Genomic DNA, 110,585 nt, shown 5'->3' with positions numbered 1-110,585 from the left:
AACCCTAAAGAATAAAATGTCTTTTCGGCAAGAGAAAGCCCAACAACGCCCAACTGAGCAACGTGCTAGGAAAAAGAGGATGAGGGAGATCGAGGTGTTGGCACGACACTACTTGTCTTGCCGCCCCTAAAAGAACCTTCTCGATTGAAGTAAAATTTATGGGAGGTGAAGAAACTTGGTCTGGCCCCTCTCCCAAGATAGGAGGAGGGTGAGTTTCCTCACCAAAGACAGTTGTGGGCGAAGGGATGGGCAAGGAGCTTGAGGGTCAAGTGGAAGAGCAAGAGCCTCCTCGCCGAACAAAATAAGCACCAAAACGGTGGCGATCGCCGAGGGTTGAGGCCAAGTGGGTGGCCATGCCACTCCTAAGAGATGGCGAAGTCTATCACTGATGAATGCTCAATGATGCTTAGTTGCTACCCTCAGAAGCCAACGAGGACTGCCCGCGAAAGGAAGCAGTAGCATGGCTAGAATTTGATTCGCTAGAAGATTGGTCCTCGTCATAAACTGAGTTGTCCGTACAAGTCTTCTTCCCCTTCTATTCCAACGGGATGGAAGGTTCACTTCTTTGTCCTTGAGAATCGGGCAAATCCTGCAAAAAGTGGCGCCCAACAACATGAGAATGGGAAGACTCACCAAAATTAGTCAATGTTTTCCTGGGTAAAGACGGTGTTGGTCAAGACCGCCTCTCAGTTCTGGTCCGCCACTGGTAAACTGCCTGAAGACAATCTTTTTCCCTGGATGAAGGGACCACATCAAACTTGCGATCCTTAGAAACCCTACTCCACACTGCCCGGACGGGAACTCCTGGTGACTGACTTCTCCCTTTGGGAACCCCCAACAAGAGGCCGACACAAAAAAGTACTGTTTTTGCAAGTCCTTAACATGGGAGTAGAGGGGTTCAATGTACACCACCTTACCAGTGGGATGCAAGTGAAAGCTGCACAAATTACCGAATGACGAACACCATGGCGGATGAGGAATTCCCTGGGTGTAAGGTTGGGGAATTCTTCGCCCAGAGGCTCTAAGACTCGACACCACATGATGCAACATGCCAACATCGTCCTCCAAGCATTGGGACGAAGCTGGACCGGGGCTAAGCCTAGGTAATCTAGAACATCCCTTATCAGACGGCAGAAGGGAATTCGTAACCCTATTTGGAATAGAAGCTTAGAAAGGGCCACCTCTTGGGCAAACCCCTTGGAACCTACAACCACGCAGTTAGACTTAGGCACCTCCAAAACCACTGAGTTAGGGACTCCATATGAACGCCGCACGAAGTCCAGGTCAACTTGGGTAATCGAGGAGACCCAATGACAACCCTCGAAGTTGTTGGGATGGTAAGCGCCGCCGCTCTAGCCCTTTGGAAAGGAGCTTGTGAATGGGATGAATGTGAACCACGAGAACCATGACGAGAAATGTTACATGGAGCCATGAAGAACGAAGAAAAGACTGGTGGCAGAAGGAAGAAGGAAAGCAAGAAATTAGAGTTTGGACATAAGTGTGAGGGCAAAAACGATGGGGACTTGAGAAAGAAAAAATCCCACCACACCTATGTGACAAAGATCTGCGGGGTAAATTAAGGGGTGAATAGGCTCACAACTAGAAGGACTGAGCCCACACTCCTAGAAAACTCTGAGTTGAAGGGCTTTAGCCCCTAGTCAGGGATTGAGAAGGAGGAAGCATCCCTAGGCCCAAGCAATAATGAGGCCAGAAAAGATTTTCCACGCACAATCTTACCCCCAGCCGCGCATGCATGTTAGAAGTTAGGATAGGTGTAGGAAATTGGGACGGTGTACGAACACACATACCATCGCCCTGATAATTTGCGGGAAGCCACACCGCATTAAATATCCTGTCCCTAGAGACAGGGTGGCATATACGCTATTGACTGGAACGACAATAAGAGATTGGCCATATTAAATGATTCGATACGAGATCATGAGCTAGGTAATCATAATCAGGTGAGGGATCTCGTCCTTGACCGGATCTCGAAAAGAGGCCACACATCACCACCTGTCACAGTCCTCCTACTAGAAATAGATTAAAATATACTTGAGTAATGAGATGAGACGAGAATTCTTACTTGAGAGATGTGTTTGACTTCCACAATCATCACCTCTTTGATGGAAGATACCTTGCACAATAGCAAGCTAACTTTGATGAAAATAAAAAGGAAGACACTGATGGCAAAACTTCAGGTGATGTTACAAGTAGGTGTGCATATGTTACTCTCCATGTTAATTATAGATCATTTATATTTCTTTTATTTTAAAGGGAAAAGAAATAAAAGCAGGTTAGACAATTGCTAATGGATTATCAAGAGGCAAACAAAGGAGAGAGCAGTAATGGTGGAGGCATGGTTGATAGGAGCTGGTGGGAACCTCCTCTTGAGGGGGTGTACAACGTGAACTGGGACACAACAATCAATAAGGCTTTCGGTAGGGTGGGTATTGAGATCATCATTAGAGATCACGAGAGCAAAGTGATGGCTATCAAAATAATTCAAAGAGAGCTTTTTCCAGACACTTATCGTGCTGAATCTTTTGGGGTTCTTCAGGCTGTTATTTTTGCTAGTGAGATTGGATTGATGATGATTATAATTGAAGGGGATGCAATGCAGGTCATAACAAGCATCAATCAGAAAGAAGCTATCTACCACTGCTCAGGAGTTCTCATTTGGGATGCTAAACAAAAACTTTTACAATTTGAGAGCTGGAATGCCTATCATATCAGAAGAGATGCTAATATAGCTGGCTCATGTCCTAGTTAAAAATGCTCTTGAGTGTATAATAGAGGATATTGTTGAACTTGAGGAATGTCCTCCTTGTATTCTTTCCTTCATTTGATGAAGTATATCGATAAAGAGCATTCTTTCTTTCAAAAAAATAAAAATAAAATAAAGACACCTCACTCATTTTGTTGTCCTTGGGGACACACCTGTTGAGAAAAATATTGGACAAAATATGCTAATTAAATATGTCATTTTCCATAGGAAATTATAACCATATCATATAAATCTCACATATTCTACTAGAATACACAAATGTCATAAACCCACAAACTGTATCTATGTTTTCCTAAATTTTGGAGTGTCTCAACCGAAAAGTTCTGAGAATTACTTTAATTATAAGTAGATTATATAAAAGTAATTTTACAGAATGATATAATTTGATTTGATTCGATTCATCAAAATTTAAATTTATTTTTATTAAATTTAACATCATATCAAATCTCGTTAATTTATAAATTTATTTTTATACAATTTCCATCTATATGCCTTCACGTTGCGAGAAGCATTGATCCAGATTCTCACTTACTTACCGTGTATTTACTTTTATTTTATTTATCAAATCAAACGGCTGACCGTACTGGACTTTCCAAAGCAGCGGAGGGTGCATTGAGTTGGTTAAAAGTCTATCCGACTGAAACGGTCACAAATTAGTGTGACCCCTCTTCTTCTGACAAGAGAGGTTTATTATATTATATAGCAGAGGGAGAGGGAGAGAGAGACCAAACCAGCACCAAGAAGAAGAAGAACAACCACCACAGAGGTATGATCTTTGACCATTCCCTATATCTCTGTGATCAATGTTTCAACTTTAGTTTCGGAAACATGGTGCCCCAAGGGAGGGATTCTTGGAAAATCTCCTTGAATTTTGATCGAGTCGGATTAGATTGGGGTCAAATTCTGATGACCCATTGAGGGAAACTAATTTTTATTAATGGGTTTTCTTTCTGCGTTAAAGTAATGGGCATTTTGGCTCTTTTCCTAGTTTGCATTTACCTTGACGTTTTTGGAAATTGGAGATTATTATTTCGGGTTAAGAAAAAAGAACTTTTGGTGATTGAAGTTTCTATTTCTATATGAATAGAAATATACGTATTGAGACTAATGAAGCTATAATATTGTTAGCTATATGCTATGATATTGTTAGCTATATGCTTGAAGTTTTAATGAAGCTTTTCTCACATAACATGTCATGTCATAGGTGCATAAAAACAATATCATAGCATATAGCTTAAAAACAACACCTTTCAAATATAGAACATTTTGCAATAATCATTAAAGGCATGATCATACTAGTTACCTCGTTTCCTTTAGTCTCGTAGTTCTACACCTCTTTAACAACCTAACTGTTCCATTACTTCGAGAATTCTCTAACTTTTGAGTCTTTCTTTGCATGTTTGTTATCAGAAGAATGGATCTGATTTCCTTGCTAAAGTTTGCTGCTTTCTCAAAGAAAATGATTCTTTTCTATGGTTGGTCATTCTATTAAATCATGTTTTTTTTAAGGAAGAGGGACGGTGCCCCCAATTTTATTAATAGCCTCATTTCGGCGGAGGAATACCATGTGCAAAACAAGAACTTGGGGGTTACAAAATTCCCAAACCAAGTCCTAAACAAACTAAAACTATATTAACTATCAATACAATATAAAATGTAAACTACAATAACCAATGTTTGAAAACAGTACAAGAAAATATATATTAAGAGCTACAAAACAGGACACTAAAATGTAAAGTACTTAAGTAACCACCATCTACAAGTAAAGCACATGGAAATCATGTTTGATAGTGCTACTAGGATACTATGTGCAAAGGCACTTTTTGGGTTTACTAAACTTATATCAACTAGACCTTGCTCCTATGGCTCTTGAGTTCTTCAAGGGATCTTTAAGTTTCTGTTTTACACCTGGAAGCTTGCTGGAAACATCAACTGTATTCATCCCCTTTGTAGAGTATTTTTAGATATTAACTGTAGGATTTGCAGCAGGTACCCACTTCCATTTGGGTGAATTAAGAGTCTCATTGGCAAGGTCTTGGAGTGGCTTTTTCTAAGGTCTTTAAAGTTCCCTAAAGTCCCCAGGTCATACCTGGTCTTGGCCTAGAAATAACCTTTTTGGGCCTTGATATGTCAAATGTTTGTGTGTGTAGACTGTGTAACCAGTTTAGCGTTGGTGGAGTTTCACTTGTTGTAACTCCAAGGTAATGACTCATGGGGTTAAAATCACACACAGTTCCTCAGGAGTCAGGATAGTCAAAACAACAACCTTTAGGAGCTGTCACAGTGCTGCAGTGGTGCAGATTTCTTGTTCCTTACTTCTAGTTTGTACATGCCAAGTCTATCCTTCTCACCATGGCAGACTGTATGCATAATGATGTAATCTTGTAATGTAGGCCGTGTTTCTATAAGAGTTGAGTTCCTTATGCAGTCTTGGTACAAGTGAAGGCCAATTTGAAGTTTACATGTACAGGAGCTATAAGTCGTGTAGCCAAATTCTTCTAAGTTGTTTAAAGAAGGAAGCTGGTTTATTAGAAGTCGTTTATTTCTTTTTGTATTATTAGAATAAGAGTCATTTATAGTTTATAAGTCCTTTAGGTCATTACGGGTTCATGTGTTGGATTAGAGCTTATTACTTGAGTTTTCCTAAGAATAGTTTTTTGAGTTTTATTTTAGTGTTTGAGTTAAGTTAAGGGCCTTTTGGTGAAGCAGATTTGTGTTTTGTCTATTCCGCTGCATTCATAACGTCAAATCTGTTCTATAGGAGCTGCATTCGGAAGGTAATTCTCATATAAGATTTAATGGCATTGAGGTGCTGCATTCAGAAGGTTAAGTTCTTTTGGACAGATCTGAAATTAAGGAACATATTGTAGAGCTTTTTGATAAACTTCTTACGAAGCAATACCCTTGGAGACCAAAGGTTGATGGGTTGGCTTTCAACTCGATTGATCAGTTGAGTGCTGATTGGTTGGAGAGGACGTTTGGAGAGGATGAGGTGCTTAATGTGTTAAGAGGGATGGATAGAGATAAAGCGCTGAGACCTGATGGATTTTCAATGGCTCTTTTTAAGTTTTGTTGGGATATTGTTAGGAAGGATGTTATGTGGTTTTTGTTGAATTTCACTTGTTTATGAAATTTGAGAAAAGTCTTAATGCAACTTTCATAGCTCTTTTCCGAAGAAGGCGTAGTTAGTGGAGGTGAAAGATTTTCGTCCCATTAGTCTTGTGAGTGGAGTGTACAAGATCATTTCCAAGGTTCTTGCCAATTGTATGAGCGTGGTTATGGAGAAGATTATTTCGAATCCACAAAATGCTTTTGTTCAGGGGAGACAAATTCTCGATTTGGTTCTCATTGCAAATAAATGTTTGGATAGTAGAATCAAATCCAGTGTTCCTGGTATTCTTTGTAAATTGGATATAGAGAAGGCTTTTGATTATGTAAATTGGGACCTTTTGGTGTATATTCTTGGTAGGTATGGTTTTGGGGAGAGGTGGTGCAACTAGATAAAGCATTGTATCACTACTGCTAGATTTTTGGTGTTGGTTAATGGCACCTCTGTGGATTTCCTTAAACAGTTCTCGTGGTTTGAGACAAGAGGATCCTTTATCTCATTTTCTCTTTGTTTTAGTTATGGATTTGCATGTTGGAGGCAGTGGTGGATGGGTGTTTTATGCTTGTTTTTTCTTTTTTTCTTTGATTAGCTTCAGGTGTTTGGAAACAAGGTTTCGACTAATCTCAGGAGTGTACAGGCTCTCGGCAAGGAGTTTCTCGCAAGTGCACCTTGGGTAATTCGAGGAAAAAATTCCTGAGTCCGATGACCCATTGAGATTGTTTGCACCCAAGGGGATTTGAACCTTAGACTTGGGGGGAGCATACTGTAACGCCCGTCCTTGTGGTGGGACTTAGTTTTGGGAAACAAGACAAGAATTACTATTTTTTTTTAAACCTTTCATTTCCTTCCCAAGATATAAAAGATTCTACAGTTAAAATTTGAAACTTCTATTTATAAATCTGAAAGAGAGTTTTGTAGCAGAACTCGTTTAATTAAACGACAAAGTCTTTTTACAACAATGATTTCATATACTAAGGCCCCGTTTGGTTGTTAAACTCATCTGAGTTCAATGCAGTTCAGTCTAATTTTAAGCCAAGTCTAATATCCAAATACACAACTCTCAAATTACTAAACTCATTTTAACTCAAAACCTCTTTACACGTGAGACCCACAACTTTTTTCAATTCAACACTTCTTTACACGTGGGATGCACAACCTTTTTCAACTTTCCATAAATACATCTAAACTCATCTTAACATCTAAACACATTTAAACTCATTTTAAGTGGACCTTACACAACTCATTCTACCATCTCAACTCACTACTATTCACAAAGAACTCAACTCATTTCAACTCAGCTCAACATCCAAACGCAGCCTAAATAAAATGCCTAGGCTTCTGTCACATTTTCCTTGGGCCATGTTCGTCCTGATGCTTTGTCCTCATTTCGTTTCTGGGTGGGACACACTTAAAAACAAAATGAGTCGAATACTCAATAAGCATTACTTCATACTGTCAAAATATACTAACATAGTTTTTAGTTCATGAATCTATCATTCATCTACATACTTTACATAAAACATTTATATTCTTTGAAAATATTACAAGGTGGGTTTTTTTTTTTCTTTAAAAAGATTTTCATTCCTCAAAACAGTTCTCACCTTGTACATTCCTTCATGAGAAAACTAAAATGTTTCATAAATCCAATTACTCTTATCACTTTTCCTCTGGCCGGTACACATTGTTACACTCCGTATGTTGGGGTTAGCGGTCTTTTGGACCCAGATTCCGCTGTGGCCACAGGTTGGTAATCCCATTCAGTCAGGGGGTAGCACTGGGTGCGCTACCACTGCTACTTACTCGGCATTCCAATTTGCCCATTCCATTGGTACCACAATTCATTCAGTCATGACCGTTACATAGCTTCATACATTAAACCATTCATTTCCTTTTAGTCATTTCCTTTCCTTTCCTTTTTTTTTCATCCATTCCTTTCAGTCATATCCTTTTCATTCTTTTCATTCATCAGCTCATTTCATTTCTTAAAACATCATTTCATAACATTAAGTATAAACATCATCATTTCATTTTATGGAACATAAATACAATAAGTACTACATTTAACATCCATTCACATGTATACAACTATTCTTGGAGTGCATAAAAAGTGGTTGCCAAAGAAAGTAATTACGTACATATACTTAAACATTAATACATTAGTATAGATTCATAAAGCACTTTCAGTCTAGGAAAACATCTCATTTTCTTTCATTTCATAAAAAGAACCATTTTCTCATAAAAGTATTTTATTTCCTTTTTATAAATAAAAACATTCCTTTTCATTTCTTTAGAAAACTCTAGAAGAGTATGAATATAATACTTACCTAGACTCCATGCTATTTACATTTCATGCAGTCCTTTCATGTGTATGTTAGATGGCAACCTACATTCATACATAAGCTTTACGTCATTCCCTTTTTATTTGCATAAGCAACTAAATCTAACAACTTGCATAAAACCACCATTCACTTAGGCTGCGTTTGGATGTTGAGCTGAGTTCAGTTCTTTATGAATAGTAGTGAGTTGAGTAGTGGATGGAGTTATGTGGGGCCCATCTAAACTGAGTTTAAAGTGTATTTGAATGTTAAGATGAGTTTAATACTTTTTATGGAAAGTTGAAAAAGGTTGTGGGTTCCACATATAAAGATGTGTTAAGTTGAAAAAGGTTGTGGGTCCCATGTGTAAAGAGGTTTTGAGTTGAGATGAGTTTAGTAATTTGAGAGTTGAGTGTTTGAATGTTAGACTCAGCTTAAAATTAGATTGAGCTCAACTGAGTCTTGCAACTAAATGCAGCCTTAAGCTTCATTCACTTCGACATATTCTATTATCCTAGTTCATCCTCCACACTTTCCTTTCATTTCACTTGTACAAGTCACCATTTAATCCTTGAAGCATAACCCTTTTCATAAATCCTAAGCCTAGACTACGAATCTAAAAGCCTAACTTCATTTCTAACTAATAAAGTGAGCTCTTATGCTTCACTTTAATCTCCAAAGCATCACTCAACAACCTACAACTTAATCCCACTTCACCATGAAATCCCAACTACAATATGATACCATTCCTCAAACAATATTCTTCCTCCATACATACACAATCCAACATCAAGTCAAGTTCTTATTCACTTCCTCACTTACAAACATATTATACAATCCAAAGCAAGTGTACATGTACAGCCAACCAAAGCACTTATAGACATGACTTTCCAAGTTCCATCTATACACGAGACATACAAGGTATACAAAGCTGTCTAATACATCCAATCAATCAAATTACGCATGTACCCTACCTTTTTTATCACCTAAGATCAACATACAATTCATCCAAAGTACGCATTGGCTTTTTTTTTTTTTTACAAGCTTCACCCACATATAGCACACATAATAAATACAATTCTGTCTAGCCCTCCCTTTAAATCAATTTAAGCTCACTTCACAGTCCATTGGCTTCATCAATAGCACGATGATACACCTAGACAGCACATAATATAAATCTGTCCAAAAGCATACCGTCCACACCTTTGCAATCCAAACCAACACATCCAATATATGAAATCTGCCCATACAATTTATAAACCTACACCACACATTCACAAAGCTTTATAAGCTTCATACACATACCACACATTCAATACAAGCTTCTTTAGTCAACCCAATACATCATTCTTTATAATTAATTTATCATAGTCAACACATTAAATATACAAAATCTGTCCAATTAAAAACCAACATCATTATCATGCTTTTCAACTCCACTACAATATAGTTATGTCAATTAAATCCGTTATCCATTTAAATCTAATAAACAACAAACAACACAATCTCATGGCTCCACCATATCCCAACCTTTGCAAATACTATTCTCAATCAATAAGCCTATTAACAATGAATACAACACACATATTAATCCATCATCCATTTAAGCTCAATATACACAACCAACACAAAATACACATGCTAAATCCATAGTCCATTTAAACTCCACATAAAACAAACAAACACAACCCCATACTTTACTTACAACTCCATTACAATCCCAACCAAACCTCACTTCACACGGTACATCAAACTACTTAGTTCATCCCGATACTACACATGGCATCCGGCCACTTCACCGCTACATAATCACCCCCTTACTTCACACAACACAACCCAATCAAAAACTTCACATTCAATGGATACAAAAATTCCGCACCAAAACAGATTGAATTGGGTGGTTGAGCGTGGAGGCCCATGGTGGCCTGAGGTGCTGTTGTTGTGGCTTGAGGTGTTATTGAGGTGGTGCGTTGCTGCTGTCATGCTTTTGGGGCTTGCACAGTTGGACGTGGTGTGGCGGCCTCCCTTGGCCACGGTGGTGATACAATGACAGAGGAGTTCGGCGACGGCCTAGTGGCACATGGCGGCGTGGGGCTAGAGACTAGGGTAGAGTAGAGGCCGAGAAAATGGTGTGGGGCTTGTTTTTCTGGATGGCGAGGGGTAGTGCTTGACACAAATGGGCTTGGTTGCGGTGTCGTGTGGTTGCGGTGGTGGTGGTGGTGGTCTAGGTGTGCGGGAGGTGGTGGTGGTGGTACAATGACAGAGGAGTTCAGCGACGGCCTAGTGGCACATGGCAGCGTGGGGCTAGAGACGAGGGCAGAGTAGAGGCCGAGAAAATGGTGTGGGGCTTGTTTTTTTGGACGGCGAGGGGTGGTGCTCGACACAAAGGGGCTTGGTTGCGGTGGTGGTGGTGGTCTAGGTGTGCGGGAGGTGCTGCCAGAGGTGGAGCCTCTTTTCTTTCTCCTCCCCCTCCCCTGCCCCCCACATCGTGCTGCCTCCCTCTCCCTTTACTGATTCCCACTCCCCTCATGGCCACCCACCAGCCGCGCCCCTCGTCGGTAAGCTTGTCTCCCTTCAATGACCTCCTCCAACAACTCCCTCTCTTCCCCTTCGTATCTTGCTCCCTCTACTTGTGAAATGGTTGCAGTGGTATCATCAGGACATTGATGCTTTATGGAGGATTGTCATTGATGCCAAATTTGGAAACATTTGGGGAGGTTGGAGCTCAAATGAAGTGAGAGGAGTGTACGGTGTGGGTGTATGGAAATTTATTTGGAATGGATGGGAGGAATTCATTAGCAATTTCAGATTTGTGGTGGGTAGAGGATCTAGGGTCAGATTTTGGCATGATGTTTGGTGTGGAGATGTTAAGATTAGATAAAGTGCCCTTAATTAAAGTGATTCTTCCCCCTTTAGACAAATACATCATTTTCCAACCAGCCAATCTATTCTTTATCTTTTCAATAAAACCATCCCATATTGTCTTGGATTTATGAGGGGGGCCCAATGGAAGACCAAGATACTTCACTGGCAAAAGACGACACCTTACAACCCAAGATTTCAATCAAATCCCTAATATTATGTACCAAACCAACAGGTACCATTTCAGACTTAGACAAATTCACCAAGGTCTGAAACAGCTTCAAAGCAAAGTAAAAGAGCTCTCAATGAACGAATATAATTAGGATCTGGCTCACAAAGAATTAAAGTATCACCAGCGAAGAGAAGATGTGATACATTTACGCTCCCAAGCGAAGAACCACCCACTAAAAAACTAGACATAAACCCCTAGGGGTTGGCTTAAGTGGTAAAACCCTTGGGCTAGGGGGTATGTGTGACCAATTGCTCCTTTTTCCTCTCGGATTGGTCATGAGCCTCGCCTAAAAGTCTTTAATCTTGAATTCTCATTTTTAAATCTAGCTGGTGATTTTTAAATTGAGCCAAGTATTTTAAAATCCTCCAAATATTTTAAAAGTCCAAAATTATTTAAATGAGATATTTTTAGTGTTATTAGACCAAGCCTAAAATTTTAAGTCAGCCTTTTTCATTGTGGAGCCCCTAAAATAAAATCGTTTTAGAAAATCATTTTATTTAAATGATTTTATTTCTTTAAGAATAATATTTAATATTCATTATTTTATTTTATGTTAAAAAACTTTACTTATTTAGATGATTTTATTTCTCCTAAGAAATATTTATTAAAACTCATCATTTTATTTGATGATGAAAAAATTATTTATTTGAATCAAGAATAAAGAGTTTGGTTTTAAACCTTAGTGTATTTCCCCTTGCAATTATTTTTACTCTTTATTTTCTATTAGGTGTAGTGGAATGTGAGGTTCTGTAATGCCTCAATGTAAGGCCCAAACCACATGGCCTATACTCCAAAAGGACTACTCAATGATACAATTGGAGTCCTATTGTAACATTATAAAGAGCAAGAACTTTTCCTTCCCAAGCAATGTGAGATCCCATACACCACCTACCTTATTCTCTTATCATATGAGGTATCACAATCTCCTCTCTTAAATTCCTGACGTTCTCGTTGGGTCCATCCGTCGTAGGTGGCACGGCTCAAGTCCCACATTTCTGGTTGGGATAGACTCTAATACTATTTGCAGCGTCCCAATGGAAGGCTCAAACCACATGACCTATACTCATATAGGACTAGTCATTGATATAATTGAAGTCCTATTGAAACATTATAAAGAGCAAAAACTTCTCATTCCCAAACAATGTGGGATCTCATACACCACCTACCCTTACACATCATATGGGGTATCACAGGTTCATTAGAGCTATTTAGGATTGGGAGGTGGGGGACATATCTGATTTTTACAGCATCTTGTATACATTGAACTTGGAGTGTGGCGGGGAGGATAAATTGCTGTGGATTCATCCCGGGAATAAGAAATTCTCAGTCAGATCCTTGTACAAAATTATGTTGACCCATTCATCTACTGCTTTTCCTTGGAAGTGCATTTGGAAAAGTAAAGTGCCTCTCAAGGTTGCTTTTTTCGGTTGGTTGGCTTTTGATAGGAAAATTTTGACTATTGATAAGTTGAGGAAGCGTGGTATTTTTATTATGTATTGGTGCTTTATGTGTAAAAGGAATGGTGAATCAGTGGATCATCTTCTTCTCCATTGTGATGTGGTGAAGGCTTTATGAGATGGGATCTTTGTTAGGCTGGATATTGCATGGCTGATGCCTAGGAGGGTGGTGGATCTTTTGGCTTGTTGGAGTGGAATTCAGGGCAATTGTCAAATAGTGGCTGCTTGGAAGATGGTGCCATTATGTCTTATGTGGTGCATATGGAATGAGAGGAATGGATGTTGCTTTGAAAATAGAGAACGTTTGTTGGGGGGAATTAGAGATTTATTTTTTCATACATTGTTACTTTGGGCAACGGCTATTGTATTGGAGGGGGTTAGCTTTTATAATTTTTATGCTACTTTTTCTAGCTCTAGATTGTAATTAGGTGTTTCTCTCTTGTATACTACCTATGTACTTGGGCTATGCCTAATTATGTGGATCAATAATTTTTCTTATATAAAAAAAATCTGTTCTATATACTTCATCATCTTGTCATAAATATATTTTTAGAAATGGAGTTGCAAGGAAATCAGATCTTTTTCACTTGGAAGCAGCATGTGTATAAGTCAAATACTAAAAATAATCTTACTTCCATAACCAGTGTATATCTATAATAGACTAAAATTCATAGATTAAGTATGAAGAAACTCTTACCTAGCCTTACCAGCCATGAACTATGAAGAAAGTCAAGTGTCAAAATCTATCCACTTGAGTTTCTAGAAAGTGTTTTGGTTGAGGTTTTGAATTATGTTCCAATAACCATTTCAGTTTAGATACTAGAATGGAATATTTTGTTCTATATGTATATACACATATGCATATGTAAGAATTTTTTTGATGACAAGGAGCCTCGGAGACTGCACATATGCAACATGTCTTTTACTTCGTTTGAGTTTAGATGCTAGAGTGGAATATTTCGTTACCTACATATATACATATGTATATATAAGAGTTTTTCTTTTTGATAACAAGGAACCCCGGATATCGTGCGCAACATGTCTTTTAGCTGGTTAAACTCCAGACCTTTGTAATGCACATGTGTGTGTGTATATATATATATATAAGAATTGACAATTTATAAATGAACATTTGTGTGTGTGTATCTATAAGAATTGACAATCTATAAAATGAAAATATGATGAAACCTATAAAAAGTAAAGGTAGAGACATTGGTGTCAGTAGACGAGATTAGAAAAATACTGACATGAGTAGAGATACACACAAAAAAAAAAAAAAAAAAAAAAAAAAAAAAATTGAAGAGCTAAGAAAGTAAACTAAAAAAGAGAGAATAAGACCTAAAAAAAAGAACAAAAGGAAAAGAGAATGAGGGAAAAAAATCATGAATTTGAGATATTCATAAAATGAGAGAGATACAATTTGGATTCAAAATTATAGTAATACCGTTTCTATTCAATAATTACAAAAATTTTATCACATTCAAAAATTACGAAAATGGTATCAAATTGAAAAGTTAAAAAACTGCCATTGATACATTCCAGACTGGAATGGCCTGAAAAGATCAAAAGTTTCCAGAATTTAGAGCGTACCTGTTAACTGGCCATTATGACCAGAGTCGAACAAAATTTAAAACCAGAATTTTGGATTGGGAAATTGGTGCATTCTCTATCTTTTTAAATCTATTCTATACTATGGGAGTTAAGGGATGGAGGAATTGATAAGATGTTTTGGATCCCTTCAAGAAAAGGGAAATTCTTGGTCCACTTGTTCTTCGAGGCCATAACTAGTTAGCACCACAATCCTTTTCCTTGGAGCAGTATTTGGAGGAGTAAAGCGCCTCTTAAAGCCGCTTTTTTCTTTGTTTGAGTAGTTTCACTAGGAAAGATTCTGATCATTGAACATAAGAAAATGACGTATCATGGTAATTGATCGGTGTTAGATGTGTAGGAGAAGTGGAGAGACAGTATACCATTTGCTTCTTCATAGCAGGGTGGCTCGGGCCCTCTGAGGTGATATATTTGGTAGTGGGGCTAGCATGCATTATGCTTGGGAGGGTGGTCAATCTTCTTGCTAGCTGGAGAGGTCTATGTGGCATTCCACAAAGTGTAGCAGTATGGAAGATGGTCTCCATGCGTCTACTGTCGTCTATTTGGAGGGGAAGGAATGATAGGAACTTTGAAGATAAGGAACGCTCACTAGATAAACTTAGATGCTTCTTTGATACCTTAATTTCACGGTCAATTGCTATAGACTTCAACGGACTTAGCTTTCGTGATTTTCTTGAATCTTTTCCTAGTTCTTGACTAGGTGTTTTCTCTTGTATACATCCTATGCACTTGGACTACGTCTATTCTCAATCTTACTAATAAAATTTCTTTTACCTTTCGAAAAATAAAAAGGTTCCTTGCTTTCCCTAGCCTTAAAAACTCTTCATTTTATCATTGGAAACAATAGGAAATAATTTAGACATCATGGTAGATAGGAAGTTTCTAATTTCCTAACACTCACTTTGAGTTCTACTTAGAGGTTGGACCAAGATACAACCTCTAGGAGTCCTTAAAAGCATGAAAGAAGGTGCTGCTAAGTTGCTAAAGTAGGGGAGAACATGCTAGTGCAATGATTTTTACTGCAGTGAAGGACTCGGAGATTTTTCTCATTCAACCTCTAGGAGTGCTTGCTTTCACTGATTTTTACTGCTGCCAGCTAGCAGTGGCACAGAAATACTTGCAGACCTTTATTTCTTGATCAGAAGTCCCTAACCTGGATTGATGCATCATAGGCAATCTTAGTGGCTTTTCTTTTGAATTTTTCCTTGAAGGGAAGTGTTAAATATAAGATTCTTGTTTACATATGGCTTTGCAGACTCTGGGAAGAATTTCCAGTACTGCTGCCATGGTTTGTTGATGGAAAGTAGAAGGAGAATGGCTGTGAACCTGGGAATGGCTTCCTATATTTTTCATTCAATTTATTGATGAAAGTTTTAGAGTTAAAAGGCCTGAGAGGGGTGGCACACTTAGAAGGGTTTAGAGTTTAAGGAGCGGTTTGGATTCAGAGATGAGTTGACATAGGTTGAGATGGTTTGTGAATAACAGAATAAAAGTCGAATTATTTATTATATTTTGTGTGAGAATTTGAGAAAGTTGTTTTGAGATTTGAAAAAGTTGAATTGTTTATTATATTTTGTGTGGGAATTTGGAAAAGTTGTAATGATGAGATGAGATGAGTTGAGATAAATTGGGGTGTGTTTTGAATGCAAACGAGGCCTAAAAGTTCTGGAAGCTTTACCCTTGATTTAGATAGATTTAACCTAACCCTAATGTCTCTTAGGGAGGGTGGCAGGGTAAGGTTTTTCTTGAAGTTTCCAAGGCAGTTTTTATAATACAAAATTCTGATTGATCCCAATAGGGAAGATTTCTTCTACTTTCTCAATACAGAACAAATCTATAATTTGAAATAAAATCAATAAATACCAAAAATATGGCAGCAACCTCAAATTAGCAATCAAATAAATTATAAATCTTGGTTATGCTAATTTAGGACTTTAATATTCTTGGGTTTGACAGGTAGTCAATATGCTGAAAGTTGATGTGCACTTACTATTTAAACTAATAAAAACTTACTTGGATTATAGCCCGTTACTTGGATTATAAAAAGTTGATCTAGAGCTCCTTACCTTGTGTCTTAGGTAGGTTTTCCCTGCTATTTGTTAGATGTATGAAATAGTGATCTGTGCTACTCAGTTTTTTAATTTTTTTGCAGGATGTGACGCTATGAACTTCAATGCTTGTGGAAGTGTCTGGGTTGAACTTGGAAACCAGAGTTGAACATGATTAGATGCTTCTAGTTCAACAATGAAGCGTTATGTCTACATCAATGATGAAGAATCATCACATGATCTTTACTGTGACAATCGCATATCAAACAGAAAATATACTTTATTGAACTTCCTCCCAAAAAACTTATGGGAACAGTTCAGGTGATTCTTCGACTGACCTGTTGATTTTATGTTGGTTCTCATCACGACTTATCTAGTTGTTTGCTTGAGTGATATTGTGAACATTCTCTAGCAGTTATGAACTGAGTGCCAATCATCACTTGTGGCTGACTATGACTTATTCTTCAAATAATTTCTTTGGAGCATGAGCTGATCACATCATAAATAGATGCATTATGGCCTCTTACTTATTTCATGTTTTTTTTTTTTTATCTTATTTTGCAATCACTTGTGAAGGAGCCCTTGGATTTTTTTGGCTGATTTTAAGCTATGTTGCTTAGCACCACTTTTTGAAGTTTTGTGATTTGTATAGAACATTTTATTTTATTTCATAGTTAGGTATATTTTGGACGAGAACAAGTGCTTGTTACCTTTATGTTTGAAAAATTACTAACCTAGTCTAATTTTCTGGAGTTAATTTTTCCTCTTTTGCTTGCCTCCCTTCTCTAATCAATTTGATTTCTTCTGTTTTCAGCCGGTTAATGAACCAATACTTTTTGTTGATTGCTTGCCTTCAGCTATGGCCACTTATTACTCCAGTGAATCCTGCCAGCACATGGGGCCCCCTTATCTTTATTTTTTTTGTCTCTGCGACAAAAGAGGCATCGGATGATTACAATAGATATATATCAGACAAGAAGGCAAATGAGAAGGAAGTCTGGGTTGTTAGGCAGGGCATAAGAAAACTTGTACGCAAAAGTTTTCCTATATCCTCTTTCTATTTTTGTTGTTTGACTTTGTTTTATTTTATTTTATTTATATGTTTCAAATTAAAGTAAAAGAGCAAAATTAATTTTTAATTTGTTTAAAATTGATCAAATGGTTTGGCTTGCCCAGCACCTACTGCAATACTATATACTTACTTTAAGATGCCCGGCTGGCAGTTAAGCCAGTTAGTTGCCATTAGTAGTTGGCTCAATTATAAGATAGATATTTTATCATTGTAGGTTTGAGTGGATGTGTTTTACTAAGGATGAGAGACAATTAATTTGCATGGCGGTATAGATCTCGAAATGTAATGACTGTTAAATCTGGTTGTGTAATGGCTGTAGTAAATGCAGGATAGTACGGATTTGGAATAGCGGGATGAATGTAGATGATCTGTTTGTGGAAATGCTTGAGATGATGGAATAAGAAAAGAATGATATAGGGTTCTTCGAGGGCCCCTTAACCTCCAAAAGTTTCTATTCAGATTTGTTGATAATTGATCAGATGCCTTTTCTTGTGAATTCCCTGATTCTAATACCCATGCAGGAGTAACTACTCAAAGCAATAACATATGGACACCTGTCCTGACTAACAGAAATAAAGCTAGAAAATTCCCTACAAGGTTCTAGAACATGTAAAGAAAATAACAAACAAAACAGTGCACTTTAACAATGGATAAAACGGTGCACTTTGGAATATTGAAATGTGCTGATGTCTTCATGAAACGGTGCGTTGCTCCTTACTGCTGCTGTGCGTTTTGATGCTTCAACCCAGGTGGAATGCTGCGTTTTGGAATGGCTTCTCAACTCAACTATCTTCCCAACACTTAACTCCCGAAGTCCTCAGTTGTGTCTTTGTGTCTTCCATTTTTGTTACTCCTCTGTGAACCCTAGACCCCTCCGTGCTCCTTCTCTCTTCTTCATGGGGCCATAACAATGGTAACATAATGAGAGCGGTGGGTCTATTTAATTCCAAGAAGGATTATTTTGTGTTTCATTTATAGACTATGGGAAGCCAACCAAGTGAGAAAAGGATGATATGTGAATTTGTATCGTCGTTTACAGTGGTGATACATTTTATTAAATAGAGATGGTGATTGGTTCAAGGAGTGACCAACAGATAATCACAAATGGCAGAATACCATGCTGAGAAAGCAGTCTGTGGACAAATCCCTCAGTGAGTCAGTTGTCATAACTGATATTATCTTCCCCTGTAACATCATTGCCAACTTCATTGGAAAATTTTAAAAGACTGATTACCTCTCTTCTCTACTTTAAAAATGATATATTTAATTGATAAAAGTCTAGGAATAACTTCCTTGGTGGTTAAGAGAAGCCAACTCACGCATCTTGTCCCTGGCAATGGCATCAAGGATAGGAAACCTGTTGTTTTTAGCTCTACCCATGTCCTTGTATTCTCACAATTCCCAATCTGGAATTTTCTAGTCTCTGCAATTGTACATGTCTTGTTGTACATGGAATGTGCATGTTAATGTTTTTAATGAAATGATCATTACTTGTATGAAAAAAATCTTGTCTTAAAACCATTCTGATGTCATTAGTATGCCAATAATGAGAAGATCGCAAGTAGAAATATGACTTTCATGCCATAAGCAATTATTATTATTTTTGATAAGTATGCCATAAGCAATTATTATTATTTTTGATAAGTATGCCATAAGCAATTATGGCTGGAGCAAGATTTCTAATTTTGTTTTCTTGATAAAGCTTCATTAATAAGAATTAGCTGACATTTTTTAATAAGTGGAGTTAGCTGTTACTGATAAAAAAAGTGTGGAGTAAGCTGTCAAAATTAGGGCTGCCTACTTCATTTTGGTGCAAAACAAATAGCAATCAACGAATGGTATAGATATTTGTTGATGTGCTCCCAACCTCAAACTCAAGGAAAATTAACAGGGGAAAAAAGAGACTAGATACTAGTTGAGACCACCACAAAGCACAACATCGGTTTTCTTGTTGCTCATTTGTTTACTACAATACACGAGGAGTAGGGAATATGAATAGAGAATATCTTGCCTCAACCCCTCTAGAGCTACTATGGTCCCACTGTGCTATCAATACACAATATGGAGCAATTGAAAAATAGGTGATTTAGTTTATGTCATGTGTAATATTATTGCATCTTCACTTTGGTAATGCCCAGAAAACAAACATGGACCTTTTTGTGCTTGGAGAGGGTTAAAGTGGCAGCCCACAAATGGCAAAAGTTTGAAGTTCATTTGCCTCATTTGGTATTTTTGGAGGGAAATGAACAAAAACCATTTTGAGGATTGAGAACAAATGTTGGAGGAGCTGAAAACTTTCTTTTCACTACTCTCTTCATTTGGACATCTGCCATAGACTTTAATCAGCTTTACTTTCATGATTGTCTTGTATGTTTTTCTATTTTTAACTCTCTGTTCTTCTGGTAAACATCCTAGGTACCCAAATTGCCACTTTTGCTTTTTTAAATGAAATTTATTACCGATCAAACATTATTATTGTGTCTTAAGTTTGTAGCTTAATAATCTAAAGATGTTTGTCTAGGTTTTTGCCATTATGCTAAATGTTTTTCTGGTAAACATCCTAAGTACCCAAATTACCTCTTTTGCTCTTTTAAATGAAATTGATTACCAATCAAACATTATTATTGTGTCTTAAGTTTGGAGCTTAATAATCTAAAGATGTTTGTCTAGGTTTTTGCCATTATGCTAAATGTTTTAGTGGAGTGTTTTTATTTTGTTGGGGAAAAAAGCTGGAACTAATATTTGTAGATCATCATTGGTTCCTTGGTAAAAGAGTTAAATAGACTTTTTGAATAGAAGCTACTCTATTTGTCGTTAAGGTGAGAAAGTACAATGATTGTCTGATTTGATTCTCTCATGGACTATAGATATGCTGTTGTCTTTTTCTCAAGATTTTATATTCTAACCGTATGTTGTTCATCTCTCATTTTTACATTTACTTGTAGGTCAGAGCACAGAATATTCAAGTAGGTAATATTCTATGGATCCGGGAGAATGATGAAGTACCCTGTGATCTTGTTTTGCTTGGTACTTCAGATCCACAGGGTGTTTGCTATATAGAGGTAAACCCACTGCTCCATATATCATTCTAGGGGAGAGCTTGCTTAGGTCAAAGTCATAAGTACATGATCTTTTCAATTTTTGATTTTGTTAACAACAGTAAAAATGTCCTATGAAAAGTGTTCCTCGACTATAGAAAGTACATCAGGAAATGAAGATAGAATATCACCACATCTTCAAGCAAGCTCGATAGTGAGTTATGTTTGTAGAATTCTGTTCAACCTTTGATTTGGCCTGTTTTAGAGTAATGAAGTAGGTTTAAATTTAAAGATATAACGACCCAAGGAAGACCCAAGTCACATCGGGGCCTATGCAACAAAAGGACTAGTCAATGTTACAATCGGGGACCCTTGGAATCATTATAAGGGAAAGAGCTTCTCCTTCCGAAGTAATCCACCATCCTATACACAATCCTGGATATTAGAATCTTCTTTAATCTCAACATCATCTTTTTCAAGACTATTTCTTTGGACAATAGCTATAGATTTCACTGGCCTTAATGTTCATGTAACACCCCTTTGCGTAGGTCAACAATGTTATATGCATTTGTAAGCTTACAGCCATTTAAGAGATTCAACATCATAATAGTACCACTTTATTGAATCACAAAACTAGCTTGGCATAGCAAAATTTCGTAAAATGAAGACAAGAACATAGTAATGTAAGACAAGAACATAAAACTAGCTTGGAAACGAAAAAATTTCCAGACCCTCCATTCTGGAAATTTTTGGTGTTCTCCTTGCTTCAATGGTTTTCTGCTATTGTACTTAATGGAGGGTCTGCTCATGAGTTTTTGTTTTCGTTTTATGCTTCTAGATTGTAATTAGGTGTTTATTTTGTATACTTCCTGTGTACATGAGTTCGCCTATTTCATTCGATGAATGAAAGTGTCTTTCTTACTTATAAAGAAAAAAACATAGTAATGTAAGCATAAACTGGTCCTATGTGGCAATAAAAGCTCTAAGACTCCGAAAAATAAATATACTCCTAGTCCTCTTGCTCGGTGTCCGCGCCATAATCATCTAGGACATTAAAACATAAAAAAAATGAGTCGAAGACTCAGTAAATAGCACATCATACTGTAAACGTAATTTAACTTAACTTTAGGCTTGGCTTTGAAAACTGTCATGGCACGCACACATACACACATATATATGTAGCAAATGGATCATTCAACAGTAACTTAGGTAGAATTTAAGAAGTAATCTTGGCAATTCCTGTAACATGGATGAGTGAATGATTTGACTTCATGCATCTAATACATTTCATGCATGAGTTGTTAATCTTGTCTTTCACTTGCATAACGGCCATCATAACATTTTTTTTTTATTGGCACTGTGTGTTCGGGAACGGTGTCCTGACTAATCTTGGGGGTGCATAGGCCCTCTGTAAGGAGTTTCCGGCAAGCGTTTTTTTGATTCGCACCGGGTGTTCGGGAACAGTGTTCTGACTAATCTAGGGGGTGTACAGGCCCTCAACAAGGAGTTTCCCGCAAGTGCACATTGGGTAATTCCATGGAAAAATCCCCCAGTCCGATGGCCCCTAAAGATTGTTTGCACCCAAGGGGATTTGAACCTTAGACCTGAGGGGAGCATACCCCCAATCCTAAGGCCTTTACCACTTGAGCCATCATAACATATGTGCATTGGTCCAATTGTTGTTGATTGCATAAATCATAGCATAAAATATGGTGGACTACACTTGGGTTTGTGGCTTGCACATCCGCCCATAACATAAGGCCAATCATTAAAGCTTACTTATTGTTCACATGACTTCTTTCTTATCTTATCATGATGCAGGTGAACATTTTGACTTCATGGTTTTAATGGCATGTCATACTCATATGCATGGCATAGCACTAAACATGGCATATTAACATAAGCTTGTTCATTGTGACATGGCATCCACTTATGGCAATCGATAAGCATAACATAACATAAGAGTGATTTTCATAACATAGCATTCATTCTAAACAAACAACCAAAACAGCATATCATACATAATTGCATCCACAAGCACATTGTCATAATTCATCGAGCGTTCATAAAAAGGGACTAACATTGAATATGGCTGTACATAACATAGGTAAAAAACACTTCTTCACACAAACAGAATAGTTACAGGACACCTGAATGTTATGATCATGCCACTTACCTTATCTCCTTAGCTTTGAGAATCAACTAAACACATAAATCATGCACCTATTAAGTTACATACATATCCCATATTAATTTCAACTCAAACTCTTAATATTGACTAAGATATGAACCTACACCCTATAGCGTTGCTTGCTGTCTACCTAGTGATAGTGAGCAAAACTAGCCTTGGGTCATGCATTCTACTCTTGAGTTTAATTACATGCTTTGTATGTATGTGTGGATATGCCCTTATGATTTTTGGTAAGTTAGAATGCATGTAAATCTCAAAACAGTGGCTGTTTTTCCACTTGGGGTTGCTGACAGAAACATGTTTTTGATGTATTATAAGGGATTCATGAGCATTTTGGTAAAAACATATGCTAACATGTCTTGGGTATGCACATGTTTAAAACAATTTTCTTCCTAGTCACTAGCTGCTGTGTGTTTATCATACAGCAGTGAACTAATCAAACATGATATGCCAATATGCAAGAAATCATGGCTCAATGAATGATTGATCATGTTTATGCTCTATATGGCTGAAATTTCTACCTTCAATAAAAATCTGGTTTTACGCAACTATGTAACATTTTACATGCAGTAATTGGGTGTCATGCATGTGCTTTAAATGTTTTCCTTACCTCTAAACATGTCAAGCATGAAAATCCATGACTTTACTAGATGTGTGATATTGCTGTGCTGCTGTCAGGCTCCCGACATCATGTATTTTGTGTGTGCCATGGCTATGATGTCAAAGTAGTATGTATAGGAATCTCTCATGCATGTTTCTAAGCCTCTATACATGTAGTACTAGGTAGGGGTGGGGTTCTAAGGTCTGTCTGATTCTTATTGCTTCTAAAAGTTGGGTATTTCTCACCTTTTCCAACCCGAGGTGGAGTTGGAGGAAGTCCTTGGCTGCCTCAACAACAGCTGTGTCCCTGCAATGCCACTAAGGTGTGAGTTCTAAGTCCAAACTTCCATAATATAACAGAGGGATTTTTCTAATGCTTAAGACAAGGAAGTTTTGATGTATGGAAGATAAGTCCTTACCTAACTTGCAGCAGAGTTTAGGAGGTTCCCTTTAAGTGTTTTGGTGGAGAGAACTTGAGAAAGAGGGCTGTGGAAAGGCAATATACTATGAGAGACATCATAGAATTCGAATTACCTAGAGAGGGTAAGAAATACTCACTTGAAATTGCTATCACCGTGCCTATTTCATAGGCTTAATGGTATGTTCCTGATTATGGCAGCCTAGGGTGGCAGAGGGTACGGCACAATGGCGGTAGCAGCCTTGAGAATCCTTTAACAATTTGATGATATGAAACTTAGTGGAGTGTATAGAGTTTCCCCTAAGGAAGTGGGGCTGCACAAGTGTGTATGTATGGGGCTGCCTCTGGTTTGCTAATAGGCTTAGGAGGCTGCCAGGGTTAGAGTTTCACTTAGGGAGAGATTTCAAGAGTCAACTTCCTTCGTAATTAGTCCTAAAATCTTGGCAGCCTCTTCCCTAATTTACTCCCGTGCTAATAAGAATGAAGTCTTACCTAATGCATTCAGGAAATTCGAAATCCTGCTGCTCAACAGATTTTGGAAACTCCCCAGGTCCTGTTTCCTGCAATAAAACATGTAAATACCTTCCGTATTTAAGTAAGGAAAGTTTGAGAGCTTAGGATTGCTAGTAGTCCTGAAATCTGAAATTTTAAGTGGGGGAAATGATTCCATAAATGTGTCAAATATTTTAAATTAACTCGGGCACCACAAACTGTCCAGTGGGCTCGACACAAGCCTGTTAACCCTATTCACTCACTTCTATGCATAATTAAAAGCCCAAACATCTATAAAATCAAACAATAGCAATATTAAAAAATTAAATCACAGAAATTTAATCAAATACGATAAATCTGGCCATTGGGCCATAGTTGAAGGTCAGCCCAAGCTTTGAATCTAATGCTTGGGGGTGATGACTTCCTTGTATCTATTTCCTTTTCTTCTTAGTTAGGTGGTTACTCTTGTATACATCATGTGTACTCGGACTTCGCCTAGACTTTCATTCTTGATAAAATTATTACAAAAAAAAAAAATCCGAATGACCTCGTCAGGCTGGTCCATATGGGTGGCATGGCTCTAGTCCCATATTTTCTGGTAGGTTTAGCTCCAGTACCATTTCTAACAACCCATGGAAGACCTGAACCACATCTAGTCTCATGCTTTGAAAGGACTACTCAATGTTACAATCGAAGCTCCTTGGAATTCATTGTGAAGCGCAAGAGCTTCTCCTTTCCAAGCAGTGGAATACCATTCACCACCCACCTTTATATACACAATTTGAGCTATCACCAAAAAAAATTCAAGAATGACTACAGCTTGAAGTCCTTGTTAAGCAAGTTATGAGTTATATCTCTTCATATTAATTGCACACAAAAATTCTTCAAGTATATTCAATCCTAATTCTAGTTCCAAACATGAGACAAATGTCTAAAACAAAAACCCAGCTGCTTAGTGCCTAATTTTGTTTTAAAAGAGGCATGAATGAATCTAGTTAATCTGATTACTGATACTAGCCAGAGTAATCACATATTGCTTTAAATCTTGGTGATGATTAATCTGGTACATCATAATGCCTGGTTGTTTCGGATTATACTTCTATCCAAATACTGATGAAGTCCGCTTATAGATTCTCCTTAATGTTGAGAGCTTCTAGGTCTTGTAAGATTAACTTATTTCTCTTGGGTCATGAGTGTATCATTCTCCACAAATGGCAAGGAAACAGTTTGCTGGTTGTTTATTTGGCCATATTATCAGTATTCTCGTTGTAACATTTCGGTGATGTTACATTTCTAGAGCATTTATTTGCACGATAATTGCTTTTTTGATCTGATTAAGAACCTATATGAATGGCTTATTGGTTTAATTTTGATTGACGAGGTCATAGCTAAATGTATACAAGTATGATTGAATTGGAAATTGGGCGTGTTTTGGGCTGAGCTAAGAATCATCCAAAGTCAACCTGAATTAAATTTGGAGCAAGTCAAAATGAAGCTCGGGGTGGGATTAGGGGTGGAAATTCGTGTTCGAGGGTCATGTCAAATCATGAGTATTAGACCGGCCCGTTTAATTAAATGGCTAGATCCTAAAACCCGACCCGTTTAATTAGTGTGGGGGGGGGGGGGGGGGGGGGGGGGGGGGGGGGGGGGGGGGGGGGGGGGGGGGCACGACATGACCCACTTAACCCGTTTCGTAATTAACTTTTATTGGACTCACGCAGGGGTAGCCCAAGTGGTTAGGGCAAACTTGTGTGCATGAGCTCCATGTCATAGGTTTGATTCCCCCTGGGATCAAATTGCGATTTAAATGGGAGGCCATAGTAGTGGGTTGCTGTGCTAGTCTCCCCAGGAGTTTAGGTTCCATGTGTAAGTTGTAAGGGCTTTGTTGTGAGGTGGTTCCCCTGTTATAAAAAAAGGTAATTAACTTTTATTGGGTTAACTTGGACACAACCGTTTAAACTTGTTTAACCCATTCCTTATAAATGAGTTGAGCTGACTCATATATTTATTTTTTAATCCAATTAATATAATTTCAAATATAATACAAGGATGACTATATAAATAATTTACAATTACATCTGGATTCATGATCAATATCCAATAATAGATAAGAAAATTAATATTTTCATAAAATAAAATTACATATAAACAAAAAAAGTTAAATAGTTTGAGATCTAACATAGTCAAATTCTAATATTAATATCACATATTCCCAGCTACAACAAAAGACATATAAGACTAAACGTTTATAAAATTTAAAAATAGAATTTATTTGTATTATACGGGTTGATTGCGGGTTTCGTGGGTTGACCCACAATTGACCTGTTTATTAATTGTGTCTTATCATATTAACCCGTTTTGACCTATACCCATTTATATCAAACCCAAACCCTTTTATTTCGTGTTGTGTTTGTGTCAGGCTCACAGGTTGTCATATATTGCCACCCCTAGGTGGGATTGTGTTCTTCATTTTGGTTTATGGCCTGGCTTTTAGGGATCCTTTTTTTTGTGTTGTTTATCACGATTGATCTGTAGTTCAAGTACATTCTTCTAAAAAACTCATATTCCTTAAAACTTTTAAGTCTAACTGCGTGAAGTCCTTGTATATTATTTTGTAAAGGATGCTAGCATTGGAGATCCTTGTTGGTTGGGACTTGTTTGAGCATGTCAAGGGTCTGATGGTGTGATATGTTTTACAGACTGCTGCCCTAGATGGTGAAACTGATTTGAAGACAAGGATTCTACCCCCTGCTTGCATGGGAATAGATTATGAACTATTGCACAAGATCAAGGCAGGTTTCTTGTAACTTATTATAGATGGAAGATTTGTTGGTAATTTACTCTCTTATTGCAAAGTTAGTAATTTAAATGTTCTTTTCTCCCACTCTGTTTTACAGGGTGTTATTGAGTGTCCTGGTCCAGATAGAGACATTAGAAGATTTGATGCAAATCTTCGGTTGTTTCCCCCATTTCTTGATAATGATTTGTGCCCTTTAACAATTAAAAACACAATTCTTCAGTCATGTTACTTGCGGAATACAGAGTGGGCTTGTGGAGTAGCTGTCTACACTGGTATGTATAAGAAATTTTAAGGTCATAGCAATCAACATACTAGGATGTTTCACTTTCTCACACACACTCACAGAACCTACTATGTTGTTTCTCATGTGCCTCTTATTTTTTATTTTGTAATTTATTTCCCTTTAAAAATTAGGAAAATGAAAGCATTAAGCAAAGGGTCAAAGTGATTATTTTCATTCGCTTGATATTTTCTACTTTTGACAAAGATGGGGGAGCAAAATAAGCATGTAATACAAAAAGCTCACTGGTTATAAGTTCTTTGCCTGGGACTATCGGAGTCGGATAAATTTGAAGTTGACTTAATCTAGTTTTGTTTTGCATAGGAACTGTAGAATTGGCTGGGGGTTGGTGGTTTAGGCTTGCTTCATCCTTCTATTCTTGGTTGTAAGTGGCCATTTAGATTAATGATGCAATATGGGCAGAATTACTATGCCCAACTGTGTACTAGGATAGAATTGAGTCCAGTAAATTTGTGGTGGATTCTAAAGACTTTGGTAGAAAAGCTTCAGATCAGACCTAAGGGGGAATACTTGCTATGTCCTGACATAATTGCCAAATACCTGTTGTATTCAAAACATTCTTCAGTGGATGGAAATATTACTTGATTTTGGACAAGAATGTGGATGTATATGTTTTGTTAACAGGGTGTCTATGAGGAAAATAATACTGATTACAGGTAACTTAGTGTAAAGGATACCTGGTGCCAATAAAAAAAAAAAACTTAGTGTAAAGGATACTGATTCTTTCTCCTATTATTATGTGAGTCGTTAAAAAGACTGAGCAAAATAGTCCCAAATAAAAGAATAAAAGGACTAAGGTGGCTGGTTGCTGTGTTTTGTTGACCTGTGGGATGCTGCAAAAACACAACGTCTAAAACACTTAAACTTGTATGGAATTTAATATTTCGCCTACCCTGGGCTCTAGTTAGTGCCAACATGGAAAATGCATTTTCTTTTAATATCTGAAGAAGTTTGGATTTATTTAACATTAGATGTATGCGACATCTAGATAATTTAAAATTCACTAGTGGTGTATGGAACAAGATCTGAACCCCATGAGTTGCCATGATGTTGTTCAAGGCAGTTGTACCAATTGCTGGATTTGTAACTTCTACATATTCTATTTCTCAGGCAATGAAACCAAGCTGGGTATGAGTAGGGGGATACCCAAACCAAAGCTCACAGCTGTGGATGCCGTGATTGACAAGTTGACTGGAGCTATTTTTGTTTTCCAGATCGTGGTGGTTATTGTTCTAGGCATAGCTGGCAATGTCTGGAAGGATACAGAAGCAAGGAGGGTACGTCAAAACTAAGCTCGTGTTTCTTATGCGGTTAAAGTTCTTTGATGTGTGAAAAAAAGAGTAAAAGTTCTTTGATGGGCATGTGATGCAATTCTTGGATAAGAGTTTATGTTTTCTAGGATATGTGGAATTTTTCTTTCTTGGCCACCTAGCATTTCTATTGTTCAGAGTAGCAATCTAATCAAACCTTTCTCACCCAATTGAAGACTTTTTGCAGATAGCAAGCTTCATAGCTACTGCTTGTTGGTTAGCCACTTATTGGAGTCTTTCCTAGTCACCTTGCCTTTGATGTTTCAAATAGTGTTGGAAAATAGTGTGTACAGGAATGCATTTTCACCTGAAATTATGCATGCTGATTATCCATGTAAAAGGGATGACTGAATGTAGCATGCTCCATCATTTTCCAGCATTGAAATGAATTCTATTGGCTTATATCGTAGAGCTTCTTTCTATTTTAATATCTTTTGTTTTGGGAGTTGAGTGTTGGGTCCATCTAAATCTGATATAACCTAAGTAAAAATAATTATTTGAAATTTAATTGAGATGGTTAAAAGTTGAACAGATAAAATTCAAACAATGGAATTCTAAGCTATATTTGGCGAGTCATGTCCAAGTATCTGTACCCATTTTTGTATCCTTATCCCCTTGTCTGTTGTGAACATTAGATGAGTCAGACACAAACAGGTACCTACACCCGACACACATACCCAAGGCGATATTACAGAGAATCAAAGTGAACTGGTTTGTCCTCTGCATGTTGACACAATCTCAAAAGATATAATCACCTTGACTTAACATTTATTGTTTTTCTTGTTGATTTTTGTTTGTGAGGAAATCCCGTTTTCCAATTCTTCTTTTATGCATTCTTATTTTTATTGTTTTGTCAATTTAATTTCCTTTATTACATATGATTCATTCATTATTCAGGACCACATTGTCCTTTGTATACTTGAACCTGAGTTTCTTGATGAGTTTTTATACTTACTCTTTTCACGTATAGAACTGTTACATTCAAACATTTGCCCACCTTTTTGGTGTTCTTTTTTTTTTTTTTTTTTTTTTTTTTGGTTGTAGCAATGGTACGTACATTATCCGATGGAAGGTCCATGGTTTGAACTATTGGTTATTCCTCTTCGCTTTGAGCTTCTTTGTTCTATAATGATTCCCATATCAATTAAGGTAAGCTGTTGCACGTGATTTTAACAATCTTAGATTATTTATATTGTCATCATTTGGTCTGTCCTATTTCAATTGTTATTTTAATACATAATTGAATTGAGAATGAGAGCTAATGGGAAGAAGTAATTAAATTTTTGCAAAAAACCTTAATGATGAAGGACCTTATAAAATCTTGATTTGTAGTAGAACTTTAGGAGAGGTCCTCAGATTGCATATTTGCTTAATAGTGCTAGATAAATAAAGAGAGCTTCTGTTCATGACTTTTTGTCATCACTTTCCGCTTCTTAAAATGTATATAGGTGTTTGATTTTGTATACTTCCTGTGTACATTGGCATCCCCTATTTCATTCGATTTAATAAAATTGTCTTTCTTACCTATCAAAAATAAAATAAAATAAAGGAAGACCATGATACTAGCTTGCAAATTGTCATTTATCAAAATTTTTCTCTATGCAGTTATGGTTGATTTAGCGATTATTTTCTTGATGATTATGATTTTGATATAGACGTGAAGTACAGCAATTACTAGCTATATGAAAAACTGAGCTGTTTATTTCTGGCAGGTATCTCTGGATCTTGTGAAGAGCTTATATGCTAAATTTATTGATTGGGATTACAAGATGATTGACCGAGAAACTGGTACTCCATCCCATGCTGCAAAGTAAGTGATTTGGGTAAAAGTTCAGCAATATGAAAAATGATTTGGGACGAAGTCAAGTATATGAAAAATGTGGTTATTTTGCTAATATCTTTAAGAGGTTTTTGTTATATGTGGCAGTACAGCAATAAGTGAGGACCTGGGACAAGTTGAGTACATTTTAACTGATAAAACTGGTACTCTAACTGAAAACAAAATGATCTTTAGAAGGTGTTGTATCAATGGAGTTTTCTACGGGAGTGAGAGCGGGGATGCATTGAAAGGTTTGGGTTCTAACTTTGCAGTAATGAGCTTTTCCTTCTTGTCTGTTACAATGTACTTGCTGCATTTCAAACTTCTCAATATTACTCTTGGATACGCAACCTTTTAGCCATTGGGGATGTCTTATAATTGAATCTCCTGCATGGAGTCATGTCTGAAAGAGTTGAATACTGTTTCAGAATAGAACAAAACACAGGCTGTTTCTCTTCAAATTACAGCCAAATTTTGTTTTTTCTTTTCTTTCGTAATTAGAAAGTCTATTCACAAAGGTGATTTTTTTTTTTAAATATTTTCAACCATGAGCAGTGGTGCTAATTGAAGTCAACCATTTCTGGTCTAATCTAATGCTGCAGTCAGCTGTTATTCTTAAGCTTTCCACATTGCTCTTTAATAATTTGGTTCATCGATTTCCTTGCTTTGACCAAATTTCAGTCATTTGGCATGTTTAGTTAAGTTTTCTTTTTTTCAAAATTTTTCAAAAAAGTTTTCAACTTCAAACCATACATCTTTCAATCTCACAAAAATTTTCTATTTCAACTTTTCATCCAATCATTTGTCTAGATTTCTGTGAAAAGTCCAAAGCACAAATACCAAACCGAAAATACCCTTAAAATCAAACAACTTTTCAACTCTCCCCATCTACTTTCACAAACCCCAATACAAAACATATTTTAAAAAAATAGTCAAATTTCCCTATGTATGTACCTTCACAAAACCAATTAACAAACACAGCTCAAAATTAAAAAAAAAAAAAAAAAAAAAAAAAAAAAAAAAAAATTCTTAAAAATTCTTCAACCAAACATGCCCATTGTTTTCATAGGACTGAGTCACTTGGCTACCACTCACACAAACATGCTTACATCTTTGGAATATGAACCTAATTTGTCACTTTATAATTCCTTGATTGTTTGCCATCTAAAATGGTGGACAGAAACCAAGTTTTTTTTTTTAAAAAAATTTTTATTCAACATGCAAGATTTTTATGCTACTACATGAATTTATTCAAGCTAAAATGTTTATTTGCTGGTGTATTTCTTGTTACTCTTATGCCTGTATCGTTCCGTATGTTTTGGAGCTCTTTTAGGTTGCAACACTTTGTCTTCTGATCAGTTCTATACTTGACACCCAGATGTGGAGCTGGTTGATGCTGTTTCAAGTGGCTCTGCTGATGTTGTGCGTTTTCTTACAGTTATGGCAATATGTAATACAGTTATACCAATGAAGAGGTGAGCGTAGCTTCTTTTATGGGTTAATTTCTTGCTAGGACTCTGAAATATACCCTAGAATCAAAGCCATTTTTTATAAGTGGCATCACTGAATTTTATTAAAAAGGGGTGGAAAGGGCACTGAAAGTATATTGGTGGTATGCATAGGAAAACCACCTGCTAAGGATAGGAATGTGAAGAAGAATTCAGAAAATCTACGAAGGAAACACCAATTGATCGACATACGGCACCACCTCTATAGATTTTCCTTATGATCTTCCTTATATCTGTGGAGCATGTTAATTACCGGATGCAATTTTGATCCTTGAGATCTCCCCTCATAAAAAATGACAAAAGGTTGAGAAATGAACAGACTTAACTCCACTTTTCAATTTTGCACTAGGTTGAGAAATGAACAGACTAACCCAGTACCAGTACATTTCAGCCACTGATGCTTCCCTACTACAAGATATTCTGAACGGTTCTGGGTAGGATTCATTTAGGGCTTGATCTCCGCTCCACATATGGTCCTATAAACAATTCCAGATCCATCTTCCAACTCATATCTAATTAGCCTGAAAAACTTACACTATCCACAAAAATGGATTTTCCACAACCCCCCCCCCCCCCCCCCCCCCCCCGGTCCAAATGTCCCATAGAACACATTAGAGCACCATTCACCCCATATATTCCCATAATCTCAACCACTGATTGTCACATAGTCCCCCTTTACTGTAGATACGTTGCAACCAACCCAATAATTCACGTTTAAACAAAATTGAATTTCTTTCCCCATTAAAGGCACTGGAGGACATGTTGTTTGGCCAATTAACTGCGTGGTGTTGGGTCGCACAATCTAATCCACCCTGCAAGTAAGTCCCTTTCTAGCATCTCATAATCTCAACCACTGATGGCCACAAAGTCCCCTTTACTTTAGATACGTTGCAACCAACCCAATAATTCATGTTTAAATATAATCGAATTTCTATCCCTATTCCCCTAAAGGCACTGGAGCACATGTTGTTTGGCCAATTAACTGCGTGGTGTTGGGTCACTCAATCTACTCCACCCCGCAAGTAAGTCCCTTTGTAGCTTCTCAATTCTCTTTAGAGGGACTGCGAGTGTGATTTCAATCAGCTCACAACAATTCACCTCTTATAGAAACAAGTCAGAAGATGATGAAGAGCTGAAATTACCACCTTGGTCTAACTGCCCTATGCCACCTCCTAATACTGACTTATGAGTGTTGTATTGATTCTCCTTCCCCCAACTTCAAATCCCCGTGTAAAACCCTGTACTTCTCCCTAGTATCACCCTTGGAATTTAGATTCCCCTCTGATGGTACCTGGAGCTTCAGAAATACAAAAGTTCATCCTCAGCATAACCCTTGGAAATTCCATCTTCAGTGGTCTTATCGGCCTTCTCTTGCACAACCCACAGCCTTCCTCCATCATTTCAGCACTGGTCACTTGTTGCACAATTCCCATTTCCACCTGTACTTCACGTCAGCTCGATGCACTCCCCAAAACCAACTCAAAAAATGATCATTCCTCTATTTCATGATCAATAAAATTTTTGTTTATCGATATAAAAAATTGATCATCCCTGTATTTCATGATCAATAAAATTTTGTTTATCGATATAAAAAAAATGATCATCCTCCTCTATATTATCATTATCGGCGACCTCTGATCCTGAAGGAGAGACATCATCATCTTTTCCCAATACTCCCTCCACCAAGCTTCTCGACATTGATGGTTCATTGGATGAACTGGAAACCCATCTTCAGTGGTCTTATCGGCCCTCTCTCGCACAATTCACTGCCTTCAAAGAAAAAAAAAAAAAAAAAAAAACTAACTCATTTTGATCATCCCTCTCTAAATGCTCCTTAACAACACCATCATCTTTGCCCGATAGTACCTTCAACCCATGTTTCCTCAGATTAACTCGAGACATGGCCAAAACTGGCGAGGGGGTTCCTAGAGTCTTCTACCTCACTTGTTGTTCTCAATGGTGTCCAAAGCCAGAGAACCACATCTTTGCAATGCCATGAATCCGTTTGATAAATTTGGTAAAAGCATCTTGAATGAAAATGAGATGGCCCTGCATCAATATTCCTTAATGACACATGCCCAAATTATTACGAGCTTGGCCCTTAACTTAAGGGCATGTTTGGTAAGTGAAAAACTCTCATTTTTAGAATTATTGAAAAATATTTTGAGATTTGTTTTGTATTGGGCTTCGTGAAAGTGGGTAGGTAGAATTAAAAGTTGTTTGAATGAAAATTTTGACATGTTTTTTTCTTAATTTTTTTTTTTTTTTTTTTTTGACATGATTTGGATTTTGTGAAAGTTATTTCATACAATGAAACATGGATAAAAATTTTTTGAAATGTATTAGTATTGGGTTATATGAAATTGTTTTGGTTTGTGTCACAAAAATCGAGGCAAATGATTAGATGAAAAGAATACTTCAGAGATGAAAGTTTCTTTGGAGTTCAAAAGATGTTTAGACTGAAAGAGAACTGTTTCTGAAAATTTGTGAAATTTTTCTTAAACCAAACCACTGGAAGTGGGTGGGGCCTTTTCAGAAAGCCATGGCAAGCTTCTTTCCTGTTTGGCTTATGAGAGTCCACCCTGGATTTAAGTTGCCTGCATGTATCTCATAATTTGAAATCTGTCATACCTGTTTTCTGTTGCCTATAGCAAAACTGGAGATATCTTGTACAAGGCTCAGTCTCAGGATGAGGATGCTCTTGTTCGTGCTGCTGCTCAGTTGCATCTGGTTTTTTTCAATAAGAATGCAAATATTCTCGGTAAACGCCTTTCACTTTTGGCTGTGATAGAAAGCACAGTTCTGATAGTGGTGATGATGATGTTGTCCAAATTAATGTATTGCAGAGATCACATTTAATGCTTCAACAATTCAATATGAAGTCTTGGAGACTCTTGAGTTCACTTCTGATAGGAAGAAAATGTCAGTCATTGTGAAAGATTGCCAGAATGGAAGGATCCACCTTTTCTCAAAAGGAGCAGATGAAGCTATTCTGCCTGATGCATGTTCTGGTAACCCCATCTATTGGCGCTTTTTATTTGCTTTGAGAAGGAATTTAGAAAAGCATTATAAGATGTGTAGTTAGAAAGTTCCTTCCAAAATCATGTTCAATACAGGAAACAGAATTTACTTAATTTAATGGATCACCACATTTGGTTGGCAAAGTTTGTATTCTTATGTGGGATTAAAACCATCAAACCTGTAATGCCTCTCTCTCTGCTCTTGAATTTGACACTCTTTTACATCTGATGCTAATTATATCTAAGTAAATCACCTCTGTGATTGGGTTCCAAAATTTGTGGCGAGCAGCAATTTTGCTGGTGTTTATTCTTCCCAGGAAGGGGAATGTACAACTCATTATAACTCAAAAGTATGGTGCAGTCTCTATGTGTGTTCCAGGTTTTCTACACGTTTGGAACTTTAATGCTGTTGCTTGGGCATTGCAGTTGCAAGCCCCTGCACATGTGCTGCTTTGGACAGTATTGTAGTTTGCTACCATAATCTGATTGCATGTATGTTTCATTTCTTGCTGGAGGTGGACCATTGTGCTTTCTGAAAACACGCCCACGCCAAAAACCATCTATGCCCCGGGACCACTTCATGTCTCCTTCCATTTCAGCCCCAATTTCGTGTGTTCTCCCAGGAACCACCTCTTGCATTCCAGCCGTATTTTTTGGTGTCTCCTCGCTTGGTGCTCTGCCTCCCTTCACACACGTTCCACCTCGCACTTGCCCCCTTCGAACATCACTGATTCCTGCCCCTTTGTTCAGCACTATAAGGGTAAAACTGGAATATTAAACCTGATGTGGCTTAACAATGTAAGTGTCATGTGTATCCTTGTTACAACCAGCTGCATTATGAATCTTTTTAAGTGCAAAATATCAGGAATTATCAATTTACGCAAGTACTATAATCCACTTCATAATTAAGTGCTTAACTCATTTTATCTATTACCTATAAAAAAAAAGTGCTTAACTCATTTTTGGTTAAACAATTTATTCACTTAAGCAACTTAAACAATTTATTCCTGCTTTCTGAAAACATGCCCACACCAAAAACTGTCTATGCCCTGGGACCCCTTCACGTCTCCTTCCATTTCAGCCCCAATTTCGTGTGCTCTTCCAGGGACCACCTCTTGCATTCCAGCCGTATTTTTTTGTGTCTCCTCGCTTGGTGTTCTGCCTCCCTTCACACATGTTCCACCTTGCACCTGCCCCTTTTGGCATCACCGATTCCTGCCCCTTTAGGACCACAACATTCTTTTCTCCATTCTTCCAAAAATGCCCTACAATAAATAATATTAAGTGTTCAGCACTATAAGGTAAAACTGGAATATTAAACCTGATGTGGCTTAACAATGTAAGTGTCATGGGTATCTTTGTTACAACCAGCTGCATTATGAATATTTTTAAGTGCAAAATATTAGGAATTATCAATTTACTCAAGTACTATAATCTACTGCATAATTAAGTGCTTAACTCATTTTTGGTTAAATAATTATTCGCTAAGTAACTTAATCATGCAATTATAACACTTTATCACTAACCAAATGAGTGTCGTTATGAGCAACATTATATCAAAACCTTAGAATGCTTTTGTGAAGGTAAGACAAATCTTAGATTCGGTTCTAAATTGCCAATGAATGTTTGGATAGTAGAATTGAGGCAGGAAAACTTGAGATTCTTTGCCAATTAGATATGGAGAATGCATATGATCAGGTTACCTGGGACTTTTTGTGTTACTTACTTGGGAGGTGTGGTTTTTGGGAAAGATGGATTTCATGGATTAGACATTGTATTTCAACCGTTTGTTTTTCGGTTTTGGTGAATGGTGCACCAGAGGGATTTTTTAATAGTTGTCGGGGATTAAGACAAGGGGATCCTCTTTGCCCTTTTTTGTTTGTCATTGTGATGGATGCACTCAGTCGCATGTTCAGTGCTGCTGTTGATGGAGGTCTAATTTCTGGTTTTTCTGTGGGAGGTGTTAATATTTCTCATCTTCTCTTTGCTGATGATACTTTACTTTTTTGTGAGCGGAACCGTGGTCATATTCAATATTTGAGGGCTCTTTTGCTTTGTTTTGAAGCTGTTGTGGGCCTGAAGGTGAGTCTTTCGAAGCTTGAAATGGTTCCTGTGGGTAAAGTGTTTAATGTTCAAGGCTTGGCAAAGATCCTTGGCTGTAAGGTATTATCGCTGCCCATGAAATATCTTGGTCTTCCATTGGGGTTGCTTTCAAGAAGAATTCTATTTGGGAAGGTGTGTTTGAAAAGGTTGATAGAAGGTTGGCGGGATGGAAAATAATTTATTTGTTAAAGGGTGGTAGATTAAATCTTATCAAAAGCACTTTATCTAACCTCCCTACATTCTTTTTGTCTTTATTTCCGCTACCTACAGGTGTGGCATCTCGTATTGAGAAAGTTTTTCATAGTTTCCTTTGGGGAGGTATTGGGGAGGAAGCCAAGTTTCATCTTGTTGGTTGGGATTAAGTATGTTCCCCAGTAACTTGTGATGGTTTGGGGGTGCGCAACTTGAGGACCTTCAATAAAACACTTTTGAGGGAATGGTTGTGGAGATATGATCGGGAAAGGGAAGGTTTGTGGAGAGTTGTTATATATTCAAAACATGGGAACTTGAGGGGGTTGGTGTTCTAATGAAGTTAGGGGTGCATATGGTGTGGGATTGTGGAAATATAGTTGTTCTAGATGGGAGATGGGAGAAATTCTTAACTTTTTCAGATTTGTGGTTGGAATGGTCATGTTGTTTACTTTTGGCATGGTACACGGGCTCTTAAGCATGTTTTTCCTTCTCTTTACCAGATTTCTAGTGATAAAGAGGCTGTGGTGGCTGACTTGTTGGTGTGTTCTAATGGTTCTTTCCATTGGAATGTCAGTGTTTTTAGAGCGGTTCATGATTGGGAACTGGGAATGTTTGCCAACTTTTTGACTCTTTGTATGTTGTGTCGTTTGGTAATGTGATGGAGGATAGGATGATTGGATTCCTATTGGGAGTAATAGGCTCTCGATGCGCTTCTATTACAAGGCTCTCTTGGGATTCTCTAATGATTATTGTTTTCCTTGGAAGGCTATTTGGAAGGGTAAGGTCCCTCGTAAGTTTGATTACTTTGTATGGACCGCATCTCTTGGGAGATTTCTCACCACTGATAATTTGAGGAAATGTGGTCTCATCATTATGGATTGGTGTTTCTTGTGTAAGAAAAAGGGGGAATCCGTGGATCATTTCTTGTTACATTGTGAGGTGGCTCGGTTCTTGTGGAATGAGATCTTTAACCAGACTGGTGTGGCATGGGTGATGCCTAGAAGAGTTATGGATATTCTTAAGTGCTGGACAGGTATTAGGGGAATGCTCACATGGCTGTTGTGTAGAAAATGATTCCCCTTTGTATTATGTGGTAATTGTGGATGTAGAGAAATAAGAGGTGTTTTGAAGACCAGGAGTGTTCTTTGGATGAGCTGAAGAGATCTTTAATAATACTTAATTTTCTTCGGTCATTATTTGTAACGAGGACAGTTTTCATGATTTGATTGTATCCCTCACTAGTGCTTAGTGGTACTTAGGCATTTTTTGTGTATATCCCTGTATACTTGGACTATGCCTCTTCTTATTAATAAGTCGTACTTGTAAAAAAAAAAAATGTCATGCCATAGACTTTGATGACCCCTAGTTTATTTCAGGGCAGAAAACCAGGGTGTTCATCGAAGCTGTGGAACAGTATACTCAATTGGGGCTGCGCACTCTGTGTTTGGCTTGCCGTGAGTTAAACGAAGATGAATATCGAGAATGGTCTTTTTTGTTTAAAGAAGCTAGTAGCAACTTAGTTGATAGGGAGGTAAATTTTCCATCTCAATACGGTAGTTTATGCGTGTGTAGATTAATATATGTGTATGTATATAAGTGTGGCTGTATATATATTGAAAGATTTTGATTATATCAACACATGTTTCCTTTAATCTGAGCATTTTGCAGTGGAGAATTGCGGAGGTCTGCCAAATGTTAGAACACGATTTGGAAATTCTTGGAGTTACTGCAATAGAAGACCGTCTACAGGTGAATCTTTTCTACTCATTGTCCACTGCAACCATAAAAGAAAGGAAAAAGAGGAAAAATCCACTTTTTTGCAAAATGTTCACTTAATTGTTTTTTAAACACTGACGATTTTTATTTATTTATTTTTCAGGATGGTGTACCAGAAACAATAGAAACATTAAGAAAAGCAGGAATAAACTTTTGGATGCTAACTGGTGACAAGCAGAATACTGCAATACAGATTGCTCTCTCATGCAATTTTATTTCCCCAGGTAGTTTCAGTCATGTTTGCTTGTTTAATGTCTTTGGCATTATCTCTTTCTTCTAACAACGTTGGAGTTGTTTCCTTGTTTGTTTTTCTTGATAAATCAAAACTGTATTGATAATCAAAATGGTGGTCTTCATGCACTACTAATCCTGTCTTTTGTTTTTGCCTGAAAGAGCCAAAAGGTCAGCTTCTGTCAATTGATGGCAAAACTGAAGCTGAAGTTCATAGAAGCTTAGAGAGAGTTTTACTTACGATGAGGATAACAATGTCAGAACCTAAGGTATAGCTTATATGCTCCATCAATCACAAATTTAATTTTATGTCACAAGTTTTTTCCTTCCACATTCTGGGAGCTAATTTATTAAAAACTGAAGTAATTCGAAATAATTAATGTATGTTTCTGTATTCTTCTAATTGATTGCTGTATGATCTTGATCTAGATCTAATAAACATGTGAATCCTAAAATAATGAATGAAATTGAGTCCATGGTATTTGTGTGTAAAGCTCTGATGTCTTCTTAGCAGTGTTGTACTTCATTCTTTTCTCATCTTTGATAAGTTTTTGTTTTTACATTTTATTTTTGGGCGATGAAATTGTTTCGGCCAACATCAGCATATTGAAGATAAATATAGCTGTTGGATGGAAGCAATCTAAATATTGTCTGAGTTGTGATAAGTGTCATTAATTCGTGTGAAAATCTCGGTGGTTCACTTTTGGTTGGCCTTTTGATTAAGGTTTCACTTATTGTTGTTTTCAATCTACATCCTTAACAAAGGGAGTTGAGAGTATTTGGAATCTTACGCATCTAAGCTGGTGTTTCATTTTCCTTTTTCCAAAGAAAGATGCGAGTGTTGGAAAAGTACATACAAAATTACATTTGCGATGCACTCTTGAAATCTTTCTATTCCATGAACAACATCGAATATCAAAATGTAAGAGTTCCAAGGGGAAGGCATTCTGTACTGTTTCGGTACTTATGGTTTTTCCATTCTATGTGTGATTCCATCAAACTCTGCTCCCTCTATTTATACCATTCCTTGATGCAACTATATTGGGTGGGTTATTGTTTTTAGTCATCTTCCTGTGTCAATCTGTTTTTTCGTGCAATAGTGAAGTCTGGGTATTCTTGAGAATACTCTCTTTTTGTGTCCTGGGGTGTTTGATTTTGTTCTTTTCCTTTTAGTGGAGGCCTTTTAGTGTACTTTTCCAATAATTCCTTTGCTCCAGCTTCAGAGGATCATCTTTGCACGAGTTCTTATATTATCTACATGGAGGAGGGCAGATGATAGTTTCTATGTGGTAGAAATCTAATTTAGCCTGGTGGTGATGAATTTTGTCTGCTGCATTTCTATGGGTAATTCTAGAGGAAAAGTTATTCTTGGCATTAACTTTCAGCAAGCAGTGCCTTGTTTAGATAATTCTTTTCTCATAATTTTATCTCTTTGCTAGTCAATCCATTAAAAGTTATACAAATCTGTTGTTTCATCTTTGCCTATATTATTTTTAACAGGATGTGGCATTTGTTATTGACGGCTGGGCTCTTGAAATTGCGCTGAAATATTATCGGAATGCTTTTACAGAGTTGGCAATATTGACAAGGACTGCTATTTGTTGTCGTGTGACGCCATCACAAAAAGCACAGGTTGGCTTGTCAACCTTGCTGTTTGTTATATTTGTACTCATTTTCATCCTATCTACTTTGGCTTGCTAGGTTCGGTTTGTCTCTTTGGGTTCTCATTTATTTGACGATTATCTTTATTTGATTTTGTTCTTTCTTCTTGCTTGGATAATTCTTCTTTTTTTCTTCTCCCTACTAGTGAGGCTTGCCATTGAAATGAATTATGAACTAAGGCGGTTGAAGGGCTTATATTCATTTTAAAATCCAAGGACAGGAATCCTCAGCTCTAATTCTTGACCTAGAAGAACAAACCCCTACAGATACAAATTCTACATATGCTGCAAAATATTCCAATCTAATACAGCATTCAACAGCTAGAATTGATGGTAGACCATGTCTAGTAACAATGAGCATAACCTAAAGCATAGATGAAGAATGAAGTTAATTGTAGACCACTTGATTGTGGTCAAAATCCCTTTTCTGCTGTTTAGGCACTAACGTTGCCTTGTGGTCATCACTAGTGTTATGAATTCTGAAGTGAAGAAAAAGTATGGAAGGTTTTTTATGTTATTTTTGTTTTAAATTGTGGATGTGCGACTTTGAAGATGGTGGAACTTTACATTGTGAGTTTGCTAGCATCTGATGGAACATGATCTTTTGGCCTCTTTTGGGGTATTTTGGGTGATGCCTTCTCAGGTGGTGTAATTCCTAACATCTGCCGTTGCGTGTTAGTTACTAAGTTGACAAATCACTTAGTTACTAAGTTGAATTTTCGAAATACCAGAATTGAGTTGGTATTTTCGGAAATCTGGTATTTCAGATCTAAGTTGGTATTTGTCGCTAGATCAAAGATCACCAGTGTCACTGTCGTTTTCTATGCATCCCAACGGCTCCTCTCGTCGTCGTCGCTTGTAGGAGTTTGCCACCAGAAGGACTGGGTATCGTCGGCAACGTTGAAAGGCTTGGAGTGTTTGGTTGCAGGTGTAAGCTATTCAACCTTGAGTGCAGCTGCCCCCAACCCAGAGTAAGATCATGCTCCGATTCGAAATAAAGTCTGTTAGGTAATGAGGATAAACTAATACCTAGATCCCTTATTCTCGTTTAGGATAAGATAATCCAGGTTTAAGGATAGTTTGAAGCCAGTACTGTATAAACCCGATACAGGCCAAGTCAGCCCCAATTTCGGCCGATTTAGTACCGATACAGGCCGATACATGATGGTTCCGAGCTGATAAGTGACTATTTTTCTATCCATATTTCATCTTCTGTGTGAATTTTCTATCTCCAAGTTGAATTGTGATATTTTTCTGCATCTATGGCAACTAAATTTGAGTCACAGTCTCTTGCACCAAACTTTAATATGCCTATGACTTCAGTGAGATTGGATGGAAAGAAGTACATGTTGTGGTCAAAATCTATTGCAATATTTTTGAATGGCAAAGGACTTTCTAACCACCTGGTTGATCCAAGACCTGACTCAAGTAGTTTTACATTTGCTCAATGGGAACAAGAGGTCAAATATTGTCCTTAATGTTGACCAGTATTGAGCCTAATATTTGCTCCAGTTTGATACATTTTGACATTACTCAAGAGGTGTGGGGGCATCTCAAGCAGATGCATTTGGGTGTTGGGAACATAACCTATATTTATGAGTTATGTAAGCAGTTTTTCGGGTATTATTCTCAAGTGATGAGCATATGTGAAGAACTCAAGATGTATCAACCTATCACTTCTGATGTTTCACGTATGCAACAACAATGTGAAGAGTTTAATGTTGTTCGGTTTCTTGTTAGTTTAAAACCTAAATATGAGTTTGTGTTCTCAAGTTTTGGCTAGTTCATAGCTTCCCTCGTTTCTTGAAGTGTTCTCCCGACTTCAACGTGCCACATTAGTTGGACATAGATCTCAGTTCTCGTTTGATCAGATTAGTGAGATATCCTCTTTGGTTGCCTCATATGTTGCTCCTGGTGGGCGTGGAGGCCGGGGTGGTAGAGGTGCACGTGGGGGACGTGATGTCAAAAGTAATTGCACTCGAGGTTGAGAATCACGTAAGTGCACCCATTGTGGTCGCACTAACTACTCGGTGGACTATTGTTGGGATCTACATGGTAGATCATCTGGGTCTGCTAATCAGGACATTTGCCAAGATGCTACATCACAGTCAACGAGCTCTAACCTGGCTCCAGATATGATTAGCATATTGAAGGATAAGTATGATCAGCTTTTGGGTCGTACACGGGCTTCATCTTCCACAGCTACTCTTGCCAACTTAGGTATAGCATCCGCATGTCTTGTCTCATCCACTCAAGACCCATGGATTATTTATTTAGGAGCTAATGAGCATTTGATCAGTTTGTCTTCTGCCTTATCTAAGTTAGATACTGCAACATCTCAAAGTGTCACTCTTGCTAATCGTTCTCTTGCTTAAGTTACTGGCATTGGATCCACTAAGCTCATTGACTCTATATCATTGTCATCTGTTCTATATGCATAGTTTTCCCTTTAGTTTACTGTCCATTAATAAGATTACTCAAAATCTCCAATGTTCAGTGACTTTTTATCCTTTTCAGGACCCCAAGTCGGGGGGGGGGGGGGAAGATTGGTATGGGGCATGAAGCTAGCAGTCTGTATTATCTTGATGTTCAACAGTCACCCACTCATCGTGAAGCATGGGGACCTTTCATTGTGAAGCATGTCAACTTAGTAAACATCATCATGTCTTTTGTACCTCGAATTGATAAACGGGCATCGAGTCCTTTTGAATCGATACACTCTGATATATGATATATGGGGACCAATCATATTAAATCAAACAAGTTTCAGAATTTTGTTCCATTTGTTGATGACTATTCTTGTATGACATGGTTGTTTCTGATGAAAGCACGATTTGAACTTCTTTCCATATTCAAAGTGTTTTGGAAATAAATTAAAACTCAATTTAACGAAAAGGTTCAAGTTTTGCGTCCTGATAATGCTAGAGAATATCAATCTAATGCCATTTTTACTTAAGTAATAAAAGAATTTTTCATCAAACTTCATGTCCTTATAAACCCCAACAGAATGGGGTGGCGGAACGCAAAAATCCTCATTTGTTAGATATGACCCGAGCACTTTTATTGCACATGCATGTTCCTAAACGATTTTGGAGTGATGGTGTTCTTACTGCTTGTCACCGTATTAATCGTATGCCTTCATCAGTTCTTGATGGTTCCTCTCTCTTCTCCATCTTGTTCCCTTCTTCTTCGCCATTTTCTCTCCCTCCCAACATCTTTGGGTGTGTTTGCTATGTTCATAAACTTGGCCCAGGCTTTGATAAGCTTGATCCATGTTCTACCAAGTGTCTCTTCGTTGGTTATTCCTGGACTCAAAAAGGATATCACTGTTATAGTCCTGTTCTTAGGCGCTACCATTACCTACTCTTACACTTTCTCCTTCACACTCACCCAACCTTACCCAACCCTCCTCAGTGCCTTCTCCAGTTCCTTTATAGGTTTACTCGCGTCGCTTGTAGCCGCCGACTCCCATGCCTCCGCCAACCGTGCCTCTATCTTTAGATCCTAAGTTAACTAGTACTTCGGACTCTCCACCTATTGCTCTTCGCAAAGGTACTCGTTCTTATGTTACTCAACATCCGATTAGCCAATTTGTTTCATATCATGTCTTATCTCCTTCAATCTCATGTTTTACTTTTGAACTTTCTGTTCCTAAGACAGTTCAGGATGTTTTATCTGATCCGGGATGGAGAACAACTATGAAAAATGAAATGGATGCCCTTCACTATAACGGGACATGGGATCTTGTTCCACTACCACCTGGCAAACAACACCTGTTGGCTGTAAATGGGTATATACAATCAAATTTCATTCTGATGGTTCTGTTGAACGTGTGAAAGTCTGCTTAGTTGCTAAGGGTTACTCAAACATATGACATTGATTACTAGGAGACCTTCTCCCCAGTTGCCAAAATCTCTTCTGTTCGGGTGTTGATCTCTCTTGTTGCTAATTTAGATTGGCTCTTATTTCAGCTAGATGTTAAAAATGCATTTCTACATGGCGACTTGCATTAAGAAGTTTATATGGAGCAATTACCTGGGTTTGTTGCTCGGGGAGGGGGGGGGGGGGGGGGGGGAGTATCAATGTACTATATGCAAGGTTAAAAAAATTACTTATAAAAAAAAAAAACATTATATGGTTTGAAACAATCTCCTCGAGTATGATTTGGGAGGTTTTCTGATGCTATTTTGGCATTTGGTCTTCATAGATGCCAATCAGACCAGGTATTTCACCTACATAGTGATGCATGTCACATTTTCTTAGTTGTATATGTGGATGATATTGTAATTACTGGAAGTGACTGCTGGAATTGCCAGTAGGGGTGTAAAAAAAAAAAATCTGGTTCGGTTTTAGACCGGTCCTGTCTAGAACCGGTTTCCGTAATGGGAAAATCGACTGGAACCAGTCCGGTTCCGGTTCTAGGCTTTTTAGGCCTAGACCAGACTGGACCGGTTCCATTTAATGTATTTTAAATTATTTTTTGAAATATTATATATAATATTTTTTATATTATATATAATTTTTATATATAATAATATAAATTATAATTATATATAAGATAATATTATTATAATTTATAAAATAAAAGTTTAATCTTAAAAATGAAAAATTAATTAATCATATGTTTTAAACATAAAATATATATATTAATAACATTTTATCATAAATTAATTTAAAAATAAACTAAAATTGTAAAAAAATAAACTGAAATTGATAAATGTACTATATCAATGTACTATATGCAAGGTTAAAAAAATTACTTATAAAAAAAAAAAACATTATATGGTTTGAAACAATCTCCTCGAGTATGATTTGGGAGGTTTTCTGATGCTATTTTGGCATTTGGTCTTCATAGATGCCAATCAGACCAGGTATTTCACCTACATAGTGATGCATGTCACATTTTCTTAGTTGTATATGTGGATGATATTGTAATTACTGGAAGTGACTGCTGGAATTGCCAGTAGGGGTGTAAAAAAAAAAATCTGGTTCGGTTTTAGACCGGTCCTGTCTAGAACCGGTTTCCGTAATGGGAAAATCGACTGGAACCAGTCCGGTTCCGGTTCTAGGCTTTTTAGGCCTAGACCAGACTGGACCGGTTCCATTTAATGTATTTTAAATTATTTTTTGAAATATTATATATAATATTTTTTATATTATATATAATTTTTATATATAATAATATAAATTATAATTATATATAAGATAATATTATTATAATTTATAAAATAAAAGTTTAATCTTAAAAATGAAAAATTAATTAATCATATGTTTTAAACATAAAATATATATATTAATAACATTTTATCATAAATTAATTTAAAAATAAACTAAAATTGTAAAAAAATAAACTGAAATTGATAAATCACATCAATATTCTTTTTATCACTTAAAATCAGTTTAAAATTGAAAAACAAATCCTAAATATCAAAAGATTTGATATTTATAATATACCAGAGTTGTAAATAAGATCACTAAAATATTATTATTTACCAAAAAAGAAAGAAAATACTCAAATATCATTACCAAATTTTTATGGCCTAATAAATTCTCAATATATTCTTTTTGATAAGTACATAATACATTAGTAAATTACCATCGAAGACAGAGAGATGTGAGAGAGGGGTTGCTTTTCAAATGATATCTCTAATGATCATTTAAGTTATTTGAAATTACTTTGAAATCTGGTATGAATCATATGAACAAGCTTTGGAACAATCTCGGATGTATATATCTCATACCATAATCAGACTTTATATATAGCTAGTGATATGTAATATGTGTATATGTATGTGTTAGTTGTTTTTCATGAACTTGGATGCAACTTTTTTTTTATATTTTTGATAAGAGATAACTATTATATATATGAATGAAATAGGCATAGCCCATGTACACAGGAAGTATACAAAAAAACACCTAATTACATTCTACATGCGATAAATTAAAGACAAGAAATCATGGGCATTGCCCCCCTACAATACAATAACGGAAAGCCAAGACAATAAAGTGTGGACCAAAAAATTCTTCAACTCAGCCAATGTGCGTTCCTTATCTTCAAAGCAGCTCGCATTCCTTTTCATTCAAATACACCACATGATGCACAACGGAATCATCTTCCACACCGTTGCCACTTGATGACAACCTTGCATCTTCCTCCAACAACCCAACAGATCCACCACCCTTATAGGCATAACCCAAGCAACATCAACCCTTTGAAAGATCTCATTCCACAAGACTCTTGTTACCTCACAATGTAGTAAGAGATGGTCCACTGATTTTTCATTCTTTTTACACATTTAGCACCAATCCATGACTACACATCCTCTCTTCTTCAAGTTGTCCGTGGTCAAGATCTTCCCAAGGGCGGCACTCCAAACAAAAAAAGCTACTTTAGAAGGCACACGAGACCTCCAAATAGTCTTCCAAGGAAACGGAGAATGATCTTGTGTTGTCAAGATGTTATAATACGCCTTCACTATGCATAACTTGTGATTATTAGACTTCCACTTCAATCTATCTCGCTGTGCTATAGGGGTCCCTGTAGAATATAGTGAGCTGAAAAATTTTGTAACAATAGATAATTCCCAGTCATGAAAATCCCTACAAAGGAGAATGTTCCACTGATACGAGCCATGAGAAAATAACCACACATCCGCCACTGACACCTCCCTGTTAACTGCAATACGATATAGGGCCGGAAAAGCTCTTTCCAAAGCTTGATCTCCACACCACATCCTGCCAAAAACTTCGATTGCCCTTACCAACCACAAAACGGATTTGATTTGCAAAACATGGCCACCCCTTCCTTATAAACTTCCATAAACCAACACCATACCCTCCTCTCACTTCGTTGGAACACCAACCACCCCTAGCGACACCATATCTAGCGTCAATAACTTCCTTCCACAATGATCCATCCTCCAAATGATATCTCCAAAGTCATTTTCCCAATAGAGCTTTATTAAAAGTTCTCAAGTTACACACTCTCAATCCCCCATTCACAACTGAGGCACAAACTGTTTTCCAGCTAACCAGATGAAATTTCTTCTCCTCCCCCATGCCTCGCCATAAGAACGCCCTAAATAGTTTCTCCATCCTATTCACCATCCTTGCAGACATAGGAAACAGAGATAAAAAGTATGTAGGGAGGTTAGTGAGAGTACTCTTAATAAGAGTGAGACGGCCCCCTTTTGATCAATACACCCGTTTCCAACCAGCCAACATTTTCTCTATCTTCTCTACCACCCCATCCCAAATAGCTCTATTCTTAAAAGTTGCTTCCAATGGAAGGCCCAGATATTTCATTGGGAAAGAAGACACCTTACACTCCAGAAGGCTTGCTAAACTGAGAAATATTAGGAACCGTACCGACAGGAACCATCTCAAACTTGCCAAGCTTTACCTTGAGCCGTGATACTACTTCAAAGCAAAGTAACAAAGCTCGTAGAGTATGGATTTGGCTCTTATCCGCTTCGCAAAAGACTAAGGTGTCATCTGCAAAAAGAAGATGTGAGATGATAGTAGGGCCCCCAGAGCCATTGCCCACCTGAAAACCAACTAAAAACCCTCCCCCAACAGCAGCTTGCACCATCCTACTTAGAGCCTCCATAACTATAACAAATACAAATAGAGATAGAGGATCTCCCTGTCTCAGTCCCCGTGAACTATAAAAAAAACCAACAGGTGTGTCGTTGACTAGAACTGATAACCGAGCCGTTGAAATACAATGATGTATCCATGAAATCCACCTAACCCCAAAGCCACACCTCTCAAGCAGGTATAAGAGGAATTCCCAGTTCACATGATCATACACCTTCTCCATGTCAAGCTTGCAAAGAACCCCTGAGCCTCCCTCCCGAAGCCATTGGTCCAAGCACTCATTTGCAATGAGTACTGAATCAAGAATTTGTCTCCCTCGAATAAATGCGTTCTGAGACTTGGAAATAATGTGCTCCAACACCAGGCTAAGTCGGTTGGCAAGGACCTTCACAATAATCTTATACACGCTACTAACCAGGCTTATTGGACGAAAGTCCTCAATAGTCAAAGCCCCGTGTTTCTTAGGAATGAGAGCAATAAAGGTCGCATTAAGGGATTTTTCAAACTTTTGGAAAGAGTGAAATTCACTAAAAACCTGCATTACATCACCTTTCACAATATTCCAACAAGTTTGAAAGAAATCCATTGAGAAACCATCCGGACCCGATGCTTTATCCTTAGCCATACCAGAGATGACCTTGTAAATCTCTTCTTCAGTAAAAGGTCCCTCTAGAACACTCGCACTCTACGAGTCAATTGCCTCAAAAGGCAAGGTATCGAGCTTCGGCCTCCAAGAAACCGATTCTGTGAGAAGGGTCTCATAATAATGTACTATGTGATTTTCTAACTCAGGAGGAGAAGAAATCACCTGAGAGCCTAATTGGAGCGACTCAATAGCATTGCTATGCCGATGTGAATTAGCCACTTTGTGAAAAAACTTAGTGCACCTATCTCCTTCTTTCAACCAAAGGGCCCTGGATTTTTTACGCCATGAAGTCTCCTCTAACAACAGAACTCTTTCCAAGTTTGCCATAACCGCGCCCTTCCTCAAAATCACCTCCTCCAAGGTATCTCCCAATAATTCTTTGCCCTCTAGCTCTTGCAATTCCTCCAATAGTGTAGGATTCTGATTGTCAATGTGACCAAAAACTTCCAGGTTCCACTTCTTCAGGTCTTGTTTCAACGCCTTTAACTTGCTTGCAAGAATGAAACTTAGAGTACCAATGAACTGATATGATGACCACCAAGCACTCACCATCTCTACAAACCCATCTGCTAATAGCCACATGTTTTCGAACTTGAAATACCAGCGACTCCTGTGAATACCCCCACAGTCTAAAAGAATACGGAAGTGATCTGAGCTGACTCGAGTTAACCGTTTATGGCTTACTTCTGGATAGTGGGCTTTCCACGACAGAGAGACAAGGAATCTATCCAATCTCAACCAAACCCTCCCGTTTGACCAAGTGTACTCTCCCCCTACCAGGGGAAGATCCATGAGATCCAAATCAAAGATAAACTCTAAAAATTCCTCCATAGCCATAGAATTTCGATAATGCCCTGATCGTTCACTAGGAAAGCGAGTAATGTTAAAATCACCCCTCAAACACCACGGCACTTCCCATAGTGAGTATAGGCCCGCCATCTCCTCCCACAACCTTCTCCTATTCCTATCCACCTTAGGACCATAGGAACCTACAAATGCCCATTCCCATCCATCAACCACATTTTTAAACAAAGTTGCCACCTAGAACTCTCCAATACACTCCTCAATCGCCTCTACCACTTTTTTATCCCACATTAGTAATACTCCACCTGAAGCTCCCAAATAAGCCAAATAAGCCCAACCCACATATGAGCACCCCCATAAACTTCGTACAATTCTTCTATCAATGAATTGCAACTTTGTTTCTTGAAAACAAACCACATCACCCTTCCACATCTGCAATAAAGATTTGATACGAAGGCGTTTATTGCGATCATTAAGCTCCCGTACATTCCATGATAAAATCTTAGGCTTCATAAAAACCTAGATTGCCCCTCCCTTTCGATCTATCCCTTCCTCCACTCCTTTCCTTCACATCATAGTTAATGGAGCAAGTTAGCCGTCTAAGTTCCCTATATTGCTTTGAAGCTGTTTTCGAATGGCTAGCTTCAAGTGCTACGAAAAGGGCCTTGAATTGTTCTTCATAACCTCCAAAAGACACCCTAATTACAGCTTGAATCTCCTCTACCCTCTTAAAAACCCAATTAGACGAACAACTCCCATACTTAGAACTGGGAGGGAGTGTACATAGAGGAGTTAGTGTCAAGATTGGTCTGAATACCTCTTCCATTAGGTTTCTTTCATTATTTATAGAAAAGAGTTACAACTTGCTAGATATTTCTTCTACTGATTTCTCTGTCACACGTTAAGTGTCTACACACGTTAAGACTATTTATAGTTAACCTAATTCTCTGCTATACAATCTAAATATAGAAAGACCTAAATATAGAAAGACCTAAATTATATACATAACATCCCCCCTCAAATTAATGCTGGTGGATCAAAAAAGCATCAATTTCTCAACCAAGAACTGATGCCGATGCCGAGAAAGAGTTTTAGTAAATATGTCTGCAGTTTGATGTTCAGTGGAAATGTGAGGGAGAGTAATCACATGTTTGTCAAAGGATTCACGTATGGAATGGCAATCGACTTCAATATGTTTCGTACGCTCATGGAAGACAGGATTAGCGGTGATCTGAATAGCACTGGTATTATCAGCATGAAGAGGAGTGAGATGCAGTTGAGGAAAACCAAGTTCACCTAATAACCCACGAAGCCATGTGATCTCAGAGCATGCGGAAGACATAGCACGATACTCAGACTCAGTAAAGGACTTGGAAACTCTATCTTGCTTCTTACTCTTCCAATAAATGAGTGCATTGCCTAAGAATATGCACCAGCTGGTAACGGAGCGACGAGTATCCGCACATCCGGCCCAATCAGCATCACTATAACCCATCAACTGTAAGGAAGATTCTTTATGAAAGAACAACCCCCGTGTAGAGGTGCCTTTCAGATATCGAAGAATGCGGCGGGCAGCGGCTAAATGAAGATGTCGGGGAGCCTGCATAAATTGACTGACTTGTTGCACAGCAAAAGAGATGTCAGGATGAGTAATCGTCAAGTAGTTCAAACTCCCAACAAGCTGCCGATACAAGGATGGATCTGATAGAAGCTCTCCTTCTTCCTGACGAAGCTTAAGATTTACCTCCAAGGGAGTAAAAACAGAGTTACCCGATTGGAGACCACCCAATGAAATAACGTCTGCGTGTATTTGTGTTGGTGTAACAACATACCAGTTGGAGTAAGCTACACCTCAAGGACAAGAAAGTACTGTAGGGGACCAAGATCTTTCATGTGAAAGGAGGCCTTGAGATGCTGTTGTAATTGCTTAATTAACTCAGTATCTGAGCCAGTAATCACAATGTCATCGACATATACGAGAAGTAATACAATTCCTGTAGAAGTCTTGCGAAGAAAAAGAGAGGAATCAAACTGACTTTGAGTAAAATGAAAAGCAAGCAGGTTAGAGCGAAATTTGTCAAACCATGCACGCGGAGCCTGTTTCAATCCATACAAGGATCAGCGTAGCTGACAAACCTCTGAGGAAGGTGTAGCAAACATGTCGGGAGGTGGGGACATATAGATTTCTTCCTTCAAATCTCCATGTAGAAAAACATTCTTCACATCCATCTACCGGAGAGACCACCCTTGCGACGCAGCAAGTGCCAAGATAGTCCGCACAGTAGTCATTTTGGCAACAGGTGCAAATCTCTCTTCATAATCAATACCATACTCCTATCGGTTCCCAAGAACCACGAGGCGGGCCTTATATCTATCCAGTGAGCCATCAGCTCGAAACTTGACTGAGTACACCCATTTATAACCAATAAGTTTGACATCAGAGGGACAAATTACAAGGTCCCAAGTGTGATTGTCTTAAAGAGCTTGGATTTCCTCTTGCATAGCCTGCTGCCAACACGCTTGGGTGGATGCCTGGGTATAAGAGTGAGGAACAGAAATAGTGTCAAGCGTGGCAGTAAGCGAGATGTGAGGAAAACCATACCTATCCGGTGGATGTGTAACTCGGGTGGAGTGCCGAGGTATAGGAACCGCAGAATCAGATGATGGATCAGCGTCTGGAAGAGGCATTGAAGAAGGGAGAAGACGTCGATGATACACCATACCTGGTTGAAAACGCTTAATAGAAGAAGATACATCATCAAAAGCGGCAAGAAGAGTAATAGGAGGATCAGAAATAACCTGAGACTGAAAGAAATATTGATTTTCAAAAGAAAATCACATTCCGTGAGATTCGGGATTTATTTGCATGAGCATCATAACAAACAAATCCTTTTTTAATAGGACTATATCCCATAAAGGCACATGTGACAGACTGTGCAGCAAGTTTGTGACGCTCAACAGGTGGCAGATGAACAAAACAAGCACACCCAAAGGTATGAAAGGATTGATACTCAGGAGATATGCCAAATAGTCGAAAATAGGGAGAATCATAATCTAGAGTAACAGTAGGTAAATGATTGATCAAATAGACAGCAGTAGATAAAGCTTCTACCCAGAACTTAGAAGGTACTGAAGAGTCAATCAACAAAGTATGGACGACATCTAAGAGATGACGATTCTTAGATGAAGTTAGTGGAATGTAGTGTGTGCATTGTATGCACCACTACAATGGATGCTATATAGCACTACTCTTTCTGAAAACAGAGATCACCGAGAGAAGGAACCCACACAACCACCACAGAGAGATCACCGAGACGTAGCCGAGCTCCACACAGCCACCACACGGAAGGAACCCACCACCACAGAGAGTGTTGTCTGCCATAGAAATGGTCGACTGCCTCACAGCCACCCAGAAACTTTCGGACCGCCCCAAAGACCTCCACAGAAATTGCCGATACTCACCAAAGAAGATACCCGCACGTCTTCAGCCACCAGAAACTACTGATAAGCACCAAACTGCACTGCCCAAAACAGGATCACGGCAAACCACCACACAGAACTTGCCGACAGCCTCAAAGCCACCAAGGTGACGAGCCCACAAGTCGAAACTCACCAAACGTATGAGAAAACACTCACCACAAACTTAGAAACTTACCAACGTGCGAAAACAGAGAAGGAAAATAATTCCTACTGTCGCAACTCAAAAACTCTCAAGGATAAATACCACAGAGAATGATAATCAGAGTAATAGCTCTGATACCATGTCAAGATTGGTCTGAATACCTCTTCCATTAGGTTTCTTTCATTATTTATAGAAAAGAGTTACAACTTGTTAGATATTTCTTCTACCGATTTCTCTATCACACGTTAAGTGTCTATACATGTTAAGACTATTTATAGTCAACCTAATTCTCTGCTATACAATCTAAATATAGAAAGACCTAAATTATATACATAATAGTTAGAAATGCCCCCTCCTCACCAGGACTATCAGGGGCAAATAAGGCCAGTTCCGAGCTACAAACTAAGTCTGGTTCATCATTGGATTTGACCAAATTTAATTGGTTCACCACTGGTACATTACATAATAAAGCCAGTTTCTTGACCTCCTCAAACTTGTTCCCATCGACACACTTCATCTCTAGTGGTAAAACGCCTAACGGAGACCCTTGTAACGACAACCCACACTCCGACATGTCTGATTGCATCGGCAACGCATCTGGGCCTCCCACCACCACGCGCGACTGGGTCTGTGCAGTCGACAGCCCACGTGACGGCGGCGGGAGATTAAAACTCAACAACCCATCCTCTACCGACGCCTCAAACAACTCGCCATCCTCTGTACCAGTGAATAGTGACTGTGCAGACTCGTCGTGATGGTCGATCGTGACCGGCGGGAGTTTCTGTGCCGGAGTGGGGTTTGGCAAGACGCTTATCGGCGCCGTAGGAGGAAGGCACACTGTCTAAACCGAAATATCAGTCTGCGCCCCAGTCATATGCTTCTCCCGAGTCGACGCCTACCAAACCTTCTTTGGGCCTTGCCCTTGGATGCAACTTTTTATAAATGTTTGTGTTAATCCAATGTAGTTTGCATGGTAGCCCTTCAAATTTTCAGATTGCAGGCTGCCTATATTTAGTTATAGAGGTAAGTTATTTTGCTATAACTCTTTTTACAACCCTGTTCCAAATGGAGGGTAGTTATGTAAAATTTGAATTTAAATAAATTTGAATTTTAATGTTTTTAATGAAATGAAAGTATCACATTAAGTTGTAAAATAATTATATGAATATTATTCTTATCTCTTATAATATGTTAGTAGCAATGCACAACATTTTCAGGTTGCTAGGAATTAATTTCTACAAGTTCTAAGGTTCAAGAGGCAAATGTTAAACCATAAACATCTATGTACAGTGCAGATTACAACATAACACTCATTCCATTCCCTCCATCCATTTCCATACACAACATAGGCCCTCAACAGTCTCAACAAGTCTTGGTCTTCAAACCAATTCATAGAGAGGATCTAGCTAACATGTTTTATTGCATAGACTTGGGGGGTGGGGGGTGGGTTTTTTGACTTGGGGGCTCTGACCCTGCATGCACAAGTTAGCTAGGGCCAGGCAAACAGCCATTTCCCAAATTGGATATTCCCCTAACAATTAAAACCTGCAGCTTGCTTATATATATATGTGTGTGTGTATATGTATGTATGTATGTATGTTTAGACAACATGATATATACTTATAAAAAAAATGTTTAAACAACATGATATATAAGATTTGACTTTTTTGTACTGATCATGCATTTATATTGCAATCTTCTGAGTTCTTTTAAACATCAATCTTCTGAGTTTTTTGTACTGATTAGATTTTGGAATAAAAGTATAAATTTTTAAAGCAGTTTTTTTTTTTTTTAAAACAGATTTTTTTTTTTTTTAAAAACAGATTTTTTTTTTTTTTTTTTTTTTTTTTTACAAATTTTCATTTTATTAAAACCGGAAAACCAGACCAAACTGGACCGGGACCGGTAAAATTGGAAGTACCGGTTTAGGGGGGTAACCGGTGCGTAATTAATTTTTGAAAATGCAAAACCGGTACATACCGGTTCGGTCCTAAATTTTGTCCAAAACTGGACCGGATCAGATCCGTTACACCCAAATTGCTAGGCACTAAAGCTTTCCAGAAGCTGGCATATTGGGTGCACGACCTATTGACACTCCTATGGACCCAAATCGTAAACTTTTGAAAGAGGAGAGGGAGCTGTTTGGAGATTCAGGTAGGTATCAAGGACTTGTTGAAAAATTGAATTATTTTACTATCACTAGACCAGACATCTCTTATGCAGTGAGTGTACTGAGTTAATTTTTACAAACACACAGGGTCTCACATTGGGATGTTGTAATTCATATTCTTCGTTATCTTAAGCGAGCTCCTAGCCTTGGATTGTTGTATCGACCAAATGGACATCTTAGGGTTGAAGCCTTTTCAGATGCTAATTTGGCAGGATCTCCTTTAGATAGAAGATCTACTGGATATTATACCTTTGTGGGAGGTAACTTGGTTACATGGAAGAGTAAGAAACAAGCAGTAATAGCTCAGTCTAGTGCAGAAGCTGAATAAAGGGCAATGGTTGACACTACTAGTGAACTAACATGGTTGCAACACTTCCTCCAAGAAATTGGGTTTCCAGCTCCTGTTTCCTCTTTAGCTATTTTGTGATAATCAAGCTGCAGTGCATATTGCCTCTAATCCTATGTTTCATGGGAGGACTAAACACATACTGAGTCATTGTGTTGTAGTTGGTTAAAGCTTATTTGTTTCAAGTTGGGTTTATATGATATATATGCTCCAGCTTGAGGGGGAGTGTTGGAGGACATGGTTGTAATTAGTGTAACTTGTGAGGGTATAATTGTCAATTGTATGTAGTATATATATTATGGTACATCAATGAATAAAGTAAGAGATTCTCTCCATGGGCTTCTGCAGGAACTATCAATCTGCTCCATTGTGGAAGATGATCTCATCTTGCTTATTATTGTGTCTATGGAGAGAGAAATGAGTGCAACTTTGATGATTGGAAAAAATAGGTGTCAGAGCTCAAAGTATTTCATTCTTAATACCCTTTACTTCACTAAAATGATGTCGTCTTTCTATTTTTACTTCCGTAGAATTTCTAGCTCTTTTTCCTTATGCTTGTTAGGTTGATCTCTTATATGCTTTTTGTGTACTGAGATAACACCCTTTTTCATCGATCTTACTCTAAAAAACAATATGGATGAGCTCCAGGAGTTGCCAAGAGTGGCTTTGTTCTTTTTTCAATAATTGGTTGCTGAATTTTAGGTGGACAGTTTCCATGTATTGCTTCACTTCAGTTAGGTCCTGCATAATATCTTTGTTTTCCCATTAATGCCAGATGTTAGGTCCTGTGTATTATATTTGTTTTCCTCTTGTAAAGGGTTTGCCTCCTTCTCGAGCCTCTCTATGCATTAGTCATATATCAAAAAGCAAAAACAAATATTCAAGATTAGACTTGATTTAGCCGCATGTTTTGAATCTCCAGGTCAGCATCCTTGATATCAGATGTATTGCTATGTTCTGTATCTAAGTGGTCTTGAAGGTTTTTGTAATCATGCTGGTCACATCCTATGGCTACTTTATTATGTGAAAAAGCAAATTCCAGAGAGAGTGTTTCTACGTAACAACTGCATGTGAGGGGTAGACATAGATATGTTTGGCAAGTAGGATGAGACACAAATTTCTCATCTCATCTCATCTCATCTCATTATTACAATTTTTTCAAATTCCCACACAAAATATAATAAACAATTCAATTTTTTCAAATCCTAAAACAATAATAATATAAAAAAATAATATTTTTAACTTTCATGTAAAACAAAAAAATTCTCAACTCACTATCCAAACCTATCCTAATGATTATAATTTTTGCAGCTTGTGGAGCTCCTAAAATCATGTGAGTATAGAACATTAGCTATTGGGGACGGTGGGAACGATGTGAGGATGATACAACAAGCTGATATTGGTGTTGGCATTAGTGGGAGAGAAGGACTGCAGGCAGCGAGGGCAGCTGATTATAGTATTGGGAGTAAGTTAATATATACATGTCTATTCACGTCTGCTTTTGACGTGCATTCATATCTGGATGAAAAAGTTGTTCTAGAGAGAGTTTTTAGGTATTTACTTGTGTTACATGTGATTTTTGTCTCTGTGAGTGTGAGTCATAGTAGAACTTTGAAAAACTTGAGTTTTTTATTTGTAGCATACAAATTTCTTTCAACACACACTTTAGGTTTTATATTTCTGTAGGGAATGCAAAATGTTAGTTTCCTTTCTTATTAATTTTGCATTATAAACATCCTTGATCCTTCATTTGTATCGTGATTCTAAATTTTTGACGTATTAAATGGCTTTAAAATGAGTTCTCCATGGCTCTTCTTATTGTTGATGCCTGTCTGATGTTGAAAAACCACATACTTGAGCAGCATTAGAGAAAACTATTCCCTTCTTATTGTAATTGCAAAAAAAAAAAAAAAAAGTCCCACCCCCCAGAACTATATGTTAATTGAGCTTCAAACGTATAAACTATTACCGAATGTTAACATTCTGACTGGCAGTGATAATGTCACTGTTCCAAATCAAGCAACTTAGTATCAGTTTGCAAGAGGTCAAGAATTAATAACAGATTCTCAAATAATACGTTAAGCTTCTCAAAGTGGATTGTAATCAACCATACATGCTAATCTAAGAATTTGATGAAGATCATGTACATCAAATCTTCTCGGGCAGGCATCTTTCTTGCTTGTGTTGTGTTGATGAATTTCATTTCATTTCCTGTCAAAACCTAACCTAAAGATACCATGAATAGAAGATCCATTGAGCCAAAATATTTCATATTCTTACCCAAATAATGCAGCACCTTTTGCACAATGTATTCTTGTTATCACTGAGATATTTTATCGCCTTCAAATGTGATTCTTTTGTATTGGAAGTAAATCTTGCAAGCTTATTGGGGGGTTGGCTGCATGGACCCTTTTATGCCATTTGGCTCATCTATAGTCATTTCTCTAGCTACCATATCTTTTTTGGGAATTTATGAAGGATGAATTTAGAATTACACTACGAAAATGTTGTTAGTATGTTGGCTTAACTTCTTTGACCATAGTTGGTCATTTCAAGTTGAATAACCGTCTTTTTATGTAATGTACACGTTGATTGATGTTAGATCTTTTGTAAATTAATTACAATTATTTTGAAATGGTTTTATTGTCAACTTATATTATCGTGTAGATAGTTTGTGTAATAATTTTCTATCCTATATGGGAGTTTCATAAATTGAAACATAAAACTACTTCTCTTGGTTTGTCAGAGTTCAGGTTTCTGAAAAGGTTGATACTAGTCCATGGACGGTACTCATATAATCGTACAGCGTTTCTGTCCCAGTATTCCTTTTATAAATCCCTACTACTATGTTTCATCCAAATCTTGTAAGTTTCCACATGCATTGGAGCTTCTTTTATAAATTTTCATTTTTTTTTTTCTGATGCACTGACGTTTGTAAAACTTTCAGTTTCTCTTTTATCTCAGGTGTCTCTGGAACCAGTCTTTTCAATTCTTTCAGCTTGATGGCTTATAATGTTTTCTACACTAGCATTCCTGTTCTAGTCAGTGTCCTTGACAAAGATCTTAGTGAGGAAACTGTGATGCAGCATCCACAAATTTTATTTTACTGCCAAGCGGGGAGGTTTGGCTTTATGGAGCTATCCTTATTTGTTTTTGTCCCGTGTTTTTTATTTTTAACTGTTCTATTGGATAGAATTTGAACTTTGGCCAGATGGCAACTATGCTTCCTGTTGGTCAATAGTCATCGAACTCACTCAGCACCGTTTTCTAAACAGGCTTCTAAATCCTAGCACATTTGCTGGATGGTTTGGGCGATCTCTCTTCCATGTGAGTTGTGTTTGGTAGCTTAGTCTTTTTTTTTTTTTTTTTTTTTCCTTTTACTGTTGTTGTTGAACCCCTGGTTTTTCAGTTTACTTCGAGTATATTTTCTTTCCCTTTTGGTGTTTGTCTTGTTAATTTCTTGTCTGCTAAAGATGGGCCCCACTGGTTTCTTTGCTCAATGTAATGATGCTTGGAATAAGAACCAAATTCTCTCTCCTTCTCCTGTTTTTTGGTGCTTCTCCTGTATACCTCAAGTATACAAAGAATTTGCACAGCCTCTTGGCATTATTATTTATATATTCATTGCTCATCTAAAAAATATAGTTCAGATCATTTCATTTCATCATGACAGTAAGATATTTATTCCTATTATCAAACCTGACTTGATAATACCTAGGGGTGTAACTGGTTCGGTCCGGTCCGGTTTTGGATAAAATTTAGGACCGAACCGGTATGTACCGGTTTTTCATTTTTCAAAACCGATTACATTCCGGTTACCCTCCTAAACCGGTACATCCGGTTTTACCGGTTTTCGGTCCGGTTTGGTTTTCCCGTTTTTTTAAAATGTAAAAAATATATAATAAAGTTACTTCTTATGATAAAATGTTATTAATAATTTAATATATATATTATGTTTAAAGCATATGATCAATTAAATTTTCATCTTTAAGATTAAACTTGTATTTTATAAATTATAATAAAATTATTTTATATATAATTATATTAATAACATATGATCAAAAAAATTACAAATGTTCATATTTAAGATTAACATTTTATGTTATAATTTATAAATTATAATATGAAATTATTTCATATATGATATATAATTATATATTATATATAAAAATTTAATATATAATTATATATTATATATAAAACTTATATATATATAAATATTTTGTATAATATATAAAATTAATTTTTATATATATATTTTTTCCAACCGGTCCGGTTCCGGAAACTACGGAACCGAAACCGGACCGGTTCCGGAAACTACGGAACCGAAACCGGACCGGTTCCGGCCGGTTTTCATAATATAGGAACCTGTTCCGGACCGGACCGGTTCAAAACCGGACCAACCAGTCCGGTCCGGTTCGGTACGGTCCGTCCGGTTTAAATTTACACCCATTAATACCTGTTACTTTTACCTATTCATGCTGGCTATGATTTTTTTTTTTAAATGTGCTATGTCCTGCAGGCAATTGTTGTGTTTGTAATCAGCATAAATGCATATGCCTATGAAAAAAGCGAAATGGAAGAGGTTTCGATGGTGGCACTCTCTGGATGTATTTGGTTGCAGGCCTTTGTTGTGACATTGGAAACCAAGTAAGCTTCAATCTCATTGGTCTTGGTTGCAAATGCCAATGTCAATTTAGTCCTCTGAACTAAAATGGCCTTATCTATTGGCATTAGTAGTCTTTTTTGAGAATTGTTCTGGTGTAAAACGGTTTCTAGAAATTGTTTTTCTATTATTATTTATTTATTTTTGGCATAATCCAGTTTTTGGTGCTACTGAAATCTGCTAGTTAATGGAAATGCTTTTGTGGCCAATGGAAAATTATCATTGTCTCTCTTCTCTCTCTTAGGTCTTTCTACCCCCCCCCCCCTTCATCTCTCTCCTCTTTCAAAATCTTCTGTACCTTCTCTAAACCACCACCACCTCCCTTCTCTTCCCCATCCTCCATACACAAATGGGCTGCTGCAGCCACTCCAACCCACCTTTTCCATCAATCCCCAACCTTGCTGCCAGCCAATATCACCAGGAAACAGCTCAACTCAATTGCTTCTAACCAAATGGCATTACACATCCTAGTCACAAAAGCCTTTTATTGTCGATTCAGACTTGCCCAGGATAGATCGGCTCTATTTGACCTCGACCAAACCTGCACTATTTTAAAATCAACTCTTGCAGAATCCGGCAAGTCTCTTCAAAACTTTCTTGTTCTCTTGTCTGGTCTCCTAGACCAATACTTCCCTCATTTCTCTCCCATCCCCTCCACTGCCACTTGCCCTGTCTTTTGATGTTTTTTTTAATGTTTTTTTATGTATTTACAAAAATTAGAAAACCATTTTAGGTTGATTCTCAATGTTCTGACCAAACAAGGGAAAAGAAAGCTGTGATGGCGTTTCCTCAATCACAGAAAAATGTCCACTCTTTTATACTGAAATGATTAGTATTGCTCATTATACTATGCCCAAGAAGCTTTGCTAAAAAATGTTGATTGTTATTTGTCTTCTCTAAGTGCTTGAACTCGTTTTGGGTGCATGCAGCTCTTTTACAATGCTGCAACACATTGCTATATGGGGGAATTTGGCCGCCTTCTATATTATCAACTTGATCTTGAGTGCCCTTCCATCATCGGGGATGCATACCATCATGTTTCGGTTGTGTAGACAACCATCTTATTGGACAACTGTGTTCGTAAGTTTCTTTTCAAGTTTATGTTTGTTTCATTTGCTTTTTTTTTTTTTTTGTTGGGGATCTGGGAGGGGGGGAGTGAGTTGAAGTTGGGTGAAAGTGATCCCTCCAGGGAGTAAATACATCTTGCCTGTACTCACGGTACAAGGACAACCCCTGGATTTTAGTTTGTTTTTCTTTTCTTTTCTTATCAGAAATAAGGTTTATATTGTAGCTGTTTTTGTTTTGGGCAAATGATGACTGCATCTTTTACCATGATTTGGCTACCCCTTGTATGGTCGGTCGCCTAAGAGATGAACCATCCATTTGCTCTGTTGTTTGACTAGCAAGGCATTGTGTTTTTCAAACCTGAACATATGCTCTTTAGATTCATTGATTTACCACCCATGTTAATCAAAGGACTAGATGGCTTTCAATAACAATTTCAGACAAAAATAAAAAGAAAAAAGAACACAGGCACACAGGCCAGGCCACCCTCTCTGCAATGATGCAGTGACACAGGGTTGGTAACCTGAAAAGCCAGCCTAAGAGAGGCACATCGCAGGAGAGGTGCCAAGACAGATTTTAGTACTGCAAATTTCTATGTTGATGATGCCTCAATTGTATTGCAGCTCATGGTGGCAGCTGGGATGGGTCCAATTCTGGCTCTCAAGTACTTCCGATATACATACAGACCAAGTAAAATCAATATACTTCAGCAGGCTGAACGTATGGGTGGGCCTATTTTGTCTATCGCGAGCATTGAACCACAACCAAGATCTTTAGAAAATGATGCTTCTTCTTTGTCTATAACTCAACCCAAGAATAGGAATCCAGTTTATGAACCTCTTCTATCTGATTCGCCAAATACTAGAAGGTCTCTTCGATCAGGAAAACCGTTTGATTTCTTTCAGTCGCAGTCCAGATTGTCTCCAAGCTACTCAAGCAATTGTAAAGACAGTTGAATTAGACAAGTGATCTAACAGCTTGAACCAAATGGTTTGTAGGTGCCACAGATTTTATAGCTCATTTTTTGTCATAAACGAGCAGTGTCTGTAGCTCGTGTAGGTGACTAGAAATCCTTATTCATCCAAGTTGCAGAAAGAACAGGACATAGATAATGTTAAATTTTCTGGAATAAATGAATGACAGTGGTCGTCGCAATGTTTTGGATACAGTTTCTGCCTCATGTAACTTGACGAGAAAATAAATCAGAAGAGTCTGGTAAGAAGAATTAAGCATGCTGAGTGTATTTTTGGTACTGAGATTGGCTGTATGAGAAATGTTCTAATTCCTAAGGTGCTAGATTTATCATATAAACTAGTTTGGATTAGTGACAAGTTCATGCATCTTTTCTTGGCACTCTTGAATTCTTACTATGAAAAAAAAAATGATTGAAATTGGAATGTATTATAGTCTCAGTAATCTTTTGGAGCTTAGTGAGAATCAAACCACCATTTTTCTTATGGAAGATTCTTTTGGCTCTACCAGTACCAGTACCAGATCTGCATGAGATGGCTGACATCACTGCCACATTAGAGCCCTACTGTGTTCTCTTCTATTATTTTCCTTTTAAAGTGCAACCTACAGTGATCTGACACACACATGAATCATGATCTTTTACAACTGTTTTCCCAACCAAATTTTTAAGGATGCTCCATCCATGATCCATCTACTTCATGAAACCAGGATCTTCTTGTACCTTTCTTTTTAACTCAAATAGTTTTGGCAGTAAAGCTCTCAGTCAAAGCTATAAAAAAAATTCACTGTATATGTTGGTTGCCCTTTCAAAGGTGACTTATGATTGACCAGAACCTGGGAGAACATTTTTTGTGCTGAGTTTGAATTTTAAAAGAATAATGATAGAGTTACTACTCTACTATTATCCATCTACTACACTTTCTGTATTTGATTTTTTTCTTAATTTTTTATTTTACTTAATGATTAAGAAAGTGAGTGTTAGTAAAATTATATGGGTAATGATTAAGGGTAGTAACCCTATCACTACCCTTAAAAAATCTCTTCTAGCCTATGCGCATGATTAGTGCAGTTATCTTTGCAGATACTTCATACCCACTGCACTTCCCTTTTCCAAAAAATGCAGGGGATATGATGGAAACACAAACAATGTTTGCAAGATATTTATACATTCATTTCACACATTTGAACTTTGGCACATCCACTCTTAAGAAAAATCCATAGCACAATCTACACAATGCATGTGTAAATCCTATTCATGGGTTAAACCCTAAATAACGGTACTGATCTTTGTGTCTTCAAATGATAAATACTCTTTTCTTTTACAAAATATTGGAAATATCTGGAAATTTTCTCAAACAAATAAGATTCATGCTACTTAAATTTCTCAAATTAGTACTTTCAAATCTTTTATTTTTTCAAAAAATAAACAAGACTCCAATCCAAAACTCACTTTAAGTGTAGACATTTGAAGAAGGATTTAGATCCCTTTTTTTTTCTTTTTTCTTTTTTTTTTCTCTCCCTTTACTGATAATTTGGAATGGAAGGAACAACAGCTCAATTACAAAGAATCAACTATACCCCAAGGGTGAAGGAAGTCATGCCCTACAAAGTATGGGGCTCTTGTCCCATGAACGTACAATGCATTCAATAGTTCCAATAAATGAAAAGGAAAAATGAGACCCACAAAGGTGAAGGGCAGGTAGGGGACCCCAAAGCCTGTCAATCGTGGGTCATTTTAGCATGGGTTGCTCCCCTATCCCCACACCATTTTGTTGTGAGACAGTTGCAATCACCGGTACCTAACCCAACACTGCACCTGCCCATATGTACAGAGAGCCCCTAACATGCAGAAAGATTTATTCCAAGAGCACATACAACCTTACCATGGGGTCGTTTTCCCCACCACCCTAGCTGTCTTGAGATAAGTTCCCCTCCTTGGAAACCAATAATATTATGCCTTCATCATCATAAGACTACTGCTACAGCAAAACTACCCCCGCCGCTACTGTTTCTGATTCAATTCTCTTCTATAATAAAAATAATTTTATAATTTAACGTATCATGTCAGTTTGTGGGTTTACTTTTATAGAATCTCTTTGAGGCTAAAATATTTCACCACTATGATTATCATCATCCTCTTAAGCGCATCCTTAATTATAGGTCATTGTCAGACATATGCAAGGGTTTTGGGTAGCATGCCGTTAATTAGCTTGTTTTTACAACTAAATAATATAAGATCTCAAAAGTAGTTTCATCAAAGGTAGGCAGGCATTCACAACAGTACTGTACGTACGTACAATAAAAGTGAAGAGGCGTTAATTGGAAGTAATTAATTAAGCTATTTGAAAAATTGGGATGAATTGTTATGTATGCTTTGTATCTTTAAACTAAGAAAACTTTTACTTTGTATCTTTCCCCTATTAAAATTGACGCATTACGCCTTCAAGCAAAATTTGACTATTGTATTATTTTACTTATTTTCTACACCTAATATTAACAATCAAAATTGGTTGAGGATGCAAAGCTTAAGTTTTTAATAGTTGGAGCCAAAAGGATGCATTGAGCCAATTTAAATACTGTATTTTTTTCAACAAAAAATATGAATACAATTATGGTTAGCTGTGTACAAGTGTGCTCATATTTATATATATATATATATATATATGAGTAATGTTATATATATCATATTTCTCATCCCATTTTCATTCAACAATGTAAGATGTGATAAATTTATCATCATTAGATGATAAAGAATCAACCAATAAAGGATTATGTAATAGTGATAAATATGTCATATCTTACGTAGTAGAATGAAAATGAAATGGTAGTGTGTATAGAATTTTCCTATATATATATATATAAATGTGTGTGCATGCGCATATGTAGATTATACTTACAGTATGCATTCTGTTGTTTATAATTAAAAGAGTAGTGCTAGGCTGCACGCACCTTTTTTTTCATATTTTTTTAACATATTTAAATATTTTTAAAAAATAAAAAAAAATATACCAATATATCAAAACTCACCAATAAAAATTAAAAAAAAATACACCAATACATTAAGTAAAAATAAATAAATATATGAGCGATTAAAGTGAGGAAGGGGACAAACTCAGTCGATATATTAGCATTTCTTTAATTAAAATATGTATATATTAGAAATCCAAATCCATTGCATATATATACCCAGACATGAATGAATAAAAAATTTCTTTATATCAAAATGTATAATTAATTATGTTAAATTTTTCAATTTGAGTAGAACAAGAAATAGTATATTTTTTATTCAAATATTTATTTATCTTTAAAATTAGAAACTGATTGAATGGACTAATGGGAGGAAATAAGTTTAAAAATGAGATTTTCTCAACTTGTTTTGACAGGGGATACTCGAGTTTGGACAATAGAGATGCTCATTTTTATTTTTTCAAATTTAATTTTCGTTTGGAGAAAGAAGGCTACTTTTCAGGAAGGCATGACATGGCCACCCCTTCCCATTCAACATCTTACATTTGATGTTGAAATTTCAAACAACGGCTTCAGTACTTTATTCTATCCCCCAAGCATTTAATGATGTCATGATGAATTCACGTGATAATGTCCCAATGTGGTAATTTCTATATTAGTTGATCTCAAACCCTCTTTGATCCTATCACACTAATTTTTTATTGTGATGAATTGAGATAAAAATTAAAAATTAAATAAAATATTATTAAAATATATTTTTTTATTTAAAATTTTAAAAAATTAAATTATTTATTTTATTTTATGTAAAAATTTAAAAAAATTATAATGATTAGATAAGATGAGAATTTTTATGAAAACAAACGAGATATTATTGATAGTTGAAATCAATTTGATAGATAAAATCAAATGAAGAGGGTGTGTTTGGTAGTTGAAATCAATTCAATCCATCTTAAATCAATTATTGATAGGATCTATTACTTTTTCAACTTCTCATAAAATAAAGTTAAACAAATTTAACCTACTTTATATATTTAAACACATCTCAATAATATACAAAATACTACTTTTCACAAATCAACTCAAATCATCTGAGATCACCTCAGCATCCAAATCCTTAATTCTTTCCAATTATTCTCCATCAATCCCTTTTTTTATATTTTTTCTCCGAGTAAAAGTGTTACATCTATTTTATTTATAAAAAACATTTATTTTTATTTTTTTTTCTTGAACTTCTTAAGCACCTTTATCAGGACATAATTGTCATTTTATGTATAAGGACAGAATTGTAATTTCATTTATTTTTTACTTCTGTAATATAGCACACTTGCCGTATAGCATTTTTCTTCCCTTTATTTTAGCTTATATAAATAGGTTAGTGTACATGGACTTTAATAATTAATTCATTTTCACACGACTCTTTCTCTAGAAGCCTCTTTTCCTTTTCGTCTTCTTGATTTGCTAGGATTTCTGTTATCTAAGTATTTTCTACACTTTACATGGTATCAGACGTTTTATCTTCTTCTTAACTCTGCTCTGATACAATAATATAGTGATATCTTGGCTTTTAAACTCTGTTTCTACTTAAATTTCTTCTAGTATCTTATATATTGCAACTACTTATGAGATTTGGTCAGACCTTAAAGAACGATTTTCTCAGAAAAAGGAATCTCGTGTTTTTCATTTACATAAATCGATTTCCACTCTGACTCAGGGTTCTCTTTCGATAAGTAACTATTTTACTCGTTTTAAGGGCCTTTGGGATGAACTCTCTAATTACAAGCCTATTCCTGCTTGTTCTTGTGGTGTTGTACGAACGTTGAATTCTTATGTTTAACAGGAACGCATTTTACAGTTTTTGGTTGGATTAAATGAGTCCTTTGCACCTGCTCATGCACAAATTTTACTAATGGAGCATCTGCCTCCTCTGAATAAAGTTTTTTCTCTTGTTTTACAAGAGGAACAGCAACGCTAGATTTCTTATGTCTCTTTGCCTTCTGTTGATTCTCATGTATTTTCTTCTCATGTTGATAACACCAAATCTGTTAAATCCTTTTCAAGGAATGATAGACTAGTTTGTAAACATTGTGGAATTAATGGTCACGTGATTGAAAAATGTTTCAAATTGCATGGATTTCCCCTGGCTACAAGCCAAAACAAAGGCAACAGTCCATGGCTAATACTACTATCCTTATTGATAGTAAACCCGTGGTTGTTTCTCATTTTTCATTGGTTGAGGCTCAGTATCAGCAGCTTTTGTCCATACTACCTTCTTCTAAATCTGTTGATCCAACTACTTTTGTCATCAATACAGTTGTTTCAAATAATTTTTCTAGTATTATTTTTCCTTCTAATAATACTCATTCTATTTTTTTTTGTTACTCAGTGTATTCCTTTTGATTCTAATTCATGGATTTTAGATACTGGGGCCATTGATCATATGGTTCCCTCTATTGATTGTTTTACTTCTTCTGCTCGCTTTGTTGATGCTTCTGTGAAGCTTCCTAATAGTCAATATGTACTTGTTACACATATTGGCTCTGTTTCTATCTTTGAGTATCTTGTTCTACATGATGTTTTATGTGTTCCAACTTTTCATTTCAAATTAATTTCTATTAACAAGTTAACACAGTCACTGACTTGTTCCTTCTTATTTTCCTCTGACAATCTCATACAGGACCTGATTCGTTGGAGGCTAATTAGAGTGAGTAGATTGCATGGAGGTCTTTACATACTGCAACAGTCAGGCCTTTCTAATCCTGTTTCTACTTCACATATTGCCTATTTACCTGAAACAATTTATACTATTTGTTCCAATACCTCCAAATGTTCCAATTATGAGCTAGGCATAATAGACTTGGCCATCCTTCTAATTCTAGGATGTTGTTTGTGAATGATTTGTTTCTAAATTGACTGTTCCATACCATCCTTGCATGATCTACTCTTTAGCTAAACAAAAAAATTACCATTTCCTAATAATGCTCATTTGTCTACTGCTCCATTTGACCTAGTTCACTGTGATGTTTGGGATCCATATTCAGTACCTATTGCTGAAGGTTACAAATATTTTTTGACTATTGTTAATTATTCAACTCATGCTACATGGCTTTATCTTCTTAAACATAACTATGAAGTGTAACATATTTTTACAGTTTTTTACAAAATGATTAAAACATAATTTTACTCAAAAATAAAATCAATTCGCACTGATCATGGCACAAAATTTTCTTTTGATTCTTTTTTGCATTCTAAAGGCATATTGCATCAACATAGTTGTGTTGAAACTCCTCAACAGAATTCTGTTGTGGAGAGAAAGCATCAGCATATCCTTAATGTGGCTCGAACAATGATGATTCAGTCTCATATGCCTATTAATTTTTGGGGTGATGTTGTTTTAACAACAACTTATCTCATTAATAGGCTTTTTACTCCACTTTTAAACCAAAAATCTCATTTTGAGCTTTTGTTTCACATTGTTCCTTCTTATGATCATCTTAGAACTTTTGGTTGTCTTTGTTTTGCTTTCACATTACAAAGATCTAGAACTAAGTTTGATCCAAAAGCTCGAGCCTCTGTTTTTCTTGGTTATCCTTTTGGAATCAAAGGCTACAAACTTCTAGATTTAAAAACTAATCAAACCTTCATATCAAGAAATGTTATTTTTTATGAACATATTTTTCCTTTTACATCTCAACACAAACATGAATTTTCTTCCATGTTCCCTGTTGACTATTCAACTTTAGATTCTTCTCTTTCTACTACTTTACTTCTCAACTCCACTTCATCTTCCCCTACAATTGATCCAATTGTTCAAACACCTTCCACCCCAGTTTCTATCCCTATACCTTCTGACCTTCCTAGAAGATCTTCTAGAGTAAAAAAGGTACTTGGTTACTTGCAGAATTTTCACTGTAACTCCTATTCTACACACTCCACATCAGATCGTTCAACACTTTCCTTTTCATTAGGTTCTTCTTGTCCTTTAGTTTTTCCTCCTAAAAATGATATCTTCAATTTTTTGTCTTATGCTAACCTTTCTTCTTCCCATATATCCTTTGTCATGTCCATCTCTACCGATATTAAATCTGAGTTCTATCATCAAGCTGTCAAGCACTCTCATTGGAGAGATGCCATGTTAGTTGAGATTGCAGCCCCGAAACTTAATAATACTTGGACTGTTACTTATTTACCTCCTGGTAAGAAGCCTATTGGTTGCAAATGTGTTTTTAAGATTAAATATCGTGCTGATGGATCCATTGAGAGATATAAGGCAAGGCTGGTTGCCATGGGTTATACCCAAACTGAAGGCTTGGATTATTCTGAAACATTTTCTCCTAAATGGTAATCGTTAGATCTCTTTTGGTCATTGTTGCTGTGAAAGGCTGGCATCCTACACAGTTTGATGTTAATAATGCATTTCTGCATGAGGATTTATTTGAAGAAGTATATATGATTTTACCTCCTGGTTTTCACAATAAAGGGGGTACCAAGTTTGCAAGTTGAACAAAACACTCTATGGTTTGAAACAGGCCTCACGGCAATGGTTATCCAAGTTTTCCACTTCTATCCTTAGCTTGGGTTTTCAACAATCCAAAACTAATTATTCTCTTTTTACCAAGACTGAGGGTTCATTTTTTGTTGTCCTTCTTGTCTATGTTGATGATATTCTCATAACTAGTAATGATATGCAAGTTGTTGAGTCTTTAAAGTCCTTGCTTAATGAGAAATTTAAAACTTAAGGACCTTGGCAAACTCAAATATTTTCTTGGTTTGGAAATGGCATGATCTCCTGCCGGTATTTCATTGTGTCAGATAAAATATTCATTAGAAATTCTTTAAGATGCTGGTCTCTTTGCTTCTAAACCTGTTACTTTTCCTATAGAGTAAAAAATTAAGTTGAGTAAGGATGTGGAAGATTTGTTGGCTGACCCTACAATAGAAGGCTTGTAGGGCACATTCTTTACCTCACAATAACTCGGCCAGATTTGTGATATTCTGTCAATAGACGTAGCCAATATATGCCTCAGCCTAGACGGCCTCATTTACAAGCTGCCTACAGAATTTTACAATATGTCAAAGGCATTCCTAGCTATGGACTTTTCTTTCCAGCTGATAATACATTGTCTCTTAAAAGCCTTTGCTGATTCTGATTAGGGTTCTTGTCCTGACAGTATGAAATCTACAAGTGGTTATTGTGTTTTTCTTGAGAATTATTTGGTTTCATGGAAACCAAGAAACATACAACTGTTTATAGATCTTCTGCCGAGGCTGAGTATCGATCAATGGCCTCTACTACTTGTGATATCATTTGGTTTCTGACCTTATTATTTGATTTTGGTGTTTCACATTCTCATAGTACTCAACTTTTTTGTGATAGTCAAGCTGCCTTACATATTGCTACTAATCTAATTTTCCGTGAAAGAACGAATCATATTGAGTTGGACTGCCATTTTATTCAAGAAAAATACAAGCTGGTGTTATAAATACCTTCCATTTGTCTTTTGGTCATCAACTTGCTGATGTGTTAACCAAACCTCTTGGTTATTAGCAATTTCATCATTTAGTTTCCAAGATGGATATACATTCTATATACTCTCCATCTTAAAGGGGTATCAGGACATAATTGTCATTTTATGTATACAGACTGAATTGTAATTTCATTTATTTTTTACTTCTGTAATATAGCACACTTGTCGTATAGCATTTTCTTCCCTTTGTTTCAGCTTGTATAGATAGGTTACTGTACATATACTTTAATAATTAATTCATTTTCACACGACTCTTTCTCTCGAAGCCTCTTTTCCTTTTCGTCTTCTTGCTCTTATCTGAGTATTTTCTACACTTCACAACCTTCCAATTTTTAGTATTCCCAATATAAGCTTTACACGTTTTGGCTAAGATTATAACATTGCCAGATTATGCCCTTTGCTAATTATCGTTTTAATTATCTAAAGACCAAGCACATCTGATCTTGGCCATTGATGAGATGTATCGCCAGAAAATCAAGAGAAAAAGGATAAAAGGGAGTATCGAGGACTGCATAGCTAAGATTTTTCTTTTTTGGAAAGAAGGAGTGAATATTGAATTATCCACATGATGATATTCCTTTTCGTGTGTTTTTTATAATTAAAAAGAAATTTAATTATAAAAAAATTATAAATAATTTAGAGTTCGTTTAGATAATGTTCAATAAAATATTATTAGATTATTATTTTTTAAAATTATTATTATTATTTTAAAAATTAAAAAAAATTAAATTAAATATTATATTTTGTATGATAATTTAAAAAGATTACAATAATTTGATAAAATCAAATGAAATCAAATAAATTGAGGGTGTTTGTTTCTCCATATCTTAATATAATAGGTGAAATTATTAATTAAGCAACTTACCAAATCGCTGTAACGAGATTACAAAGTTCCGTACGTTAATTAATTGTTCGAAATTATCCCTAATTGTATCTTCTTGAAGCCTTCCTTACAAAATATGAAAGAAGCAGCCAAAAATTAATTTGTGTCGAAAAGAGTGGTCCTGTCTTAGCTAGATGGACAGGCAGCCACCTCATCCTAAATGTTCACACTATCTATGCCCCACCCTGCATGCTTGCCATTTGGCCCTGCAAGATTCGCTGCGCCACCTAAGCCATGTAGATCCGAATTTACTTATCTTAATTGGTTTATTTATTTAGATTTTCAATTTAGAGAGAGAGAGAGAGAGAGAGAGAGGAGAGACAGAGAGAGCATCACTCATTACATTGATTAACTACATCAATACATGGAAAAAAGATCGGATCTAGCTCTCTATTTACAAGAGAGCTCCGAAAGAAGATTCACTCGAAACTCAGTAGAGAAATTCCAAAGAAAATTAAAAAAAAAAATTCAAAACAATAATAACAAATGACAATATTGATCATCATAACAATGTACACCAAATCACATATATATATATATATATATATATATATATATATATATATAATCTTGCATGCACGGCTGCAGGTTCAATATATATATTTCCAGATCGACCAAGCATCTTTTAATGGCCGTCACTCTTACCACAATCAGTCTTCTTCGATCTACATCAGAAGTTCATTGACCCACCCAAGATCAGGATCGGAGCAAGACCAAGGATTTTCCACATTGACCTTGTTTTTGTTGTTGTCGTTGTTATTGCCGCCATCATCAACGAAGCTCTTGCTCGAGCAGTTCCCGCTGAAAAAATTTTCAGACCCATAAGGGCTTGGTGTTGAGGGTGAAAGAATAAACTGTGGCTGATCTTCAATGTTGAAGGAAACATCAACCCAAGGCACATTTGGGCATTTAGCAGACAAAGGCGAGGCTTCTTCACTGAAATTCATGGCCTCGAACGAGCTCATTAGCTCAGTTAGCACATCTTTGTAGCTCTGCACCCCAGGATTCAGCTGGTGCATACCACCAGTACCGGACAGCTCGGAGCTTACAAATCGGTCAGTATATCGAGAAATCGGTGATAAACCATTAATGGAACGCTGTTTCACAGGGGAAAGAGGCGGAGAAAGCGGCGGAGACAAATGGGACATACCTAATAGCGTTGAAGTCGGTGAAGAGGTTGCGCAATGACAAAACAAGCAGCAATGATTCGAGCTGGAGGATTTCAGGAATTTCTTCTTGCAAGGAAGCTCTGTCGGCGAAGAGTTCTGAGAATTCAGTGGCAGAATACGAAGCTGGCGAGGCGTGTGAGCAAAGAAACACACCTTTCGCTTACAGTTCTTCCCATCTTTGCAAGCCTCGGTTCGGTACCTGGCAGGGTGCAGCCAGCACTCGAACACGCCGTGAGCGAACTCACAGCTATCACCACGGCTACATCCGCCGCGGCGGTACTCCGGGCACACCTGACCAGAGTAGTGGAACCGCCGGGGGTCACGGCGGCGGGCTTTTTCACCAGGGTGTGCGAAAGGGCAGTCAGTCCAGTCGTGGCTACGGCTGCGCGTGCAGCGGCGGACCTTGAACTCGTACATGCGGAAGTGGTCAGAGGAGTAAGGATCGGAGTCATCAGAGTCATCGTCGCCACCATTATAGGGCAAGAATTTCCGCAAGAGGGTGGACTCGTCCAAGGAGGAGGAGAAGCGCGGGGAGTCGGAGAAATACATTTCGGCTTCTTGGGTCGGAATTAGGCGGCGGCCGAGGAGCTTTCTTGGTGGGATATCTATGTTCTTGAGCTGTTTCTTGGGGGTTAGGAGTTGGTGGGAGGTATGGAGCTTGTGTTGCTCTGCACAAACGCTACTGCTCATCTTAGATGCAATATACGTCTATTTATACCACACACAATGAGAGAGAGAGAGAGAGAGAGAGAGAGAGAGAGAGAGACGGTGAAAAAGAATGAGGATGGTGTTGATGAGTAGGGGAACATTAAGGGGGATGGGATATATAAATATACATATAAGATGGTACTAGAGAGAGAGAGAAGAAAAAGAAAGACGAAGGATGACGAGGATGGGGGAGGGGGCATGGGTTGGGAGATGCGTGGCTGCATAGTATTTGGGATCAGCATGCAAAGTTGGGGTATGTGGCAGCTCGAGGCCGGTTCACATGGCACGCAAGACCAGAGTCTTATGTGTATATACGTCGGTTAACAAATCTAATCAGACCAGATGGTTTGGATTAAATTTGTTTTGGGTTGTGATTGTTAATTGTCAAGGATCAGTACTTAAAAGGGTTAAGTCTATGTGAAAGTACCACCAAAGTGGTAACTTAGTTGGTACGAGTTTGTATTCCATAATCTCGAGATCAGAAGTTTAAGTTTGATGTAAATCGAAACCGCTTGTGAGAGTAATGCCTAATTAAGAATCTATGGGTTAAGATTTGGACCGGCTGACAGCTTGGTGGTGCTGTGGTGACGGGCTCGCCCATTGGACAGTAGCTATGGCTTAAACCAGACATTTTACAGCAAGGAGGGGCTCCAATGATCACAGTCATGGATGATAGCTAATCAGCCCCCACCTCCCTTTTTGCCGAGGAAAAAAAAAAAAAATCTATGTTAAAAAGCTTCTACTTTTCTGATCTTTAAAATTAATTAATTTGGGATTATATATTGAAATCTGTGAAAAAGTTTTGATATTAATACGGTCGATCGAGTGAGTAATTTAACATGATCAAGGCCGGCTCAAGGGGTAGGCAACTAAGGCCACCGCCTAAGGCCCCCCCACCTTGGGTAGGCCCCCAAAAGGAAAAAAAAAATTATTATGATCCTAAAAAATAAATTATAAAAAAAATATTAGTTAGCATAAAAGATTGAAAAATTTGTACATAAAATACAATCAATCTTAAATTGTAAAATTTGGTAAAAAAAAATAAAAGTCAATATAGAAGTTTTCCTAAAAAAAATCTTACTACAAAATTTTCATACAACAGTGAGATTAGAATAGAAGTAACAAAATGACGATATATTACTCTTGAATATTTGATAAAATATGATGTTTATTTTGATATTGATGGCCTTATTTGTTCAAAATGAAGTATTAAAAGAAGTATATATATATGGATAAGAGATAATATTCTATTTACAGAAAAATTAAATTCTCTTTCAAATTGTTATAGTACTTATAGATATTATTAATCAAAACAATATTAATATTTGTTTTACATCTCATATATTTTCAATAAAATTTTATTATTTAATATTTAAATATTATTTTTAAATTAAAGCATCATTACTTAATAATCGCATTAGGCCACAAAATATATTGAGCCGCCCCTGAACATGATCGAACTTTTGTAGTTGCCATTAATTTTACTTTTGGTTTCAGATAAGACTTTTGCAGTCTCTTAACGTGAGCTAATTTGGCAGGCCAATTAGCTGCATGCTTTTGTATGCTTCTCCTCAAAATATATACACACACATGAGAGTCATCGGTTAGTAAGTTAAAAAGTAGTAGTGATGCTCTTTTCAATATAGGGCCACGAGAGAGTTTTGGAGTTATATCCTTTATAACTTGGATTTTAGTTGACGATGCTGTAACTCCAAAAACAAATTCATAAAAAAAATTTATAAATTGGCATCACTTTATAGAATATGTTAAATTTATTTTATAATAAAAATAATTTTAAAACATTGACGGGTCATATCAAGTTTCGTCAATTTATAAATTTACTTTTATGAAAGATATTTGTGACTAAAACTGAGAGAGGTTTGGATACAAAAAACTTTTTAACTCATTTAATCTTATTTGATTATTATAATTTTTTTAAATTCTCACACAAAATACAATAAACAATTTAACTTTTTCAAATTCTAAATAATAATAATAATAATAATAAAATAATATTCTAACAATATTATATTCAACTTTCGTCTCAACTCTATCGCTGTCCAAATTAAACCTCTCGAAAGGTATATATTAGTTCTCATGTTTTCTTGTTCTCGAATATTGCTTAGTGCAGATTTATGACAGATTTTGTTATAGTTGTCGGTTTTACAATCAGGCAGACGCATGCATGCCCGAATCACAAGTTTACTTGTGTTTATATGAACGACACATCTATGTACGTACGTAAGATTTTCTTTCAAAACATAGTGATTAAGATAATGTTTTTTATGATTCAAAGAAATTTACAATAATCATATTGGAAAACCATGAATTAATTATTTACTATATATAATCATATCAGATAATTAGATATGATCCTCTTTAGTACATCTGGCTTTTTAAAATCATTTGATGGACCAATTCAATGCTAGGCATGCATAATTAAACAAGCTGGGTCTACAATGAAGAACAAGATCCAAATCTCTGTCCTCTAGTACTAGAGGTTTGTGCTTTTGTTTTTTAGAATCCTTTTAATCGCTATATATGTTTTCATTATCTATTTGATAGGCATACCAAAAAGTCAGAATCTTTGATTAATGTGACCCTAACAATGTCGGTGCACAACCCAACTCCTGAAGTGGAATCAAATTATCACAAAACTATTTGTTATTTTTTAACTTCAATCAGGATTTTCTCAATTGGAATGATAAATTACAAGCATTAATACTAAACTACACATAATAAAAGTTATAAAAACAATGAAATGTAATTTTGAAAACAAATAGTGGCGGTAGTCTGATCAGATTTCGGTTGTTGCCGCCGGTTGTCAGGTGCATTTTCGACCGCCATCTACAAGGCCAAATTGATAGTGATTATTCTAACTATTTATCAAGATGACGATGACGGACGTTATTCCAATTATTCTAACTATTGCCGCCGGTTGTCAGTTGCAGTTATCTTATTTAGTTTGAAGATAAATCTTATATCAATACTCCCCGTGGGTAGTGAATATTGTTGATGCCCAGCTTGCTATGCAATTGGTAAATTGGAATGTCACCTCTAAATATCTTCTCAAGCTCCATCAAGTAAATGACCTGAAAATGACACTCAAATATTAATAGCCTGCCAATAAAACCATAAAGACAACACTAAATATCCACCAATTGGTCACTAATGAAAATTAATGACAAAAAATCTCACGAGTGACTGACGATGATAACAGTACAAGTTTTTAAAATTGAGAATCAGTTTTCAAGTGATGCATATACCGGCATCTAGACAACCACAACTCCCATCCGCTTTGGCTTTTCTCTTCCCAAAATTAGCCTTTAAATTCAATCTACTTAAAATTAAGACTGTTTATCTGGGCCGGGTTTTTTTGACTCAGCCCGGTCCTCTGGTATCTGGCATAACAATACCCGGGTACACTCGGTACCAGGATTTTTTTCATATTATCACTTCCACACGCAGAATTGAATTCCAAGTCCCACACACTTAAAAGTAAATAAATAAAAAAACTGCCGTCTAATTTCCTTGTGCGTTCAATCCGCAAACAGAGCAATTCCCATAGACCTCCGCATTAGTTCAAAATTTCGAACAAACACAGAAACTACATACATGTTTCTGTCTTCCTTCTCTCAACTTACGTCGTTCGTTTCCTCCATTAAAATGCCTATAAAAGCATTCATCTCCCCACTCATCGATATTACTCCCAAACATTTGGAATTCAGAAACCCAATAAATCGTACGTTCAATATCATTAATTCACAAATAAGCAAAATGTATGTACGCAATCGTCAGCTAGCTATTTACATATAAATAGTTATTTCTTCAATCGACGTGTTTAGCATGGCATCCCGCACCCTTGAGATCACGGTGATCTCCGATGAAGATATACAAAACAACTGGAAACCCGTCAAGAAGAGTTTTCACCATAATCCGAATAGATTCGCAACCCCTATGTAGAACAGAGACGAACAAGGACAGCAAGAGCTATCCATATTGGAATGAAAAGCACAACGTGGACATCCCAATGCATGTGCGATTTATAACAATAGATGTACAATGTAAGACCTCCATCGGGGACAAAACATTGGGGATGGCAATGATTCCAGCGTCAGATTTTGTCAGAGGTTTTGTGCCACAGAATTATCTGCATTTTTTGAGTTACAGATTGAGAGACAATAATGGGGAGAGGAATGGGATTATCAATGTCTCTATAAAGCCACAATCCCCGAATATGCAGCCTCATCGTGTTCGAGTGCCACCACCATTGGAGTACCTTTTCAGCCAGACATCGTGTTATGGAGGAGTTGTCCCTGGCATTCCTGTTGGTGTTCCTATCCTGAAACAGTACTATCAAGGCTTAAAAAAAAAAAACCCTATTTCAACCTGGAACCCAATTTATGGCACGGGTTTGAGCAGTCCTACTCAAAACGCAGTCATCCATTTAATCCTAATCGTAGCATGAAATCCAGTGCAGCCAATATTACACAACGCGTCTTGCCACTCACTCAACTGCACAAAATTTTACCCAATTTAAATTTGCACACTATCACCACCTTTCAAACCTTAAGACTAACAATGACAAGGACAATGCTTGCCTTACAAACTATTCACTTGTTTCATCGCACGCTGTTGAATTGTTCACCATCCTTTAGGATCGAAGCATCAAAATTGTAACACCACTTATTTACCATCCATATTAACCGCTAGAGTCAAACCAAAGTACTATATATTTGTCAGCCTTTCCCATTCAGGGGTGCAATATATTAATTTTGATAGTTTAAAGAGCAAAATATAAAAGAAATTATAGTTTTTAAGTTTGAGGAGGATTTGGATCGTCCACAGTGGGTCCTACAACATTTATTAGGTATTTAATGTAGCCTAAGAAAGTTAGTCGAATAGCTATACAATAGTCACTAAGGTTAGGTTTGGATTGAGAAACACTCAACCTATCTCATCATTATAATTTTTACAAATTCTCATATAAAATACAATAAACAATTCAACATTTTCAAATCTCAAAACAATAATAATATTAAAAAATAATATTTTAACAATATTTTATTTAATTTTTAACTTTCATCACAACTCACTATCCAAACCTAACCTAAATGTTATTTAACCCACTTCGTGTCTCTACTTCTCTCTCACTCTGGGCCCTACAGTTAGAGCAAGAGATCTAACATCGTTTGGGAATAAAAACTGTATTAGGTAAAAGGAAAGAAAAGAAAAGAGAAATACCGCTAAAAAATATAGAAATTAAGGTAAAAAAACTCCAGACCAAATATTCCTGAGGGAAGAAAATAAATATATAGATCCCATATCCATTCAAGATGCAAAAATACTAACCATCGAAGAGATGGCCTTCCCAAATCCATTTTTTGCCATGGTTTCCTGGATCCACTTGACAAAAATAAAACAAAATAATGAAAAATAAGAAGCAGAAATGGAATCCTAACAGCAAATACCTAAGAAAAGTCAAGAAAAAGCAAAGTTACAACAATCACTCATTTTTTTTTTCAGTTCACTCCCTTATTGTGGCAGGATGAGTAATGCGTCTAGATTATTGGTGGAAGCCAAAACGTTTGCTTTCTTCAGGAAGGGTGTTAAACCTTTTCTGCATTACTGAAAAACGTAGGAAACTATCGAAGTTTCTTTATCTTAATAGAGGGATTTTGACATGAGTGGTTGATATGGTGGATGATTGTTGGAGGGTTACAGGAGATGAAAGGTTTTATAGGACAGAGGGAGAGCAATTGTCTTGCTGTTTTAACGTAGTTCTAATGTATATGGAGGATTTGTGCGATCAAAAACTCTATGTGCAGTCATTTTTGCACTCCTTACGCACTACTAATGTGATTGGCTGCGTCACTTTTTTTAATATAAAATAATTACTTTGTTCAATCACATCAGTGAAGTGCGCAAAAAGTATGCAAAAGTGATTGTATGTAGAAAACACTTGTGCAATTGACTGAACATGGTTCCAGCGCAGGGGGCATTATTGTTATACCAGAAGGAAGGAAAGGGAGTGATTGCGACACATGACAATAATCACTTACAAATAAAATGAAGTGAGAATATATACACATCCAAGTTAACACTTATATATGTCACAAAAATTATCGTGCATTCAAAATACTATTAGACTTGCAGTTCCATAAATTATGTTCTTTCTATTCTCTAGTAGACTAGAGTTTTGAACCACATTTACATATCCGCAAATTCGTCAACTCATTCTCCATGAGTTCTTTTATCAACAAATAATTATTTCTTTATTCTCGGTCAAATCTTATAATTAAAACATGTTTAGCTATTTGTTCGCTATTAGGATTTTATAGCCCTTCATAAATACTCTGTCATATAATGGGAACAAAAAAATTTGAAATTATTAAAATATCAATGAAGTTTTATAAGAAAATTTTGACTATAGCACGTGGTATAAGCTACAAACAAAGAATATATTCCAAATACATTTATATCTTTAAAGGTCAAACCAAATCCATAATACTTCCTAGACTCTATAGGTGAGTTTGGATTTGTTTTGTTTGAAAAAAAAAACTTCTATTATTAAATATAACTAATCATGACAAGTAATATTTGTTATATAAAAATCAAACTACTTTCATATAAATACTTAGCCCAAATGGAGAAGACTAGCTACTACATTATGATTGTTATGAAAGTTAAAAATTAGTTATATTTACTTCTATTTATTTCATAAATTCTCTATGCACGTTAATTGAAACTATAGGCAGCTTCTTAACCATCTTAAGAATTTTGGATTCATTTTGAAAATTTATCCTTATTATATCAGCAATATACACAACGCACATTTCCTAGAAGAGAAAATATTGAAATTAGTTTTTTGTTGCATGTATGCTCGAAAAATATTATAGAGGAAAATATATATATTTCGAATATATAATCTCTTCTTCAATTTTTAATTGCATGAAAACTTCGTCTTTGAAAAGATAATACTTCTCCTTTCTAATTTCATTGCATTCGATCCACTCAAATACTCTTAAAATTATAGTCATAAGGTAGCATCTGATCTGCTTTGTAGCAATCAATAAATTACCGAATAGAAAGTTCTAATAAATCTTCTTCTGGATGCTTAATTTTCATTCCAGCAATAATAGCATTGACAACTACAATTGCCCAATAACAATTTGAAAAAAAAAAGAAACTAATAATAAAATAGTCAAGACTTTAAGTTTACTGTTTGACGAAACATGCAATAACTTCAAACAAAAAGAATATTATATAGGGTCATCCAATGGTGATAAATGTGCCACATCTTATATAGTATGATAAAAGTGAGATGATAGTGTAGTTTATAGAATTTTCCTAAATATAATAACATATGAAATTATGTAAATATGTAGCTTAAGCACACGTGAGATAGTTCCAGTGGGTTTTGTATTGAATATTTTGGATTTGACTAATCTCTTGGGTTGTAGAGCATTCACAATGGCTTATGTAAAATACATTTTTCTGTAAAATATAAAGAAAATTGATCAAAAGACCCTTCCAATGGACTTTGTATTTTGATCTATATTTTACATTTTCCTATAGCAATCCTCTAGATGTATAGAATACTATTCACAACTCTAAAACATTTTTAATTATTTTCTCACCTTTGCAAATTCATTGGTAGTTAGAAAAATTATATGAAATGAATAAAAAATATTAAAAAAAGAATATTTAAATGAAATAGAGAAAAAATAGATAAGTTGATGTATGACCTATTGTAAAAAATAGCATGTAAAATAGAAAATGTGAGTTTTGGTGATGTATTTTGAAGGATATGATAAAGGAACTATTGAGAATGCTCTAAGGTCTTGTCATTACCTATGAGATATCGGAGTCTTCCTTTAGACACTCCTCATAAATCTTTGATGATTTGAAATAGTGAGATTGAGAAGAGGTTGGCTAGTTGGAAAATGATATATTTACCTAAAGGGGAAAGAATTACTTTGATTAGAAATGTGTTCTCTAATCTTCTAACGTATTTCCTTTCTATACTTCTTTGGCCTGTGTGGGCGGCCAATAGAATTGAGAGGATTTTTTGGAATCTTGGGGCAATAATGGGGAGGAAAGAGTTTCTCTTGGTAAGTTCAAACAAACTTTGCTCACCGTTTTCTTATCGAGGATTGGGGGTTCAAAATTTGAGGCTTTTCAACAAAGCTCTACTTGAGAAATAGCAGTGGTATCACATTAACAGTGATGCATTATGGAGAAATATTATTGATGTTAAATAAGGGAGGATGTGGGTGATGGGACAAAGATTAATTTTTGACATGATATTTAGTATGAGGATACAGGGCTCTTAAGAATGTTTAGCCTTCCCTCTTTAGGATTGTAAGAGATTAAGAAGCTGATTCCTTTACTTTTTTTATCGGTCTGATTCCTTTACATTTTTAAACAACAATCTCCAAAAGGAATGTAAATTTCACGACAGATGTACATGATTAGGAGGTGAATGTCGTTTTTTTTTTTTTTTTTTGAAGTTTAAATAATATGAAGATTGTTTAGGGAAGGGAGGATAGTTTGCTGTGGATTCACATTGGAAATTTCAGATTTTCGGTTAGTTCCTTTTAGAAGGCGTTAACTTGTCATTGTGTCAATAAATTCTCTTCGAAGTGCATTTGGAGATCTAAGGTGTCTAGTAAGGTTGCATAATTCTGCTTGTTGGCGTTCCTTAAAATTTTGACCACGGAAAATTTTTTACCACAGATATTGTGAGAAAGCGTGGATTATTTGTTGTGGATTGGTGCTTCATGTGTAAGAGAGATGGTGAATCTATTGACCATCTATTTCTTCATTGTGAGGTGGCTAAGACTTCGTGGGATGAAAGTTTTGGTCGGACGGGTATTGCTTGGGTGTTGCCTAAGCAAGTGGTGGATTTGTTAGCATGTTGGCAAGGATTTAAGGAAAGTCATTGCATTGTTTCCATATGGAAGATGATCCCTTCATGTTTGATTTGATGCTTATGGTTGGAAAAGAATGGACGGTACTTTGAAGATAGAGAGATTGGTAAGAGTTTTTTATAGTACTTTGTGTATTTGGGATAAGGCTCTGGTATTGATTGAATGAAGATAATCTTCATGATTTGCTTTTAGCCTATTCTAGGTCCTAGCTTGTATTTAGGTATTTTTTCTTGTATACTTCCTCCTTTCTCTCCTTATAATCGTAAGGATGCACGCATTACTCTACTTGTATATTAGAAAAAAAAATCATGTATCATCATCATTATTACTATTGAAAGTGTTCCACATCTACTAACACATAAGAAGCCTATGAAAAATTCTTAAGACTTCCCTTCCAAGCGATCCTAGGGTTACGATCCATGTAAACTTCATATAATCATCTCTATAGCACGACAATTTTAACAAAACTAAAATAAAGAAAATACGAGGAAATACCGATTCAGCATTTCCAAAAAAAAAAACCAACCGCAAAGCAACGGGTGTATTCGTCAATTGCAAGATGTGCATATTCTTCGTACACGATGTACGATGTACTCTGTACTCATTGCAGTCGTTGAGGTCTCTTACATGCAAACGCGAAACTACACATCGCTTGATACAAAATCACATACGCAGTCATTACCCGTGGTGTAACAAAGGAAGTCAGAGTATGCGGATGGTTCGTAGGGGAGACCATGGTGCACACCGTAATAAAATGAATATTTTCTATGTATAAAATGCAATTTTGGTGTGAATGGGTTATCTGTAAATTTTCTTGTAAGGGGAAAGGAAAAAGTAAATTTTGGAAAATCATTTTAAGCTTGTCGTGTGTGTGGTTGTCTTTTTCAATGTTTGTATTTCTTGGTTGTTGATCTGTGGATTTATTTGCTGAGATTGTGAAATCGCATTGTGATGTCCCCACTTGCGGTTACACTACGCAAAACCGTAGACTTTGATGCCGAGGACAGGTGCAAACTTCAAGAATCGGCTCTGCCTAATGAGTGAAGACCTATGTACTTTCCCTTTTATGTAGCGTTGATTGGCATTTTCCTTTTAGTTGGTTGGATGACTGTATTATTTTATGTGTTTGGGAGTCTTGGTGACTTATGGTTTATTTTGTTGGGTGATGTAATTTTTATTTAATTTAAATTCTGGTATTGTAGCTTTTCAGGTGCACTTTTTATTTTTCCACTGCTTTTATAATTGCACAATTATACATTGCTTGCTTGCACACACTTGCTTTCACAATGTGCTTGGGGTGTGTGACCTGAGCAGTCAGCACTCCGAGGGCGCCACAGATTTAGAAATATTACCTAGGTCTCGATTGAGCCTGCTATCGCCCGACAACAGCCCAAGGAACATCACTCAATTTTACATACTCCCGAGTGATCAAAGGAGCTCCACCAAGATAATGCATCATCTCGACTTGGGGTCGTGATACGCACGCACCCACAAAATCCCCATTTTTGTTACAACACCAAAATCACAATTTTTCCAGTATCATAGCACAATGAAGAAACAGAGCACACTTAATAAAATAATAGCTAGTAAATGACATTAAGAATGCAAATGTATGATGGACAGTTATTGGATGACACGGCATATTACAGTAAAATAACACACAAATATTCATGATTCCCAACGCTCCACCCGGCCTAAGGCTGACATTCATCAACTATAACATTATTATATCCCAATGCTCCACCGGCCTCCGGCCACTTTCATTCCCATCCATAATTTAGTGACAGTTTTCCACATTAGTAATTCAAGAGTCGGGAATTTACTTACAACGCGAAAGGCCAAAATTCTGGAGGATCGAGAGCGCTCACGAAAGCATCCCGCGAGTGAGTGAGTGCGTCTGTCGTGTTGTGGCGGCTGTAGGGGCGGAGCACAGTGGCAAGGACGGATCTGGGTGAAATAAAGGGCCTACGACTGGGAAAATTCTAATGGGTGGCAGATCAGTCGCGATAAAGGATGGAGGTGGGAGGTTTCGCGGCGGAGGGTGGCGGAGCGGAACCCCAAAAAGGGGATCTACACTCGGGTTGGGTGAATCTGGGAGGATAAGGGGCCGAACAAAGAGGAGAATGTGAGGGGGAGGTTGGATGACCACATGGCAACTACAGTCAGAATTGTGGAGAACGGCGCATTAAGAACCATGAAGAATGACGTGTATCCAGGCACCGCGGCTAGAGGCAAAACACAAAGAAGAGAGAGAAACGGGCAAGGAGAAGAGGAGGCGTCGTTTAGGGCTCCACGTGGTTACTGTGCGAAACGGGGGAGGGAAGTGGGGTACCGTGAGATAGAAAGGGAGTTGGGGTGCGACTTGCGGTGGTTGTTGGTCACGATGCGGTGGTTGATGGCGGCGACGTCTAGACTGAGGGAAGAGAGGATGCGAGACAGAGGGAGAGTGAGAGAGACAGACCTACGGTAAGAAGGGCATGACAGAGAGAGCGGCATCTGCTGGGGCTTGAGGTTGTTCGGTGATGAGCAGAGGCGGCGCATCACAGCGACGAAGGTGGCAGCGGAGCGGTTGCTGGAACAACACTTCTACAGGGAACCTCGCAAGAGTTAGAAGGTGTCAGAGAGAGAGGGACGAAGCCTTACGGGTAGCTGCCTGAGACATCGCCGATGACAGTGGTGTGGGGCACGGCTACGGCGGAGAGGGAAGATGGCTGAAAGATAGAGAGATGAGGGGGAGGGGGCTGTGCGGCGCAGAAGGGGTGCGCAAGGAAGAGAAAAAGAATTTAGGTTTCTCCCACCGCGCACAAACGGCACCGTTAGCGAGAAGTCCTGGGCCTTGTTTGCTCCTTCCTCAACTGGGCTTCCACACCGGCCCAGCCCTCAGCACTACAGCACAGTCAACTACACTCAGGGCCTAAGTTACGTTTAGATGTTGAATTAAATTTAATTGAATTAAATTGAGATGATAAAATATTATTAAAATATTATTATTATTATTTTGAGATGTAAAAAAGTTAAATTATTTATTATATTTTATGTTAAAATTTAAAAAAATTATAATGATGAATTGAGATGAATTTATCATCCAAACATACCCTTAATGAAAAATCTGGCTTCACATGGGCTGGTTTCACAAAATCCAGTCCTACCTGGTCCTGGCCAGGTATAAAACCCGGATTTCGAGTTTTGAACTTGAAAAATCTTTAGACTTACGGTTAGATTTTTTTTTTTTATTTTAAACCAGCATTTAATTAAAAAGATAATTAGTTCATTCTAGTTTTATTTATTTTTTATATAAAATTTAGTTTTTCAATTTAATATGATTTTATTATTATAGATAATGTTCAATGCATTAGTATTATGGTATGCAACATGACCTCATGAAAAAACTTTAATAAATTAAAAGCTTTTATATATAAAAAAAATATTTTTTTTTTCTTGAGAAAATTGTTTGATATTTATTTGATAATTTAATGGAAGGATTTACTTGATTGGTTGGCCGATTGAAAAAAGCTGTTAATCATTTTGGTATCCACTATCATGACATTAAAATTAAATGATTGACATAGATATAAGAGAAAAATAATAAATAATTATTTAATTATTTAATACTATGTGAAAAATGGATGAGAGTATAATAGTTAAATGATAATGAAAAAGATTACTCTAATGAAAATATATACACTTAATTATTCTTGTAAGAAAAAACACTCAAATTTCTAAATCATTGAACACGCATTGGATTCCTTTAGGCCTCGTTTATTTTCAGAAAATATCTCATCGTATCTCATCTAATCATTACAACTTTTTTAACTTCCAATACAAAATAAAATAAACAATTCAACTTTTTCAAATCTTAAAACAAAAATAATATTAAAAAATATATTCTAACTATATTTTATTCAATTTTTTAATTTTAATCTCAACTCATCCCATCTCATCTCATCTGCGAAAACAAACGAGGCTTTAATATCAATAATTATTTTTAAATTAAATGGCTGAGTTTTTGTTATATCTTCTATCATCACAAAACTTTCATAGAAAAATGCTTTAGTAGTATTTGGGATCAGCATGCAAAGTTGGGGGATGTGGCAGCTCGAGGGTTCACATGGCACGCAAGACCAGAGTCTCATGTGTATGTATCCCTGTTTGCAAATCTAATCAGATCAGATGGTTTGGATTTAATTGTTTTGGGTTGTGATTGTTAATTGTCAAGGATCAGTTAAAAGGTTAGTCCATGTGAAAGAGCTTATAATTTCCTGATCTCTATGATTAATTATACCCATTAAATAACATATTCTGAAGAAGAATAACTTTGAACCCTATATAGTCCAGAAACTGAAAGGTGCTTCAAGAATTGCAGAAGAAGGCTAAGATTAAGGTACTGATTGATCCTCCCCTAGATGACTTTCGTGATGAAACTGCCAACCAATACATTTACCAATTGGTATAACTTACCTAGCTTTATGTTTTATAGTATTACGAGATTGTACCCTAGAGTGTTGTTGTCTTCGGTTGCAGCCAAAGCAAACAAGGGACGGCGTGATCTTTGTTTTGTTTTCTAAACTCCAAGTCCTTTAAACTGGAAAATTTGAGGATTAAAGGATGAAAACAGAGGAGAGGTGTGATGCGGAGATTGAAGGCATTTGGTTATCGATCGATGCTGTGAGTTGATAATGCTCCCTTTTGAGAGATATTCCGTTGGAATTTCTTTGGAGAGGTGGAGGTGTTAGAGAGCAACTAAAGATGCAAAAAGATTGCAAGAATTTCAGAAGACGTCTAGGTTCCAGATCTTTGGAGATGTGGAGGTGTACGAGAGCAAATCGATAGATATAGATAAGACTGTTATCTGGGCCGAAGAAGAGTTCAATTTTTGAAAACATCAACAACAAAAAAACCGGGTTTTGGGTTCAAAACCCGATATCCGGACCGAGTGTATCCGGATCTTGCAACCTACATTCTAGCCTGGATTTGTTTTGAGCTGGAATCCAAAATCATATTCCAGTTTTCTGGATTTCGGAACGGGACGGGCCGGGCCGGGCTGGGCTGGAAAAGAACTTTACTTTACTGAGTAATTTAACATGATCGATCTTTTGTAGTTGCCATTTATAATTTTACTTTTGGCTTCAGATAAGACTTTTGCAGCCTCTGAACGTGAGCTAATTTGGCAGGCCAACTAGCTGCATGCTTTTGTATTCTTCTCATCAAAATATACACATACACAGTCATCGGTTAGTAAGTTAGTAAGTAGCAGTAGTGCTCTTTTCAATGTAGGACCACGAGAGAGTTTTGGACTTACATCCTTTATGGCGTCAAACCAAGATAACTTGGATTTTAGTTGCCGATGCTTTAATTCCAAAAAGAAAAGTTCATAAAAAAATTTATAGGATAACGTGTTAAATCTATTTTATAATAAAAATAATTTTAAAAATTTGACGAATTACATCAAATTTTGTTAAATTTGAAAATTTAGTTTTGTGAAATATTTTTGTGACCAAAACTCGTCTAATCTAATATGATTATTACAATTTTATCAAATTTTTACACAAAATACAATACACAATTTGACTTTTTCACCAAAACAGTAATAATATTAAAAATTAATATTCTAACAATATTATATTCAATTTTCATCTCAACTCATCGCTATCCAAACCTCTCAAAACTATATATTAGTTCTCATGTTTCTTGTTCTCGAATATTGCTCTTAGTGCAGATTTATGACATCAAGTTCAAGCAATAGATTTTGTTATAGTTGTCGGTTTTACAATCACAGGTTTAGTCATGTTTATATGAACGACAGATCTGCGTACGTACGTAAGATTTTTCTTTCAAAACATAGTGATTAAGATAATTTTTATATGATTCCAAGAAATTTACAATAATCATATTGGAAAACTATAAATTAATTATTTACTATATATAATCATATCAGATAAGATATGATCACCACAACAAATAGTTTCTTTTGCCACGGGTTCTTTTTACGCAGTATACATTAGTGGCAAAAAGTGGGCAGTTGACACGGAAACTCCTGGTGGGAGTAAAACTAGACATTTTTTCATGAGATGATAGTGGTGGAGAAATAGTGAGAAGAAACCTTATGTAGCGAGAAAGCAATTTTTCTTGACGAGTTTATATCATGGAATGCAAAAATATTGATGCCATTTGTTGGTTATCGAGAAAAAATTTTTAGGGCGAAATATGCCCTAAATCCCAGCTACTATTTCTCGCCACAAAAGGTGATTTTATAAAAACTACATCCCCCCTGCCCCCGCGATAATCTCCTCTTCCAAAAAAACTATAGACTTTCACTCTCGAAGCCATTCCCCCTATGATTTCTTCTTGCAAATCAGAAACCCTTCAATCTATCTTCCCACCCCCCCCCCCCCCCCGCAACCAATATCCCCACCCCCTCCCGCAACCACTGATCCCCATCTCCTCCCTGTCACGTATAGATGAAATTGCCACCCCCTCCCTCGCATACCCAGTTCATCTCCCCGTCCCTCGCGCAGCCGATTTCCCCACCCCCTCCCTCCGGTGCAGCCTCGATTTGCCCACCACCTCCTTTTTGCGCAACTCCGCTTCCACCAAGGAATTCCTCTTCACGAGTGGATTTTCTCTTCCTCGTGCCCACTCGATTCCCATCATTTGTAAGTTTTCAATTTATGCTCTAACCCATGTCATTTTCTGTTGGATTTTAGGGTTAGTTTTCCCATATTCCTTATTGCATTTCATGCGAATCTAGGGTTCGATTTACACGCCGTTTCTGGTAGTAATATCTTTCTTGTTATTCTGCTGCATGGATTTTGCCGTGTTTTATTTTTCTCATAATGTGCTACTTAGTTTGGGTAGTGATTAGTTCTACTACCCTGATTTTGATATTCTGTTGCATGGATTTTCTAATCTTATTTCCATCTATTCTGCTTATAGTTTTGATATTCTGATGTCTTGTTTTTTGCCCTTTTTTAATCGATATGATTGAATTCTACTGTCGTGGATCCTGCTTGTAGTTTTGGTTGTCATATCTTTCTGGAGTAAGTGATTTTGTGTTCTATTTGATTGAATACAACAGAGCATAAAATAGTGGAGAGGTTTATTAATAGATATGGTTAATGATACCTTTACGACTTGCTACTACCGCTTTACTACCCATACAAATTTATTTTTCCTTTTCTTCCTATCTTCTGTCTACTCTGCGATCCCAACATTCAACACCAACACAGACCCTTCTTTCTCTCATCTACTCTCTCTCTCTCTCTCTCTCTCTCTCTCTCTCTCTCTCTGTCTCTCAAATCCCTCTTACTCCTAACTCATGCTTGCCCACAAGACCCATAATGCTAGAAACCTACTCCTATATTATGCCACAGTTTAACACAGAGTCCTAGCAGGCTTAGAACTTCAAGTTGCATAATTTCCCAAATAACATGTACTTCCTGTTTCTCGCTTAAAAAGATTTGAGAAATTAAGCCATTAGTAATTCCTGGCTAAACTAGGACTCCAAATCCTAGTAGGTTTCATTGAAACCTAGTAACCACAAGAAGCAAGATAAAAGGTTGCATCCAGTCCCTTCAAACTCATCCAACCATAATTTGTTTCTGAAGAAATTCATCCCCTAACTTTAGGATATGTAAAGGTAGTCTTAAATCCAAGAATACGATTTTATTAAAGGATTTATAGCCATTGGCATTCACCATAAAACAGTTCATGTAGGACACCACCATACTTGCAATAGTGATGAAAACAACAACAATGCTTTACTAATAGTTTTTTCTAAAAAGCAATATAGAGGGGAAGCCCGCACGGCTTCAATCCACTTAAGTTCATCCCAAAACCAACAACAATTGAAATTGGTTTTAAAATTTCTCCATGGGATATATGATGATAAGAGATTGGTTATCCTTTTAGAAAAATGCAGGGTAACAATGATATGAAACCCTAAACCCGGACTTATGTCAACTCAAATTAATAAAAACTTCTAGAATTGCTTAACCACTCCTAGTAGTCTTTTTCTTTTGTCACGAGAAATAGATACTAGATATATAGTCTACAATATTTAATATTGGAGCCCTTAATTTTTATTTGGTAAGTAAACGATAATATTATTAATAAATTTAGGCAAAGCCCTTATGTTCAGTTGCCTCCTCTGCACACTAGAGTCAATGACAAATGTTTTCTTATTCCTCCTAAACTATGCATATCCATCTACTTATCATTTGTACTCTACACACTTGCATGTTAAAGGAAACAAATAAAAAAGTAAAAAGTAAACAATACATGTGTTGTACAGGGATGAATAGATTTTTGCTTACTATTGCCCCTTATATTTTTGCTTATTAGCCAATTTTGATTGGAAATTTCCATTTATGTATCCAATTTGTCTCTCTATATATTTATCCATCCAATTTCATAAAATTCTCTTACATATATTTATTTGAAAACAAACCTATGAGTTGATCCAACATATGCCAGTCTGGATGGGGAAACACCTAAGTCTTATGAAATATGAAAATATCTATGAAAGTTATTTTTTTTGGTAGTTGGGAAAAAAACTTTTAGATAATTCATTAATACCTGAAAACCGAGGTGACAGTATTGACAAGAAGCTTTACCATGGACAAAGTAGGCTATGGTACTGAAATACTTAGTTATACTAAAAAATAATTACAATGGTGTTTAAAATTACCTACATGGAAGTAGAGTTTGTAAACTGTTGACCATTCTCAAACTGTCCACAATGGTGGCACCTCATGACATGACATTATCTAAGAGTTGCATTACTGCTTTTCAAGGCTATGTTATCCCCAGAATTACCCCTTATGTAGAATATTGTAAATTCTAAATCGATATGACTAATGTAAATAATCATTAGTCATATCTGGATCTAGTTTCATATACTTCTACCACAAGTATATGAAATTCTTATAGCAATAAGTCGAATGTGAGCATGAGTTGTGATTATCACATAGGTACTGTCATTATAAGTTCCAACAGACTCAACTTTTGGTTACTATTATCGTGCTTGATAATTAATGTAGGAAACCTTGAAGTGTATGTTAAGGAATATTAATGGCCATGAATGTTCTGTTCATGTTTTGTGTTTAGAGCACTAGATAATAGCTTCTTGACAAAAAAAAGATTTTGCATTTCTCTTACTCTTGCATAGTTGGCTTCCCCAAACTGGAAAAGCTTGAAATCCTAGTTAATATGGCTACCTATTCTGTGTTTCTAAGTGTGGGCTTTTGATAACTAGGTGTTTTGCATCATTTGAGTTGAATGCATACTACTATGTCATAGCCAACATACGAGTTTTAGTCATGGCATGTATATTGTGATCTTGTTCCAGCATTCTTATAACCTATTAGATAAGGTTTTGGTTGTTGCAGTATAAAGGAGAATTTGATGAATGTTTAGTGCACAAAGTCTATTTAAAGTTGAGACTCATATGGATCATCAACATCCAGTAAGGATTGTTTATTGGCAGCAAGTTGTTTGTTTAGTTTAAGCCAGTCCCGTCACGTATAACAATCTTGCTAGCTAATTTGATATGGTGAATAAATTGAAGTGTGTTTAATCGCTATAATTTTTGTGTCAAGAGCTTGATTTTAATATGTTCTTAACTCTCATGCTTTGTGGAGGGTGAACTGTGGACGTTTTCATGTTCATTTTTGTCTTATGCACAAAATTTACGTTTAGGCTGGTCTCATACAAAGGTTTCAGCTTTGCCTTTTGCGATCTTTGTTGTTTATTATATAGGTGGAATAATTTCAATTTGCTTATTTAGAGCCAAAATTGAAGTCTAAGGTGGTTTAAGTTTATTATGTCCAATCTTGCCATATCTCATTAAACCTATTGTCACAACATGTGCTTTGGAGTTCTCTTATATAATGAGGGAACATGTGCTGTGGAGTTATGTAAATAATGAGGGGGTAGCAGTGAACGTGTGTCCAGGTTGAGGTGGCGCCGTGGAGGTGAGTTAACTGAGTGCTGAGTTGTGTCGATTGTTGTGAGACAAAAAATCAAGACCATAAAAGTTAATAAGTTATAAAACCTGAAATATTAATAAATTAAAAATAAAACAAATTAGAATTATAAAGTTATAAATATGAAACAAAAATTTAAGATACAAAATATTAAAAGTATTAACCAAGTGAGATTGGTATTGGGCCATTGAAATTTGGGATGGAGATGAGACAGATGAGCATATATCGATCATTAGGATTCGACATATGTATATTAAGAATACAAAAGCTAAAAAACATAGAAGCAAAATAATTAGATACTAAAATATTATATAAAATTCTAAATGCAAAAAACAATTAAGGGACAAATTGTGCAAACCATGGAAATGGTGGGTCCAATACACACAAAGTCATTCTGCATCGGAGGTAGCTGTAGATGTCGTCTCATGTATCACTATAACAATTAAATTTGAAATGAAATTAATGAATACCGATTAACTGAAAATAAATAAATTAAAATAAGAAATTAGAAAATGAAATTCAAGTCCCACAATTATCAGATCCAAGCTAATCACCACCTTCCTCCTCGACGTCAGCCTCCTTATACTCAAGAACATCTGGAACATGAATTGGAGTTCTTTTGATCCAATTCTACATGCAAATCAAAGTCTCCACAGTGGTAGGAGCTAATGAACTCCAAAATGAATCCAATGCACGCCCTCCGGTGCTAAATGCTGACTCTGAAGCTATGGTACTAATGGGGATGACCAAAAGACTGCGGGCTATCTCTTCAAGGATGAGATTCTTCACGGCATTCACCTTCCACCAACTTAATATATCGAAGTCTTGTAAAAATGGTAGAAGCTCCACTGCTAAGTATTTGTCTAATTTTGACTGAGCCTCTACAGAACTCCGGATGAAGGGGGTGCTCCGACCTCTCGCCCCAGTCCAATCTACGTCTTTTTTCAACCTCGGCTTCTGGAACTTGTAGGGGGGTAGGTGTAGGTGCCATAATATTACCACCCCATAGGACGGTAAACTTATCAAATAATCTACTAAAGGTTTTTTAAACCTTTGCTGCAATAAACTTCGTCCATGCTTGCCCGTACGCAAGGCCTAATCTAAATACCATGCCAACCACCTTAAACCGATGGTCAAAGACGATAGCTATATATAACAAAATATTAGTCCTACTAAAATCTCCCAAATGCTTGTCTTACTTTGTCCTCATAACCAATGTCATCTCCCGCAGCCTAATGTGACCACCCACGACCATGTCATCTAATTCTTCGTTTACCCCACATATTTGCTGACATAATTGATAGGATGTAGGGTACAAAGTTCCAGATAGCATTAAAAAGCCTCAAAAACTCTACAAAAAGCACAAAAAATACTACAAAAATAAATACAATTTTTCAATCATCATCTACAGGTTTCCCCAATCCCCCATGATCAACAAAATATTTAATATATTAGATGTCTTCGTCTCCCAATAATGTAAATGTCAGCTTATATTCTTAGGCTGCTTCCAACATTAGAAATGTTGAGTTCCATTGTGTAGACATATCAGTACAAAGGCCATTCTTGGATATTAGGCCCGCAGACCTCGCAGCAACCTTGAATTTCTCCAATCTCGAAGGAGAATATCTCACCCATATCACAGCCGTCCTGACCCAATCAATCGCGTCATGGAAATCTCTCAAACCATCAGTGACACAAAGATTCAAAATATGTGCCGCACATCTCATGTGCAGACACTCACCACCATGATTGTCTTATTTGCCTCTCTAAGATAGGTCTTCAAATATCTCAATGTGATATCGTTAGATGAGGCATTATCAACTATGACTATAACAACTCGGATCAATCCACACTCCTTTACTACGGCCTCCAAGGCCTTCCCAATTGTCTCACCCTTGTGATCAGTGATTTGACAAAATTTCATAATTTTCTTATGCAATGTCCAATGACAATCAACAAAATGCACAATCAAAGACATATAATTAAAATTTTGGACTGATGTCCAAGTATCAGTGGTGAGGCAAAAAAATTGACCCACCAATTGACCCCACAACTTCTCTTTTTTCATATCAAAAATATTTTTTTTACATCCTTTGCTACCGTGTGGAGAGAAAGAATATTAAACATTGGTTTAAAGTAGCGAGAATACACTTGGAACTCTTTCCCATCAACAACTTGAAAAGGTAGCTCGTCCATGATGACCATATGAGCTAGGTGTCTTCTACACTCATCAGGATCATACTTAGTATACTCCCTCAAAGTTACACCCCACTAGTCTCATCCGCCATTTTTTTAAGTCTAATTTCTACCCTAAATTGATTCTTCTCTTGTAATGATCTTAATATTGGACCTTTTTTGCATTATTCTTCAAAGTGCACCTTTAATTGTGAGGTGTCATGTTTCCTATAGTGGCATCCATAAATTTTCTCACAGTGGTTACATTTGGCTTGAGAGTTATTGCGGTCACCACCCTCTAGTTTGGTATAATGAGCCCAAATTATGGAAGCAAGTTTCTTGCTGGGCTTGGGGGAGAGGTAAGGTGCTGTAGGGGTAGGTGTTGGGCTAGGGGTAGGAATAGGAGTAGGAGTAAGGGTAGGTGTAGGGGTAGGGGTACCCTGGGTCTGGAAAGGGGAGCTCGCACTAAAATCTGTGGTATATCTATGAATTCACGCAAACAAGAAAACTGAAATTATAGCAAATATAGCAATATGCCAAACAATTAACATCCAAGCATTAACATCCAAACATTACTTATGAAAATTAACATCCAAGCATTAACATATATATATATTGGAAGTTGGAAGATGGGGGAAATGATTATGAAAATTGAGGAAATGGTATCGAAAAATTTGTCTTAAAACAGAAAGTCACTTATTTCATGATATTGATCCTCTGTTCTGAGTTGAAATTTTGAACCATATAATATATTATATATATATAAGCTTTGTGATAAAAAAAAAAAAAAAAAAAAAGTTCAGACATCAGACATCAAACATAAAACAATGAATTTTAGAGTTGTGAATGCAATGGTTAATCTTTTATATATATATATAAGAGCTAGCTTGTATGGTTAATCTTTTTTTTCTTTTTAAGCAAAGTTTTCAAACTTAATCCAAATTAAATTTAAGGTATTTCGAAATACCCTAAATTAATTTAGGGTTGGATTGGAACCCTAAATTAATTTAGGGTTCTAATCTGAATTAATTAGCCACAAATCAAGTCATCAATGATCAAAATTCATACAGATTACATAATACAAAGCCAAAAAAATAAAAAACACATGGACAGATTCACACACAGTCACACATCATTCATTAATCGTCAACGATTCAAACCATATGCACAATCAAGTCTCCACAGCACACAATTCACAAAATCCTATCCTCCATCTCCGATTAAACATCATCCTTCCTCCAATCTTCATTCCATAAAATATAAATCACAAAAAAGAAAATTTTAATTTAGAGTTTCTTACCTTTGGCGACGGAGATGAAGACGGAAGGCTACGGCGACGACGTAGTTTGCTTGTTCTTCAACGATGATGGAGATTCGAGAATGGGAGATGCAGAGAGAGGGAATGAAACTCGAGGAGAGAGAGAGAGAGAGAGAGAGAGAGAGAGAGAGAGAGATGAGAGAAAATTAGAAATGGGAAGAATCAAGAAAGGGGCTCGTGGGGAGGGGGGTGGATCTTAACAAATAACGAAATGACGACGTTTCCTCTATTACAAAACGACGTTGTTTCGTCATTTGTTATTAAGTAAACAAACTCATGCCTGGGTTTTTTTTCTATTTCTTTTATATGTATATATATACAGAAATACTCATATATATATATATAATTATATATATATATATTATATAAGGTGGGGCGGGGTAGGGATTGGTGGGGTGGGGGTAACCCTTATCTCACCCCCGTCCCCGCCCTGGGTACCAGATGTGGGCGGGGCCACCCGCCCCCCGCATCTGACGGATGGGGTAAGCTGCCTTGCCATACGAAGGTGGGGCGAGGCCCCACTTCCCACCCCTACTTTTTTGCATAGAAGTACATTGATATGTACTTCCATATCAATGTACTTCCATTTAAATGCATGTGTCATTTAAATGGACGTACTAATACTCAGTCAGTCAAATAAAATACTTGACTGAGCATATTTATTTGGATAGGTGCCTCAAATTATACCTGGTGCTAGATGGACGACCATGTTTCAAGACAAAACCCCACTGTATGCCTAAGGATTATGCAATCCAGTAAAGATCATTAGGTTTAAACTAATGCCGATGAGTCTCTCAATTAAGATGTTCGTTCTTCACAGTGCATCACACAAGAAATCATGGTTCAAATTCAAAAACATACCAATTATACATCCTTGTTCACCTCTATCTACCCACACCCCACAATTTGGCTTTTATACTTATTTCAGAGTTGACTATTTTGGATATTTGAATTATCTACATATATGTGGGTTATCCCAGCAAATAACTCCACTGCAACAAATACCACTTAATTAGTTCAATTAAGATGTTAGCCACCAATTAAAAGTAACTATGGGCATGTTCTTGTTATACAAAACTCTGCATATTTAGTTCTGAGTTATTGAGATACAAAGCTCGTCTCCATATGATAGAAGACTAATATTTATTAATTTTCTCTTCGGAGGTCATTGCGTAATGTGCCAAAGCTATCCTAATTAGCAATTTCCCACTAGTTGGGCAGCTGCATAACATGGATAAGGCTAGGATGCATATTGAAGACAGATTGCATTCCACTGAGTATGATGAAGGTGTTAGACAATTCTTAGCCATGGCGCAAGCTCATGCGTCGACAACTGATCAAATTAGATATCCATGCAGGAGATGCTGGAATAGAGCTTTTCACTCTATTCGATTCGTGGAAGATCATTTGTTTTTAAGAGGGATTAATCCAACCTATACAGAATGGATTTTCCCTGCAGAAGAGGATCTGATCCTAAATTCTACATTCTCGGACAAAGAAGATGATAATGCATCTTCTTACAATCACTACATCGATGATGTCAACGAGATGTTAGATCACATTCGTCATGGGTCATTTATGGATAATTCAGGTAGCAATGAAGGAAATGCAAACGATAATTATCAACCCTCTACCTCTAATGCTCCAACCAACTATAATTTCAACGAGTTGGTTGCCGACGCACGATGACCACTTTATCCTAGATGTGCTAAGTTCTCGAAGCTATCACTCATTGTCAAGCTACTTCACATCAAGAGCATAGGTGGTTGGACCGTGAAGTCTTTCGACATGGTAATCAAGGTTTTGCATGCTTCATTTAATGACGCTCTATTCCCATATTCATATAACGATCCTCGTCGCTTAGAGCGTGGCTTGGGCTTTAGTTATGAAAAGATACATGTGTGCACAAATGATTGTGCATTGTTTTGGAAGGAGAATGCATCTTACAATGAATGCCCTAAATGTAAAGCATCTAGGTGGATTGTAAGCACAAGTGAGCAAGGAATGGTACCACAAAAGTTTCTTCGATACTTCCCCTTGAAGTCGCTCTTGCAGAGACTATTTATGTCAATGAAGACAACCCAAGCCATGATATGGCATAAAGATGCACTTGTTGACGATTCAACATGCATGCCACATCTAGCAGATTCAAGGGTATGGAAAGACTTCGATAACAAACATGTTGCATTTTTCCAAGATCCTCACAATGTTTGACTTGGTTTGGCAAATGATGGGTTTAACCCATTCAATAACATGAGTAGGCCTTACAGTATTTGGTCGGTACTACTTGTGCCTTACAACTTGCCCCTTGGTTATGCAAGAAAGATCCATACACCATGTTGTCACTGCTAATCCCTGGCCCTAAGTCACCAGGGAATGATATTGATATGTTTTTGCGTCCTCTTGTTGATGAGTTGAAGGAATTATGGGAAAATGGTATTCATACGTTTGATGCGTATAGTGGGCAAATGTTTAGCTTGTATGCAGCACTAATTTAGACTATCAATGACTTTCTCGCATACGCCAATCTTTCTGAGTGGAGCACGAAGGACAAGATGGCATGTCCTTCATGTAGATCTGACACAAATTCGCAGTGGTTGGTATATAGGCGAAAGCATTGCTATATGGGGCATCAACGGTGGTTGCCACTAGATCACAATTGGAGACGGAAAAAAAATACTTTTAATGGGTGCAAAGAGCATGGACTCCAACCATCAAGGGTCGAGGAAGATGATTTGCTAGAACAATTACGTGAGGTCTCACATTTCCAATTTGGTAAATCTTTTTCGAAGAGGAAACAAACGCCCAATCAACTAAATTGGACTAAAAAATGTATCTTCTTTGAGTTTTCATACTGGTTAGACTTAGACTTGAGACATAACCTTGATGTCATGCATATTGAGAAAAACATATGCGATAGCGTTTTTGGAACATTGCTGAATATTGAAGTAAAAACTAAAGACTCTGTCAATGCGCGTAGGGATTTGGCAAACATTGGAATAAGGAAAGAATTGCATTTACAACATGATGAGGAGCATATTGCTATGAGTCTTGGTTGCTACATGTTAAACTTAAATGAGCACAGGATTTTTGTGATTGGTTGTCAAAAGTGAAATTTCCTGATGGATTTGCATCGAACATTGCCCGTTGTGTGAATGTTAATGACGAAAAGATCAGTAGAATGAAAATTCATGACTGTCATGTCTTCTTGCAAGCACTGTTGCTTGTTGTGATTGGTGGGTTCTTACGGTCTGATGTGCGTCAAGCCTTAATAGATTTAAGCTCGTTCTTCAAAGAATTATGTTTTTGAACTTTGAACTTCTCAGTGTTGACATGTCTTCAAGCTAATAATCCCATCATTCTCTACAAACTAGAAATGATATTCCCTCAAGCTTGTTTTGATATCATGGTGCACCTTGCCATTCACTTGCCAGAGGAGGTATTCCTGGCAGGACCTGTGCAATACAAGTGGATGTACCATTTCGAAAGGTATCTAGGGAAGTTCAAGCGGTATGTCCGTAACAGTGCTAGGTCAGAGGGCTCAATTGCTGAGGTATATGTGCATCTCGAGTGTCTTACATTTTGTTCTATGTATCTCCATGATATTGAAACTAGATAAAATTGCGAGGAACGCAACAATGATGTTCATATTGGGACAACTGAGTCGGGAAATGAGCCAAGTTTATTTGTTTTCTCACAAAAGATTAGACCATTGGGAACAACAAGTTCCCACAAATTAGCCGACACACTATTGGTCAAGGCCCGATGGTATATACTTAATAATTGCACGGAGATTGAGCAATACATTGAGTAAGTGCATCATTAATGACTTGAAGTTCACTTTATGATGTGTTATATAATGTTATTTTTCTCCTGGTAATTGATCGGGTCACATATATTGATAGGGAACACTATAACAAGATCCAAGAAGAGGACCCTTAGTACATTGACTGTAGGTGCCAGAGTCAATTCCCATCATGGTTCAAATCACGCATAAGATATGAAACCGTCTGCGTGGTAGATTCGAGAGGTGTGTTCAATTAGGCCTACTGCGGTAACCGATGAGACATATGCCTTAGCATGTGGTCCAGATCCGTGGGTCGCATCTTATGCTGAATGCATAATGAATGGTGTTTGCTTCCATTATGAAAGAACGTGAAAGGCATTGCCGCAATCAAAATAGCTGGGTGGTTGTGCATGACGAGCATCAGGGATCCCATGTTGACTTTTATTGTGTGTTGCATGATATTATAGAGTTACGCTACATGGGTTGGCGTTAGGTATATATCTTTCAATGCACTTGGTATGACATTGGCGACCCGAGAAGGGGGGATACGTGTCAAGGACAAATTGACAGTAGTCAATACTGCTAGGCAAGGGTATAAAGTGAGCCTTTCGTCCTTACCTCCTAAGCAAGTCAAGTCTTTTATCTCACTGATCCGATATTAGGGGGGAAGTTGGCAAATCGTCCATAAAATTACAAGTAGGAATATTTACAACATTCATGCAACTAATACTGTTGAGGATGGGATGGACGATGACGAAACATCAGATAGTGACTCAGATGATGATGGTGACAATAACATTAACAATTATCCTCCTATTCTTGAGAGTGGACCAGCCATGCTCGAGCCATTAAATCGAGATGATTCAAAGCATTTGCCTGTTGATCCAACTTCCATACCGCGTCGAGACCCGATACAATCAATTGATGATGATGTCTTCATTGATGATGAACAACTTGAAGATGAGTTGAGACTGGAGGACGTATGTGCTGATGATAACTCTGGTAGTGAGGCTAAGAATCAGCTGCATGAAGAGGCTGATGATGATTTTTAAATATTAAGCTTTGTATTTGTGACTTGGTTGACAATGAACTTCTTCGATATGGTAATTGAATTCACGATATGTACCTTAATTGAATTCACATCCTTGTATAAGCTACTCCATATGTTAGATGACAAGTTGGGTTTGCTTTTCCATTCATTACAGAGAGTTTAACACAAACAAATCCATGCGCACCCATTGTGGTGTCATGAATTCTTATGTGTTGTAAAAGGGACTACATGCCAAGCTGCAGGATTGAACAGCTATTAACTACATTCTTCTCCGAGTTACTCATAGGTTCCATAAATGTTACTAAATACATGAACGATGTATTTCCTTCTTGGTTGCATATAGTTAGTAGCTATATTGTATTGAGTCATAAAGTGTATTCATGCAACTAACCCATATATGTGATTGACTTAAGTGGAAGTCAGTATAGACATACGTGTCAAGTTTTTTATACTTTTCACCATAGATAAGAAGAAAACTAGTGGGAAGAGTTTCTTATAACTATATAAGGGTTTTGGTTGGTTATCATGTACAAGGATTCATATTTAGCATACATAGTTTTTAATTGCTTACCAACCATCTGCAAAAAGTTAGTGTTTAACATTTAAGGAGTGAAATTTGTTAGTTGGCTATTTTGTAATAAGGAAAAACATAACAAGATGTTGTTAGCTAGTAAAATTGGGTAAAAGGTTACTCACCAGTGATTTTTACATTGTGTGCAGATTTCAGAAATTCTTTAAAGGCAACGTGCTACAAACCCCTATAAGCTATTCTACTCAGTCAAGTGGCTCAAAGGTTGTGGCAGTGGGATGATGCCAACACCATATCCAGCAAATCAGGAAATGCAAACAAACCCACATCTAAAAAGAAAAATTGGAAGCAACTATGCATTTAGGTGGTCTTAATTTTGAGCTTAAGGTTGTACAAAAAAATACATAGCTTTGAGGTGTTGCTGGCAACATGGGATTTAATTACACAGCATATCGTAAGCAGTAAAATTTGTTGAGGATTTTAAAATGGGATAAAAAAACCTTTAGTCCTGCCAACTAAACATGTTTATTATTGTTGATATGTAATAACACCTGCCCAAGTGTGTCGTATAATTTCTGAGCATGAGATTCAAAAAAAGACGTCCACAATTTCTAGATATTGTTGAGGAATTTAAAATGGAATAAATTGAATATTCATGCAACTAACCATGTTTATTATTGATGGTATTCTCACAACTTCTGCCTAAGTGTGTTGCTTAATTTCGGATCATGGTATTCAAAAAAATGGTAAACAATTTCTGGAATACTGCTGCACCTGAAAATTGTATTTTTTTTTTATGATAATATATAACAATACTTTGCTAATTAGACTATGTAAGGGGCAGGAGATGAGGTAAAGGGCGAGATAGTCAGTTTTTTGAGATGTGAAATGTCTCCATGGGTCAAATCCTGGTTGTTGCCAAAGTATTTCCCATGGACAGATGGCGCTCAATCCTCTGTGTTAGACAAAGCTTTATTTTGTTCTAAGTTGCTTTCCTCTGGTTCAGTTAGGCGCAACACACTCTGAAGTCCAGAAATATCTAAGGGATTGAGCTGCTGTTCTTGTTCCAGCGAGGTCAAGTGGTTCCAACTCTAGCATTAGGTTTGGTAAAGTCTGATTTGCATGCACCTGCTTCTTTTCTTCCACTTAAGCTTCTTTCAAACTATCTTTTTCACATAAACTAAACTTCAATATTCTCTCATTCACCTCTGTCCTCCTATGCATGGTGCTGCTTCTTTTCTTCCACTTACGCATTTTCAAAAGTTTAAAACCTATTACATAAATTACACATAAAGCTTCTCTCATTCACCTACTGCCACGATAGCTAGACCAACAACTAGGTACTAACAAGCCTTTTGTCTCTTTTGCCTTATCCTTTATCTATGATTGGGTTTTTTGTACTGAGTTGTTGATGCAGTTTACACAGGCCACCTACAACCATTTCATCTTAATATAATTTTTTTTTTTATCTGAGCAAGTTGTTTATCTTTTTAGAATACTGAGTATTATTTTTTGTTATCTACCACCTGATTTTTAGTTATTATAGTGGGCAAATGTTTTGCATGTCAATGCATGTAGAAAACAAAGAATTGCCTATTGTTTGGCACATGCTAGAAAATAGGTTAGTGAAGGTTCAAATACATACTATAAAAGCTAGAAAAGGTATTGGATGTCATGAAGGTAGATGTTTCCCTCATCTAAGAGATTTTAGTAGACTTATAAAAGTGTTTTTAACAATAGCAAGAGCTGTTACCGATTATTTTATTATTTCATTTATGACTTTAAAATAAATTTAGCATTATGGTTAGTGAGTTGACTTGACCCATCAGTTACTAATATCAATTCAAGTGGCCAATTGTTTTAGCTCGTCTCCAGTTAGTATGCAATATGTTAAATGAACATTAGAAGATGTACTTTGCTTGGCCAAACACCAAGTTAGGTTCCAATTGGATAGTCTGCCACCTCACTCTCTTACAAAAAGAATACAAAAATTTCACAAATTGAGCATACATCTTGGTGTTTCTTTTTCAGTCAGAAACAGAAGAAGAAAAGTATATGTGGTTAATAGCAGTAGCCCATAAACTCTCCAAATTGGTTTGATTTTTTTAGATGTGGCTTTAGTATGCTTACAAGTAGAGCATTATAATGGCACCAACTAAATAATTAGAGGCTGAATTATCAGTTTACATGATATTTAGCACGTTAAATAGCATGTAATCTATTCTCTCACAAAATGGTTGCATGTTACAACTGAGTTGGGTTTGAGATTCCAACAAAGCCATGGATGGTGAAATCTATAGAGTTTTAAGGGGGCCGAGTTCGACATGGTAGAGCTCTCATTGGTAGCAGTCCAGAAGCAGAAGCGTTGCTACTAAGAACCATGTTACGGGACGAGCCAGAGTCAAATGAATCAACGCAGGATGTAAGAGGTGCGGGCACGCAAGATGCTATGGGTGGAGCACATGTTGGAGAGGGTCACACTAATACAGGTATGGCGTTCATGTTTTCTGAGGAGTTAGCATATATTATGTGGTGTGGTCAATTTATAACAATCTTTGCAAGTACTAAATTTTTCTTGGTTCATGGATGTAAATAAGGTGATTGGGTTACACGCAATTAATGTCTTAATGTAGATCCACCTAGTAAGAAACCAGGTCGAGGGCTAGTGACGGGCACGCTATTTGAAAGACTTAGGAAGGCGGATAAGATCCCTCTGATTATACAAGATGGTCATCGAGGGCTATCGTGCGAGAATGCCTCCATATTCACTGGTCGACTGACGTGGATTATTAAAGTACATGCTGACATGAGGCATTCTAGTTGGAGTTATGTACCCGAAGACAAAAAGCAAGAGCTCATTGACCTTGTTAGGGTAGGACTTTACTTTCTACTAACAAAGTGCAAAAGTTGGTTGCTTACTCATTTGGCCTAATTACACATGTTTGATGACAAACCCTTGTAATGAAGTGCATAGTTGATATTGTAGACAAATTTTTTTCTGGATTGGACAAGAGACACATGAGATGGTTGTAACGCATTTGGGTGATAAGTATAATGCATATCATTATGCACTACACAAAATGTATTTAATATATGCATCACATGAAGAGGCCCTACGTGGTGGGACGGACATGGTGGAGAAACCTGTATGGGAAAAGCTGTGTGAATGGTAGGCAAGTACGACATTCAAGATATATTGTAACTAAGTGTTAGATTAGTATTAAGTGAATAAAATACTTAAAATTGATTTTTTTACATAGTGGCCTTAAATAGAAGTATACGATGGAGTCGAGTTTTTGCTTATTATGTTAAACTCGAGAAACACACTATTTGTAAATGGGATTTAATTTCTTTGAAACAAATGTAGGAGAAGTCCAAAAGAAACAGCTCAAATAGACAAAAACTGAACATCAAACATACCGGTGGGCAGAAACCCTTTATACGGATATTAGAGAAGAATGTTTGTGATAAGTATGGGTATATATAAGTCCTTTAATCTGTTTAATTAGGTATATCTTTACTGTTACTTGTGTGTTTCAGCGAGAGACGGCGCCAGATATGGTTGCAGTCTATAAGGAAACACACTGGTCAACACGAAAGGGTAAATTCATCAATGCAGCAACTAAACACAATTATGTAAGATTGTGTTTAATTTAATTTAAGTTAGACTATAGGCTGCATAGGCGTTTAACAGCAATGCTGATTTTCCTTTCATCTAATTTTTCAGAATGTAATGGTGGAGAAGTTAGATGAAAAAGAGTCTGAAGTGGATGTTGAAGAAGTGGTTGACACTACCTTCAAAGAAGTGTTGGGACACAGATTTGGGTATGCAGTAGGGATGGGGCACATGGTCATTCCAGACCCCTCTCCTTCAATGAAGAAGAGTAAATCATTTATTTGTCTAGCAGAGGAGAATCAACGGAACACTAGTGATGCAGAAATATAAAAGAGCAAACTAGACCAGATGATGGGTGATATTGAAGCATTGAGGAAGAATTTTTCTGAGCATGAGAAACTCTTAATGAACTATCGAATGACTAAGTTAGAGGGAAGTAGTGAGTCTCATAGAGAGACTCAGCAAGATGCTTAGGCATCTCACTTGCTTTACTTTTTTGTGGAGGGTTTTTTATAGGTTTTTTTTGTGGATTGTTTATTGGATATGTAACAATCCAATGGCCATGAACTTAGGTCCCTCAATACAGATTTTGGTAGTTGCATATTATAGTTAGGGCGGATATCTATAAACTAGTAGTGGAAAATTCATATGTGTAGTTGACTTTTGAGTTGTTGGTAGTCTCCCTTGAATTGTTAGGGGAAAAGATATCACTTTTGGTTGACTAGCTTGACAGGGATAGATTAGGTTCTTATGAAAGGGTAAGTTCTATTATAGTTACATATACTGGTAAGTTCTCCTACAGTTCTCTTACAGTTACAAATCTCAGCTCAGCCATATGGATCATGGAATGTAAAGCAGGAGTTGGTGGAGATGAAGAGCAGTTTCAGATAAACGGTATTTGTTGGGGCTGTATTTCTTCAATAGCAGTAAGAATTAATACTTGCAGCTGTTTTTTTTTTCAAGTCATGTATGCAAAATTCAAGTTCTACTCAATATCACACACACCCTCAATTGGAACCTTAAGTTTCAGGTTTTAATAAACAATAGCATTTTGGTTAGTTTATAGACTAAGACAACCTACACACTAAGTAGCACAAGTAGGTTAAACCCACTTCTAACTACTTAGGATATGTGCAAATCAGAAAACTCCTCATGGTGCTTGGTCAGTACCAATTGTGATATTATTAATACTAATGTGTATATTTTAGACTTGGTTGAGAAAAAATGTGCATGAAAAATAAAATTTTTGTAACTCTATTCTAGTATCCCAGAGAGAGTTATGGTTATTCATAGAATGGTAGTAATTTGTTGTTTGGAGAATGAGTAATTTAAAGTGATACACACAAAGTCTATTGAACTTTAATTCCCAGAAGAAAACTAGTGGGTATAACAATCTTGGTTAGATTTTAGAGTTGGGTTGTGGAAATCTGATAGTAATTCTAACATGGGAAAAATTTTGTGCATCATGTGATGATGCATCTAATTTGGTTGCAAATATGTTACACAGTTTATACATTCACAGCCAATCCCTTGCTATGGTAGATGAGAAGTCTTAGTAGAATTTCAACAATTGATTTTTCCTGAATAGTACGTTTCATAAATTCAAATTGGACTTCAAGTTTTGGGATATATAGAACTTATATTCTGCAATAGCATGAATGAGGCTATAGCAAACTCTATTATTAGAATATGCAATTGCAGTACTTGCAATAGCATAAAATTAATGTTAGTAGGTATATAGTGATAATTCCATGGGAATATCAATTTGATTGATATTGGCATTTTCCAAATTCATCTTTAGAGTAAAGATTTTTCTCTAAAAATCTGTATATGATATATGGGCAAGAGTTAATTAATTAAAATTAATGTACAAGATATGGATACACAATTACTAGAGAAGCTTCCCACCCCTTTAGTCATGTCATTCTCCAATTAAGTTTCTTAGTTTGACACAATGCTTTTTGACAATTTCAGGAAACATATAGCACCATGCTTTGTGGAGTAAGATTGGTAAATCTGAATGTCTGGAGAACACAAAGCAACATCACATTAATGCTTAGTAATCTATCTTTATATCAAAAGCACTTATCATAGATGCTGTTGGAGCAAGAATTTATAATTCCCTCATGTACTTGGATTTCAGTTGCAAACATGTTGTGGTTTCATGGCCTTGAACTATTTGGTGTCAATGAATGTTGGCATATTTGTCTATATGATGTTGTAACGACAATGTTGGCAGATTTGTATATATGATGGTGGTTATATATGTATATTGTCAGGTTATTATGAAATTGTTATTTCGGTTGTTATATTTTGTTGTGGTATCTTTACCAATATGGCTGGATTTTTTGTTGGGATAACAATGAGTTTAACAGGTTTAATTTCTACTTCTTGTTATTGGTGATAAGAAACTTTTATATAGTGTCCAAATGGGTGAGGAAACAGATTTTGACATAATCTTATTTCCTGTAAACCAGTTTTTCTTGGGAAAACATGTACTACCCACATAATCGATTCGTTGAAAAAAATTAGACCAAAAGAGCAAATGGACTCCAAAAACTTTAGACGACGGGAACTTGTCATGGCAAAAAGTATTTTCCCGCAACGTCATACTTATGGATACTTCTTCCAGTTTGAGTTTTTTTTTTTCCCACCAACACCACTGATGTTAAATGAAATGGTTGCAATCATATAAGTTCACAAGAAATAATAGTTTCCCACCAATTAATATCATGGGAGTGGCTAATTTCCACCACTTATGTCATCAGCATGAAGGCTATTGTCATAACGAAACATATTAGGCAATTCTTTTGTCACGAACACTCCAACTGGATAAAGGAATTTTGCTATGATTATGTGTCACAGGTAATATGTATTTCCAAAAATATAAGCTAGTGGATAGTAAGTAGTTGCGACAAATATCAAGGTTAGTAAAGCATAATTGCCAGCAAAAGTTGTCATCCCCAAAACAACTCTAGTCAAGAAGTAGTGGATGGGGAAAATCTTTATGTCACTAAAGTTTCAACAAAATGCTTCGTGGATAAAAAGTTTTTCCGACTATTGCTTCCATGGATAAATGTAGGGGTGGGTAGTGGGGCCCCGCCCCGCTTCCGCTCCTCCCCCGTGTGGCAAGGCAAAGTACCCCGTCAGTCAGATGCGAGGGCGGGTGGCCCCGCCCGCATCTGGCCCCCAAGGCAAGGGCTAGATAGGGGTGACCCTCGCCCCGCCCCACTTAAATATATATATAATTATATATAAGTATATATATATAAAAAAAAAAACGACGTCGTTTCGTTAATAGAAAAATGGCATCGTTTTGTTATTTGTTTAGATCCCCCCCCCCCCCCCCCCCCCCCGGGCGAGCTTACCCCACCCAGAAGACCAGAATCAAATCTACCTCTATCTCTCTCTATGTGTCTCGCTCGTTGCTCTGTCAATTACCTTCTGCAATCTACAACTTCATCGCCATCGCCGTCACCGTAGCCTTCCGTGACTCCGTCTTCATCTCCGTTGCCGAACGTAAGAAACCTTAAATCTACTTTAATTTTTTGTGATTTATATTTTATGGAATGGAGATTGGAGGAAGGATGAAGTTTAATTTGACATGGAGGATGGAATTTTATGAATTGTGTATTGTGGAGACTTGATTGTGCATGTGGTTTGAATGATTGATGAACGATGTGTACTATGTAGTCGTGTGTGAATCTGTTCGTGTGTGTTTTTTTTTTTTTTTTTGTATTATGTAATGTGTGTTTCGAAATATTCTTAAATAATTTAAGGGTTTCAAAGATTGAACCCTAAATTAATTTTGGAGGTATACCTGTCCTCATAATCTGACTAATTTTCTATTTGTTATAATGAAATAACATCCTTTTAAGTTTAACTTAAACCCTTCACGCTATTGATTAGTTTTATTTTCTTAGTTAGCTATAAAAATTTTGATCACCAATCTAATCACCAATTTGTTTGTATAGTATTTTAGGTAGCTCAACGTGATCACTAATCTGTTTGATATGTTGTTTGATTCATGGCTTTTAAACTTTCATTTGATAAATAATTAATTGTTTGGAGAGTGATTATTGTTCAAATTTAGATATTTCACATTATTCTAGAGAAGATAAATAAACTTTACCAACACAGAAAGTAAAGTTGTTTTAAAATCAATGACAACAAGAAAAGTCAAAAGAATTTTTTCATATATATCTCTTTGATCTGGTTTGATCATGATCAAGTCCTAAACTCACTTACCGGATATTCATTATCTCTTGGTAATAATATATTGAGAAATGTTTGCCTCAAAGTTGACAGTATTGTGCACATATCAATAAATAAATAATATATATATATATTTAGACAAAAAAAATCTATTTATTTTTTAATTTATGAATACACTCAATACACTAGTATTCATAATGATCTATTTTTTGATAACTCATCCAATCCGAAAGTTGTTTTATTTCTTCCATACACATTGATGATTCGTCTTGATCTTTTTTTAATTTGGGTATTTCATTTTTTTTTTATGTTTGGTGTTTTTAATTTTGGTATTTCATTTTTTTATGTTTGATGTTTGATAATTGATGTTTGATCTTCCAACTTCCAATATATATGTTAATGCTTGGATGTTAATTGTTTGGCATGTTGCTATATTTGCTATAATTTCAGATTTCTTGTTTGTTTGAGTTCATGGATATGCCAGCAGATTCTAGTGCAAGCTCTCCTTTCTATGCCCGGGGTACCCTTATCCCTACCCCTACCCCTACACCTACCCCTACTCCTACTCCTACTCCTACTCCTACCCCTACCCTGGCCCAACACCTACCCCTACAACACCTTGCCCCACCCCCAAGCCCAGCAAGAAATCTGCTTCTATAGTTTGAGCTCATTTTACCAAACTAAAGAGTGGTGACTCTAATAACCCCCAAGCCAAGTGTAACCATTGTGAAAAAATTTATGGATGCTACTATAGAAAACATGACACCTCACATTAAAAAGTGCACTGAGAAGATCAATGTAAAAAAAGTCCAATATTAAGATCATTACAAGAGAAGAGCCAATCTAGACTAGAAATTGGACTTAAAAAATTGGCGGATGGGATTAGTG

General features: G+C 36.6%; 3 protein-coding genes and 1 long non-coding RNA gene across 12 annotated transcripts; 2 read left to right on the top strand and 2 right to left on the bottom strand.

Annotated features, from left to right (window-relative positions):
* Nucleotides 1-2,308: 2,308 nt before the first annotated feature.
* LOC121249371 lies at nt 2,309-2,770 on the top strand. The gene has a single exon (XM_041148081.1). The coding sequence runs from the start codon at nt 2,309-2,311 to the stop codon at nt 2,768-2,770; it is 462 nt and encodes a 153-aa protein (XP_041004015.1).
* A 629-nt stretch (nt 2,771-3,399) lies between these two features.
* On the top strand, nt 3,400-63,034 carry LOC121250260 (phospholipid-transporting ATPase 2-like). Of its 7 annotated transcripts, none has more exons than XM_041149320.1 (25): nt 3,400-3,551; nt 16,521-16,737; nt 17,231-17,444; nt 20,434-20,550; nt 26,927-27,019; nt 27,125-27,299; nt 28,439-28,605; nt 29,683-29,787; nt 30,351-30,448; nt 30,566-30,708; nt 31,836-31,932; nt 34,617-34,726; nt 34,812-34,976; nt 38,657-38,811; nt 38,949-39,029; nt 39,160-39,280; nt 39,459-39,556; nt 40,788-40,919; nt 57,447-57,600; nt 58,882-58,999; nt 59,083-59,256; nt 59,411-59,462; nt 60,658-60,785; nt 61,731-61,881; nt 62,490-63,034. In XM_041149320.1, exons 2-25 carry the CDS (start codon nt 16,613-16,615, stop codon nt 62,820-62,822), a joined length of 3,306 nt encoding a protein of 1,101 aa, XP_041005254.1. In that variant the 5' UTR covers nt 3,400-3,551; nt 16,521-16,612; the 3' UTR covers nt 62,823-63,034. The 7 variants fall into 7 exon arrangements, 6 of the variants coding, with proteins under 6 accessions (XP_041005254.1, XP_041005251.1, XP_041005257.1 ...); XM_041149317.1 differs by having other exon boundaries at nt 39,450-39,556; XM_041149318.1 differs by having other exon boundaries at nt 3,411-3,551; nt 16,502-16,737; nt 39,450-39,556.
* Nucleotides 63,035-65,476: 2,442 nt separating this feature from the next.
* On the bottom strand, nt 65,477-74,174 carry LOC121250261 (zinc finger CCCH domain-containing protein 2-like). 3 transcript variants are annotated; one of them, XM_041149326.1, is made up of 2 exons: nt 72,809-74,174; nt 65,477-65,499 (listed from the first exon to the last, which is right to left on the bottom strand). In XM_041149326.1, exon 1 carries the CDS (start codon nt 74,070-74,072, stop codon nt 72,879-72,881), a length of 1,194 nt encoding a protein of 397 aa, XP_041005260.1. In that variant the 5' UTR covers nt 74,073-74,174; the 3' UTR covers nt 65,477-65,499; nt 72,809-72,878. The 3 variants fall into 3 exon arrangements, with proteins under 3 accessions (XP_041005260.1, XP_041005259.1, XP_041005258.1); XM_041149325.1 differs by lacking the exon at nt 65,477-65,499 and adding an exon at nt 72,540-72,759; XM_041149324.1 differs by lacking the exon at nt 65,477-65,499 and adding an exon at nt 72,540-72,767 and having other exon boundaries at nt 72,817-74,174.
* Nucleotides 74,175-77,132: 2,958 nt separating this feature from the next.
* Nucleotides 77,133-85,847, bottom strand: LOC121250262. The gene is made up of 3 exons (XR_005937740.1): nt 84,851-85,847; nt 79,443-79,496; nt 77,133-77,182 (listed from the first exon to the last, which is right to left on the bottom strand). It is a non-coding gene; the product is annotated as an uncharacterized LOC121250262 (long non-coding RNA).
* Between the last annotated feature and the right edge of the window lie 24,738 nt (nt 85,848-110,585).

Source organism: Juglans microcarpa x Juglans regia, chromosome 2D (assembly GCF_004785595.1).
Source record: "Juglans microcarpa x Juglans regia isolate MS1-56 chromosome 2D, Jm3101_v1.0, whole genome shotgun sequence".
Lineage (NCBI taxonomy): Eukaryota > Viridiplantae > Streptophyta > Magnoliopsida > Fagales > Juglandaceae > Juglans > Juglans microcarpa x Juglans regia.
The sequence above is the reverse complement of the archived record's forward strand: the minus strand, read 5'-3'. Positions and strand labels throughout refer to the sequence as shown.

What these genes read in the sequence shown, in the direction of transcription:
- LOC121250261 (XM_041149326.1), bottom strand. Translation starts at nt 74,072, where the DNA reads ATGAGCAGTAGCGTTTGTGCAGAGCAACACAAGCTCCATACCTCCCAC.
- LOC121249371 (XM_041148081.1), top strand. Translation starts at nt 2,309, where the DNA reads ATGGATTATCAAGAGGCAAACAAAGGAGAGAGCAGTAATGGTGGAGGC.
- LOC121250260 (XM_041149317.1), top strand. Translation starts at nt 16,613, where the DNA reads ATGAAGCGTTATGTCTACATCAATGATGAAGAATCATCACATGATCTT. An exon ending in CGCCATCACAAAAAGCACAG is followed by an intron (nt 40,920 to 57,446) that starts GTTGGCTTGTCA and finishes TAATTTTTGCAG; the next exon opens with CTTGTGGAGCTCCTAAAATC. An exon ending in TTGGGCGATCTCTCTTCCAT is followed by an intron (nt 59,463 to 60,657) that starts GTGAGTTGTGTT and finishes TATGTCCTGCAG; the next exon opens with GCAATTGTTGTGTTTGTAAT.